The sequence below is a fragment of the Spinacia oleracea genome, chromosome 6, assembly GCF_020520425.1.
Source record: "Spinacia oleracea cultivar Varoflay chromosome 6, BTI_SOV_V1, whole genome shotgun sequence".
In the NCBI taxonomy this organism is placed as follows: domain Eukaryota; kingdom Viridiplantae; phylum Streptophyta; class Magnoliopsida; order Caryophyllales; family Amaranthaceae; genus Spinacia; species Spinacia oleracea.
This window is the reverse complement of record NC_079492.1, coordinates 96,862,644-97,006,822: the sequence shown is the minus strand read 5'-3', so window position 1 is coordinate 97,006,822 and position 144,179 is coordinate 96,862,644. Positions and strand designations below refer to the sequence as shown.

General features: G+C 37.6%; 4 protein-coding genes, 2 long non-coding RNA genes and 1 pseudogene across 7 annotated transcripts; 3 read left to right on the top strand and 4 right to left on the bottom strand.

Annotated features, from left to right (window-relative positions):
* Positions 1-24,693: 24,693 nt before the first annotated feature.
* LOC130462858 (uncharacterized) lies at positions 24,694-25,844 on the bottom strand. Its single transcript, XR_008923689.1, has 5 exons — positions 25,718-25,844; positions 25,271-25,407; positions 25,133-25,172; positions 24,916-25,029; positions 24,694-24,786 (listed from the first exon to the last, which is right to left on the bottom strand). It is a non-coding gene; the product is annotated as an uncharacterized lncRNA (long non-coding RNA).
* A 229-nt stretch (positions 25,845-26,073) lies between these two features.
* LOC130463846 (uncharacterized) lies at positions 26,074-28,311 on the bottom strand. Of its 2 annotated transcripts, XR_008924030.1 has the most exons (5): positions 28,085-28,311; positions 27,739-27,944; positions 26,862-27,040; positions 26,361-26,512; positions 26,074-26,209 (listed from the first exon to the last, which is right to left on the bottom strand). It is a non-coding gene; the product is annotated as an uncharacterized lncRNA (long non-coding RNA). The 2 variants fall into 2 exon arrangements; XR_008924029.1 differs by lacking the exon at positions 28,085-28,311 and having other exon boundaries at positions 27,739-28,042.
* A 1,377-nt stretch (positions 28,312-29,688) lies between these two features.
* LOC130463390 (NAD(P)H-quinone oxidoreductase subunit H, chloroplastic-like) lies at positions 29,689-64,084 on the top strand. Its single transcript, XM_056832501.1, is given in 5 exon segments — positions 29,689-29,786; positions 63,254-63,720; positions 63,723-63,971; positions 63,974-64,008; positions 64,010-64,084. Coding segments are annotated over 5 exon segments (924 nt in total).
* Position 64,085: 1 nt separating this feature from the next.
* Positions 64,086-67,141, top strand: LOC130464167 (NAD(P)H-quinone oxidoreductase subunit 1, chloroplastic-like; annotated as a pseudogene).
* Positions 67,142-69,777: 2,636 nt separating this feature from the next.
* On the bottom strand, positions 69,778-77,215 carry LOC110793206 (probable prolyl 4-hydroxylase 10). The gene is made up of 8 exons (XM_021998066.2): positions 76,779-77,215; positions 76,460-76,544; positions 75,807-75,904; positions 75,545-75,642; positions 71,102-71,231; positions 70,774-70,961; positions 70,577-70,672; positions 69,778-70,074 (listed from the first exon to the last, which is right to left on the bottom strand). Exons 1-7 carry the CDS (start codon positions 76,979-76,981, stop codon positions 70,599-70,601), a joined length of 876 nt encoding a protein of 291 aa, XP_021853758.1. The 5' UTR covers positions 76,982-77,215; the 3' UTR covers positions 69,778-70,074; positions 70,577-70,598.
* A 3,170-nt stretch (positions 77,216-80,385) lies between these two features.
* Positions 80,386-81,227, bottom strand: LOC110793207 (uncharacterized). Its single transcript, XM_021998067.2, has one exon. The coding sequence runs from the start codon at positions 81,056-81,058 to the stop codon at positions 80,678-80,680; it is 381 nt and encodes a 126-aa protein (XP_021853759.1). The 5' UTR covers positions 81,059-81,227; the 3' UTR covers positions 80,386-80,677.
* A 29,411-nt stretch (positions 81,228-110,638) lies between these two features.
* On the top strand, positions 110,639-119,264 carry LOC110793208 (DNA-directed RNA polymerase II subunit RPB1). The gene is made up of 14 exons (XM_021998068.2): positions 110,639-110,977; positions 111,092-111,355; positions 112,200-112,499; positions 112,590-112,748; positions 112,882-113,043; positions 113,156-113,376; positions 113,448-113,589; positions 113,667-114,002; positions 114,092-114,378; positions 114,830-115,088; positions 115,163-118,203; positions 118,355-118,426; positions 118,636-118,689; positions 118,789-119,264. Exons 1-14 carry the CDS (start codon positions 110,894-110,896, stop codon positions 118,889-118,891), a joined length of 5,484 nt encoding a protein of 1,827 aa, XP_021853760.1. The 5' UTR covers positions 110,639-110,893; the 3' UTR covers positions 118,892-119,264.
* The last annotated feature ends 24,915 nt before the right edge of the window (positions 119,265-144,179 follow it).

Here is a 144,179-nt window from a genome sequence, read left to right as displayed (position 1 = left end):
CTCCCAATAGTTAAGAACACAATATATACAAGGATCAAGGGGAGATAGCTTTTAAGTTTACAAAATAGTGGTATATGGATCAAAATACTACGTATTAAAATATCACCTTGAAGATGAAGAAAGATTAATATGTTTATTGAAATTGATATGTACCACATACAATGAATACTCTAGAAGAGTATAAGCTATCTTTCCACAAGTTTTGTTGAATTGTCTTGCTATTAGAAATGGGACACCAGCTTGTGTCGTTATATCACATCACAATATGTCCAAATCATAGTATTTTATAATTACAATGATCACTCTGGGAAGATAACCAGGAGTTATCGAATGAAATATTTTATATAGTATTATATACGTACGATGTGATAATTCAGGCCATCCAGGTTTAAAACACCCGTCATGAGAATTTGAAAATTCTTGTCAAATAAAAGTTTGTGTGCTGACACTCCCTCGTATGTTGTATATATTCAAAGGCAAGACATAATGATGATGTTGAGTTGTATTTCAATCGAAGAGTTTTAATGAATCGATTGAGAAAATAATACAAGAGATTTTAATGACTTTAAAAAACTTGTATAATGAAATGATAGGTGATCTAAAATTCACCATGATAGTTAGTGACCTGAAGTTCTCCATATGTGAGGGGGTCGAAAAAGCACGAGGCTAATGCGTGACTTCGTCCCTCGTGGGTGTGACGATTCTTTTTATTCAATCAAGTGTAATTAGATTTCCTGTGAGTTTACACCCAATTGACTAGTAATATAGGAGTCGCCATTCAGTTTTTAACGACAATGAGAAAAACTGACAAAACCGGTTATCGTGATATAAAGGGAGTGCAATTATGTTTGACCACGACGGCCGTAGGTTCCCTTGTGATCCCTGGTGTGGGGATCTCTCAACATACACCCGCAAGGTAAAGATTGAGGGTTCGGGGACTGTAACTACCGAGAGGATTACTTCGCTCGTCGATAACTCCAGAGGCAGGATATCCTTACTAGCTCAGCATAAATAATTGAAGGGATATGCGTTAACTATTAAACTAATCTGAATTTATTTTAGCAATATGCAACATATAATACTAGATCGATCGTGTTTATCTGATTTAAATAGCATTAAGGGACCTAGCATGATAATCCAATTTACCAAAAATATCATATTTATTAGGCGTGATAGAGCAATCAGATTTAGTTAGTTTAACAGTTCATAAAAAGGGCGAGGAAAGCAATTAAATCATCGAGAAGGGGCACATTACGACGCACCCTTGAGAGGTGCGTCACGGTTCTCAGAAAACTAACCACTTTGACTTTGCTATTTCTCCTTTTTATTTAACGAATCTCAATTATGGGACAGGATACGTTCTATTCGATTTATGGATCGATTGCGACAGAACGCGTGAACAGTTTCGCAGCGTGAGGCTTAGGCTAAGGGTTGGAGTCAATACTCAGAATATAATTGTGTTGTGTGTTCTTTTCACGTCGAATTTGGGGCTGTATTTATAGGGAAGAGTTCGTGGAAAGATAGAATTGCAGAGTTCTAATCCACAAAGACTTAGGAAAAAACACGTACCCAGGTATTTTCAGCGCCCAGAGCCAGGCGTTGAAAATAGGGTCTGGGCTGTTTTCTTAGTCAGATTCGGATTCCTGAAATCCGTAGTATTTGAGACTTAATCGAGTCTTTTAGTGCGTATTAACCTTGTGACGGGATGCGTCTAAGCCCGTTACGAACTCTAGGCTCGTTAGGATTTTAATTAATACGTAACTCTTATTTCCGAATCATATTAGGAATAGGATTCTCGCAGTTTTCTATCTCATTTAGGATTTATGTTGGAATGCAACACCTAATTCTGACAGGTTTCTATCCTTTATGATTTACCACTTTTAGAAGCTACATTTTACGGCAGTTACTATTTTTAGCAGGTTTCCATAAATAGCAGTTTTCTATAAATATCAGGTTTCGGGTGAAATGAAAAGGGGAATTGAGATTCGTTTATTTTATAGGAGATGCGTTGTCAAGTGGAGATTTATGCTTTAATCATCGAACCTTTCCCTTTCGGGAATGGGGACAAAATTAGGTGTCTACAGTTAGCCCCCACTTTGACTGAGTCTTGGAGTAAGACGATGGTCAAAGTATTAGACGGAGTGCGTCACACAAGCCATGGTGTATGTGACCTGTTTTGCGAGGGTCTCACGAGCCCCCGAGTGATAACATTTGACTTAAGGGTCATCACTTGAAATGTCGACATATCCCTCACGTGTCATTGGGATTTGTCAACTGATAGTATAGAAACTTCCTCACTTTGTCATTGGAAGGGTCTAAAGAGGCGTAGGAACTCCCTCACTTTGTCATTGGGAGTAGCTACAGATGTTTTCGAAATCAAAGCTATAAAGTGTAATTGGGCCTGGCCAAGCCGAATCACGAGGTAAAAATGTTTTTAAAGATTCTCATTTTCAGGGCTAGCTAAACGAGAAAACCCCCTTGTTTTTATGGGACGTAAAACGAAGGAAAATCCAGCACATCGCTCTTTTTTGGAAAAACGGAAAACCAATCCTTTTAATTTTTGGAAAAGGGGAAACCAGAAAAAGTTATCCCTGCAGCGACTAAGGACCTGCACGGTTAGTGATGCAGACCCCGCCGGCTAAAGATGGCGAGCCTGTCCGCTAAGGGTGGACACCCCGTCCGATAGAAGTGGACGAATCTGTTTTTGAATTTTGAAAATAAGGACTTACGCGGTTTGTGACGTAGACCCCGCCGGCTAAAGATGGCGAACCTGTGCGCTAAGGGTGGACACCCCGTCCGATAGAAGTGGACGAATCTGTTTTGAAATTTGTTTTGTGTATTTTGAAAATAAGGACCTACGTGGTTTGTGACGTAGACCCCGCCGGCTGAAGATGGCCAGCCTATTTTAAATTTAAAGACTTTATTTTTTCGAAAACTGAGGACCTGCGCGGCTAGTGACGCAGACGCCGCCCGCTGAAGGTGGGCGAGCCCTGTCCGCTAAGGGTGGACGTCCCTGAATTCGTTTTTTCGATTTGGGAACTCGCGCGGTTTGTGACGCGATCTTGCCGACTGAAGATGGGCAAGTTCCTATTTCTTTGGTTTTTTGTGATTTCTTTTGAGAATTTGTTTTTATTCATTCTTGCAAGAGCGAATTCTTTCGAGGGATGCTCGAATTTAGTTGTAACCTGAACGTGGGCTGACAACGTGTTCAGACGGACCTTTGTCTTGTGACCGTCTGCTTTCGTGATTTGAGCTAGTCTTTACGGCTCAATTTTGCCACTACTTGGTCTTTGATCAGAGGACCGTGCACAAGTGTCAATAACGACCTTTCCCTGAGGTCAAACCTGTTTTTTTTAGATATCCAAACATGATATGGTGTATGGCGCAGTCTGAGAATGTGATTTCGACTGTGCGCTCCTTGTTGGAGTATATTTTTTCGCGAGCCCCCAAGCACTGGGGCTCGTCGGTCGTTTTTCGCATCTTGTAATCATGTTTGGGGTCATGCTCGTATGTGCGAGCGACCTTTTATAGTATTGTGCTACTTTAACGAAGCCGTGGAGTGCGACTTTAGTTTTCAGGCGACATCCGGCTTTAGCTTGGCCCGGGTTAATCCTTTAACACACAAACATTTTTTATTTGGAAAACCAACGACTTTACGACACATTTTTTTTGGTGTTTCGAAGAATGACCATGATATTTAACTTGTTTTTTTTGAAAAGGTGTACATAAGTATTTTCTTAGACGAGTCTAAGTTTCGACCAAGTTTTAATGTTTATATTTGCTTATTTGGGAGCTAAAGGTGCTTTGGGCTTGATCCTACTTGCAATAGGGCGTCGTGTTTAGCAACACGGTCTTAAGTCTTTTCCTGTTCCGTGTTTTGTGAAATCTAGGCCTTGGGCTGCATTTTCAGCGCCCAAGGCCAGGCGTTAAATATTTCGGCGCCCAGCCGTGGGCGCTGAAAGTCTTTTCCTGGTGATATTTGACTTTCGGATTTCCTAACACGTTTCCGAATGGGATCAGGATGTCATTTGGTGCGTTCGGCTATATATAGGGGCTAGATACGTCCCTATTTTCCATCACTCTCAAATTCTTTCTCTCTTTTTGCTGTGTTTTAATTACTCGTTGCTTTTGCCATGTCGATCCCTACTTTCTCACTCCAACGGACTGTTAGGCGTTGGCTACGGGCCCTTACTACCACAGAAAAGGCTTTGTTAAAAGAATACCACTTAGAGACACTTTTAGGCTTACAACAAATTAATATTGATTATAACTTTCTGCATGCTGCCCTAAGCTTTTGGGACTCCGATCATCATGTTTTTGCCTTTCGGGGCAACGAAATATGTCCTTTGCCCGATGAATTTGCTGCGATCCTTGGTTATCCTACTAATGCTACTCCTGTTACTCCTGGCACTATTGAAGAGGGTAAAACAACCATAAGGGCTTTCCTAGGACTAGATGATAACATGTTTGCAGAAATTGTTGTAGATGATAAGGTTAACTTGGCAAAACTTGTAAAACATCACTTTAGGCCTAGTAAGAATATGACCGAACAGAAATTGAATATTCGAGCCCTTGTATTTTGCTTTGTTGAATCACTATTTGCTATCGAATAACAATGGTGAGTTCGGTGACATAAGGTTGATCCCCTTGATTAGCCAGATGGAAAGTTGCTATTCTTTAATGCCGTTGGTTGTTGCCGAGACTTTGCTGAGTGCGGATGAGCTGAAGAAGGATGCCAAATCTGAACATTTTAAGGGAAGCCCCCTATTACTGCAGGTAATCGATTTTTCCTTGCGCACGTATACGTCCCTTTTGCATATATATTTTTTTTGCCTGGGGCTGAGTTTCAGCGCCCAGGGCTGGGCGCTGGAGTTTTCGGCGCCTGGTCCTGGGCGTTGAAACTGCGCCCCAGGGACCGTTTTTTTTTTCTTTTCATTCTTTTGATTCGATCGTACCTGTTTTTGCAGATTTGGCTTGCGGAACGGCCTAGACTTTTGGAAGCTCCGGCCAATCCTAAACATTATCGCCCTATAGCCTTGGGTAACCAAAAATACTTGCACCAAGGCCAGGACGAGGCCGAATGGACCTCCTTTTTTACTTATGGCATTTGTTCTATTAAGTGGGTGGTACCATGGTGGGGTTTGACTACTATGACAGGGGGTTCAGATGTATCGGTTTATGTTTCTTTGTTGGGGCTATCTCGTCCCATTTATATTTTCCCTTACCGAGTCATGCGTCAATATGGTTTAAGGCAGACTATCCCCTTTTCTGATACGGTACCACCTAAGGTAGCGGCCTTTTCACAAACACGGGTCCTAGCGTGGGCTAAGTATTATGATGGTCTCCCGCGTTGGGCCATAGCTACAAATGGCTTTATGGGTCTTTCTGAAAACTACAAGTTGTGGATAAGCTCCGATGATAAAGATGTGAGGACCGAGGCTCGAAATGGGGAGCCGGCTGAGCTTTTGATACCTCGTATTCGTGTTAAGTATGAGGGTCCTGATTCTGCCAGACCTCGTACCTATAGTATTAAGACTGTGAAAGCTCGTCCTGATCGAAAGCGAAAGGAAGTTCCTCCCCGTTCCAGTTTTAGGCCTAAAAAGATTCCTAACATGAAGGGGCCTGCTGTTGTTAAAAGAAATGCAAGCTCTAGCGGAGATCGTTGCCGGAACAATGTATTGGTTAGGAAGGCTCAGCCGCCGGTAGAAACAGTGGTTAGTCTAGTTGATGATAATAATCCTTCTCCCCCCATTATCTGTGCCCTTGAGGCTGAGCGGGCTATAACGGAGAATGTTTCTGAAGCCTTGGCATCTTTGGAAGTTAGTGTCCAGGAGCCGATTCTTATGGAGATTGACATTGGGGCAGCGCAGAAGTCTGTGGGGGTGGATCCTGCGAATATTGCCCTCTACAAGACTTTATTTGATGATCCGGAAGAACTAGAGTAGTGTAGTTCTTGCTAGGGTGTAGGTGCCCTCCATTTATTTCAGTTGTGTTTGTTTTTATTCCTAGCACTTTGTTTTCCTTCTTATTATTTCTCGATAAAGGCGTATTTTTAGTTTTCATTTTCATTTATTTTTGTTTCTCCTCTTTTTTATGTATTTTATATGTCTAACACTTTTTGCACAAATAATATTTGTATATTTTTATTGGACCGAATCCTTGGTAAGGATTGCCTACGTATCTTGTCAAAATCAGGTCGCGTGTAGTTCTAGCTTTAGAATAAGTTCTAGTATGCCGGATTTCGGTAGATATGCCCTGAGGTGGAAACATATTACTTAATCGGTAAAATGAGTGAAGTGTTATCATTATTTTCATCTGCCTTTTTTTTTTTTGCCATAAGTCGCGTAAAATATGAAATTCGAAATTCGACTAATTTGTATGGCTATATTCTTGGTTGGTAAGCCTATTTGGATACGTGGATACGTATTGTACCCCCCAAGTGTTCATTATTTTTCCGTTGTGTGCGGATAAAATGACGAGCACTTCTGAAAAGAAAATTTTATGTCAGGCAAAGAGTTTCATCGCCCAGGCTGGGGCGTCAGAAATTTCGGCGCCCAGCCCTGGGCGCTGAAAATGACTTGGGCGGTCAATTTTTGACGCTTTGCTTCACATGTTCTTGCATTTATTTCTTTTTTTATGCCTTGATATTTTGCTCGTATTCAAAGGCAATTTTGAGGCTATTTTGGAGGCTTTTTTGACTGTTAGCGTGAAATGCATTTTTGTACGGATTAATTTTTTTCTATTCGTGACTCGAAACGGTTTTGGGAATTGAGTTAGTGTGTGGAAGATATGAAGATCTTTGTGCAGGATTTTGAGTGGGCTGAGGTGCGTGTTGATGCCGGGGGCGGCGTTTATTTTTATGAGTTTTTTTTCTTGAGCAACATTTGCATGGTTTCTTTTGCTTTCTTTGGGTTGCATGGGTTAGACCCTTATGTTTTGGTAATATGTGGTTCTTTTTTGGGTTTTGATGAATTTCGATGTCACGATTAAAGATCGAGTGGGCCTTGTTTATTGGTCCTAGAGTGGGAAGCCTCTTTATTTTTGTATTTTGCAAGTACATTTGGTGTTTATTTAGTGTTAGAGAAAAAATTTTAGCAGAAATATTACGCCTTTATTGATTCGGAAAGTAAGGAAAACATACTGAAATAAAACTGACCCATATTCTAAGGGGCCTTAGGACCATCTAAAGTCTCTATTATTTTTTTCTATCAATCTAAAGAACTACTAGGCGCTTTTTTACTAATGGTGCTCTTTATGGCTCAAGCCTGGGGTTTAGTCTCATAAAACTTCGGTCCTTCACCGGTACTCATCTTGAATTCCATTCCTTTTGCATTGACCTCTTCTAGTGTTGATGCAGGAGAGATTAACCGGGTTGGATCGAAACCTTCATCTTGTAAAGCTAGGGTAGTCATCACAGTCTCGTTCTCCATAGGCCTCGATTCGTTAAACAATGTCCATAGAGCCTGGTTGTCCAATATTTCAGTTGTTTTAGTCTTGGTGAGGTGGGGTGCCTCATCCAAGGTGTGGCAGTCATGGAAAATTTCAAATCCGGGTTTTAGCAAGCCATCCTGAACGAAGGGTTCAGGGAAATCACAGCATGGGTGTTTTTCTCCTTCCCGAACGAACATCCCATTAAGGGTCCTTTGATACGGGGTAAGGAGGGTGGTTTGTTTGGCCTTTTAAAGGCGTAGCCTAGACAGGCGGTCAGCAATATCTTCCTCCGTTGGTTGATAGCCTAAGCCAAAGGGAGTAGATTTGTTGGGAAAAGGATGGAATGTGTATTCCTTCTTCCTTATGCCCAATGGGGTTCCTGGGAAATAACCTTGAGCTAACAGCATTCTAGGGATGACTCGGGATGCATGCGGGTCTAGGAATGCTGGATCATAATCTTCGATGAACTGGATTGCTTCTTCCATTTGAAACCCATAAAGGTCGTCTGCAGTTTCGGCCGTTCCAACCATAGTACAACTGACGTCGAGAGGAGGGGCGCGGATTTCTAGTATTACCCCGTTATGGTTAAGTTTAACCATTTGGTGCAAGGTAGAAGCCACACCTCCTAAGTCATGGAGCCAAGGTCGCCCCAAGAGGAGGTTGAAAGTGGGCTTGATGTCGATTATTTGAAACTCTGTGGTGCGTGCCACAGGCCCGGTTTGTATGGTAAGGTTGATTTTTCCTAATACAGGCCTTCGGGAGTTATCATAAGCTCGTACCCCTTGCGTGGAGGTTCGGAAGTCATCGTTTCCTAGCCCCAAGCAATGGGCGGTTCGCAATGGGTAGACATTAACCGCCGAACCATTATCTACGAGCGCTAGGGGGATGTTTTGTCCTTTGCATCCAACCACTAGGTAAAGGGCTTTATTGTAAGCACCCCCCTCTTTTGGTAAGTCTTTATCAGTGAAAACTATGGCCTTTTCTCCAGCATCTCTCGTGACATGGCTAACCAATGAGTCAGGTGTGATATCTGTAGGTACTGAGATGAGGTCAAGTGAGCGAATAAGCTTTTCGCGATGTTCCTTTGAAGTACACATGAGATCCCAGATGGTAATCTCGGCCTTGGTTCTTTTTAGTTGTTTCAGGAGAGGATTTTCAATGACTTCTGCGACGGTGGCGTGCCGTCCATTCTTAGGATTTTGCCTAACCGGGATGTCGTCCATAGGAGGCGAGCGAATATCCGGTTGGTATATTCTTCCGGATCGGGTGAGGTTGTCGACCTCGGGCTCCTGAGGGGTGGTGTCAATGAAAGCATACCCGGGCCAAGTTTCAGTGAAGAGGTCCTGGCCCGACACTTGAGATAGGTAAATATCTTCAGCATCATCATTCCACACACCGCACACTTCTCTCTCGATTCGATCCATAGGGACCACAGCGAGTGGTGCACCTTGAGGTGTAATATACACCGTGGGGTCGAAATTTTCTGGTTGGTCGAGAGAGATGTGACAAGAGCCGAGTGGGCTCTTGTTGTTGTTGGGTTTGCCAACGTTAGGGAGAGGTATCACTTCATCCTCTATCATGTCCTGGATCGTATGTTTTAGATTCCAGCAGTTTTCAGTGTCATGCCCATTTCCTTGATGGAATTTGCAGTAAGTACCTTCGACCCAATATTTGCTTTTGACAGGAGGGTCACGGGTGGGGCCTATAGGTCTCAACTTTCCTTGATTGGTTAGTCTTTCAAAGGCTTGTACCAAAGTCGACCCGAGTGGGGAAAACTTTGGTCTCGGACCCATCTTCCAGGGCTTCTTCGGGCGGGAGTCTCTTCTACAGCATGGACTTCTTGGGCTTGGGATGTGTTACCCCGATTATAGGTGTTGTTTTTATATGTGGGTTTGCTTTGTATGGTTTTGGCGAGGTCGTCCTCGATCTTTATTCCCACGTCATAAACTCTTTTGAAAGTGTCAAGTCCCAGGTACCTAAGGTGTTGTCTGTAAGCCGGGTCCAGGTTGTCAATGAATTTTTGGACCAATTCTGTTTCGGGAGGCCTATTGATTAGCTGGGCCGCCTGGTCCCTCCATCTAGCAAAGTAGGTCGTGAAACCCTCATTTTGCTTTTGGAAGAGAACTTTCAGCTCGCGCATGGTGACTTGGAAATCCATGTTCGACGAGTATTGCATGATGAAGACATTGACAAAGTCTTCCCAAGTGGGGAAGAGCTTAGGGTCCTGGTGATAGTACCATTTGAGCGGCACAGGTTCCAAGGACAAAGGAAAGGCAGGTAAATACATGGACTTGTCCACGCCTTTCAAGTTCATGGCATTCACAAAGCTCAGTAGATGATCACAGGGGTTGTCCGTGGCCATGAACTTTGGTAAGTCAGATGAACTGAACTTTTCTGGTAGTTTTCCAGGAAAAGGTTCAGGATCGAGGGAAGTATTTGCTCCCCATGGTTTGCTGTAGGACCATTTTTTCAATCCTCTTCTCGTTATCGAGGTCATTTTTGGCTTGCGCAGCCGCTAAAGCTTCATTTTCCATTTTCAGTTGGCCCATGAGTTGGGTCATTTGGACCATCTGGTCTCGCAAATCTTCGATGGACATGTTTGAAGGTGCGAATCGAGGTTGGGGAAGCGGAGATCCTTGAAATGAGGGACGACGGACGGAGCTTGGAGTCACTAAACCTGATGTTGGCGATGTATCTTCGAGACGCACTAACCGTTTATTCCCTGATCAGCACCAAGTGGCAGGACCAGTCCTAGGCATAAGATAAGCTAAAGTTTAGGTTCCCAAAGTTTCAAGCATTACTTGGTCTAGACTTCGACTCTCTAAATTAGTTTTTCAATCTTTCTTTTGTCGGTACACTTTTTGGGTTTTTTTTTATTTTGGTCATTCTTTGGATTTTCGAAACACTTGCCCGTGTGACATTCATAGTTATTAGCATGTTTGGTTTTGGTGCCGAGCATTATCGTCGTAGGAGGCCTAACAACGACACAAAGAGTTATTAATTTTTTCACGAGTCGCTTTTGAAATCGAGTGCTTTTCTTACGCCCTCGTAGCAGTTCTTTTTATGGACATTTTTTTGCGCTACGTATTTTCCTTTCGCGCGGCCACCGAGGCTGCTGCGCCTGTCCAGAAGGCCAAGCAGCAACTTCAGCGCCCAGCGAGGGGCGTGAGAAATTCTGGCGCCCAGCCAGGGGCGTTGAAAATGCGTCCCTGGCTGGTCCTCGTTTTCTGTCTTCTATTTATGCGACTTTGATTTGCGTGCTTGCCTAATAACGTCCTTTACGCGTAGCAGCGTTTGTGGGATTCGTTACAGGCCATCCAGAGCGTCGCTTATTTTTGTGGCGATCACTCGGGTTTGCGGAACACGTGTTTCGGTATAACTCTTTGGCAAATTAGTCTATGAATGTTTAGGCAATTTTTAAGGTCGTTGATTTTCTAGGATAGTTTGTCACACACAACCACATATTTCGCTACACATAACTACATTACAAACATGGATTTGAAAATTAAATATGTCACGTAGTTTATGATAGGCTTCTATGGGTAGTTTATTTGCGCCTGGCTTGGTACCGCTTCTATCGTAGATCCAACACATGCCCCGGTCGAGGTAGTGTCTTCAACAGACGAATTTCGACCAAGAGGCCAACCCGCAAGTGCAAGGCAAGGGGGCATGCAGGCGAGAAGGACCTAATGAGCGAGCGATTGGGTTCGGGATAGGTGTATTACCTGCACTAGTACCGAGTGGGCAACATGCGCGGCGTATGCACCCCCCTATTGGCGAAAAAAGGTATCCTTAGTCCCAACTCCCGAGGGAGCTGAGATTCGTTATGCGGTTCTGCCCGTTCACATTAATATGCTGATTTTCAGGTCGTCCCAACTTGATGGGGAAATAAACGCGGGGTAGGATCGTTTCACCCTTCGGCTATTTTGATTACCTACAAGCACGAGTATTTCCTTTACTTTCCTCAGTTGAGTCGCCACTGTGAGGGGGTCGAAAAAGCACAAGGCTAATGCGTGACCTCGTCCCTCGTGGGTGTGACGATTCTTTTTATTCAATCAAGTGTAATTGGATTTCCTGTGAGTTTACACCCAATTGACTAGTAATATAGGAGTCGCCATTCAGTTTTTAACGACAATGAGAAAAACTGACAAAACCCGGTTATCGTGACATAAAGGGAGTGCAATTATGTTTGACCACGACGGCCGTAGGTTCCCTTGTGATCCCTGGTGTGGGGATCTCTCAACATACACCCGCAAGGTAGAGATTGAGGGTTCGGGGGACTGTAACTACCGAGAGGAGTACTTCGCTCGTCGATAACTCCAGAGGCAGGATATCCTTACTAGCTCAGCATAAATAATTGAAGGGACTTGCGTTAACTATTAAACTAATCTGAATTGATTTTAGCAATATGCAACATATAATACTAGATCGATCGTGTTTATCTGATTTAAATAGCATTAAGGGACCTAGCATGATAATCCAATTTCCCAAAAATATCATATTTATTAGGCGTGATAGAGCAATCAGATTTAGTTAGTTTAACAGTTCATAAAAAGGGCGAGGAAAGCAATTAAATCATCGAGAAGGGGCACATTACGACGCACCCTTGAGAGGTGCGTCACGGTTCTCAGAAAACTAACCACTTTGACTTTGCTATTTCTCCTTTTTATTTAACGAATCTCAATTATGGGACAGGATACGTTCTGTTCGATTTATGGATCGATTGCGACAGAACGCGTGAACAGTTTCGCAGCGTGAGGCTTAGGCTAAGGGTTGGAGTCAATACTCAGAATATAATTGTGTTGTGTGTTCTTTTCACGTCGAATTTGGGGCTGTATTTATAGGGAAGAGTTCGTGGAAAGATAGAATTGCAGAGTTCTAATCCACAAAGAATTAGGAAAAAACACGTACCCAGGTATTTTCAGCGCCCAGGCCTGGGCGCCGAAGATTTCGGCGCCCAGAGCCAGGCGTTGAAAATAGGGTCTGGGCTGTTTTCTTAGTCAGATTCGGATTCCTGAAATCCGTAGTGTTTGAGACTTAATCGAGTCTTTTAGTGCGTATTAACCTTGTGACGGGATGCGTCTGGGCCCGTTACGAACTCTAGGCTCGTTAGGATTTTAATTAATGCGTAACTCTTATTTCCGAATCATATTAGGAATAGGATTCTCGTAGTTTTCTATCTCATTTAGGATTTATGTTGGAATGCAACACCTAATTCTGACAGGTTTCTATCCTTTATGATTTGCCACTTTTAGAAGCTACCTTTTACGGCAGTTACTATTTTTAGCAGGTTTGCATAAATAGCAGTTTTCTATAAATATCAGGTTTCGGGTGAAATGAAAAGGGGAATTGAGATTCGTTTATTTTATAGGAGATGCGTTGTCAAGTGGAGATTTATGCTTTCATCATCGAACCTTTCCCTTTCGGGAATGGGGACAAAAGTAGGTGTCTACACCATAATGATAGTAGGTGATTTGAAGATCACCAAGAAGTTTACAAGTGTTTCGTGATTGATTTAAGTATCATAAAATATCTTGATTGGGGCAATCATACGTCAGCACGAAATGAGAAAATATGAAAAAAAATACAACTGCACAGTGCATCTACTCCCCAAGATTAATGTTGATCTCCAGAAGAGAATGAAAGTATGAAACATTTATTAAAATACACGTTGAAAGTGTATTATTAGTCGGTGAAAGATTTTATGCCCCATGTTGAAAATATTTTTCCAACTTAGGGGGGAGACGAGCTAGAATAAGTTGGCAAAATGGAAAGATAATAGTTTGATCCCTATATGAGTAAGTGTACATGCCAGCTTTATGTCCTCAAAATATGTTTGGACATGAATATCTAAGACTTAATAAAGTTAAGTTCTACATGTATAGAAACATAAAGGTATATGATGGTCATAATGCTTGATGTATCATATAGTAAGTGTTGAGAAATATATATATATATATATATATATATATATATATATATATATATATATATATATATATATATACATATACACATATATATATATATATATATATATATATATATATATATATATATATATATATATATATATATCTTGCCAATTTTTATTTAAATATCTACACTTGAAGTGTAAATTATATATACGGTTCCAATATAGTGATGAGTTATAGAATTATTTATATGAAAGGGCAAGATAATGCAGTTGATGATTTTATTGAAAAGAAAGAAAACACTACTATATATATAGTGTATGAAGCCCTTGAAGTGGTATACATATCTGAACTATAATAGATGGCACGTGAGAAAAGATGAATGGTACCTATTGAATAATTATTCAAATATCATTGATGAATAGCATGCAAAGTATATGTTGAAGAATTTTGATGATACCGGTAGATGATGGAACCGAAATATTATGCATATGCGAGAAATAATGGATTTTGAATAAGGGATCGTAAATCTATGTCTATTTCGATGTAAACATCATTATAATGATCAAATGAGCTCAAAGACCCGAAGTCCAACAAGTTATGGATATGAAATATCCACATTGTACAATGTTTTTCATTTGAGTCTTATATTCATATACATGTGTAGTTAATAGGTAAATGCATCATTCATCATACATTTAGTTTGTTTATGTTTTATCATGGTATGCTTTTGATTTATCCAGTTATAATTTCATATTAATTTATGTTTCAAAACTATTATGATGTTGTATATGAATATGCATCCAAAGAATGATAAAACGGATTTGCATCTTTATGGAAATTTATAAGAGGAGATTATTGCTTCATTGGGCTAGTAGTTGCAAAAGAAATATGTAATATTGATTTAATAGCATGTTATGAATCATGCAAATAAGAAGAGTTCCTGAAGAACTTATACATGATGTTCTTAACATCTAGCCCATTAAGTTTTGCATATGAATATCACTAACTGTGAGAAGTAATTCCCTGTTTTCTCATTAATTAGGAAAACTAATATATAGTGTACATTAGGGTTACAAGGGTTACAAGGTAATTAACTAAATTAATTACAAATAATATAATTACAGAATATAATTACATAATCTATCACACCCCCGCAGTCGAAGCGGGAGGTTATCGTACGCTGAGACTGTCCCGAAAATCATCAAAAAGTACGCGCGGAAGTCCTTTTGTAAAAATGTCAGCAATTTGGTGACGGGACGGAACATGGAGAACACGGACCTCTCCACGTGCAACTTTCTCACGTACGAAGTGTATGTCCATCTCAATGTGTTTGGTGCGCTGATGTTGAACAGGGTTTCCGGAAAGGTAAATCGCACTAACATTATCGCAATGGACTAGAGTAGCTTTCTTGATAGGGCAATGTAGTTCCAACAAAAGATTTCGGAGCCAGCAAGATTCGGAATCAACATTAGCTACTCCACGATATTCGGCTTCGACACTTGATTTTGAGAGGGTAGGTTGACGCTTAGCAGACCAAGAAATCAAGTTGTCACCGAGAAATACACAATAACCAGATGTGGACCGACGGGTGTCAGGGCAACCACCCCAATCTGCGTCTGTATAGGAAATGAGTGAAGCAAAAGAAGACTTGTACAAGTGCAAGCCAAAGTCAATAGTGCCCTGAATGTAGCGTACAATGCGTTTAAGTGTATTCATATGCTCAACTTTCGGATCATGCATGTATAGGCAGACTTGTTGTACAGCATACGAGATGTCAGGTCTAGTGAGAGTAAGATATTGTAATGCACCTGCAAGACGACAGTGTGGGGTCGTCACATGTGGAGCCAATAGTGGCCCCTAGCTTCGTCTTGGTGTCGACGGGAGTGTGGCACGGCTTGCAGTGACACATGCCGGCACGTTCAATAATTTCCTCGGTATATTTCTTTTGAGAGAGAAACATACCAGATTTGTCACGGACAAATGCAATACCCAAGAAATAACTGAGCGGACCTAAGTCCTTCATAGCAAATTCGGCCCCGAGAAGAGTCATGATAGACTTGCGGAGGGCATCTGAGGAGGCTGTAAGAATGATATCATCAACATATAATAGAATATAAGCAATGTCAGTACCACGACAATATATGAAGAGAGAGTGATCGGATCTGCTGTGAGAAAAACCAATGGTGGACACATAATCTGCGAACCGTTGGTACCAGGCCCGAGGGGCTTGCTTTAGCCCATACAAAGATTTCTTCAAAAGACAAACATGATTTGGGCGAGCTGGATCCCGAAAACCCATGGGCTGATGCATATAAACCGCCTCAGTAAGATTTCCATGAAGAAAGGCATTCTTCACATCTAGCTGATGAATGGGCCAAGACTTAGATAAAGCAAGACTCAAAACAGTCCGTATAGAGGCCGGTTTGACGAACGGGCTAAACGTCTCATCACAATCAACACCAACCTGTTGACCACTACCATCACCCACAAGGCGAGCTTTGTGCCGCTCAAAAAAACTATCAGATTTCTTTTTATGACGAAAAATCCACATAGAGCGTATTAAGTTCACATTATTAGGCCAAGGTACCAATTCCCAAGTCTTATTTTGTATGAGAGCATCGAATTCATTGGTCATAGTAGCTTTCCAATTATGGTCATTTAGTGCACTCACCGGGTTTCGAGGAATGGGGGAAATAGATGGGGCAGTGGTGGTGTGCAAGTTAAATTGTTGTTTTGGTTTGAATATACCGTGTTGACTTCGAGTAGTCACACGGTATGGCTGCTGAGTAGTGGACCGTATGGTAGGAGTTGGATTTGGATTTGGGCTTGCAGTGGATTGAGATGTGGGCTGAGTTGGCGTGGCAGAGGAGTGGGTAATTGGATTTGGATTGGGCGAATGGCCCTGATGTCCAGCATCTCCCCTAAGCGCTGACATATGGGAAATAGGGGTGTTTATTGGTTGGGCCTGCTCAATGGGCTGATTAATGGGTTGGGGGGACGACTTGAACAGAAGGTGAAGCCAGTGGATATCTCATTGTCCAGGAATGCATAAGAGTTGGAAAGTGGGCTGTGAATTTTTGTAAAGGGAAATTGAGACTCCTCAAAGATAACATGTCGTGAAATGAATATTCTATTAGTTGACATGTCTAGGCATTTTTACCCCCTGTGATTAGTAGGATAGCCCAAGAAAGCACACAGAGTAGAGCGCGCTTGTAATTTGTTAATGGTGGTGGAGGGGAAAAGAGGATAGCATAAACACCCGAAAACCCGTAAGTGAGAGTAGGAAGGGTATCGATTATATAGAATTTGAGTAGGTGACTTAAACCCCAAAACCTTAGTAGGAAGAATGTTTAGGAGGTATGTGGCCATTTGAAGGGCGTGATGCCAATAGGAGGGTGGCATAGACGCATGTGCAAGCAAAGTTCTAGTGATGTTATTGATGGATTTGATTTTCCTTTCCGCTTTACCATTTTGAGGAGAAGTATGGGGGCATGAAAAACGGAATTGTAAGACATTTCCATTACAAAAAGATTGAAACGGTCCATTATTAAATTCACGGCCATTATCACATTGAATATTTTTGATATCACGTTCAAATTGAGTGCGAATAAAAGCCTTAAAAGATAGGAAAATGGAGTATACTTGAGACTTTTTAGAGATAGGATAAGTCCATAAGAAATTACTGTAATCATCCAAAAACAGTTCATAATACCGATGCCCACTAGAACTTAAAACTGGAGATGTCCATAAGTCACTATGAATAATGTGAAACGGCATCGTAGTAAAAGAAGTTAAATCATAAAAAGGTAACTTTATGTGTTTCCCTAAAGGACACGAATGACAAAAACTACGGGCCTTATTACATTCAATGAAATGACTACGACGAAGAGAACTAAGAACGACATCTCCCGGATGGCCGAGACGAGAGTGCCATAGATTGGATTGAGCAGCAGCTAGAAAAGATGATGGTGGAGATGTGGCTGGATTTTCGGAAGTGACTGGGTAGAGATCCCCTGAGCTATCACATCTCATGATTCGCCTCCCCGTGCGGATATCCTTCATAGAAAACCCAAATGGATCAAATTCAACAGAAACCATGTTATCATTAGTGAATTTTCTTACGGAAACTAGATTTTTGACAAGATTTGGGGCATGTAAAACATGGGATAGATGGAGAGGGGGATTATGAGGGGTGAGTGATGTATGACCATACCCATTAATTGTAATTATACTTCCATTACCAACAAGTATACCATTATTTTTGCTCAAAGGAAAATAGGACTTAAATGTACCTGAATTGGCAGTCATATGGGACGTAGCCCCAGTGTCCATATACCAGTTCTCGTCTGGAGGGTGGAGAGAGAACGTGTGCATGGCAGCTTTAAGATTAGTAGGAGTATAACCTGCTTGCGAGGATGCGGGATGACTTGGAGGTGCGGTCTGCATATTGTATGCTTGAGGAGGTCAAGCACCAAGAACTCCCGCATATTGTGGTGCACGGGGCTGCTGCCATGGCATGGTGGGATAGAGGCATGGAGGCATAGCCCACGGCCACTGAGGATGAGGATAGTTCCATTGATGTGGTGGAGGTATGGCAGGCTGCTAGTAAGTATTGTTGGTATTTCCACGACCTCGACCTGATGGATTGGAATTGTAGGAGTTGTTTCCATTGTTCCCATTTCCATGGTGATTGTGGGTCCCCTTTCCACGATAATTATTATAGGGTTTCTTACCCTTATAATTTGGATTGTTGCCTCTGCCACCATTGTAATTGTTGTTTGGACGATAATTGTTGTTGTGACCATGGGATGGGTGATGTTGCGTAGGAGAGTCATCATCGACAGTGATAAGTGCAGCCGAAGCAGAGTCACGCTCTACCCTTTCTTGTGAAGTCAAGTGTTCCATTTTCAGCCGGGAAACCATTTTGGTAAAGGTAGGCAGTACTTCCTTCTGGTGCATATTTGTCACAAAGTTGATGTAGGTTTCAGGCAAGCCAGCAAGAAGGCGCAGGGCAAGGCGGGTGTCGGAAACTGGAGCACCAACGTTAGCGAGTTGGTTGGCTAGAGATTGCAGACGGTTACAGTAGGCTGGAATAGAGGAGAAGTCAGCCAGGACGATGGTGGTGAACCGAGTCTCAAGGTAAGCCGCCCTTGTATTCTTATTATCTTGAAATAAGTATGCGACCTGGTTCCACGCATTTAAAGCAACGTCATCTTGCACCAATATTGTGTTGAGAATGTCCTCAGATACAGTGGCATAAATCCACTGAAGGACAACATTATCGAGCCGCAACCAAAGAGAGGGGTCTGCTTCCTTGGTTTTGTGATAGGCTGCGAGAGCTTCAGCATCTGTTGGAAGGATGATGTGGTCAATAACACCATGGATGTTAGCTTGGAACTTGAAAAGAGTCACCCAAGAATGATATTGTGCTGTCTCCATGTCAAGGATAATGGGGATTAGAGTTTTGACGTTAGTAACCGCAAGAGCATAATGGAATTTTTGTGTTTCGGCCATGGTTATCAAGAGAAAATAAAATAAGAATATAGAGGAAGAAGAAGATGGGCGGCTAGGGTAAGGATTAACCTAATCTGATACCATGTGAGGAGTAATTCCCTGTTTCTCATTAATTAGGAAAACTAATATATAGTGTACATTAGGGTTACAAGGGTTACAAGGTAATTAACTAAATTAATTACAAATAATATAATTACATAATATAATTACATAATCTATCAATAACATTGATGAGATATTATTAAAACTCTTAAAGAGTGCTTTTGAAATGCCGTCTCAACTAGTAGTTTGAGTACTTGAGAGTTACGGAATATGCATATTAATTTATTCACAGAAGAATTCTTGTACAAATATGAGTTGATTCAAAATACAAGATAAAGGTATGTAATATCCTTAGAGTGAGTTTTATTTTATGGTCCAGGAGAGCCATAAATAACAGTATTAGCTATATTATAGCTTCAAGTTGTACAAGGATATTATTATTTATCATGTATTGCCATGAATATATGACTAGAGAAATTTTGATCAACATTGATGATTACTACTATTTATGACCTCCGGGAGAAGGTTTATATATGTCCAATATGAATGGATACATTTTGTAATATTATGTACAAGAAAAATATATTTATTTCAGGTATTATTTTCAAAAGTTTGGTGATATAAATACTCACCTAGCGTATACAGGTGAAGATTTGAAAATTCAAGTCAAATTGTGTAGAATAAACTTTCAAGGAGGTTCATGTTTCTACATTTGAAAAGTTATCAACAATATACTAGAAGATCTCAAGTGATGTATTCATCAGGGGGAGAAAATACGCGTTGCACTCTTTTTCCCTTAACCATGGTTTTATCCCATTGGGTTTTCCTAGTAAGGTCTTTAACGAGGCAACATCCCAAGCGTATTATGTGTTGTACTCTTTTCCTTCACTAGGTTTTTATCCCACAAGGTTTTCCTAGAAAAGTTTTTAATGAGGCATCATCTCATGTAAATTACAGAGTCATTGTATTATTTTAGATAATGGACATCCAAGGGGGAGTGTTATAAATATATTGTATTGTGGATGCCCATTATACCCCGACATCCTTATCCTATATAATATATGTGTGTATACATATTCCTCCGTTCCCTAAACATCGCCACCATCTTATTTTTTAAAACTATTTACACGTACTACACCTTTGTTCATTTTTTGTTTTCAATACCTAAGAAAAATTGTAGTCATGTAAAATCTTGTTAGATTCTTATCGATATATATTTTCTAAACATTAACTTTTTGTAAATTTTAATTGTACATAATTCAAGATAGCAGTCAAAGTCATATGTAGGAAAGCGTACAGTCAACCATAGTGAAATAATTAAGGAACGGAGGAAGTATATAGATTTTAATAATTACGCAGGTTATATTTTTAAGTCATTTTAAAATAATTTTAAAATCTTTTTTATACCAAATGAGTAATTTTTAAGTATTCAATTATTCATTATCCATGGTGGAATATAATTGGAGAAAGCACTCAAACAGCCACAAGTAAAATATCTATTTGTTTTTGTACATAGACAGAATTATCTAATATGTCCATATCAAAATCAAATTAGGTATAACCTTGGACAACAAGCTATCCTTCACTGCTTTACACCACACAATTAGGTATAAGGTATAACTTGCTTATTCTTATGCCTTAGCAAGGTTTCTTTCTGTAAAAATTAAAATTACATACAAAGCGTCGAAGTCTATGTTTGAAAAGGAAGATTTGAAGGAAAAGAAAAGGATATTTTTTTCTCAATTTTTTTGCTACACCCTGGTATAGCCATTGTTGGTTGTACCTCTTCTAAAATGACATCGTTTTGTGTTATTCAGCATGAACATTTATATTTCCTCCGTTCCATAAATATCGCACCATCTTGTTTTTACACTATTCATACTAGATCGTTACTCATTTTTTTGTGATTCCTACCTAAAAAAAATTGTAGTCATGTGAGATCTTGTTAGATTCCCATCGATAAATATTAATTTTTTTATAATTTTTTATTTACACACAATTCGAGATATTAAGAATCAAAGTATATGTTGGGAAACGTAAAGTTAACCATGGTGCAATATTTAAGGAACGTAGGAAGTATACAAATTTCAAAAGTGAACATTTACTGATTTGAAAATAATCATTTACTTATTATTTAGAAATGAACATTTACTATTTTGAAAATGAACATCGTTACTGTATGATTTGTATTACTTTGAAATACTAGTTGTTGGACCACGCGCTAGCGTGCGCAAGGGATGTAAAACCGATTAGTGAAAGTAAATTTGTACAACTTGTATTGTAAAGGCCAGGGAAAACGGAATATGAAAATCACACATATACAAATTTTAAACATAAAAACTTAGGTAATAGATATGATACATTAGATGTGTTTGGCAACCAGATTCTTTAAGTTTTACAAAATAAGCAAAGGCAAAGAGTATATGGCCAAGAACATGAAACATTGCTTGCAAAATTTCTCCGTACATACTACATTAACCTTGGGAAGTTAGGGTGATGCAACATTATTTGCTAGTGCCAAACTGTACTGCAATTTATACATATAGGAACTGACAATGATGCTTAGCCACATAGAGTTGGACATCATCCCCGAACTGCATTCATTTACCATCTTCTTTCTTCCATAACAACTTGTTTGAGGGTCCACTACACAACATTGTTCCTCTATAAAGAGTTGTTGGTCCCATTTCGATCAGTAAATGCTTGGTGAGAAACAAATCTTGGATAAACTTGAACGCCCCTTGATCATTCTACAATTTATTCTTTGGAAAACTCTAATATAAAATCATACCGATATACTCCCACTGTTCTTAAAAGATTGTCCGATTGTAATTTTTGGGGTCAAACTTTGAAAACTTTGACCATGAATCATCATCAACCTATAAGAAATAATATAGTCATGTGGGATCCTGTCATATTCGTTTCAATATATATTTTCGGAATCTCGACTTTTATAATTTTTACGTGTGTAGAATTAGACGTATTTACATTTTAAGTCGTGTATTGGAGACCGTGAAATGTCAAATGGGGCAATCTTTTAGGGACGGAGGGTATAACATTGTGTTTAAGGAAAAGACAAAAAAAACAAGTAAATTATTAAGTGTAAAGAGGGAAGGGTAAAAAAAACTACAATATAATGAAATGCAATAAGAGGGAAGGGGAAACTGGTAAATGCATTGTTGTTAAGGAAAAGACAAAAAAAAAGCAAACAAGGAATTGAGGGGTATTTCAGTAATACCACTGTTACATGAATAGTAATCAAAGTTCAAAGCATTATAAGTGTTAGGATTAAAATTCCAAATAGATTGTTACTAACCATTTGAACAGGTTAAGCATTGCCTTTGTAAATTTGTACTTCGTACTTGAATCACAAAATATTGACATAAATCATCATCTTAATTCTTGTTCCATATCTTTAATCTTGAGTTTTGCTTTTGATGTAGTCTCGAATTTGTGATTATTTTAGAGAATTACGATCTAAATACAATATTTGACCTTCAAGGTACTTTCCTAGTTTTTATAGGCTGAAAATAGTAAATAATTTGATATGAATACTATTGATGAACATGTATTGTTTTCAAAAATCATGAACAAATTGTTTAAACGATATTGAATATACGAGAAAAATAACAATGTATTAAACTTGAACATTCAATATTTTACAAGTGTACATAGTCAAAATGAATTTTAACGTGCTTTTGAACAACTATAATACAATACAAGGACTATAAAAAGGAAAAATATATATAAAATCATTTGTAAATGAACATAACACTAATTTACGATATACGTACTAACTTGATAATATGAAAATATATTTTTGATGATAAACATAAAACTTACATAAAAATAAACGTATTATGCATTTAGATTAAATATCATACCTTTTGATTTTGAAAAAGTTAAAATGAACAAGATCTTTTGTTCAATAAGTTAATAAAATGTTTTCATTTTATTATAAACATATAATTATTTGAAAATCAACATATCTTTACACTAAAAATATTGAGTTAAAACATATACAGAGTAATTACGTGTAGTAATTGCACAACAATTACAACTTTGTCAATGAAAAACAACCCATATAAACAAATGTATCTAATAGAATACATACACATACATTATTAAGTAGGTCAATGTTTAAAGAAGATAAAAATAAATAAATAAATTTGAACAGCATTCCGTATCTAATTAGGGACCGTTAGTTACAGCCCAAGCCATGGTTATTAAAATCGCGATTCAAATCGTAGAAACTTAACATTCTACAATTCAAATATGGTTTTACGATTCTACTTTTTTTTCTTGACTGGCGAAAACCTCATAAATTTGAATCACGCTAGGAAAGTTATTAATAGATAAATATTGTTAATTATTTCTTATTTTAGCTAGTAAACAACTATATATTCAATTATTTGAGGCGTCACTTTTATATTCATTTGCGGCGTTTTTGGCGTAGCAGCAAATAGAGTGGCAGCAAATGAATAGGATTGATTTGCGGCGTTAAAAAACGCCTCAAATTAATCATTCATTTGCGGCGTTAGGTAGAAAAAACGCCTCAAATGAATAATATTGTAAAGCGGCGTTTTCTACCTAAACGCCTCAAATATTGTAAAATTGCGTGAGTTTAAACGCCGCGAATAATGTGTAATTTTTTTTTATAAATAATTTTATTTTTTTATATTCTACAATCCCAAAAAATATAGAACCTGTACTCACGCCATATTTATACAATGTCCAAAAATATCATCAACCACCAATAACTTCCAAGAAACTTTGATTTTCACATATAAATCAACCATCATATGTTTACAAAAACAAACCACCTAAATAGTGATAGGACAGGTTAACTGCCGTGCCAAACATTCAATAAGCTACCTTATATAGCAGACATTTGATATTTTCCACGCGAAACCGAAAACATTTGACAACTTATATAGCAGACACACATAATCCCAATATCTTCAGACAAGAATATAAATCAGGTTCAACCTTTCAAGCAAACCTAAACCGTTGGCCTGATTCATCAGATGACGATATATCCTTTTCCTTTTCCTTTTCCTTTTCCTTTGCCTTCCTCCTTTTGAGTCGGGAGAAGTGCTGCATTATGTCTGCACATTCTTCTTCTAGTACCCCTCTTCGAATGTTCATCTTGGAGTGGAAAGGGTGTACAGGAGCAGCTGGCATCTCTGTCACTTCTGAAGGTTGATTTTATTATCTCATGAGGTCAGCCACTCAGGAACATGACACAGTGCCTGTTAATCCAAGGAGCGTGTGAAAATGCTTGTTATTGCATATAGATTTCGTATTTCTTAAAGTAGCATAGTACATAGTAAATGACAAGTAACATGGGGGAGGGGAGAGAATGAGGGGAGGTAGACAGGAAACGGACTGGAAAAGGACACTAACTAAACACAGGTAGAAGAAGGAAGGCAACTCGGAAAGATGTTTGCCTGAAAGCCATAACTAAAAAAATACAAGAGGGCCAACAACTTGAAATCAGTTAGTCACAATACCATATAAAGTTACAATGGGATGCATCCAATCAGATGTATGTGTTTAACAGATATAATTCAAGGTTATACACCAGTAACATTTCTTACGGCTGATAAATATATTTTGTAATTTTTTTAATGTACGCCTGACAAATTAAAGGTCACCATAATAGTGAGTTTCAAAAAATTAATCTAAGTGAATGTCTTGTTCAGAGAGAAAAAATGCTCTAAAATATAGCATGAAGTCATCCATACCTTATCCAGCTGCCATCAGCTCCAAGAAGCTTATTAGGAGCACCCCAGGGTACTGATTCTGACTTGAAGGATGGCTTCGGCAAACATGGGACATGGCTCCAGTATAATATCAAAGTCTTGCTGAATCTGGCAAACTAGAAAATAAAGCCACATTGAACATTTGAACTACGAAATAAGTATGTATTTAAATCTATCAAGTTCATGAAGTAAAGCCCCCCTTAAAGTTTGAAAATAGAATTTTAATCATGGATCAGGTATCAGACCTCAGCTATCACAGTAACAATGCATTGAGGTAGTCCTTTAAGAGCTACAGATTCTGCCGTAGACATTGTTGTAGCCATCTCTTCACATGATGCAGTATTCTGCCGAACAGTGACCTGTAAATTGTAAGGAAATTTGAATCCTGCTTTCCACTTATCATTGTAATAGTATGAAAAATACTTTCAACATATATAGAGAATGTGCAGTCAGGGACTTTACCTGTTGAACTGTTTGCAATGTCAAGACCTTCTAGCTCTATCTGTTAACACAACAGCAAGATCATGCATGATTCAAGTTTCATGTATTGGAAGCTACAAAAAGGAGATATCAAGTTCGTAAATTAAAAGCTTTACTGACCTGCCAGTAACCACTATCAGTTACTGAGACATAAGTATGATCCCCTAGATGGTGTTTCAGGTCAATGGCGTCGAAAATAATTCACCTCCAACTTCTGTATTCTGTGGATCCTTATTAATCCACGGAGAGAATATTTCCTAAAACAAGGGTAGAACACACACTGAGTGATGCAGCATTAGTGTTGGAGTATATGCAACAATTCAACATGCCACATCAGCCCACAAGCCTGCAATTCCTAATCAAGCTAAGCAATCAAGGCAGAGCATGCACAACAGTTATGCAACAACTTCAATCAGAACCAGCCCGCTAAGTCAAAAGGCAAAGGGAGCTTTTCTATTAAAGTCCAAAACAGAAGTTACCAAAAAACAAAGCAACCAATCTGATTGCATCAAGGTCAAACACTTAAAATTATAGCAGTGTATACTAGAAGGAATCAGATCACCGTACCCATTGATATACTAGCTTCAGTCTGTACTCTATAGGATAATTAGGATCATCTCAAAAAGCTGACACCCTCGATATTATGTGACCAGTAACTCATCCAAGAATGGTGCAGAATTCTGCACTAGTCATAGCAACAAATGGATATGTGCCACAGATTTGACAATTGATAAGGGTTTATTTCACTTATAACAATATAGGTTCTATTCGATCAAACGACAACTATATTTACTACAGAATTACTCAACTATGATACTAGCAAATAGCAAGCACATATAGACAAAACGACTATAACAGTCAAAATATGACCGTAATTCAAATAGACAAAACGACAAGGAGGACGAAGGAGGAGTGACACATACTAATTTGTCAAGTACACGTAGCCTTTAGTGAGACGACACGGTGGATACGAGTCTGAAGAGTTTTGTGATTCGCGGTCGAGATGAGTCGATCTGTAGCCTTTAGTGAGACGACGACGGTGGAGATCAGTCCCAAAATCTATTAAAGAGGAGATACTCGGTGGTGAAATAAGAATGAAAGAAGAAGGTAGAAGGGAGAATGGAGAAGGGAGAAGGATACAAGCACTCAAAAGAAAGGCAAGATCGAAGAAGACAACTGAAGGATATGAAAGGAAAGGCAAGGGTTTTACCTTATTAGTTTGGCGGCGGCAAGATCCGAAGTACTGAGTGGCAAGTTGAAGCTACCAAGTAAGGCAGTGATAGCATCACACAATCATACATATGCATTCCATGAAACAAGGCAACAAAGTTACATGGTGTATCTATTTTCCTGATCCATAACCTGCAGTTTTGAGGACAATATTGCTTAAGCCAAACTTATAATGACAATTCAAAGTCGGTCAATTATAATATCTAAAGGGTCAGCTACAATTAAGTTAAGTTCAGTACTTCAGTTCAGTGTCAAAACCACAACCCTCCCTCTACAATAGGCATCTGTTACATTCATAGGGGAAAATTCAAGATAATTTTGTAGGATTTTTACGAATCTGTAGGATAAAATTTTAGGTTCTTGTGACGCAAAAGAAAATATATTCATCTTATGCTATACTGGAAATCAAGAAGAAATATATTTGGCCAACTACTTCTTTTCTTGAAGAAATCACGAAGAAATATCTTGAATTTTACATTACCTCTTCATAGAATGTCATTGCAGTCAGACGATACCCTACCAAGAGTAAGTATTCCTTCACAGCACAGTTAAGATCTTGTCTTTCGTTATCCTTCACAGATCCTAAGTTTGACAGCGTGGTGTCGTTCTTCTGTCTTCTTATATCAAGAGATGGGTCAAAAGAAACACTTCCATTTGTACCTACAGAAAATGGTACAAAGCTCCGTAAATACTGGAAAGCATGAAAAAGAAAAAGGGACTCAATAGGATATCACATAGCTTCCCAGTTCTAATGCCAATACCCAAAGCGATTTGCTACCAATTTGATAATCTGAAGTCTCCACCTCATCAAAACTGCAGTTTTAGACAGCTTTGGCATGGACTACCAGCATGCAAAACCAGAGCCTTGATCAGGTTACTTCAAGTGGTGTCTACCTTATAATAGTGATTTTGATATGAAAGCAATGCAGGCACTTATAACAACACTTGCAAATGTATTAAAGTCATGCTAGAGTTCCAAAAGCAGAATAAATTTATAAGCAAAGTAACTGAACCAAAACAGAACAAAAGCAAACAGAACAGACAAAACCAAAACATAACCAAATTTATATGACAGGTTGTTTATATGCTTAACTGAAATTCACGAAATAGAACTGAACTATACAAAATTGGACTATACAAACAGAACACACATCAACCATTATGCATAACACCTAACTGCATACCAGCATATACATACCAACACACAAATCAACACCATAAAACAGCAGCATCCCCGTGTAACATATCACAAACTGGTACGACATGTAAACCCCACATTTGAAACATCAACAATCAAGTTTATCAACTAAAATTAAAAAGACGAAGATGAAATATGAAAATTTTAAAGTAGCCCTTACAATAGGTTTTGTCTGGATTTGCAGTTCACTTCGTTAGGTGGAAGAGCAAGCTGTTGTTCTTCTTTCAGCTCAGGCAAGAACTCATTTGGGTGGGATAGGTCATATCCCTTCACTTTCTTTTGTCGTCTTATTGCACTCTTTCTCTTATGGCAAAGAAATAATCAAATCCCAAGTGACCAAATGTGACAGTAATAAGTAAAAAAAACCTTGTAAAAAAGAAGTCGAAATATTCAGTTGCAAGTTTGTGTATAAGAAATTAACGGAACGAGAAGTTAACTTCGCAAGCTTTGCCATAAAATGTGGAAAATATATCAGCAAAAGAAAATAAGGTTACAAAATAACTAACCTCCCAGGTAAAGGGCTCAAGCCATATATTATTAGAGGTGTTAGTTCTAGTGCTTCCTCAAGTGGATACAACCAGAAACAAGATAATTTCAAATTTCCATGTGAAATGAAACTGTTCTACACTGTCCTGGAGGAATGTTGCATTTTATCTCATTCAATGTAATCATAACAGCCTACAGCCTGCTGGGGGTGTAGAGAAACAAAAAAAAAGAGGGAATCATTGTTTATACAAACATCAGCCTGCTGAACATTATCATCAAAGCCCTGCAAAACAGAAATTAAAGTGAACAAATAGCTCATAAGTGAACAAATGAAATTTGGCAAGACACCATATGATATAAGCTCCACCAAATTAAAGTTGCTTAGAACAGATTCATACTAAGGTCAATCAAACATGCTAGTTGGTAGCAGAAAGCAACAGAGATCGGACTCAGAGTTCCATTTCAATTAAAGGATATGAGAATGTTACAAGCTCTCAACTTGTAGACATTATCAGGTTACATCAACACTCAACTGAGACTTGTCTTGCAATTAAGACTACAACAACCAAACCAAAGCCTTACTCCTAGAATAGATAACCGAGAATCTATCTCCCATCTTTTCCCACTAACATATCAGTTTTACTCAATGCTGAAAATCTTACCGCTAACAAATCACCTTAGGGGAACAAATTTACCAGCGAAACAGTAAGTAATTAGTTATCACTCAATACATAATTCAAGCAGGGATTTCCAAACAAACCTAGAAAAATGCTGCACTCTTCTGGCCTACTCTTCAATTCATACCTCCAAGGCCTCAGCCCCTTCAATCTATATATATATATATATATATATATATATATATATATATATATATATATATATATATATATATATATATATATATATATATATAATTTACACCCTCAATACTCAAAATAAAGAAGAATCAAGTATTAAAATAAGTGAGTGAATGCAATTTGGAATAAATTCGAGAAATTCGATTACTTCTGAAACAGGAATTTCATCGAACAGCACATCAATTGAAATTCGATTACTTTTTCTACAATTGCTTCTCAATTCAACAATATTCACATCCATAATTCAAGACATTGGTTGGTTGTGATTACGGAATTTTGAGTTTTTGATTGTGAAATTAGGGATTTGAAATTGACAATTCAACAATTAAAGTAAAACTCACAAAATTAAGTAGAATTTCAGCAAGAAAAAATATGTCTTACTGTAATAAAACTTGTGTTTTTCTCAAATTTGTGAACTTCTTTCTTCGAAGCACCTCATCTAAACATCAAATTTGCAAAATAAATTAGACATACGACATTACCTTACCTCAAATTCAAAGCAATTTTAAGGTTCTTCTAAGCCAAAATTTGAATTTGATAATTAGGGTTTACATTTTCGGTGGAGAGAGGAGAGGAGAGGAGAGAGCAAGAGAGATTCGATAACTCATACACAATTCATGTTAATTGAGAGACTGAAACGAGGGGAATAGAGTAATTGAACCAAAAAAAACGGCAAGGATGAGGAGGAGTCAGTGGAAGCATAATTTACCTTAAGTAAGAACGGCAGTGGTGGAGATGAGGTTGAAGGACAGACAGTGACGGTGGAGATGAATATGAGCTTCACTTTCTCGGTGAATTCGGTGGTGGAGATGAGGCGAAGGACAGACGGCGATGCTGGAGATGAGGTTGAAGGAAGAACAATGTGGTTTTGTGAAAGGACGAGAAGCAAAAGAAAGAAGCTAAACGCGGGTGAATAAGAGAAGTATGGGGACAACACTTTGCGAAGTTAAACGTGATGACGCCGCAAACTAAAATGGTTTGAGGCGTCATAATTCAAGATAACGCTGCAAAGCAAGTTTTTTTCACCTAATTCATCTATTTTGTCATTTAGTTAGAGGCGTTCTAAAATTAACGCCGCTAAGTCATGGCAGCAAATCAATATTTTTCTACTAGTGTTACTAACTTGTTCACCTATAATATAAGCACTTTCAATGAAATTTCATAATAAAATATTGATTATACTTGTTGGTAGAATCTTATGATTCGATTCTAAGAGTTCTTCCCGTTTCAAAATAGAATCTCGATTTTGATAACCTTGGTCTAAGCTATTTTGTTTATTAACATATTATCTTCTTATTATGAACATAAAAATTTTCATAATATGATGAACATGTTAGAGGATCAACTCAACCAAAAGCTTAAGTTGATGGTTGAAGCCCCAAGATTAGTTTTATACTCTATCACGCCTACTCACATGAAAGTCAGGACCAACTCAACCAAAAGCTTAACCTGATGGTTGAAGCCCCATGATTAGTTTTATACTCTATCAGAACATTATTTTTACCTTTTCATAATATGAACATAAAACTTTACAAATGAACATCGTGTTCTTTCAAAATAAATATGATCAGCAATAATTTGAATTGATAGTATAACATATGAAATCATTGTGTATGTTTTTCGCTTGAATTTTCTATGTTAAAATTAAATAATTGAAAATGAAAACTATAGTTTATTTAAAAATGATTTTATACCAATTTAACAACTAAAATAAAATAAGAACATCGTAATATCCCAAAATGAACAAAATATTTACTTCTTTTTAACATTTTGACAACTCTTTGAATTTTATAAGGTTGTAACTATGAATATCATGTACATAAAATTATTTTGTAAGGAAAGTGACAATATAATACGTATTGCACAGCATAATAAATATTTTATTGTCTTCAAGTAAATATTTTATTCTTTGAAAATAACCATTTTTTAAGTTACAAAACATAATCAACAAGCATATATTTAATATTTTATTATAAATAGATATATGAACACCATAATGTCAAAATAAATTTCAGTACTTTTCAAAATTACCATAATGATATATTAATACGAGCTTTTGAAAAAATCTAGATCTGAAACTTTTGAAGAAATTTTTAAGAGATTGGAGATCTCGATCAGAATTTTTTTAAATATCTTTTTTTTTGGCAATTAATTTTTTTTTTTAATATCTTACGTATTAACAAGTTGAATTTTAAGACGAATGACAATATTATACACAATAAAAATGAGCATTTTATTCTCAGAAAATGAATATTTTGTTTTCAGAAAACGAACATCGATTTAAACTAATATAATCTATACTAATCTATACCTAGTATTTAAAAAGGAAAACCATAGGTAATTAGATGTCACATGCATGTCATCTCTCATCTCATCCTTCAATTTGTTTTTCTTTTCAATTTATCTTTTTGTTGTTTACTATTTTTTCAGTTCCAAACTTCTAACGCATCTTTAACTTCATCTTCCTTTGTTCTTCATTCAACATAATTCACCAATAATCCAATATAATTAGTAGCCTCTTCCACTCCAAATCCCCCTTTAACACTCAATATTAATTCAACAAATATTTTATATATTGTTTTAATCTTTAAATTTCACATCTATTTAAATTATATATTCCCACAAAAATTATAAGCCTTCGATACAATAAGAACTTCAAAGGCAACTATACAGCCACTATATAACCGCCCGTTCTTTGAACGGGCCCAATAACTATTATATTAAAAAACGTTGTGAAAAATGTCTATGTGGCACGTAGTACTCTCCCTTTTACGCCACATCATCCACTTACCAAGGGTTATGTCATGTCGTAGACAAACAAAAATCAATACAATAAGGTTCAAACACAAGACCTCATGTGTAGATGATAACTCTCATTACCATCTTAACCAACCATCAATTGTGGTTTATCTCTTAACATTAATTTATAAATAAATATTAACATGAAGTCTAAAACAACTAAATCTAATGTGACATTTTATTTTCTAAGGACTATTTTAGGTGAAAAAATATAATTAAATCATTACGACAAATATGAAAAACATAATGTCGTAAGTCTCATATATATGTTATAAGAAAAACAGTCTTATTTATATATATAATATGTATATAATTTGGTGTTTATTAATTTAAATCACTTAGTTACACTAGAAAATAAATTATACAAATTGTAAGATTATTTAATTGAAAAATGACTTGGCATGATAAATGACGTAGTGTGGTTGTGTAGTTGACGAACTTAATTGATGTTTTTCACTTCATGAAATACATGTATTTTGGTCAAATTGAGCTCAAAATTTTAACTATTCAATGTACCAACTGGAGCATTGCCCAGGTCATACACTAGTAATAATATATTAAAAAGTGTTTCTAATAACGTATACGTGCCACATGTAACTACTCCTTTATTCACTAGAACATGCCATGTCATCTCCTTATCAAAGGATATGTAATTATGTACACACAAATTTCTTATAATAGAATTCGAACATGGGACCTTTCATATACAAGTGGATGTCTTACCATCTTAGCCAACCATGAGATATTATCTTTTTTGCATATAAATATATGCAACTTGAAACATCAAATTGTATAGTCTATACTAACATTTTACATATTACACACCACAATATGATATTCAAAGTAGGAACCCATGGCATCGCCTGGGCCAAACACTAGTTATTATATTCATTCCAGCATTAAATAAACAAGCATATATTCAATCTTCATAATAAACATATATGAACATTAGAATCTCATGAAATTATTATAAAATGACACGTATCACTCATATTAACACATGAGTGACACATGTCATTTCATAATAAACATATATGAAATGACACGGGTGTGAGGGGGTCGAAAAAGCACGAGGCTAATGCGTGATCTCGTCCCTCATGGGCGTGACGTCGTCAGATCAAGTGTAATTGGATTTCCTGTGAGTTTACACCTAATCGACTAGTAATATAGGAGTCGCCATTCAGTTTTTAACGACAATGAGAAAAACTGACAAAACCCGGTTATCGTGACATAAAGGGAGTGCAATTATGTTTGACCACGACGGCCGTAGGTTCCCTTGTGATCCCTGGTGTGGGGATCTCTCAACATACACCCGCAAGGTAGAGATTGAGGGTTCGGGGGACTGTAACTACCGAGAGGAGTGCTCATCGATAATACTCCAGAGGCAGGTTATCCTTACTAGCTCAGCATAAATAATTGAAGGGACATGCGTTAAAATATTAAACTATTCTGAATTGATTTTAGCAATATGCAACACATAACACTAAATCGATCGTGATTATCTTATTTAGATTGATTTAAGGTACCTAGCATGATAATTCAATTTTCCAAGGTATTATCTTATTAGGCGTGGTAGATCAATCAAGTTAATAGTTTGACAATTTTATAAAAGGGTCATGAAAGCGATTAAATCATATGAGGGACACATTACAACGCACCCTTGAGAGGTGCGTTGTGGTTCTCAGAAAACTAACCACTTGGCTTTGCTATTTCTCCTTTTATTTAACGAATCTCGGGTCTCTAAGCAATGTTCCAGTATTTAGGCTTAATTCATCAAGCTACAAGGGGCAGGATGCGTTCTATTCGACTTTTGGGTCGATTGCGACAGAACGCCGGATCAATTTCGCAGCGTGAGGCTTAGGCTTAAGGCTAGAGTCAATACTCAGGTTATGGAATTGTGTGTTTTTTCACGTCGGTTTTTAGGCTGTATTTATAGGAAAAGGGTGTGTGGAAAGATAGATTTTAAGGTACGAATCTAAAAAAGAATCCGGAGATAAAACGGCCCCAGGCATTTTCAGCGCCCAGGGCTAGGCGCCGGAGATTTCGGCGCCCAGATCCAGGCGTTGAAAATGGGATCTGGGCCGAGTTCTTTGTCAGATTTGGACTCTTAGAATACGGAGCTTTTGATATTTATTTGAGTCTTTTAGTGCGTATTAATTTTATGACGGAATGCGTCCGGGCCCGTTACGAACTCTAGGTTCGTTAGGAATTTAATTAATACGTAACTCTTATTTTCGAATTTATACTAGGAATGCAAATTCTATCTCTTTTAGGATTTATGTTGGAGTGCAACACCTAATTCTGACAGGTTTCTATCTTTTATGACTTTGCCACTTTTAACAACTACCGTTTACGACAGTTACTATTCTTAGCAGGTTTCTATAAATAGCAGTTTTGGCTGAAATGAAAGGGTGATTTGAGATTCGTTATTTTATAGGAGATGCGTTTCCAAGTGGAGTTTTATGTTCTCATCATCGAACCTTCCCTTTCGGGAATGGGGACAAAAGTAGGTGTCTACAGTTAGCCCCCACTTTGACTGAGTCTCGGGATGAGACGATGGTCAAAGTACTAGACGGAGTGCGTCATACAAGCCATGATGTATGTGACCTGTTTTGCGAGGGTCTCACGATCCCCCGAGTGATAACATTTGACTTAAGGGTCATCACTTGAAGTGTTAACACATTCCTCACGTGTCATTGGAATTTGTTAACTAATAATATAGAAACTTCCTCACTTTGTCATTGGAAGTATCTAAGATGTTTTCAAAATCAAAGCTATAAAGTGTAACTAGGCCTGGCCAAGCTCAATCACGAGGTAAAATTTTTAAAAAGATTCTCATTTTCAGGGTTAGCTAAACGAGAAAAACCCCCTTGTTTTTATAGGACGTAAAACGAAAGAAAATCCAGCACATCGCTCTTTTTTGGAAAAACGGAAAACCAATCCTTTGATTTTTGGAAAAACGGAAAACCAATCCTTTGATTTTTGGAAAAGGGAAACCATCCTTTGATTTTTAGAAAAGGGAAACCATCCTTTGATTTTTGGAAAAGGATAAACCGGGAAAAGTTATTGCTGCAGCGACTAAGGACCTGCGTGGTTAGTGACGCAGACCCCGCCCGCTAAAGGTGGGCGAGCCTGTCCGCTGAGGGTGGACGCCCCGTCCGATAGAAGTGGACGAATCTGTTTTGATGTTTTGAAAATAAGGACCTACGCGGTTTGTGACGTAGACCCCGCCCGCTGAAGGTGGGCGAGCCTGTCCGCTGAGGGTGGACGCCCCGTCCGATAGAAGTGGACGAATCTATTTTGATGTTTTGAAAATAAGGACCTTTGCAGTTTGTGACGTAGACCCCGCCGGCTGAAGATGGCGAGCCTGTTTTTATTTTTGAAGATTTTATTTTCTTTTCATTTTCGAAAACTGAGGACCTGCGCGGTTAGTGACGCATACCCCGCCCGCTGAAGGTGGGAGAGCCCTGTCCGCTAAGGGTGGACGCCCCGCCCGCTGGAGGTGAGCGAACCTGAATTCGTCTTTTCGATTTGGGACTCGCGTGGTACGTGCCGCGATCTTGCCCGATTGAAGTGGGCAAGTCCCTATTTCATTTGTTCTTGTGATTTCTTTTGAGAATTTTTTTTATTCATTCTTGTAAGAGCGAATTCTTTCGAGGGATGCTCGGATTTAGTTGCAACCTGAATGTGGGTTGACAACGTGCTTAGACGGACCACTGTCTCGTGGTCATCATCTTTCATGGTTTTGAGTTAGTCTTTACGGCTCAATTTTGCCACTACCTGGGTCCTTGATTAGGGGACTATGTATAAGTATCAACGGTGACCTTTGTCTTGAGGTCGTAATCCGGTTTTATCTTTTGAGATTGTCCAAACACGGGACTTCGTACAGCGTAGTCTGGGAATATTGCTTTTAACTTTGCATACTCTCTTTTGAAATTTATATTTTCTTTCGAGCCCCCAAGCACTCATGCTTGGCGGTCAGTTCTTGTCAAAGAGGTTCTTTGGGGATACATATTTTGTAATGTCCTTGATCGTGTTTGGGGATCGTGCTCGTAAGTGCGAGCGATCTTTGTAGTGGTGTGCTACGCTTAACAAAGCCGTGAGGTGCGACTTTCAGTAAAGAAATCGGCAATTTCGAGTCGAATGGATACGGCAGGACCCTATAGAAGTCAGGGCTTTTTTGGGCCTGGGATCATTTTCGGCGCCCAGGCCTGGGCGTTAGAAATAATTCACGCCCAAGTGGGGCGTTGAAAATATTGTTTGGGCTGGTATTTTGATGACACAGTTGGCCTCTTGTTCGTTCGTTTATTTCACTTGGAAATTCTACGTATTCTCTTCCCTTTTGTTTTTCTTTATTTTTTGGAACGTAGAATTTTATTAGAGATCACAATGAGTTGAGTGATCGTGATGATTTCTCGAGAAGCCGTAGCCGATTGGTGGGCTACGGTGTTTGTCGCTTTGGGGCGATTATTTAAAGGAATTGTCGCTCTTAAGGCGTACAGTTATTGCAATAGTTGGGCGAGTCTATATGGCCCGCCACCTTGAGGCGTAAGACTTTAATCGCTCTCGTTGTTATTTTGAACGTATATTTTTTCTTTTGAAGGCGTTCGTGAATGTTCGATACTTAGGATGATGTTGAGCGTTCATAGAATTGTCGTTGCGTGCGGTCCATTAATCAGTTCTCTTGAATCATTTTTTTTTTTGAGCAATGACTGATGTTGAATAGTTTGCTTAGAAGCTTGATAGGGTTCAGGCCCATTCATGAAGTGGGCTCAGGCATCGTGTCCTTTTGATCGTTCAAACGTTTTCTTTGAGACCTTTTTTTATTTTGCTATGGTCGTTTCGTAGCTTGGAGCCCCCAAGTATGCATGTTGGGATGCTTCCTTTTGGCGTACGATTTTTGTAGGTTCTTTCGAGAAAGATGCCTTGGGGTCCCGCTCGTGTAGGTGCGAGCTATCTTTAATTCTTAATGTAGAAGTCGTGTGGCTTGCATTTTGAATTTGGGCGATAAGTAGTCTTTGCCTCTTTTTACACATGCTCTTGGTCGTGCCCGCATTAGTGCAATATGCCTTACTCTTTTTTTTTTTTAGACTTGTACCGTGGGATGGTTGAACTTATGGTGCGACGTAGGCTTGTGTGGCCTAACAGTGTGTCTTAGAACATTCCTCCAGGTGTTGGGATATCATTGTTATTTTTTGCATTGGAGTACTTCATCACGCCTCGTTCGGGTGCTCGAACAAGTGTAGCACCTTCTGCGTGGGTGTGCACGGCTTATTACTTCGTTCGATGCGAGGATTCATAGATGTTTCTGTGAGGGGGTCGAAAAAGCGCGAGGCTAATGCGTGACCTTGTCCCTCGTGGGTGTGACGATTCTTTTTATTCAATCAAGTTTAATTGGATCTCCTGTGAGTATACACCCAATTGACTAGTAATATAGGAGTCGCCATTAAGTTTTTAACGACAATGAGAAAAACTGACAAAACCCGGTTATCGTGACATAAAGGGAGTGCAATTATGTTTGACCAATGATGGCCGTAGGTTCCCTTGTGATCCCTGGTGTGGGGATCTCTCAATATACACCCGCAAGGTAGAGATTGAGGGTTCGGGGGACTTTAACTACCGAGAGGAGTACTTCGCTCGTCGATAACTCCAGAGGCAGGATAACCTTACTAGCTCAGCATAAATAATTGAAGGGACATGCGTTAACTATTAAACTAATCTGAGTTGATTTTAGCAATATGCAACATATAACACTAATTCGATCGTGATTATCTGATTTAAGTAGCATTAAGGGGCCTAGCATGATAATCCGATTTCCCAAAAATATTATATTTGTTAGGCGTGATAGAACAATCAGATTAGGTTAGTTTAACAGTTCATAAAAAGGGCGAGGAAAGCAGTTAAATCATCGAAAAGGGACACATTACGACGCACCCTTGAGAGGTGTGTCACGGTTCTCATAAACTAACCACTTTGACTTTGCTATTTCTCCTTTTTATTTAACGAATCTCGATTATGGGACAGGATACCATCTGTTCGATTTATGGATCGATTGCGACAGAACGCGTGAACAGTTTCGCAGCGAGAGGCTTAGGCTAAGGGGTTTAGAGTCAATACTCAAAATATATTATGTGTTGTTGTGTGTTGTTTCACGTCGAAACTAGGGGCCTATTTATAGGGAAGAGTTCGTGGAAAGATAGAATTGCAGAGCTCTAATCCATAAAGAATTAGGAAAAGAGACGTACCCAGGTACTTTTAGCGCCCAGGCCTGGGCGCCGAAGATTTCGGCGCCCAGAGCCAGGCGTTGAAAATAGGGTCTGGGCAGTTTTGTTTAGTCAGATTCGGATTCCTAAAATCCGTAGAGTTTGAGATTAATTTGAGTCTTTTAGCGCGTATCAATTTTGTGACGGAATGCGTCTGGACCCGTTACGATCTTGTCCCATTTATATTTTCCCTTACCGAGTCATGCGTCAATATGGTTTAAGGCAGACTATCCCCTTTTCTGATACGGTACCACCTAAGGTAGCGACCTTTGCACAAACACGGGTCTTAGCGTGGGCTAGGTACTATGATGGTCTCCCGCGTTGGGCTGTAGCTACAAATGGGTTTGTGGGTCTTTCTGAAAACTATAAGTTGTGGATGAGTTCCGATGACAAGGATGTGAGGACCGAGGCTCGTAATGGGGAGCCGGCTGAGCTTTTGATACCTCGTATTCGTGTTAAGTATGAGGGTCCTGATTCTGCCAGACCTCGTACCTATAGTTTTAAGACTGTGAAAGCTCGTCCTGATCGAAAGCGAAAGGAAGCTCTTCCCCGTTCCAGTGTCAGGCCTAAAAAGATGCCTAACATGAAGGGGCCTGCTGTTGTTAAAAGAAATGCAAGCTCTCGCGGAGATCGTCGCCGGAACAATGTATGGGTTAGGAAGGCTCAGCCGCCTGTAGAAACAGTGGCTAGTCCAGTTGATGATAGTAATCCTTCTCCCACTACTGTTTGTGCCCTTGAGGCTAAGCGGGCTATAACTGAGAATGTTTCTAAAGCTTTAGCATCTTTGGAAGTTAGTGTCCAGGAGCCAGTTCTTATGGAGATTGATATTGGGGCAGCGCAGAAGACTATGGGGGTGGATCCTGCGAACATTGCTCTCTTCAAGACTTTATTTGATGTTCGGAAGAACTAGAGTAGTGTAGTTCTTTGCTAGGGTGTAGGTGCCCTCTATTTATTTCAGTTGTGTTTGTTTTTATTCCTAGCACTTTATTTTCCTTCTTATTATATTTTAATAAAGGCGTATTTTTAGTCTCCATTCAATTTTGTTTATATGTCTAACACTTTTTTACACAAAGAATATAATTTTTTTATCATTATTTGGACCGAATCCTTGGTAAGGATTGCCTACGTATCTTGTCAGAATCAGGTCGCGCGTAGTTCTTAGCTTTAGAATAAGCTCTAGTATGCCGGATTTCGGTAGATATGTCCTGAAGTGGAAACATATTACTTAATCGGTCAAATGAGTGAAGTATTTGCCATTTTCATCTACCATTTTCCATAGGTTGCGTAAAATTCGACCAACTTTCGTAAAATTCGACCGATTTGTTGGTAAACCTATTTGGATACGTACTGTACCCCCCAAGTGTTCGTTATTTTTCCGTTGTGTGCGGATAAAATGACGAGCACTTTTCGAAAAAAGGAAAACTTTTGGCAGGCAGAGAGTTTCAACGCCCAGGCTGGGGCGTCAGAAATTTCGGCGCCCAGCCCTGGGCGCTGAAAATAACTTGGGTGGTCAATTTTGACGTTTTTGCTTCACATGTTCTTGCGTTTATCTCTATTTCGTTTTTTGTGCCTTGATATTTCGCTTCGTAGTTAAAGTTAATTTTGAGGCTATTTTGGAGGTTTTTTTACTGTTAGCGTGAAACGCATTTTTGTCCAGATTAATTTTTTCTATTGGTGACTCAAAACAGTTTTGAAAATGGAGTTAGGGTGCGGAACTTATGAAGATCTTTGTGGAGGGTATGATGGAATCTATGTGAAACCGCTGTTGGTGGATTCTACGTTTTATGAATTTATTTTTTTGGTAACATTTGCATTTGTTTTAAATTTTTGATTTCATTTTGATTTTGGGTTGCATGGATTGGCTCTTATGATGACATTGGTTGGCTTTTTAGGTTTTGAGGATGGGATACTGTGGTTTATTTTGTGGGTTTCGGGAACTGGTTCACATGGCATTATTTCAAAACCGAGTGGGCTTTGTTTGTTGGGCCTATGGTGGGCCGCTTATTTATTATTATTATTTTTATTTTGCAAGTACATTTGGTGTTTATTTAGTGTTAGAATAAAAAATTTTAGGAAAAATATTACGCCTTTATTGATTTGGAAAGTAAGGAAAACACACTGAAATAAAACTGACCCATATTCTAAAGGGCCTTAGGACCATCTAAAGTCTCTATTATTTTTTCTATCAATCTAAAAACTACTAGGCGCTTTTTACTAATGGTGCTCTACGTGGCTCAAGCCTGGGGTTTAGTCTCATAAAACTTAGGTCCTTCACCGGTACTCATCTTGAATTCCATTCCTTTTGCGTTGACCCACTGATATGTCTTCACCCATCCGTTCCCGACCTCCTTTGGTGTTGATGCAGGAGAGATTAACCGGGTTGGATCGAAACCTTCATCTTGTAAAGCTAGGGTAGTCATCACAGTCTCGTTCTCCATAGGCCTCGATTCGTTAAACAATGTCCATAGAGCCTGGTTGTCCAATATTTCAGCTGTTTTAGTCTTGGTGAGGTGGGGTGCCTCATCCAAGGTGTGGCAATCATGGAAAATTTCAAATCCGGGTTTTAGCAGGCCATCTTGAACGAAGGGTTCAGGGAAATCACAGCATGGGTGTTCTTCTCCTTCCCGAACAAACATCCCGTTAAGGGTCCTTTGATATGGGGGAAGGAGGGTGGTTTCTTTGGCTTTGTTAAGGCGTAGCCTAGATAGGCGGTCAGCAATATCTTCCTCCGTTGGTTCATAACCTAAGCCAAAGGGAGTAGATTTGTCGGGAAAATGATGGAATGTGCATTCCTTCTTCCTTATGCCCAATGGGGTTCCTGGGAAATAACCTTGAGCCAACAGCATTCTAGGGATGACTCGGGATGCATGCGGGTCTAGGAATGCTGGATCATAATCTTCGATGAACTGGATTGCTTCTTCCATTTGAAACCCATAAAGGTCATCTGCAGTTTCGGTCGTTCCAACCATAGTACAACTGACGTCGAGAGGAGGGGCGCGGATTTCTAGTATTACCCCGTTATGGTTAAGTTTAACCATTTGGTGCAAGGTTGAAGCCACACCTCCTAAGTCATGGAGCCAAGGTCGCCCCAAGAGGAGGTTGAAAGTGGGCTTGATGTCGATTATTTGAAACTGCGTGGTGCGTGCCACAGGCCCAGTTTGTATGGTAAGGTTGATTTTTCCCAACACAGGCCTTCGGGAGTTATCATAAGCTCGTACCCCTTGTGAGGAGGTTTGGAAGTCATCGCTTCCTAGCCCCAAGCAATGGGCGGTTCCCAATGGGCAGACATTAACCGCCGAACCATTATCTACGAGCTCTAGGGGGATGTTTTGTCCTTTGCATCCAACCACTAAGTAAAGGGCTTTATTGTGAGCACCCCCCTCTTTGGGTAAGTCTTTATCAGTAAAAACTATGGCCTTTTCTCCGGCATCTCTTGTGACATGGCTAACCAATGAGTCAGGTGTGATATCTGTGGGTACTGAGATGAGGTCAAGTGAGCGAATAAGCTTTTCGCGATGTTCCTTTGAAGTACACATAAGATCCCAGATGGTAATCTCAGCCTTGGTTCTTTTCAGTTGTTTCAGGAGAGGATCCGCGACGGTGGCGTGCTGCCCGTTCTCAGGAGTTTGCCTAACCGGGATGTCGTCCATAGGAGATGGGTGAATATCCGGTTGGTATATCCTTCCAGATCGGGTGAGGTTGTCGACCTCGGGCTCCTGAGGGGTGGTGTCAATGAGAGCATACCCGGGCCAAGTTTCAGTGAAGAGGTCTTGGCCCGAGACTTGAGATAGGTAAATATCTTCAGCATCATCGTTCCACACACCGCATACTTCCCTCTCGATTCGATCCATAGGTACCACAGCGAGTGGTGCACCTTGAGGTGTAATATACACCGTGGGGTCGAGATTCTCTGGTTGGTCGAGAGAGATGTGACAAGAGCCGAGTGGGCTCTTGTTGTTGTTGGGTTTGCCAACGTTAGGGAGAGGTATTACTTCATCCTCTATCATGTCCTAGATCGTATGATTTAGATTCCAGCAGTTTTCAGTGTCATGCCCATTTCCTTGATGGAATTTGCAGTAAGTACCTTCGACCCAATATTTGTTTTTGACAGGAGGGTCACGGGTGGGGCCTATAGGTCTCAACTTTCCTTGATTGGTTAGTCTTTAAAAGGCTTGTACCAAAGTTGACCCGAGTGGGGCAAACTTTCGGTCTCGGACCCATCTTACAGGGTATCTTCGGGCGGGAGCCTCTTCTACAGCATGGATTTCTTGGACTTGGGATGTGTTACCCCGATTATAGGTGTTGGTCTTATATGCAGGTTTGCTCTGTATGGTTTTGGCGAGGTCGTCCTCGATTTTTATTCCCACATCATAAACCCTTTTGAAAGTGTCGAGTCCCAGGTACCTAAGGTGTGGTCTGTAAGCCGGGTCCAAGTTGTCAATGAATTTTTGGACCAATTCTGTTTTGGGAGGCCTATTGATTAGATGGGCCGCCTGGTCCCTCCATCTAGCAAGAAGGTTGTGAAACCCTCATTTTTCTTTTGGAAGAGAACTTCCAGCTCGCGCATGGTGACTTGGAAGTTCATGTTCGACGAGTATTGCTTGATGAAGACATTGACAAAGTCTTCCCAAGTGGGGAAGAGCTTAGGGTCCTGGTGATAGTACCATTTGAGCGGCACAGGTTCCAAGGATAAAGGAAAGGCAGGTAGGTACATGGACTTGTCCACGCCTTTCAAGTTCATGGTATTCACAAAGCTCAGTAGATGATCACGGGGGTTATCCGTGGCCTTGAACTTTGGTAAATCAGATGAACTGAACTTTTCTAGTAATTTGCCAGAAAAAGGTTCAGGCTCGAGGGAGAAGTATTTGCTCCCCATGGTTTGCTGTAGGACCATTTTTTCAATCCTCTTCTCGTTTTCGAGGTCATTTTTGGCTTGCGTAGCCGCTAATGCTTCGTTTTCCATTTTCATTTGGCCCATGAGTTGGGTCATTTGGACCATCTGGTCTCGCAAATCTTCGATGGACATGTTTGGAGGTGCGAATCAAGGTTGGGGAAGCGAAGATCCTTGAAATGAGGGACGACGGACGGAGCTTGGAGTTACTAAACCTGATGTTGGTGATGTATCTTCGAGACGCACTAGCCGTTGATTCCCTGATCGGCACCAAGTGGCAGGATCGGTCCTAGGCATAAGATAAGCTAAAGTTTAGGTTCCCAAAGCTTCAAGCATTACTTAGTCTAGACTTCGACTCTCTAAATTGGTTTTTCACTCTTTCACTCTTTCTTCTGTCGGTACACTTTTTTTTGGGGGGGGTTTTTTTATTTTGGTCATTCTTTGGATTTTCGAAACACTTGCCTGTGTGACATTCATAGTTGTTAGCATGTTCGGTTTTGGTGCCGAGCATTGCCGTCGTAGGAGGCCTACCGACGACACAAGGAGTTATTAATTTTTCGCGAGTCGCCTTTTTGAAATCGAGTGCTTTTCTTACGCCCTTGTAGCAATTCTTTTGATGAACATTTTTTTATGCTACGTACTTTCCTTTGCTTGGGCACCGAGGCAGCTGCTCCTGACCAGAAAGCCAAGCAGCAACTTCAGCGCCCAGCAGTGGGCTTGAGAAATTTTGGCGCCCAGCCAGGGGCGTTGAAAATGCGTCCCTGGCTGGTTCTCGTTTTCGGTTTTCTGTTTATGCGACTTCGATTTGCGTAGTTGCCTAATAACGTCCTTTACCCGTAACAGCGTTTGTGGGATTCGTTACAGGCCATCCCGAGTGTCGCTTACTTTGTGGCGATCATTCGGGTTTGCGGAACACGTGCTTTGGTATAAGTCTTTGGCAAATTAGTCTATGAATGTTTGGGCAATTTTTAAGGTCATTGGTTTTCTAGGATAGTTTGTCACACACAATCACATATTTCGCTACACATAACTACATTACAAACATGGATTTGAAAATTAAATATGCCACGTAGTTTATGATAGGTTTCTATGGGTAGTTTATTTGCGCCTGACTTGGTACCGCTTCTATCGTAGATCCAACACATGCCCCGGTCGAGGTAGTGTCTTCAACAGACGAATTTCGCTCAAGAGGCCAACCCGCAAGTGCAAGCCAAGGGGGCATGCAGGCGAGAGGGACCTAATGGGAGAGCGATTGGGTTCGGAATAGGTGTACTACCTGCACAAGTACCGAGTGGGAAACATGCGCGGCGTATGCACCCCCCTATTGGCGAAAAAAGGTATCCTTAGTCCCAACTCCCGAGGGAGCCGAGATTCGTTATGATGTTCTGCCCGTTCACATTAATATGCTGATTTTCAGGTCGTCCCAACTTGATGGGGAAATAAACGCGGGGTAGGATCGTTTCACCCTTCGGCTATTTTGATTACCTACAAGCACGAGTATTTCCTTCACTATCCCCAGTGGAGTCGCCACTGTGAGGGGGTCGAAAAAGCGCGAGGCTAATGCGTGACCTTGTCCCTCGTGGGTGTGACGATTCTTTTTATTCAATCAAGTGTAATTGGATTTCCTGTGAGTATACACCCAATTGACTAGTAATATAGGAGTCGCCATTCAGTTTTTAACGACAATGAGAAAAACTGACAAAACCCGGTTATTGTGACATAAAGGGAGTGCAATTATGTTTGACCACGATGGCTGTAGGTTCCCTTGTGATCCCTGGTGTGGGGATCTCTCAATATACACCCGCAAGGTAGAGATTGAGGGTTCGGGGGACTGTAACTACCGAGAGGAGTACTTCGCTCGTCGATAACTGCAGAGGCAGGATATCCTTACTAGCTCAGCATAAATAATTGAAGGGACATGCGTTAACTATTAAACTAATCTGAGTTGATTTTAGCAATATGCAACATATAACACTAATTCGATCGTGATTATCTGATTTAAGTAGCATTAAGGGGCCTAGCATGATAATCCGATTTCCCAAAAATATTATATTTGTTAGGCGTGATAGAACAATCAGATTAGGTTAGTTTAACACTTCATAAAAAGGGCGAGGAAAGCAGTTAAATCATCGAAAAGGGACACATTACGACGCACCCTTGAGAGATGAGTCACGGTTCTCAGAAAACTAACCACTTTGACTTTGCTATTTCTCCTTTTTATTTAACGAATCTCGATTATGGTACAGGATACGTTCTGTTCGATTTATGGATCGATTGCGACAGAACGCGTGAACAGTTTCGCAGCGAGAGGCTTAGGCTAAGGGGTTTAGAGTCAATACTCGAAATATATTATGTGTTGTTGTGTGTTGTTTCACGTCGAAACTAGGGGCTTATTTATAGGGAAGAGTTCGTGGAAAGATAGAATTGCAGAGCTCTAATCCATAAAGAATTAGGAAAAGAGACGTACCCAGGTACTTTCAGCGCCCAGGCCTGGGCGCCGAAGATTTCGGCGCCCAGAGCCAGGCGTTGAAAATAGGGTCTGGGCAGTTTTGTTTAGTCTGATTCGGATTCCTAAAATCCGTAGAGTTTGAGATTAATTTGAGTCTTTTAGCGCGTATCAATTTTGTGACGGAATGCGTCTGGGCCCGTTACGAACTCTAGGCTCGTTAGGATTTTAATTAATACGTAACTCTTATTTCCGAATCCTATTAGGAATAGGATTCTCGCAGTTTTCTATCTCATTTAGGATTTATGTTGGAATGCAACACCTAATTCTGACAGGTTTCTATCTTTTATGATTTGCCACTTTTAGAAGCTACCTTTTACGGCAGTTACTATTTTTAGCGGGTTTCCATAAATAGCAGGTTTCGGGTGAAACGGGGAATCGAGATTCGTTTATTTTATATGAGATGCGTTGTCAAGTGGAGTTTTTATGCTTTCATCATCGAACCTTTCCCTTGCGGGAATGGGGACAAAAGTAGGTGTCTACAGTTTCTTTTTTTCTTTTTTTTTTCCTTGATTTTTCTTTCGCTTTTGCTTTGGAACGACGTAGACTGTGTAACGGGCGCTTGTAGGGCGAGCGTTATGTGCAGTAGTTTGATCGGAGTTTTGGTGACTCGCGATTTTCAGTTACCCTTGTTAGTGGGGTGACTTTATATATTCTAAGTAGCGCTTAGAATTTGGGAGGGGTTGTAGCCATTCTAAGGTTCGTTTTACACGATCAAGCCTTAGGATTGTGCCCCTATGACGTGTGTATAGCATTAGCTGTTAGGTTATGATACATATGACAATTCATAAATCATGCGGAAAAACCATTTAGCCAGGAATACATATTATTTACACATAATCATATAGCATAGTTTAGATGCATACTCTTTGTTGCGTGCCTTCCCTAGCTGCGCCCGAACCGAACAAGAACAAGTCTTTAGGACTCCAAGTGTCGTCCCTCCGTAGATAGTCCACAGCACGTCCGGATCCGCCTTAAGATTGACCAACTAGAATCGCCCTTAAGGTACTAAAGATTTTCGGCACTTATAGTCAAGAAATGTGTCTGAATTTTCTCTCAGAAACTCACTTTGAATACTTGAATAATCTATGAAAATATGTGACCCTAGGCACTTATTTATAGAGTTATGGAAAGGGTTTTGGAATCCTATTAGGATACTAATTTATTTAATTATAACCCTACTAGGACTCTAATTAAATAATCAATATCTAATAGTTTTAGGATTTAATCACACTTCGAATCCTGATTGCTTCAGGATTCCCGCACAAGCTTTGCACGAGCACCGTACACCCGCGCAAGCCTTGCGGCCCACGCTAGGCGCACAGCGCTCGGCCCATTGATGTGCTCTTGCGCGCGCGCCCAAGGCCTTGGCTGGGCCTGGCCTTACGCTGGGCCTGGTCGAGGCTTGGCGTGCGCTGGTGCGCGTTGGCTCGCTGGGCGACGGCCTGGCTTCGTGCTGGGCCTTCGTCTAGCGGGCCTCGTCCGATGCTAATTCGTACGATACGCTTCCGATTAAATTCCCGATTCCGGAATTCATTTCCGATACGAACAATATTTAATATTTCCGATTCCGGAATCAATTTCCGTTTCGAACAAATATTTAATATTTCCGTTTCCGGAATTATTTTCCGATTCCGATAATATTTCCGATTCTGACAATATTTCCGTTTCCGGCAATATTTCCGATTCCGGCAATATTTCCATTTCCGATAATATTTTCCGATACGTACCCTGTTTCCGTTTCCGGCAACATCTACGACTTGGATAATATTTATATTTCCGATACGATCCATATTTCCGTTTCCGGCAATATCATCGTTTCCGGAGTATTCATTTCTTGCCTGTGACGATCGTAGCTCCCACTGAAACCAAGATCCGTCGATTCCGAATATCCATAGATGGAGTATTTAATGCCATTAAATACTTGATCCGTTTACGTACTATTTGTGTGACCCTACGGGTTCAGTCAAGAGTAAGCTGTGGATTAATATCATTAATTCCACTTGAACTGAAGCGGCCTCTAGCTAGGCATTCAGCTCACTTGATCTCACTGAATTATTAACTTGTTAATTAATACTGAACCGCATTTATTAGACTTAACATTGAATGCATACTTGGACCAAGGGCATTATTTCCTTCAGTCTCCCACTTGTCCTTAGGGACAAGTGTGCATTTCCTAATTCCTTTGTCGCTCGATGCTTGCTCTTGAACATAAGGTAAGAGTTGTCATCCTTATTATGTCCAGAGGTGTTCCTCGGTTTCAGAGTTCAACTGATCAAATAAACAGATAATCATAGCCTATGATTCATCCGAGCACGGCCATGCATTTCACAGTTTCTAGCTCTCCGAGTGGCCTTGTACAACTTTTAAGCATCTCATCCCGATTTATGGGAGGACAATCCCAATCTTGTGATCTTGAGATTAGACTTCGTTTGATAGGTGATTACCTGAGCGTTGCCTTTATAGCCTCCTTTTACGGTGCGACGGTTGGTCAACGTCAAAGCAACCAGTTCTCAAACAAGTAATCTCAAATCACTCAGGTATTGAGGATTTAGTGTCTAATAATTTTAATGAAATTTACTTATGACAGATTTTCATCTCTTACAGTAAAGTTTCATAGGTCTTGTCCGATACTAGTCTTCCCAAAGTAAGTATCTATGCAAATGATTATGACATTGCCATGTCCACATAGTTCAAGTAACAGAACTACTAGTCATCTTGCATTCTAATCGTCTAACGTTTTCTATGCGTCCAATTTTATAGAAAACTCCGACTAGGGACCATTTTCAACCTTTGACATTCAAGTTCACTTGATAGACATTTCTTAGTCACAGGACTGGTCCTGACAGTCTATCTTGAATATATCGTCAAATTGAAGGGACTCATCATTTAATAAACCACAAATTAAATGGAAAAATGAATTCTTTTCATTTATTGTGAATGATTAACCAATAATGTTTTACAAAGATTTAAACTCTAAAACTTTAAAACATTAAACAGAGACATCAAAGCCATTCTCCAATATGCTTGATTCCCATAGCTGCAGTGTGCGAGTTGTACTTCGCTTGCGGCAGAGGTTTAGTCAATGGATCTGATATGTTGTCATCAGTTCCAATCTTGCTTATCTCAACTTCTTTTCTTTCAACGAACTCTCCTAGAAGGTGAAATCTACGAAGTACATGCTTGACTCTCTGGTGGTGTCTAGGCTCCTTTGCCTGTGCAATAGCTCCATTATTATCACAATACAGGGCTATTGGTCCTTTAATGGAGGGGACTACACCAAGTTCACCTATGAACTTCCTTAGCCATATAGCTTCCTTTGCTGCTTCATGTGCAGCAATGTACTCCGCTTCAGTTGTAGAATCCGCAATGGTGCTTTGCTTAGCACTTTTCCAGCTTACTGCTCCTCCGTTGAGGCAGAAGACAAACCCAGACTGTGATCTGAAATCATCTTTGTCGGTTTGGAAACTTGCGTCCGTATAGCCTTTAACAATTAATTCATCATCTCCACCATAGACCAGGAAGTCATCTTTGTGCCTTTTCAGGTACTTCAGAATGTTCTTGGCAGCAGTCCAATGCGCCTCTCCTAGGTCTGACTGGTATCTGCTCGTAGCACTGAGTGCGTACGCAACATCCGGGCGTGTACATATCATAGCATACATTATTGAACCAATTAATGATGCATATGGAATCCCATTCATTCGTCTACGCTCATCAAGTGTTTTTGGGCACTGAGTCTTTCTTAGAGTCATTCCATGAGACATGGGTAGGTAGCCTCGCTTGGAGTCCGCCATCTTGAACCTATCAAGCACCTTATTGATATAAGTGCTTTGACTAAGTCCAATCATCCTTTTAGATCTATCTCTGTAAATCTTGATGCCCAATATGTACTGTGCTTCTCCTAGATCTTTCATCGAAAAACATTTCCCAAGCCAAATCTTGACAGAGTTCAACATAGGAATGTCATTTTCGATAAGTAATATGTCGTCGACATATAATACTAGGAAAGCAATTTTGCTCCCACTGACCTTCTTGTATACACAAGATTCGTCTGCGTTCTTGATGAAACCAAAATCACTGACTGCTTCATCAAAACGTATATTCCAGCTCCTGGATGCCTGCTTCAATCCGTAGATTGACTTCTTTAGCTTGCATACCTTTTTAGCATTCTTTGGATCCTCAAAACCTTCAGGCTGTGTCATAAACACAGTTTCTGTTAAAACGCCGTTTAAGAAAGCAGTTTTGACATCCATCTGCCATATTTCGTAATCGTAATATGCAGCGATTGCTAACATTATCCGAATAGACTTTAGCATTGCAACTGGTGAAAAGGTTTCATCGTAATCCACACCGTGGACTTGCCTGTAACCTTTTGCAACCAATCTAGCTTTGAAAACTTCAAGTTTCCCATCCTTGTCCTTTTTCAGTTTGAAAACCCATTTGCTTCCAATGGCTTGGTAGCCATCTGGCAAATCGACCAAATCCCATACTTGGTTTTCAGACATGGAGTCTAATTCTGATTGCATGGCTTCTTGCCATTGCTTGGAGATAGGGCTCGTCATAGCTTGTTTGTAAGTCGCAGGTTCATCACTTTCAAGTAATAGAACGTCATAGCTCTCGTTCGTCAAAATACCTAAGTACCTTTCCGGTTGAGATCTATATCTTTGCGATCTACGCGGGGTAACATTTCTAGATTGACCATGATTCTCACCAGATTCTTCTAAAGATCTCTGAGTTTCATCCTGAATGTCATCTTGAGCATTCTCTAGAGTTTGTTGTTCGACTCGAATATCTTCGAGGTCTACTTTTCTCCCACTTGTCATTTTGGAAATGTGATCTTTCTCCAAAAAGACACCATCTCGAGCAACAAACACCTTGTTCTCAGATGTATTGTAGAAGTAATACCCCTTTGTTTCCTTTGGATAGCCCACAAGGATACATTTGTCAGATTTTGGATGAAGTTTGTCCGAAATTAATCGTTTGACGTATACTTCACATCCCCAAATCTTAAGAAAAGACACATTTGGAGGCTTTCCAAACCATAATTCGTATGGAGTCTTTTCGACAGCTTTAGACGGAGCTCTATTTATAGTGAGTGCAGCTGTATTTAGTGCATGTCCCCAAAATTCTAATGGAAGTTCGGCCTGACCCATCATTGACCTGACCATGTCTAGCAAGGTTCTGTTCCTCCGTTCCGACACACCGTTCCATTGTGGTGTTCCTGGAGGAGTCAATTCTGATAGAATTCCACATTCTTTCAGATGGTCATCAAATTCATAGCTCAGATATTCACCGCCTCTATCAGACCGCAGTGCCTTAATCTTCTTGCCTAATTGATTCTCTACTTCACTCTGAAATTCCTTGAATTTGTCAAAGGATTTAGACTTATGCTTCATTAGGTAGACATAACCATACCTACTGAAGTCATCAGTGAAAGTGATAAAGTAGCTGAAACCACCTCTAGCATTTGTACTCATTGGTCCACATACATCTGTATGGATTAAACCCAATAGTTCATTTTCTCTTTCTCCAACTTTAGAGAAAGGTTGCTTTGTCATTTTGCCAAGTAAACATGATTCGCATTTACCATAATCCTCTAAGTCAAATGGTTCTAGAATTCCTTCCTTTTGAAGTCTTTCTAAGCGTTTCAAGTTTATATGGCCTAATCGACAATGCCACAGATAGGTGAGATCTGAATCATCCTTTTTGGCCTTTTTGGTATTTATGTTATATACTTGTTTGTCGTGATCTAATAAATAAAGTCCATTGACTAATCTAGCAGATCCATAAAACATCTCTTTAAAATAAAACGAACAACTATTGTCTTTTATTAAAAAGGAAAATCCCTTAGCATCTAAGCAAGAAACTTAAATGATGTTTTTAGTAAGACTTGGAACATGAAAACATTCTTCCAGTTCCAAAACTAGCCCGGAGGGCAACGACAAATAGTAAGTTCCTACAGCTAATGCAGCAATCCGTGCTCCATTTCCCACTCGTAGGTCGACTTCACCCTTGCTTAACTTTCTACTTCTTCTTAGTCCCTGTGGATTGGAACATAAGTGTGAGCCACAACCTGTATCTAATACCCAAGAAGTTGAATTAGCAAGTATACAGTCTATAACAAAAATACCTGAAGATGGAACGATTGTTCCGTTCTTCTGATCTTCCTTTAGCTTTGGACATTCTCTTTTGTAATGGCCTATTCCATCACAATAAAGACAGCTTGATGTGGACTTGTCCTGCTTTGATTTAGCATTGCCCTTGGACTTTCCACTTTTCTTGAACGGTCTCCTTCTAGCCTTGAGTAAATCTTTGGCTTCACAGTCCAGTATTATTTCAGCCTTTCTGACAAGGTGAACAAATTCTGCAACTGTTTCTTCTCTTGGTTCACTTAGGTATAGTTGCTTGAAGCGACCAAACCCACTGTGTAGTGAATTGAGCAAGATAGAGACTGCCATCCTTTCGCTTATTGGTGTTCCTAGTAGACTTAGGCGATCAAAGTATGAACGCATAAGATCCACATGGAACCTTAGTGGGACGCCTACCCTCTATTTAGTGCGAAGGAGCTGAACATGTGTTTCTTGGACCTCCATCCTATAACACCTGTTGGGAGAACTAACCTTTAGACCAGACATTGATTCAATCAACTCATGGACGTTCAGGTCCCTGTCCTCCGTGCTTCCACGACAGATATCCCTCAGATTCTTGATGAGCGTAAAAGGTTCATAGGCTACAAACCTTCTAGCCCAATCATCAGGGATATTGTTCAGCATGAGACTCATAACCTTTTTGAGATCCGCATCCCAGGCGTAAAATCTCTCAGGGGTCATGTCTCTGGCATAGTAGCTTGGCATGGGGTGTGACAGTACATACTCAAGTCCATTGAGTTTGACTATTTCAACTAGCTTAGCTTCCCATTCAAGAAAATTTGCCAGGTTCAGCTTGACCATAAGCTCAGAACCTTCGATGATGTTTTGATTGTTGTTTGCCATATTAAAAACTACAATTGAAAAGAATAAACAAATAAATAACCATTCACAGTTTCTCTTAATAAACTTAAATTCTAGCATACATGCATAATTCAATGTTTATTAAGCATTTTATTCAAGTTATGTGTTCCGGAAGGTGTGAATAAAATGATTCCAAGATCCTAAAATCATTGAAGAACTAAGCACAGTTTGTCGATTTAATCCTAGAACATCTTAGGTAAGCAAAAGCCTTTTGCTAATAGTCTAGAAACTATTCTTGGTTGATAGGTACGTCTAAGAACTTATTAGGTAAACCTATCGATTTTGCCACGACATAAAAGGACTCCTTACTTATATCGTTGAGTTTCACCAAAACTAACATGTACTCACAATTATTTGTGTACCTTGCCCCTTTAGGACCAATAAGTAACACCTCGCTGAGCGAAAACTATTACTAGATTGATGTAAAGGATATCCAAGCAAGTGTATATTTTGGCATGGCACCTTTTAACTCAATTTTTAAGTTTGGAACTTAAGGCTCTTACTATGTTGGTTAGATTTTAAGTGAACTAAAATCCTTAATCATGCAACATAATCAAGCCACAATCTTATGCATAATTAAGACATATTTAAAGCAATAAATAACTTAAAGCATGCATAAGATAAATGTGATCTAGTATGGCCCGACTTCATCTTGAAGCTTTAACTTCAAAGTCCGTCTTGAAAATCTCCGTGGGAGGCACCATTTTCTTCAGATAGGATAAGTTATAATTAAAACTAATTACAACTATTTGATGGTACGCAGACCATATTTGAATTGAAAAACAACTTTGGTACTTTAGACCAATTACATTCAAATTAATGGTACGCAGACCATATTTTCTATCCTATTTGGGCCATACTAGTCACTTCATAACCTGCAAAACAGTACATATACAATATATACCATTCACCCATTCATTATCATGAATGGCCCACATAGCTGGTTAGTAAAACACATTATGCATCACGTAAACATTTGCATCAATTAATTAAGGGCACCAATAATCTACCAATTATTCAGTCCTTATTAATTCTAATCAAGTTGTTTTAACCTTAAGGATTTGTAGACCTAATCAAGAGTTTATGACTAAAAATGGCTCCCACTTAAACCAATAAATTCATATGCTTTACTAATTTTAAACATAAAAATGTATTTCTAGTCTAACCGGAAACATACAAATTTAATTAAAATTTAAAGCTCATATAAATTTATAATTGAATCCAAAAGGTTTAATTTAATTTCAGTCGTATTTAAATTAATTCATGATTTTAATTTTAGTAAAATTATTAGAATAAATAAAATTTATTATAATTACAATATTCAAAATTAAAATCCAAGAAAATAATTTAAATTATTAATTTTTAAAATTAATTAAAATTACGTAAACTTAAAATTTCAAATTAAACATTTAAAACGATCTAATCGCAACGCAAACACCCTACGCATCGCACGCCCATGGGCCACACGCACACAGCCATCGCTGGCCATGTGCGCGCAGCCCATGCGCTCGTCGCATAGCTGCTGCATCTTCCCATCGCAAGCCATCGCACAAGTGGTGCTCGCTGCGCGCGCGCCAGCGCTCGATGCACGCGAGCCATCACTCGCTGTGCACGCTCGCCAGCGCTTGCTGCGCGCGCTCCAGCGCTTGATGCACTTTGACTTTGCTATTTCTCCTTTTTATTTAACGAATCTCGATTATGGTACAGGATACGTTCTGTTCGATTTATGGATCGATTGCGACAGAACGCGTGAACAGTTTCGCAGCGAGAGGCTTAGGCTAAGGGGTTTAGAGTCAATACTCAAAATATATTATGTGTTGTTGTGTGTTGTTTCACGTCGAAACTAGGGGCTTATTTATAGGGAAGAGTTCGTGGAAAGATAGAATTGCAGAGCTCTAATCCATAAAGAATTAGGAAAAGAGACGTACCCAGGTACTTTCAGCGCCCAGGCCTGGGCGCCGAAGATTTCGGCGCCCAGAGCCAGGCGTTGAAAATAGGGTCTGGGCAGTTTTGTTTAGTCTGATTCGGATTCCTAAAATCCGTAGAGTTTGAGATTAATTTGAGTCTTTTAGCGCGTATCAATTTTGTGACGGAATGCGTCTGGGCCCGTTACGAACTCTAGGCTCGTTAGGATTTTAATTAATACGTAACTCTTATTTCCGAATCCTATTAGGAATAGGATTCTCGCAGTTTTCTATCTCATTTAGGATTTATGTTGGAATGCAACACCTAATTCTGACAGGTTTCTATCTTTTATGATTTGCCACTTTTAGAAGCTACCTTTTACGGCAGTTACTATTTTTAGCGGGTTTCCATAAATAGCAGGTTTCGGGTGAAACGGGGAATCGAGATTCGTTTATTTTATATGAGATGCGTTGTCAAGTGGAGTTTTTATGCTTTCATCATCGAACCTTTCCCTTGCGGGAATGGGGACAAAAGTAGGTGTCTACAGTTTCTTTTTTTCTTTTTTTTTTCCTTGATTTTTCTTTCGCTTTTGCTTTGGAACGACGTAGACTGTGTAACGGGCGCTTGTAGGGCGAGCGTTATGTGCAGTAGTTTGATCGGAGTTTTGGTGACTCGCGATTTTCAGTTACCCTTGTTAGTGGGGTGACTTTATATATTCTAAGTAGCGCTTAGAATTTGGGAGGGGTTGTAGCCATTCTAAGGTTCGTTTTACACGATCAAGCCTTAGGATTGTGCCCCTATGACGTGTGTATAGCATTAGCTGTTAGGTTATGATACATATGACAATTCATAAATCATGCGGAAAAACCATTTAGCCAGGAATACATATTATTTACACATAATCATATAGCATAGTTTAGATGCATACTCTTTGTTGCGTGCCTTCCCTAGCTGCGCCCGAACCGAACAAGAACAAGTCTTTAGGACTCCAAGTGTCGTCCCTCCGTATATAGTCCACAGCACGTCCGGATCCGCCTTAAGATTGACCAACTAGAATCGCCCTTAAGGTACTAAAGATTTTCGGCACTTATAGTCAAGAAATGTGTCTGAATTTTCTCTCAAAAACTGACTTTGAATACTTGAATAATCTATGAAAATATGTGACCCTAGGCACTTATTTATAGAGTTATGGAAAGGGTTTTGGAATCCTATTAGGATACTAATTTATTTAATTATAACCCTACTAGGACTCTAATTAAATAATCATTATCTAATAGTTTTAGGATTTAATCACACTTCGAATCCTGATTGCTTCAGGATTCCCGCACAAGCTTTGCACGAGCACCGTACACCCGCACAAGCCTTGCGGCCCACGCTAGGCGCACAGCGCTCGGCCCATTGATGTGCTCTTGCGCGCGCGCCCAAGGCCTTGGCTGGGCCTGGCCTTACGCTGGGCCTGGTCGAGGCTTGGCGTGCGCTGGTGCGCGTTGGCTCGCTGGGCGACGGCCTGGCTTCGTGCTGGGCCTTCGTCTAGCGGGCCTCGTCCGATGCTAATTCGTACGATACGCTTCCGATTAAATTCCCGATTCCGGAATTCATTTCCGATACGAACAATATTTAATATTTCCGATTCCGGAATCAATTTCCGTTTCGAACAAATATTTAATATTTCCGTTTCCGGAATTATTTTCCGATTCCGATAATATTTCCGATTCTGACAATATTTCCGTTTCCGGCAATATTTCCGATTCTGGCAATATTTCCATTTCCGATAATATTTTCCGATACGTACCATGTTTCCGTTTCCGGCAACATCTACGACTTGGATAATATTTATATTTCCGATACGATCCATATTTCCGTTTCCGGCAATATCATCGTTTCCGGAGTATTCATTTCTTGCCTGTGACGATCTTAGCTCCCACTGAAACCAAGATCCGTCGATTCCGAATATCCATAGATGGAGTATTTAATGCCATTAAATACTTGATCCGTTTACGTACTATTTGTGTGACCCTACGGGTTCAGTCAAGAGTAAGCTGTGGATTAATATCATTAATTCCACTTGAACTGAAGCGGCCTCTAGCTAGGCATTCAGCTCACTTGATCTCACTGAATTATTAACTTGTTAATTAATACTGAACCGCATTTATTAGACTTAACATTGAATGCATACTTGGACCAAGGGCATTATTTCCTTCATTAGCGTCGAGAATTTGCGATAAAATCGTCATTTCGAGCATTTTTAGAGTGTTTTTCTCAAGCCCCAATTGTAGCTACGGGATTGGCTTGGTGCTATAATGCTTGGCATACGTTTTTATGCATTCACGGTGACATGGATCATGAATAGTTTGAACCAGACTCGTTTAGTGCGAAGTACGTTCGAGTAGTGATTTGCTACTTCTCTTGTAAATGTCGTATTGTGCGACATTGCCGTGGTCAAGGTAGTCACATGTTGAAGTGTGCCTTGACCAAAAGCTAGGTGCCTTTCTTTACCCATAATCATATTTAGAAATCTTTTTGACTCACTTGTAACATCGCGATAAACGCATACTTAGCTTAAACCAACAACACTTTATTATGTTCGAAGAAGTCTTTGAAAATTATTTGAAATCCGAGTCCTACTGTGTACAATCCGAGGTGTCCTAAGTAAGTTGACTTATAGAAGGGTTCGTACAGGATTACATGAGTGAATCAAAATACTGTTACGATTTTTGGAGTGTTGTCTAAGGATTTGCTGGAAGTCAGGGTGCAGGCGTCAAGATATTACTTGTGCCCGTGTGGCACATGTTTTGGGCTTTTAGGGCCATCATTTCCAGAATTGCGGGAATATGAACCGCTTTCAAATTGACTTAGATTTACTTGGTGTATGTCTGCACAAAAGATCAAGGTATACTTAGTTCTTTCCCTAGCTCTTTCATTTCAATTTTTAGCCCCCAGTTGCTATTATGCCTTCTCATTAATGATGCTTTCAGATTTCGATTTTAGATGCCCGTGTCATATGTCTGAGTAGGGTGAGCCTTGGTTAAGTGCCAAGTCCTATTGACAATGTCTGTTTTTTTCAAAGGGGATTCGCAAGCATTTGAATTACCATGAACGGGTGCCCTGAGTTCGAAGGAACGATGGGGCGATGCCGTAGAACAATCCTCTTTATTGCAAGCTTACTGCCTTTACTACTTGTTGGCGATTATGATTGTGTCTAGTGGTGAAAGAAGGTCTTTAAGTAAGTTACTTTGCTTTAGGGAGGGTCAAGTCGAGTACTTTTAGAGGTCGTGGACGCTCGTGCTAGCCCCCATTCAATTGAGGCAAAGCGGTATTTTGAGTATTGGCTAAGTGCCTAGGAGTGTGAGTGCTCCTTCTGGCAAGGGTACGTGCCCTTATTATTTTTCGATGTGTCCTCATTTTGGCATCTTGATGACTTGGATTCTTCCTTTGACTTAAATTTTCTTTCGACTTGGATTACAAGTAATTAAATTTCAATAAGGGACTCTATTTTGTATTCTTGTTATTCTATAGCTTTAACATTTTTGCAAATTGGTTGGACCGAATCATGGATTGCCTACGTATCCGCCTTAAAAAGATTTAATTTGGAATCAGGTCTTGCGTAGTTCTTAGCCAGAAAATGGTTTCTTAGAATGCCGATTTTAAACAAGTACGTTCAAGTGGAAACGTAATGTTTGAAATAGGGTGAAATAAGTGTACGAAAATTTTGGAGCGCGCGTATTTTGCGTATTTTATATGGTCTTCTACCCCCAAGTGTTCGTTATTCTTCCGCATGTATATAGGAAAATATACGAACACTTTTAGGAATTGGGCGTTGAAAAGTGATAAGCAAGACCGGCGCCCAAGGCTGGGCGTTATTATTTTTGGCGCCCAAGCCTGGGCGTTGAAAACGTGTTCTGGGCTGCCTTTTTGCGCTGCTCCTTTTCGTTTTGTGCCAAATATTTGCGAATCTTTTTTTGTGCGCTAAATGCTTCTTTTTCTTTTTAGACAAACTTTAAAGGCGCTTTGCAAAGTTTCTTTTTTTTATTATTTTTTTTTTTTACGTGTAGAATGTATTTTTCATTTGTCTGTTTTTTTATTCGTGACTCAAGACGGCTTGAAAGATGGGTTGAATGAGATAGGATAATTTGTATAGGTATTAGTCAAGCATGAGGATTGGAAAGGGTAGAAGATCGCAGAACTTTATGTAGTTTTTGTGGTATGATTTGGATTGGTTGACTCAATTCTTTTCCTTCGTTTACTTGGGTAAATTTCGCACTTTGGGAGGTACGGGCTAAGTATTTCATGGCTCGCTCTTTTCGCTCTCCCTTTTCTCTTTCTCTTTTTTCTTTTTTGATTGGGATTTCTCCCCCTTTTAATTTGGGCTAAAAGGTAGATGGTTGTGGTCTTTGAGTCACGAGGCGAGACTGAGTGAGCGTCGTTTGGTAGGCCTATAGTGGACCTTTAATTTTAGTAGGCGTAGGGTGGACCTTTAAATTGTCTTACTTTGCAAGCGTATTTAGTCGTTTCTTAAAATGTGCAAATAGCGTAGATTCAAAATGTTGTTTTTACATTATTGAAATTTAACGAAAGAATTACATCGAAAATATTTTTTTTTTTTGCTTCTTTTCAGATTCCAGTTTCCGGGATTTAATTGGAAGTTGTGATTTAGACTCGAACTTTCATTAATTTTTCTGATTATAACCCGTGTATGAATACAAGGAGGTGGCCTAGACTCAAAATAATGACGTGGCGTAAGCCTATAATACTTGACCTAGCGACTTTCAGACTTAGGCTAATTGGACCATAACTTTCGTTGGTTGACACTTTAGATTTTAACCCTTGGGTGTTCATTTGTCATGCGCCATTTTGCTTAATGTTGGCAAGGTAGTTGGTTGGGGAGATCGAATTTTCATTTTTGCAAGACTAGAATCATTAGTGCGGCTTCCCTCTTAGTGTGTATTGCTTTACCCCAATGGTAGCCTTATGGCATGCCGACTTAGGTATTTTCATGGTTCGTCATGTTGCATTCATGGAAAATTTTTTAGTCCGTACTTAGGAGTACTTCAAGGAGCGAGTGGCTCGAGAGGACTATGATAGTCGTGACCCAATGTGATCATAAGCCTTGAGGCCATTAATTTTTTTTTATGCCAATGGTATTTACACCTTAGGCTCACTTTGGGAGTTGTGCGACTATGGAGGAATGATTTTCAGAATGTGACTGTTTTCCATTTTGCAAATACTTGAATTACATAATATATTCTTTTTATTGGTGAGAGAGAGTATTGAGGCCGTAGATTCTCAGCAAGGGATGACAATTACATATGGGTGCTTATTGATTTCTTTTAAATGTTAGGAAGGGAGACTCAATATGGTTTAACCTTTTAACTTGCAGAACGACACCAAGCATTAGGACCGAATCTATGTATAAGACAACTAAGACTTAGGATTTAGATTGTACTTTGGCATAGCCTAGTCTAGACTCGGATTTATTTATTTTTTTATTCGAACATTATCTTTCCTTGAAAACTTTATTTGAACATCATTTTTTGAATACTTTGCCCATGTGACATTCAAGGTCATTTAATTAGCATGCTCGGTTTTGGTGCCGAACATTGTCGTCATAGGGGGCCTAATGACGACACAAGGAGTTGTTTATTTTATAAGTCGTTCTTAGAATCGAGTGCCTTTTTTCATACGCCCTCGTAGCAAATTTGTTACGAATTTTTTTTATTGCTACGTATACTTTATGCGCGGGTACCGAGGCTGTTGTGCCTGACCAAAAGGCCAGGCAGCAACTTCGGCGCCCAGCTCTGGGCGTTGAAAATGATTGGCGCCCAGCCAGGGGCGCTGAAAATGCGTCACTGACTGGTACTCGTATTTTGTTCGCGTATCCTTTTTTCGTATATACGACTTAATTTTTCGTGCTCGCCTAATAACGTCCTTTACGCGTTGTGCAGCGTCGTGGGATCCGTTACAGGCTGTCCTGGGCGTCGCTTATTTTTGTGGCGATCGCTCGGGGCTGCGGAACACGTATTTTGGTATAACGCTTTGGCCACTTGGTGTTTATGAATGTTTGGGCAATTTTTAGGGTCGTTGGTTTTCTAGTATTATTTGTCACACACAATCACATAATTCGCTACACACAACTCACATTACAACATGAAGCAAAATAATATGTCACGTAGTTTATGATAGGCTTCTATGGGTAATATTTGCGCCGTCTTGGTACCTCTTCTATCGTCGATCCAACACATGCCCCGGTCGAGGTAGTGCATTCACGAGCGAATTTCGTCCCAAGAGGCCAATCACGATGTAAGCCAAGGGGGCATGCACCAATGAGAGGGGCCTAGTGGGCGAGCGATTGGGTTTGGGATAGGTGTACTACTAGCGAGAGTGCCGAGTGGACAACATTCGAAGCGTATGCACCCCCCGGGTGGCGATGGGTATCCTTATTCCCAACTCCCGAGATGAAACATGCCAAGGGAGCCAAGATTCGTTATGCGGTTCTGTCCGTTCACATTAATATGCTGATTTTCAGGTCGTCCCAACTTGATAGGGAAATAAACGCGGGGTAGGATCGTTTCACCCTTCGGCTATTTTGATTACCTACGAGCACGATTATTTCATTAATATCCCCAGTGGAGTCGCCACTGTGAGGGGGTCGAAAAAGCACGAGGCTAATGCATGACCTCGTCCCTCGTGGGTGTGACGTCGTCAGATCAAGTGTAATTGGATTTCCTGTGAGTTTACACCCAATCGACTAGTAATATAGGAGTCGTCATTCAGTTTTTAACGACAATGAGAAAAACTGACAAAACCCGGTTATCGTGACATAAAGGGAGTGCAATTATATTCGACCACGACGGCCATAGGTTCCCTTGTGATCCCTGGTGTGGGGATCGCTCAACGTACACCCGCAGGGCAGAGATTGAGAGTTCGGGAGACTGTAGCTACCGAGAGGAGTGCTCATCGATAATACTCCAGAGGCAGGTTATCCTTACTAGCTCAGCATAAATAATTGAAGGGACATGCGTTAAACTATTAAACTATTCTGAATTGATTTTAGCAATATGCAACACATAACACTAAATCGATCGTGATTATCTTATTTAGATTGATTTAAGGTACCTAGCATGATAATTCAATTGTCCAAGGTATTATCTTATTAGGCGTGATAGATCAATCAAGTTAATAGTTTGACAATTTTATAAAAGGGTGATGAAAGCAATTAAATCATATGAGGGACACATTACAACGCACCCTTGAGAGGTGCGTTGTGGTTCTCAGAAAACTAACCACTTGGCTTTGCTATTTCTCCTTTTATTTAACGAATCTCAGGTCTCTAAGCAATGTTCCAGTATTTAGGCTTAATTCATCAAGCTACAAGGGGCAGGATGCGTTCTGTTCGACTTTTGGGTCGATTGCGACAGAACGCCGGATCAATTTCGAAGCGTGAGGCTTAGGCTTAAGGCTAGAGTCATCTTTTATGACTTTGCCACTTTTAACTACTACCTTTTACGGCAGTTACTATTCTTAGCATGTTTCTATAAATAGCAGTTTTGGCTGAAATGAAAGGGTGATTTGAGATTCGTTATTTTATAGGAGATGCGTTGCTAGGTGGAGATTTATGTTCTCATCATCGAACCTTCCCTTTCGGGAATGGGGACAAAAGTAGGTGCCTACAACGGGTCACTCATGTGTTAATATAAACTTCAAAAAAAATTTGATCTAAACAAAAATTAAAATTTCAAATTTGAATTTCTCGAATTTTGACAAGAAAACTGGAGATGTAACCTAAAAAATAGCACTTAAACATTAACAAAATATTAGTAAAAAAATATTTCACCCGTCTCTTTTTTGAATTTTTTTCATCCAAAATTTTGCTCAAGTTGATTTTCTCTCAAACATCTATTGTTTCTTCCTTAGTTTTGCTTGAAATCTCAAAAAATCAATGACTTATGTTCGTTTTTTTTCAATTTTGATGCATATTTTGACGAATGTTAGTGCTTTGTGAGTGGTTGTGGCGACAAAATGGATGAAAAAAGCTTGCTGAAAGTTTAATGGAGATTTTTGGAGAGAGGAATAAATTTGGGGAGAAAAAATTTATGGTTTAGAGAGATAAAGTGAATTTTTGAAAATGATTTTTTTAATTTTATTTTACTTTATATATATAAGCTTTTTTAATAGTTGTGCTTGGCACATGGATACACCAATAAATGGTTATACCTTGTTATAGCCATTATAGATATTTTCATTTTTTTGGGAGGGTATATTGTTGATATCCATCCTCGAACTCATGACCACTCATATGTTAATGCAAAGTTTTATCCATCACTCCAACGATACGATTTATTACTCTAAATTAATAATAATAATAATAATAATAATAATAATAATAATAATAATAATAAAAAAAGACAAAGATCGTTCTTATGAATGTATAAAATTAACTTTAATGCCAATTTTATGTATTTTGAGTAACAATTTATGAGAACAATTTTTTTTCTTAATTTTTATTCATTAACTAATCAATTCATATACTCCCTATGTCTTTTAGAAATTTATTCAGATTAGACATTAAATAAACAAAGAAAATAATAGGAAAATATAATATTGCGCTTTATTTTAGCTAATCAAATGTGTTTTTCTTCCTCCAAAATCTATTTCAACTTTATAACTCAATATACTATTGTAACTTAAAAAGTTCTTATAAATTATCAGTAAAATAGTACAAAAAATTAAAGTTCTGCGCAAATATTGTAAATTACTAAAAAAATTAGTTTATCGATTGTTGGTTAACCGACATTATTCTTAAACTGCATATATAATGAACTTCATATTATTCTTAAAATGCATATATAAAGAAATTATAAGTGAATATATTACATTATACTAAAACAGACACCATGAGTGACACGTGTCACTTCCCGGTGAAAAACAATTCCGCCAAAATTTTTCCGCCAAGTCGGATAGCTTCGCATTTATTTTGGCCGATATTGGCGCGCAGACCCCTTTTTTTTATATTTTAAGAGAAAGAGAATTAATATATGATTTATTCAAAGCTGCTACCGGTATGAAAATGATGCATAATTATTTTCGTATTGGAGGAGTAGCCGCCGATCTTCCTTATGGATGGATAGATAAATTTTTAGGTTTTTGTGATTATTTTTTAATAGGGCTTACTGAATACCAAAAACTTATTACGCGAAATCCTATTTCTTTAGAACGAGTTGAGAACGTCGGCATTATTGGTGGAGAAGAAGCAATAAATTGGGGTTTATCAAGCCCAATGCTACGTGCTTCCGGAATACAATGGGACCTGCGTAAAGTTGATCATTATGAGTGTTACGACGAATTTGATTGGGAAGTCAAATGGCAAAAAGAAGGAGAAACATTAGCTTGTTATTTAATACGAATCGGTGAAATGGCCGAATCTGTAAAATTATACAACAAGCTCTAAAAGGAATTCCAGGGGGTCCCTATGAGAATTTAGAAATCCGACGCTTTAATAGAACAAAATATCCTGAATGGAATGATATTGAACATCGATTCATTAGTAAAAATCCATCTCCTGCTTTTGAATTGACGAAACAAGAGCTCTATGTAAGAGTCGAAGCCCCCAAGGGAGAATTAGGAATATTTTTGATAGGAGATCAGAGTGTTTTTCCTTGGAGATGGAAAATTCGTCCCCCGGTTTTATCAATTTGCAAATTCTTCCTCAGTTAGTTAAAAAAAATAAAATTGGCTGATATTATGACGATACTATGTAGCATAGATATCATTATGGGAGAAGTTTATCGTTGAAATGATAATTGATACACCAACAACAAAAGTACAGGCTATCAATTCTTTTTCCAGATTGGAATTCTTAAAAGAGGTTTCTGAGGCTATATAAATGTTTTTCCCTATTTTGATTCTCATATTGGGAATTACAATAGGTGTACTAGTAATTGTATGGTTAGAAAGAGAAATATTTGCAAGTATACAACAACGTATTGGACCTGGATATGCTGGTCCTTCGGGGATTCTTCAAGCTTTAGCGGATGGAACAAAACTGCTTTTTAAAGAAAGCCTTCTTCCATCTAGGGGGGATACATATTTATTTAGTATCGGACCTTCTATAACAGTCATATCGATTCTACTAGGTTACTTAATAATTCCTTTTGGGTCTCGCCTTGTTCTAGCCGACCTCAGTATTGGTGTTTTTTTATGGATCGTTGTTTCAAGCATTGCTCAGATTAGACTTCTTATGTCAGGATATGGATCAAATAATAAATATTCCTTTTTAGGTGGTCTACGGGCTGCTGCCCAATCAATTAGTTATGAAATACCATTAACTCTATGTGTGTTATCCATATCTCTACGTGTAATTCGTTAAGACATAGGTCTTCACCTTTACCTATGTATTTTTATGTTTTTAAGAATAAAAATAAAATGTATTGAATAGAATCATTTTTTTTATTCACAAATCCGGTTGATAAGTTAAAACAGATAGTTAGATGAGTGAAAGAAAACAGCTTCCAAATTTGCAGTAAAAAACCGAATCTCATTGCCTATGTACAAGGAAAATAAACATAAGCAGTCAAGGTTGTTTCCTCAATATTGATTAATTTAGCCATCATGACTTGAAGCTGGTTGAAAATAACAATTCTATGGAGTTTTTACTATCTTTTTTTAGACGTATTACCATAAATTACTTACCATAGAGATTGAACAAAAATAAGTGGATGATTAGGAACACCAAAGTACACAAAGGATTTGTAATAGAGATTATGTAAGTTATCTGAAGAGATATTTTTACATAAACGAAATACTAATTGAGGCTTTAAATTGGTAGAAATGATCAAGTAGCACTCCCGCAAATTCCGATCCAGAGTATGCTCCTATCCACCGATTAAATGAATAACTATCAGGAACGAAGTAATCTTTTACTTTATTTTAAGCCTAAATAAAAGAAATAAGAGGGACGAAAAAAAAACTAGATAATATTAATATAATGCAAAAAAAGATCTTTTTTCGATATCTATATTCGGGGAAATTTAATTTTGACCATGGTCTAAATTATGAATAAATGCTTTTTTTTTTGGAATCAAAAATAATAAGTTTTAATTTTTATTAATATTGTTAAAAAGCGTATTTTATTCAAGAATTAATTTATTACTCAATAAAAAAAAAAAGTAAATTCTTCAAAATGAAAGTAAAGGATGAGATCAATTCCGGAGAAATTTTTTATTAGTATAGCAGACATAATTTGATTGGTCTAATTCAGGGTTTTCGATTGATTTTCACTTTATTTATTTTACAAACATATCAAGATTAATAAATATCAAATCAATCCTTCAGATTTATTTATGGCTCTTTAGGAGCCGTATGAGGTGAAAATCTCATGTACGATTCTGTAATAGCGATGACAAGGGTGATCTTATCATCAACTATAATTATCTAATAGTTCAAGTACAGTTGATATAGTTGAGGCGCAGTAAAAATATGGTTTTTGGGGATGGAATTTGTGGCGGCAACCTTTAGGATTTATTGTTTTTATAATTTCTTCTCTAGCAGAATGCGAGAGATTGCCTTTTGATTTACCAGAAGCAGAAGAAGAATTAGTAGCAGGTTATCAAACCGAATACCGGTATTAAATTTGGTTTATTTTATGTTGTGTCTTATTTAAATCTACTAATATCTTCATTATTTGTAAGCGTTCTTTACTTGGGTGGTTGGAATCTCTCTATTCCATACATATTCATCTCGGAGTTTTTTGAAATAAATAAAATAGATGGAGTCTTTGGAACAACAATTGGTATTTTCATTACATTAGCTAAAACTTTTTTGTTCTTGTTCATTCCTATCACAACAAGATGGACTTTACCTAGACTGAGAATGGACCAATTATTAAATCTTGGATGGAAATTTCTTTTACCTATTTCTTTAGGTAATCTATTATTAACAACTTCTTACCAACTCTTTTCATTATAAATCTAAAACAAAGTATATTTTATATACTTACTATAATCTATAATTCACAATTTGTCACAAACAAGAGAGAGAAACAAAATCTTAGTTATTGATATTTACTCTATGTTCCCTATGGTAACAGGGTTCATCAATTATGGTCAACAAACAATACGCGCGGCAAGGTATATTGGTCAAATTTTTATGATTACCCTATCCAATACTAACCGCTTACCTGTAACTATTCAATATCCTTATGAAAAATTAATAACATCGGAGCATTTTCGTGGTCGAATTCACTTTGAATTTGATAAATGCATTGCTTGTGAAGTATGTGTTCGTGCATGTTCTATATATTTGCCCGTTGTTGATTGGAAATTGGAAACGGATATTCGAAAGAAACGGTGCTTAATTACAGCATTGATTTCGGAATTTGTATATTTTGTGGTAATTGTGTTGATTATTGTCCAACCAATTGTTTATCAATGACTGAAGAATATGAGCTTTCTACTTATGATTGTCACGAATTAAATTATAATCAAATTGCTCTGGTTCATTTACCAATATCAATAACCAATGATTACACAATTCGAACAATTTTGAATTCTCCTCAAACAAAAGAGAAAGCTTGCGATTGAAGACTAATTTTCACTTATTAAGGTTCTTTTTTTAAGTTTAAATTCAAAAAAATTATTTGTATTTACAATAGGTGTTCGGTTTACTGTAATTATTTTAAATAATTTTTTTGAGAACTACCCTTTCAGATAAAAAAAGAATGGGATGGGTCCAATAAATTGACTTTACTTACATCAAGTCATACACATTAGTATTTAACAATTAGCAACGCATAAACTTCTTTTTTCCTGCTCAAATCAATAAGATCATGAAACATTCCGATTTTTTATATCTTATTTGACATATAATGGATTTACCTGGACCAATACATGATTTTCTTTTAGTCTTTCTGGGGTCGGGTCTTATATTAGGGGCTCTAGGAGTGGTATTATTTACCAATCCTATTTTTTCTGCCTTTTCATTGGGATTGGTTATTGTGTGTATATCTTTATTCCATATTCTAGCAAACTCCCACTTTGTAGCTTCTGCACAACTCCTTATTTATGTGGGAGCTATAAATGTATTAATCATATTTTCTGTGATGTTCACGAGTGGTCCAGAATATGACAAAAAGTTTCATCTGTGGACTGTTGGGGACGGGGTTACTTCATTGGTTTGTATAAGTCTTTTGGTTTCATTAATTAGTACTATTCTAACTACATCCTGGTATGGGATTATTTGGACTACAAAATCAAACCAGATTCTCGAACAAGATTTAATAAACGCTAGTCAACAAATTGGAATTCATTTATCAACCCATTTTTTTCTTCCATTTGAACTCATTTCAATAATTCTTTTAGTTGCTTAAATAGGTGCAATTAATGTGGCTCGTCAATAATAATATATAATTTTAAAACAAGTAATCAAAATAAATTTTCTATTTTTTCATTCAATTCTATTTGAATTTATTTAGAAATTTTTAGTTCTACTTTTTTTTTCTTAATTTATTCTATTCTAACTTGTTATGTTCCAGTCAATCAAAGTGGTTTAATTGTTGTTCATATTGAAATGAATCGAGATTGATAAGGAGTTGGTCAATGATACTCGAGCATGTACTTGTTTTGAGTGCTTTTTTATTTTCTATCGGGATTTATGGATTAGTCACGAGTCGAAATTTAGTTCGCGCTCTCATGTGCCTTGAACTTATATTGAATGCAGTTAATCTAAACTTTGTAACATTTTCTGATTTTTTTGATAGTCGCCAATTAAAGGAAAACATTTTCTCCATTTTTGTTAAAGCCATTGCAGCCGCTGAAGCAGCAATTGGACCGACTATTGTTTCTTCAATTTAGCGTAACAGAAAATCCATTCGTATCAATCAATCGAATTTATTGAATAAATAGTTATAGTATTTTTATTATTATTATTTAGTAAATTCGATTCTAAAATTTGAAATTTTACTATTTATCAATTCAAATTATATTACTAGATCTTGCACCTTAAGATATACTTTAAAAAATGTAATAAATCAAAGTATTTTGGACCTCTTTTCCCTTTCTCCTCCGGAACTAGATTGATTCCAAAAATTCTGGGAAATCATTGATTCGTCTAGTATTTAAATATGTATTTCATTTACTTTACTAGAACTAGATCGAAAATTAATGAAGTTAAAAAAAAATTAGAGACTCAATGTCACATTCAGTTAAGATTTATGATACATGTATAGGATGTACTCAATGTGTTCGAGCTTGCCCCGCAGATGTATTAGAAATGATACCTTGGGATGGCTGTTAAACTAAACAAATAGCTTCTGCTCCAAGAGAAGAGGATTGTGTTGGTTGTAAGAGATGTGAATCCGCTTGTCCAAATGATTTTTTAAGCATTCGGTTTATTTCTATCAAAGGATCTTGTGCGCACAAGGTGTACAATAAATTTATTGTACACCAAGATAACTTTTACATAGTTTTTTGTAACTTTTACTATGTTTTGATTAACTTTTATATTATAACAAAAAAGGTTGATTGATAAATATTTTACACAGTTAAATAACTAATTTTATACATTATTATTGATTTTGAAGAAATATTTTTTATTAAAATGAAAAAAAGTTAACTAAATTTTTTATAACTTTTACATATATAAAGGTAACTTTTAATTATTTTAAGTTAAATTTAACTTCGGTGTACAATATTTATTGTACAACACTTGTAAATAAGAATTTGTGTATTTCTATTAACTTTTATGGAAAAGATTTAGCATATTGACTAAAATGTTATCTTTCCCTATTTATTTGACCGTCAACATAAATTTTCAATTGTAATTAATTTCATTTCTCAAAAATAATAATCGTAAAATCATAAAATATAACCTAAATTTATTATCTTTTGAAAATCTACAAGATTGTTTGTACTTCGTACTCCGCACATTATTTTTAACAATTCTTTTGTTACTCAAATATTTTATAAAAAATGATATTTTTTTTATTAATCGTACTTGCACGGAATCCAATCTAGTTTTAAATATATAGGAATAACAAACTCAAACTATATGCAACACACCATGACATTTCTTGGGCCACTAACTAGTTTTATTCCAAATTAGAAGCTTTCCTTATCCGTTTTAAACCCAAGGACAATAGCATCAGCAAAAAAAAAAAGTATAATTGTTTGATGGGTTTAAATTAGAAGATGGACTTGGATAATATTGTAATACACAAGGCTAACTTAATCAATCAAAACACAAATTGGTAAGATCAATAATGTAAAGCAAATAAGTTACCGAAAACTTGGTTACAAATCCTTAAGAGAAAATGAAGCAAAATAGGAAAGCAATAGTTGACAATCAGCAAAACAAAAGAGAAGTGATAGTAATAGTTCTTCATTTAAGATTGGTGGTCCTGAGTTGACAATCAGCAATTTCATCAGAAAGAACAAGTGTTGAATTTCACCACCACAAACATCATTCTCCAGTATACAAGAAGTCGCCGCGAATTTATAAAGAAAGTCATGATCTTGATTTCTAGTACGGTATGTGACCTCATGTTCATGGATTACAAGCAAATTGGATCTACATTTTATAGAACATATAATTCATATCCTATTCTATGAGTAAGAAGTAAGACAGATTTGAGTATCGGAAAAATACAGTGTATACAATTCAAACATCAAAATTGCAAGCTTCCTTTTTATATGGTCAAGTTGGCTCCTCGTGCTTCAGCAATACTAACAATCTATTGGGTACTTGTTCACAGAATACAACAGCTATGTATAATTGTCTAAGAATGCGACCTGCAATAAACATGAACAGTGACCCTTTAAGTACATGATTGTTGGGGGGAAGTCAGATTAAATAATGGCCAAAGCAAAGAAAGCAATGTATTCATTGGTAAAGATTCAAAAACGACGGAGTTAACCTGTGGCTGTAAACAAGGGAGTTAACCTGTGGCTGTAATTGAAAATCGAAAAAGAGGCAACCAAATTTGCATGAAAGAAAGTATTCCCTTGAGACACCAGAAATATGAAATAAAAAAGTACTGCCTTGCATTTCAGGGCACTCAACAAAGGGAAAGCCTGAGGACTAAATCACAACTTGTGACCTCAACATCATAATGTTCAAATTATTTACTTCCAGTCAAAAGTGTCATTGAACAGAACAAAATCTCATAAACATGTGTGTCCATGGGTAATGGGTCAGTGAGAGAGAGAGAGAGAGACCAGGATAAAAAATACGGAGTAAAAAATAAAATATAAAATAAAAGAGTGGTAGCATAAATTCAATTGATATTATTACCTCGAGCAAATCAGTTGAACATTCAAGAGTGGTATTCACTGACACGAATCCATTTTGTAGCTGACCATTTATCCCCTTTAATCACAGGGCAACCACCTGAGATAAGGACGGATGACAAAGCAAATCATGTGATTGACCTCCAAGAAGTATGCAATACAGACAGTTGTTTTGAATGTTGCAGTAGGAAAATGACTAACCATGCAAACTTAAGGGGTCCAGAGAAGCATCAGGCTTCATGCTCCAGAAAAGCAAAGCATCACCCCTATTTGGTTTAACTGAAAGACCTTCTTTACCACATTTAGATAGCTCGTTCCAATAAGGCACAGCACTAATGTTTCCTTTTGCAGAAGGAAATACTGTCTCACCCCCTTCTTCAACATCAGAGCTATAACAGAGTGTACCACAAATAAATTCACAAGTCGTACACAAATCACAATGAGACAGACAGAAATCATTTTACATGAACTGTAACTGTAAGAGATGATTCTTTCGACACAAAAGGGGAGATTGAAAGAAACAACTTACAGATACATGAGAACGGTAGCTATCCGTTGACCACCATTGACAGTGCTGTAATCTTCCAAAAAGTAGTCAAAGTGAGGCTCGTACTTCTGTCCAACTTCATAGTGTAGAATTTGAAGACCTTCACCATGATCTACAAAACACCATCAGACGGCTAAAGTTTACTGATCCAGATTGCACACAACAGGCAGAGGCTACTGAGTTCATGAACAAACCAGAAGTTAAACAAAATGGGTGGATCATTTAGCCACTAGCCTGTACCAAAAATCCAAAATATTCTCAAATACTTCTTTCAGAGTGTCATAATATTTTCCCCATAACCATGACATGCTTGTCACTAAAAGAAAATGCCATTGAGCAATGATACAATACTAATATCACCACCGTACATTCATAATTTGATAAGTATCAAGCAAAAAAGCACTGGCATAGCAATTTTGGCTCCATGAATAAAAATGTAAGTAGTAATGTGCTATACAGCCATTCCTGTCCCTGTTCTTAACCCTTGCTTGGGTACTCGTTGGACTAGGATGGTGTCTTTGGAACTGATTGAATCTGTCATCTGCCTTAAGGGTTTCGGCTTTTTTCTGCGGAAGATCCCATTCAAATTCAACCAACAGTGGTCCTCTAAAATGATAATGAGCCATTGAGCCTAAAATATAGTCTATTGATGATACACAAGGTCACTCGACAACAATACACAATTTAATAATATAATTAGTAATCGCCTATTGTAGGCGATCCACACAACTTCTTCCTAGAACAACAAAGACAAGAATTTCAAAAATAAAACAAAAATTCAACAGGAATCTATCATGCAGGAGAAGTTGGAAGGTCGCCGGTGATTGGTTGCCCAAATTGGAGGAGGTTGGCGTCATTAAACCTCCATTATTGTTGCTTCCTAAGTTTCCACTTACACTTTGACACTGTGAAATCAAGCCATAAGCTCCTTAATTATCAAAATAAAGACGGAGACACAACCATTATCGTATTTTCATTAGAAAGCATATCACCTCATCGGAACTTGGGCGGAGTTGGAGGTAGGTGGTTACCGAGTTAAGGACGTGGACGCCGGAGAAGATGGATGGTGGCTGATGATTAAAAGGTCAAAGGTCGCCGATGATGGCCGCTGGATTGAAAGTTGCCTGTGATGGTCACGGTTGAAGATGGTGGGCGGCTGCAACTTCCTCTCTCTCCTCTCTTTTTTGTAAGTTAGGGTTAGTAACTTGGGTGGAATAGATTGTGAATCCTGTGGTAAGAGGAGGGTACGAGATTCTAGGGGTACGGGGTAGAGATAGAACCCCTTTAGTGTGAGACTCCATTCCAAAAAGGATGAACAAAACAGTAAAATGGATGAGATGGACTCAAACCCCATTCCAATCCATTCCAAAATGCCCAACCAAATGACCCCTTAGCGTGTTTGGTAGGAGAGGAAGAAAGGCAATGAAACCTTTCAAGGTTAATTGGTTGGCCCTGCTACGTTGCTACGTTACCCTTGCAGCTCTGCTCCACCCTATTCTCCCTCTCTTCCTTATCTCACTATCGGCCTCTCCCTCCCATTTCTCACCAAAAGTTCCGCTCCATTAACGTCGTTTTCCACTCAAAGCCGCTTATCACTTGCCACCACTCCCTTCCTTTCATCATTTTACATCTTACGATGCCATAGCAAAGTTTTAGAGGTCAAACTCGACCATTAAATCTCCAGAAGAGGTATATCTCATTCTCTTCCTCCCTCTTAAATCCTCTTTTACTCGTTCAAATTTTTTTGGTTGATGATGGGTTAGATATGGTGGTTGGTGGGGTAAGTGGTGGTGGTCAGAGTAAATTTGCAGTTAGAATAGCCACGTTGATGAAGTACTAAAGTAAAAAAAAATATCCAAACAACAAGATTAGAATGCATGCATCCAGAAATCTGCCCTACATCAGAAAATATATGCTCCAGAAAATATATGCCCTACATCAGAAAATATATGCTCCAGAAATCTAGCATTCTTATTACAGAGACTTGATTTGAGCGAATCGAGCATGCTTCATTTGTGCATGTTCAGTTGAAAAAATGACATCCAGATGAACCTATACAACGCTATAGGACCTATAGAATAAAATATACACCACCAACTGAGATAATTAATAATTAATCAGGAGTTCAGGACATATAACAGTTGGCTCTCGTCTACCATAAAAATAGGTTTCCTGTAGCATTTAGGAAAATGGGAGTAGAATAGTAGATTAAGGTGGACGCCATAGACAAAAGTGGGAAACTGGGAACTGTCTTCCTCATATATGCAAAATGAACAAAAGTGCAGAGGAGGTTGTAATAAACTTATGTACGGAAAGGGCACAGAACAATGAAGAACACTTAAGAGATAAAGCATGGGCTATTACACCAAACCTACACGTTACTAAGGTGATTACAGCGTAGCCTTCGTGATTCAAATAGTCACAGAGCTAAGGAAGTTGCAGGTGTGCACTTAAACTAGTTTAGACTTCATTCGACATGGTAGGCGACCTTCCGAGCAAGGATACAACATAAGTACATCCGTCAACAGATTCTTAACAAGTTCCCTACAGTTCCCTCAATCAATAGAAAAAAAACACTACGATAGTGTTTGGAAACTGTGATTTCATTTAAATATGCTGAATTGAAATACAAATATTTAAATTCTACGTTTCGAATCCAAATCTACTGTTTGCAAAAGATAGGAAATTCAATTTTAGAATTTTAGGAATTTTACCTCCATATTTATAATATCCTCAAACTCCAACTCTTCCTTTAACCTTACTTTATGTCTTTAACAATGGCAGAAAAAGCATCAAGAAACAAATAGTAGATTAGTTATGATGATTTCTAGTATTCACTTTTCAACAACATAGATTCTTAGAAAAAAGGATTGTGATTGAAAACATACTAGCAAATCAAGGAATTGCTCTTTTTTCACAATGAATTGACATTTTGACGGGCATAGAGAAACATGTATTAAGTGTGTGTTTGGTATGAATTTAGGAAAAAAAATGGAATGGGCACATTTAAAGAGCACAAATAGTAATGATACGTTTTACAATTATTTGTTGTTTGGTATACCACCTAAGGAAATGAATCCCTTGTATCCAATTGGGTTTCGAGGATAACATTTTGTCACCACAAGGTTAGGAAGGTAACAAATCGTGGTAATGGTTAATCCTTAGGAAATGGACTGTGTTATCCACCTTTAAACCAAATAATAGGTCATGTAATTAGTTACTCTCTCCGTCGTGGAATACTCGCACCGCTTTCCTTATAAAGCCATTCCGGATTCTCACACCGTTTCTATAAATGGCAAACTTTTATTAATATTATACTTACTCATGGACCCACCTATATCTCTACTCCCTAAAAAACATTAAAAAGTTACTCATTTTCCATTACCTCTTTAAAAAGTTGACCCACATTTTCCATGGATTACCTGAGAATTTTAATCTCCTTTTAATCTTACGCAAATAACATGGGTTACCTTAGAATTTTAATTCCAAAAAAGTATTCAACTTGAGTTCAACTGATACTTTCATTTCATAGTTCCAAGCTAGTATTCACTTTTCAACAACATAGATTCTTAGGAAAAAGGATTGTGATTGAAAACATACTAGCAAATCAAGGAATTGCTCTTTTTTCACAACGAATTGACATTTTGACGGGCATAGAGAAACATGTATTAAGTGCGTGTTTGGTATGAATTTAGGGGAAAAAATGGAATGGAAACATTTAAAGAGAAGAAATAGTAATGATACGTTTTACCATTATTTGTTATTTGGTATATCACCTAAGGAAATGAATCCCTTGTATCCAATTGGGTTTCGAGGACAACATTTTGTCACCACAAGGTTAGGAAGGTAACAAATGGTGGTAATGGTTAATCCTTAGGAAATGGACTGTGTTATCCACCTTTAAACCAAATAATAGGTCATGTAATTAGTTACTCTCTCCGTCCTGGAATACTCGCACCGCTTTCCTTATAAAGCCGTTCCGGATTCTTGCACCGTTTCTATAAATGGCAAACTTTTATTAATATTATACTTACCCATGGATCCACCTATATCTCTACTCCCTAAAAAAAACATTAAAAAGTTACTCATTTTCCCATTACCCCTTTAAAAGTTAACACATTTTCCATGATCTATATTAAAAAAATACCCCACTATCAACTACCATCTAATTAAATAATAAGTCAATTACATAGCATTAAACTTTTTGCAGGTCAAACCGGTTCGAGTATTCCGGGACGGAGGGGGTAATTTCTATTTCCAACACTTGAAAAATACTATACCAAACATGCTCTTAGACTCTTAGTATGTTACCATTAACTAAGCAATATAGCAAGCTAGAAAAGAGAACTTGGTGATGAATAGGCTTTAAAAGTGAGTATTTAGTATCCAACACAACAGTTTCACCTAAACTTCTAAGCCACATACCTACAGGAATAAAAGTGAAATCTGCGATTCTCTGCTCTATGGTCCTGATGATCTTATCTCGGCCTCTAGCAAGGAATGTTCCTGAACTAGTGCGCACCCTACGAGACATGGAAAACATATATCTAATTAGAAGAGACAGCAGCACAAAAAAGGTAAATAGAAAGGCATCATATAAAGGGAAGTTATTGTTTAGAGAATCAGAAACAAGAAAATCGGGGATGATGGACTGTAGAGGTTGGAGAGGGAGTATAGAAGTTTGTGCCTGCTGTCTTTACTCTTGCCAGTTTCCTCATCAACAACCTGTGACTTTTCCATGCGAGGCGCGGCAAGTTTGATGAGATACTCGCATTCTTCCTTAGACTGCCAAAAACCAGAAACTTAGTTTAGCTTTCAATTCCTTTCAGTAAAACTAAGTCCTTGATTAGACTGCAAAAATCAGAAAGTTAAGGAAGCATTCGATTCCTTTCAGTAATATTTAGACATGATTTGACGAAGCACCAATAGTTCCTTCAAAAGATTAATTATAATGTTTTTACAAAGTGCATTATGTCTGAACCAAACCGCCAACAGTTAATCCATAACCTTCAATTGAACACCGACAAAACCAACACAAAGAACAATTAATAATTCTGCACTTCAACTCTCAATAAAAAGTAACTTCGTCAATCCAGCATACGAAACACATTTTTCCACATTTCAAAGAAACCAATTAAGGAACATAAACCAATCCTAATCATAACTCATTCAAGAAATGCAAATCTCATGATGTATTTCAACAAGAAAAACAGGACAAGTCATGATAACAAATAAAATATACACCAACAATCAGTAAATTTTTCCAAAGTTCCAATGGCCAATTTTGTTCAATTGAAGATACTAAGAAGAAAAAAGTCAACTGCAACTGGAAATACATACCAAGAAATTATGGTAAACAAAAGCTCTAGGCTCCCAAGATAGTAATTCAACCCATTGCTGACCTCTTTTTTGGCCCACATCAACCCTGCACGCAAAAAAGAAAATCCATTCAGAACAAAAACACAGTAAAATCCAAGATGAAAAAGTCCAAACTTATCTCCTAGATTTTTGATAAATGTAGTCATAGTTGCTAAATATCCAGCCGCAAAATCTTGCTATGTTTTGAGTGTTTATGAAGTAGAATAACTGGGCCGCAGTCGTAAAATCCGATCACAATAACATAGAATTCGAATTCGAATATGAGAGAATGAATCAAAACCTGTGAACAGTGTTATGAACAATGGAATTGAGATCATGAACTTGATGAGGAGAGTCGGTATTTGAGCTGGGAAGCGAGACGATTCCGAGAGCGAGAAGGATTAAAACGACGACGGATAACAACAATAGCAATGCGAATACAAGCGTTGAAGATGGCGTTGACGATTTTCGAGGTAGAGAACGACCGTATTTTGCTTTCGCCATTGAAAGAGAGTTTCAAAGGTTTTTCGATAGGAATAGGGGGAATTGGGGATTGCAGAAACCCTAAGTTGATTGTATGAAGAAGAAGAACACGACGACAAAGATCTGAGTTGCAGAGTTTTCAGAATGAAGAAGAAAGGTGAAAGAGTGCAGTCCGAAGAGAGAGATAGAGAGAGAGAGGGAGGACGTGAGCTTTAAATTTTCCAAATTCAGAAATGATGATTTTATATCCTCGACTTGTATTTACTCCGTCACGTCAGATGTCCAAAAGGCTACATATACCTCCTGGGCTCCTGGTAGAACCGTCAAACGGGTCGGTCGGGTCGGGTTGTAAAAAGTTATTTTCGGGTTTGGGTTGAATCGGGTCGGTCATTTTCGAGTTCGGGTTTACAAATGCTTGTTCAAGACCCAGAACTTTCGGGTCGACCCAACGGGTTGAGAGATTTTAAAACGCAAAATTTTCCTACACAAGTTTATATTTAGTCAAATTCAACTATAAAATGGCGTATAATTCAAATTAAAATTATATTACACACAACAATAGTAAAAACAACGTGTTTATTATGCTTAAATTTTCTCATAATCTCATTTTTTTAGTATAAATACAATGATTTTCAATCGGTCGGGTCCAAAACGGGTTCGTTCGGGTTTTGACCCATTACTTTTCGGATTTCTCGGGTTCGGATAAAATCGGGTTACGGGTCACAAAATCTTGTTCAGGACCCATTAATTTCGGGTCGGGTTCGGGTCGGTTTTCGAGTCGGGTCGATTTTTGACAGGTCTACCTCCTGGGTGGCTGGGTATGGCATAGTGCCATACCCTGGGCTGTGATTGGTTTAGATTTATAAATTTCATGTGGGGTTGTTATTTTGGATTTAAATTCAAATATCATGTGGGGTTGCTTATGTGAAATAGATCAATGGGAGCTCAGGGTATGGCACTATTCCATACTCAGGGGATATATGTATCAGCTTCCGTCAGATGTTGAGTGAACTATGTGCTCCCCGACCCTCTCTCCCTCTTTTTTCTCTCTTTTTAGGGTTTAATAGGGCGGAAATAGCCAATTTTCTTAGGAAATTTGGTTATTTCCGCCCCTTCTATTTCAATACCCTATGGTGGGTTTGATTGTTCCAGAGTAGTAAGTAACCCTATGGTGGGTTTGTTTTTAGTTAAGTTTTGTGTGTTTAGTTTAGTTCAGGTGATTTCTTTGGTAAAGATTTATGCGGGATCGAAGAGGATGTCAATCTTTCGACTACAATCAGACGAATCAGACGGAAATCATATTTGTCACGGCTACAACAGATCTATAGACCCCCTCGTCAATGAAGGTTGTAAATCACAGCGATATAAAAGAGGGTATACAGAATGTTTGATATACTACGATCGTAGCTATGGTGAAAGGAAGTTCTTATTTGATTCGATTGTCATGTATTTATTAGATTTTAAATCTTTATGTAAATGTCGTATGACTTCTTATCAATGAATTAATCAAAAAAAAAAACTACATGCTACCCGAAGAAATAGTGAAATACCAAGTTAGTCTCGAGAGAAGACTATCCTAATTTCTGTTCACTTTTCTTCATTAAAAAAAAAAAAAAAAAGTGAAATACCAAGTTAATCTTTTTCTTTTTTGGTGAGCTTCATTAATTACTTAACATCAAAAGGTTATCTAGAGTTTGTTCACATAGCCCCATTTCTTACAGAGGTAAAAATACAGCCACTTATGGCATTACTACGAAGCAAGCATGCTTCCGAAAAATAAGTTTCATTGTCAATAGAGATATCATTAGCTAAACATGGTGGGGGATATATGAACGCCTTGATCCAACAGACTCAGTCGGGCCTTGCCTTCTTTGCCACGTAATCCACCTCCTTAAGTTGTTCTCTTCTTCTGAATTTCACATAGAGGCTTCATTGGGTTCTTTACAATGCCCTACATTTACCATATAAGTTAGTAAGACTCGAAGTTGGAGCTTGTTCATGATTTATACCCTCTACTGCTGCCTTGCAATCTGAATAAATGGTGACATTCTGCCAACCGCCCTTTGTATTCACGTTGAACAACAATGACACAGTCGACGATGTAGTGAGATCAATGCACCTAAGATCCAAAGGCTTCTCGGTAGCTTATGACAGAAATGAGAATCACCATGAATTCCCTCCTTTCATCTCATCTATATGATCCTCATCAGTATCATCATCCTCATCTTCTTCACCTTTATCATTTCCCTTCCAAAGCATCTCCTCATCCCCAACAATAGGTTCAACATCATCATTGCGTACATGGTGGTCACTTATTGCATTTTCACTAGCATTCCCCTTATATCCTCCGATCTCACCATGCCATATCCACACATGATATTGTTGCATAAACCCATGATAAATAACATGGTCCCTTAGTGCTTTGATACTAGCCCCACTCATATTTTCTCAATTGACACAATAAACCCATCATCCTCTATAGTAACCTGATGTTCCATAGCACATCTACAAAACTCCTCTACCCCGTTCAAGAACTCCTACAATATTCGCTTATTCGATTCATTCCCTTCTATTTCAGCAACTAAAGTAATGATAAAACCAACAACCAATATGGTAACACATAGCAATTCATTCATGAAAGATCAATCCATTTCTCTTTCTTGGGTAAATAAGTAGCCAAGTATTAATTACCAAAACAGAAAAAGACAAACCATCAGAACAAGACTAAGAATTTACAAGAGTATAACTAAGCTAGCACTTGTCTAGATTCAAGTTTACAGGAGTACTATAAACGCCCCAAGAAGAACACAGCCTAGAAGTCAACAACAACCAGCACACTGCGCAGACCAAATCATCCTAGAAGTCAACAACAACCAGCACACTGCGCAGACCAAATCATCCACGCAAACCCAACCTGATAAGCACCCGGCAAATACAGAGCTGAAACCCTCCTAACTGTTTGGCTGCAAATCAAAGCAACCAAGCCAGGGAAACTTGTTCACCAGGCAGCAGCAAGTAGTAGAACATACATACAAGCCTCACACACACTCACAGTACAATATGACCAGAAACAATGAGCATAGACATGTTCTAACTTGGCACGGCAGTGAGATATAACAGAAAGTTCCTTGACAGACGATAAATATGTACTTGGCCATAATAATTCTCATATTTTATGGATACAGCAACTAAAAAGAAATCTGACATCTCGAGCTATACTTAGTTATTTGAGGATAGATTAGGGAGAAGCAAGCTATAGAGGCAATAATGCCAACAAAATTCTTAGCAAATCCTTACGGTACATCCAATAAAAATAGAAATTGATTGGAATGCTTTAAGATACCTAGTGAGCTAATTACATAAAAACAAAATTTCTGATAGTGCTAAAAAACTATGGTATAAACCCAAAAATAACACAACTAAAATATCAAATCACCCACCGTCTCATAATTGTAGTTCGAACCCATGACAACCAAATTCGAACTAGCAGTATAAATAAGAGTTCGGCAAGTAAATCACAATCTCTAAAATCCCATTTAGTTACAAGCACACAATCATTCAACAATTACACAAAATTTACAATAAGAATTACAAAATTAAAAAAAAAAAAAAAAAAAAAAAAATCAATAACATCGTAATCTCTACAATCACACATTACAAGGAACACAATCATTCAACAACTAAGCAAAATTGACAAGAAGAATTACAATACAATTATTAAGAATCAGAAGTAAGTACTAAAGCCTTAGACCTGAATCTGAACCTGGGATTTCTGGGAATAACTTGACTTGGCCCAAAATGGAATTGACCAGGAGTATCAACCAAAGGAGGGCCATCGTCATACACATAACCCAGAAGTTTACCACAATTTTTGCACATAATCTTGGTTCTTTTCCTCTGAATTCCCCAATAATTTAGGGTTTCAAAAAAGGGTCTGATTTTGTCCTCGTTTTCAAACTTGAATTTATCTGGGTCGATCCATGAGAAGGAGAGAGAGTTTTTGTTGCCAGCTTCGAAGTAGAAATTAGGTGGGAAGATGCGGTTTGTGGTTAGGTTTAGGTTTGTTGTGCACTCTTTACAACTATAGATCGTCGCCATTGATGGAGGATTGAATTAATTGAAAGTTGGGTGTTTATGTATCCTTCAAAAGGGTCAATGGGGGATGAAGACTGAAAAGAAATTTCAAAGTCGTGTATTGCGACTTGCGAGTTGTGACTTGTGCGTGCCTGCGTGGCTGCGTCTACAGGCTACCAGCAGTCGCGATTTTTATTGAATAACCGATTATTTTTCATTCGCTCTTCGATAAAAATGCATCACTTCCGGCAATTTCCGTAGATAATGTTTAAAAACATACAAAAAATCTCAAAATATGTCCTTTTTTTTTTTTGTGTGTGTAATTAGATTAAGTCATGTGCATGAATGAATCTTTAACCCTTAAAAAGTGGGAGTCTTATGAACAGTAACTTAACACTAAATTTTATTTTACTTTTTAATTTAATGATACCCATTAAAATTTAAATTTTATTCTTATTATTATTAAATTTCTCCCATTACCGGACATCTGAAATAGGATTAAACATATCAACAAGAAGTTGTTCGGCATATCCATAAAACTGTCATTGACTTCGAGAGGTAAAAAATTTAATAACATAGCAGACAAACGACATAGCATATATTATGATGTAAGAATTAAATCAAAGCCGGTACAACTTGTCCTTCTACATATCATTAGTACAATAAATGTAGAGCATTAGAACAAAGTTGATATCAAATTAGTTATTCCTAAGCTATGATATTGTGAAGTAAGCATTAAATCAAAGTCGGTACAACTTGTCACTCTACGTATCATTAGTATAAATATATATAGAGCATTAGAATAAAGTTACATATCAATTTAGTTATTCCGGAGCAAACCGCGCGCAACGCGCGCCTCGTCCACTAGTGTTTTTAAATTATTTGACTAATTTAATAATATTTGATTGTGTTATAAATAGGGACGGACCCAGAAATTATAAAATGGGGGTCCCAAATTTTATACAACTTCGTTGCGCAAAAATTTTAAAAGTCAACTACACATTTTAAAAAACAGAACTAATAATCCGTTCATATGATACAAGGAAACAAATGAAAATTAGTACAAATATTACAATTGTCTGGAACAATTTTGCTTTCCTTGAAACAACTTCGTACGATCATCATCACTAACTTGTTAAGTAACAGATGAATTCTTATGTCAAAGAAAAAGTAACAGATGAATTTATAAGCCCATATTTATAAATCCATTCCTTCTAAAACTAATATGCCCGAAGATCCTTGTTATTCAATGCAAACAGAGCCGAAAAATCGAAAATGAATAAAATAATTGATAATGGAATACTCCCTCCGTTCCTAAATAAGTGTCATATTTGGGCTCCGACACGGTAATTAATAAAATTGTAAAGTGTGTAAGAGTTAATGATTGAGAATGTTTTTTTTTGGGAAAGGATAAAGTAGCTAATTGTTTAATTGAATAAAGTACAAATAAAAGTGGATGTGGGGATTGAAAAGTGGAAAAGTGTAGAATGTGTAAGTAAAAGTAATCATGATTTATAGAAAAGTGGAAAAAGTGTATGGAAAAGTGTGAAAAGTGTATGGAAAAGTGGGAAAAGTGGGAAAAGTATATGTTCAAAAATAGAAATTGATACTTATAAGGGAACGCCAAAAAAGGAAATGTGACACTTATTTAAGAACGGAGGGAGTACTACGTAAGAAATATATAAGTGAAACATAAAACTTTTTAATCCTAAACACTAGACCATTATCACATAAATGGGTCCGTGTGACTATTATTAATTACTTAATTAGTCCAACATAAAAACCATGACCATTAAATATGAGAATTCTAAGGTGATACTCCTAAATAGTATCACCATAGGCAAATAGATCCTAGCCCTTTAAATTTTTTTACTTTCTCCTTTTTCTTTTAGTCTTAAATATCTTTCTTTTCTTTTATCCTTTATATTTATTTACTTAAAATTATTTTTATTTATTTACTTAAAATCATATTTATTATTTCAGAAAATCTTTTAAATCATTTTTTAACAAAAATAAATATCAGTTTTTTTTTTTTATAATGTTCAATTCTTTTAATTTTTTGCCCAAAAAAATTGAAGTAAATTCTAAAAGAAATTTAGAATTTTTAATCCAATTAAATTTGAAAACTTATCAAAAATTTGTCAAACTTAAATCTGGAAAATCTAGAAAATTAAATCTGGAAATATAAGGAGGCTTGCGTGAGGTGATGGTGGTGTAGGGCGGCGTCGAATGGGTTGCGCAATTGATGGTGGTGGTGGCGGCGAGAAGGGCTGGGGAGGGAGAGAGGAAGGGCGGCGGAAGGAGATTCAAAGAGGGAGGAAGCGCAGAGGTTATTCGAGAAGGGTTTGGGAGGGAGAGAGGAAGGGCGGCGGAAGGAGATTCGAAGAGGGAGGAAGCGCGGCGGAAGGAGATTCGAAGAGGGAGGAAGCGCAGAGGAAGAGCTGAAGTTGCTTGGACGGAGAAGACAATGGCGGCAGGTGGAGTTGCGCCGGCAAGGAAGAGGAGGGCGGCGAGGAATTGCGGCGACTAGGAAGAAAACGGCGGAGAGACAAGGGTGGTGGTGGGTTTTGTTGTGGGTTGATGGTGGTGGAGGAAACCAGGAAGGGTGTAATCTTTTCTTGGAGAGATGAGGGTGGGAGTGTAGTGTAGTTTAGGTGGGTGTGGTGTAGTTTAGGTGGGTGTGGTGAAATGTGGTGAAGTTTAAGTGAATAAAATTAGATTTTAAGAAAATACAAGTTAAGATAAAAGAATAAAAGTTGAGTTTAAAGATAGTAATATATAAAAGGATTAAAAATGAGAAAATAAAAATTAATTGAAATTCAATTTATTAAATATTATGTTAGCATTTTCTTTTAATTAAATTGGTGTGTAAAGCGGAAAAAATTATTTAAAAAAATCAATGAACTAAATAAAAAATATTAAAAATGTATAAAAGTGAAATTTAAATCTTTAATTACAAGTTCTTAATCGTTGCATTTGATTTGATTCCTATAGGAGTGACATGGGTATTTCTTTTAAAAATATTTTTTTTGATAAAAAAACAACTTAAACACTAACATATGACTTTGTGTGATTGAAATTTCCTTTACATTTATAAATTGGATTATCATAATGAAGAAAACGAAAAAATTCAAAGGTTGGTAATTTCCAAATAATCTTTTGGTAATTCGTTTTTCTGTTTTGGTAATGACCAACGGGTTATTTGAAAATTGCACAAAACTCAACCATTATGCATCGAAAGTTGGTAATTTCCAAATAACATTTTGGTCATTATTTAAACAAAAAAAATAAAGTTTGCATCTAGCCAACTATGTCATTGGTCATTACCACATATTGAAAATAAATAAAAACTTGAGAATGAATAAACGTGAGCTGAATAAATAAAAATCAAAACTTATAAAACTTGAAGATGAATAAACGGCGATTTTCGATGAATAAACGTGGAGTTTTAAATAATATAAAATTGAAGCTCAAATCTTTAACTATATGCTCTTAATTGTTACATTTCATTTGATTCTTAGAGTTGTAAAGATTAGTGTTTTTTTTTTCAAAAATATTTATTTTTAATCAAAAATAACTTAAACACTAACATATGACTTTATGTGATTGAAACCTCCTTTACATTATATATTGGATTATTATTATGAAGAAAACGAAAAAAACCCAAAGGTTGGTAATTTCCAAATAATCTTTTGGTAATTCGTTTTTCTGTTTTGGTAATGACCAACGGGTTATTTGGAAATTGCACAAAACTCAACCATTATGCATCGAAGGTTGGTAATTTCCAAATAACCTTTTGGTCATTATTAGAACAATAAAAATAAAGTTTGCATCTAGCCAACTACGTCATTGGTAATTACCACATATTGAAAATAAATAAAAACTTGAGAATGAATAAACGTGAGCTGAATGAATAAAAATCAAAACGTATAAACTTGAAGATGAATAAACGGCGAGTTTCGATTAATAAACGTTGAGTTTTAAATAATATAAAATTAAAGCTTAAATCTTTAACTATATGCTCTTAATTGTTACATTTCATTTGATTCTTAGAGGTGTAAAAATTGGTGTGTTTTTTTTTTCAAAAATATTTATTTTTACTCAAAAATAACTTAAACACTAACATATGACTTTGTGTGATTGAAATCCCCTTTACATTTATAAATTGGATTATCATTATGAAGAAAACGAAAAAAACCCAAAGGTTGGTAATTTCCAAATAATCTTTTGGTAATTCGTTTTTCTGTTTTGGTAATGACCAACGAGTTATTTGGAAATTGCACAAAACTCAACCATTATGCATCGAAGGTTGGTAATTTCCAAATAACCTTTTGGTCATTATTAGAACAATAAAAATAAAGTTTGCATCTAGCCAACTACGTCATTGGTCATTACCACATATTGAAAATAAATAAAAACTTGAGAATAAATAAACGTGAGCTGAATGAATAAAAATCAAAACGTATAAACTTGAAGATGAATAAACGACGAGTTTCGATTAATAAACGTTGAGTTTTAAATAATATAAAATTAAAGCTTAAATCTTTAACTATATGCTCTTAATTGTTACATTTCATTTGATTATTAGAGGTGTAAACATTGGTGTTTTTTTTTCAAAAATATTTATTTTTAATAAAAAATAACTTAAACACTAACATATGACTTTGTGTGATTGAAATCTCCTTTACATTTATAAATTGGATTATCATAATGAAGAAAACGAAAAAAATCCAAAGGTTGATAATTTCCAAATAATCTTTTTGTAATTCGTTTTTCTGTTTTGGTAATGACCAACGGGTTATTTGGAAATTGCACAAAACTCAACCATTATGCATCGAAGGTTGGTAATTTTCAAATAACCTTTTGGTCATTATTAGAACAAAAAAAATAAAGTTTGCATCTAGCCAACTACGTCATTGGTCATTACCACATATTGAAAATAAATAAAAACTTGAGAATGAATAAACGTGAGCTGAATAAATAAAAATCAAAACTTATAAAACTTGAAGATGAATAAACGGCGAGTTTCGATGAATAAACGTTGAGTTTTAAATAATATAAAATTGAAGCCCGAATCTTTAACTATATGCTCTTAATTGTTACATTTCATTTGATTCTTAGAGTTGTAAAGATTGGTGTTTTTTTTTCAAAAATATTTATTTTTAATCAAAAATAACTTAAACACTAACATATGACTTTATGTGATTGAAATCTCCTTTACATTTATAAATTGGATTATCATAATGAAGAAAACGAAAAAAACCCAAAGGTTGGTAATTTCCAAATAATCTTTTGGTAATTCGTTTTTCTGTTTTGGTAATGACCAACGAGTTATTTGGAAATTGCACAAAACTCAACCATTATGCATCGAAGGTTGGTAATTTCCAAATAACCTTTTGGTCATTATTAGAACAATAAAAATAAAGTTTGCATCTAGCCAACTACGTCATTGGTCATTACCACATATTGAAAATAAATAAAAACTTGAGAATAAATAAACGTGAGCTGAATGAATAAAAATCAAAACGTATAAACTTGAAGATGAATAAACGACGAGTTTCGATTAATAAACGTTGAGTTTTAAATAATATAAAATTAAAGCTTAAATCTTTAACTATATGCTCTTAATTGTTACATTTCATTTGATTATTAGAGGTGTAAACATTGGTGTTTTTTTTAGAGGTTCACCGTTTATTCATTTTCAAGTTTTATACGTTTTAATTTTATTGATTTAGCTCACCGTTTATTCATTTTCAAGCTCTTTTATCTGCGTGGCACTCGACTTTTTTAATTCAAAAATAATTTCAAAATATTATTTTTCATTGGCCGAAAGCATTAGATTTTATACGTAGCGCTCTAATGATTTGTGTTTGATTTTAGATTGAATTTAACTCTAGATTAGTGTTTGATTTTGACTGAATTTTATTTTAGATTAGTGTTTGATTTTGGATGAATTTTATTCTAGATTTATTTTTTAATTATTAGAGTGTTTGATTTTGGATGGAGTTATATATATTAGTAATTACCTAAATAATTATCTACGTGACGCCTAATTAATTATCTACATGACACTTGATTTTTTTTAATTCGAAAATATAATTCAAAAATTTATTTTTATTTTCCTTATTATCTGTATTTTATTTTTATTTTCTTTTTCTATAATAACAAAGTAAAGGATATATTTAATGAACCATAAACAAACATTTTGCAACCAGTAACATTAGAACAACATTGTTTTTAACACCTCCCTTCTTACATTTTAATCTTATTCGTTCCATCATATGCGGTCTAGCCTCATGTTCTCCAACACCTATTTTACAAACACCCTTATCCTTGTACTCCTTCTTTAAGGTATTACTACTCACAAACAACTCAAAACCTTCATTATAAGCATAACGGTGACAAAATTTACTAAATTCCAGACCGGAATCAAAAGACATTCCTCCTCTAGGGGGTTTCGACGTAGTAACATTCACAAGCGTTCCTTCATCGGCCTCTGGTTCACCATTAAGGTCTATACTAACCCTTGCACTGTATAATACATAGTTAATTAATACAAATTTAAGATTATATAATGATTCATACGTATTAATTTAATCATCGGTTAATAAATATAGTACTGCATACAGTAAATATTATATAGTATTTATTTAAGTCGTATAGACATATAATTAAATGAAATTGAATAACATACAATATATAATCTATACTAATATATTAAAAGGCGTCGTGGAAAATGTATATGTGTCACGTAGTACTCTCCTCATGCCACATCACCCACTCACCAAGTATTATGTAACGGACAACAAAAAATCAATACAACGAGGTTATAAAAGTTGTAAAAAGTTATAAAAGTTGATATTTTAAAAATATTCATTAAGACAAATCTAATAAGATCCAACATGACTATGTTTTTCTTAAATATAAATCACAAAAGGAAACCATATGAGTTTATGTGAATTGTCAAAAATCACATTGTGTCATCTACTAAGAAACGAAGGAAGTATAACATTGTGTTTAGAACAAATGAATAAGTTATACAGAAATCTAGAGGTTTGACATTTTTGAGAATTATGTATAGAGTTTTCCCCTTAACTCATTTTTTTGTTTGACATGCACATATTGGTCCTAATTAGGACATCCATGATCTGGATAGATCGGTTCTGATTTGGCATATTGAATCTGACCTGGCCGTACATTTTTTTTGATTCGAAAGAAGAGAGGAGCTCCAAATAAGAAAATAAATCGTTCTGTCTAGATAGAGTTCTAATATGGACATGATCAAAACATATTGATTATGACCAGGTCTGATATGGTTTGATCTAAAATAAAAAATAAGGTACTAAAATAAGGTGAAATAAACAAAACCTAGTTAAACCCCTTAATGAATAAACCGTATACTTGTACATGAAAATATGAATGTATACTTTTTTTTAGAACTACGTGTAAAGTTATATTTATCATATTGAACCATCTCAATGACACATTTAGACTTAGAAACTTAACCAACTTTTCTTTTCTAATTATTTTGAATTAATTTAGTAATCGTATAGTATTTGTTTTAGTATGAAAACACTTGTTTTACTAGTATGCTTTAGTTTTATTTTTTCTTTTAAAAGAATAAAATTGTAAGTAAAAGGTGTTTTTCTATTTTTTTTAATACACAAGCAAAAATATAAGGGCATGAGAGGAATAAATAAATCCATCATTACTACTTGTATAACATAGTGTGTTCGTGTTCGACAAAACTATACACGTGTTTCTAATTTTGGGATTTTTAAATATATGTAGATGACATAGAATGTCATGTGGTTGAATTGAAAGAGGAAAGCACCACATGACATGGTAGACTTTCTTACAAATGTTTTTTTAATAAATTGTTTGTGTTTGTTCATATTAATTAACTTACAAACTACATACTCCGCATTAGGTGTTTCAGGTTCTGAACTCTCCTAAAAACTTTAATCCAGTTTATCTCCAACCAATTTTTATTTCTGTACCAATGACGTCTTGGCCTATTGGTTAAGACTTAGAGCCTGTTACGAACTCACGATAGGTCTCAAGTTCAAATCATTGCTCTCCCATTTGTAACTTATATTGCAGCTCATTCGAACAAAAAAAATAATTATTTTCATGTATGAATGTGTTTTAGATTTCTGTATGACTTATTCATTTTTTATTAAATATAGAACAATATAAATTTAATTAATTTTACTGTAAAATTTATTTTTATTTTCCTTATTACATGTGTATTTTTTTTCTTTTTTTTTCTTTTCCTATAATAACAAAGTAAAGGATATCTTAACTTAAACTTGAAAGCTGGAGTCCGTCAAACCAAATTCATTTTTTATCAGATTCTTTTTACTAAAAAAGACACAATGACCCTATTTGGTAGATAGAGTTTAGTGTTTAGATATTTACTGTTTGCATTAGTAGGTAGTTGATTACCTTTTTGTTTAGCAGATTTTATGGCGGATTTGACTAAGCGTTCATATACACTTGTTTGGACACTTAGAGGTTTGATAAAAGTTAGTCATTACTTGATTGTGTAAAAAGACATTTCTGAACATTATTCTTTTATAGCATTCATTTTATTTCTAAATAATAAATTAATTAAGACGCAAAATAGGATTTGCTAATTAATAAAATGTTGTACGATTTTGAAAAAATGAATAAATATCACATAAATTACTTATATTTAATGTGTGAGATTATTTTTTGCCAGTTATAACAAGATACTTATTAATCATCACACAAAATAAATCTATCAAAAGAGTGTGCTAACCCACTTTAAATCCAACCCCTATAAACATAAAAATAAAAGCCTATTAAGTAATTAAAATATATATATATATATAAAAAAAATATCTTTCAAACTCACAAGATCAACAATCCAACATTAACTTCGACATCTCCGTCAACATTAACTTCGACATTTATCCATAAAAGAAAAATATGAAAAAAACTTCAACATCCTAATTTCCTCAATATCAACCATGCTTGCAATAATAATTATCAATTACCATAATCAATTCATAATTTGAGTAGAACACTATTGTAAATAGCAGGGTTGGCTGAAATTTCACAAATATGTTGTGGTACTATGTTTTAATTTGTCTAGTTGGTTATGAAAGCAAACTACCGTAATCCTCATTATTATTTCCAGAAAAATATCAAACCCTTTTCCCAATTAAATCAATCAATCTTTCTGGGAAGTTTTTTTGATGGTGAAATAGTGGGGATTTGCTATACGTGAAATAGAGAGAGAGGTGACCACAACCATGGAGGCCGGAGAAGAGAGAGAAATGGGTTGGATATGAAACAAATATAGAGAAGATGAGAATTACCGATGAACTGATTTTCTGATTAATAATATTTCGTGGAAATGGAACAAATTTCGTTGGACTTTTTTCACTTAATTTGGGCGGCAAAACTCCCGCTTGTGCGAGCTAGATGGCGCCTTTTTATCAAAAAAATTCCCCCCATTTTCCTTAGCTTTTCCCCCAAAATGAAAAATATTGACTGATGTGTTGGCACCATTCAATATTGAGGGTATGCTGACTGGATTTACCCCAAGGCTTGTCAGATGTGCAGCTAGCTTCTTCGCTTCCACATTTGATAAGCTTGATTGTGCAGCAACTTGCATAGACAAGCACGCTCAGAAAAAACAGAGACTTGGATCGAGAACAGTCTGACTGTTGGGGTTTTAGTTTTGTTTTTAATAGAATAAAAAAGTAATCTCAAATGATGAATTGACAGATTTCACGTGACTAGCTTTAAAAATTGAGAACTATTGTCCCACTTTTTCACTTTCCAACTATCTCTTTGTCTTATTCATATTGTTTTCCTTATTTAAATACATTTGTTTAATTTTTTTCCAAAATACATTTACTTTCTGATTTTTTTTACAAAATGATGGGGGTCCCTATGGTCCCTACGGGGGAACTATAGGTCCGCCCCTAGTTAGAAATAGTACGAGATAAGTAGATAACAATCTAGACAAAGCACACACACAATATAAATAACGTGGTATACCCACGTCCCAACTTGTATTATTAATCAAAACCGTAATTAACAATACAATCAATCAACCTCACATGTGTTTCTCTCAAACTATGTTCAAGCACAGGATCTCAAGCATATCAATCATAATGGTATATAAATCCCTATTCATATACCCCAACTTCCTAACCCTAGTCCTAGTATTAGGAAACACAATATTACTAGAATATTAAAATTTAGGAGAAAGCAATATACTAACAAATCTATCCCTAAAATACAACTCGTAAAATAGGAATACAATTACATAATATATATATCTCCTAAATAAATATCTAGTAATATACCATAACTGAAACTCATTGACATAGTGGGTTTAATATTATCAATTCCCCCCTTTCAACCCAATATGGTTTCACAACCGATTTAACGGTCACCATTGAAACACCGTCGTCAATCCGAGAATGCCTCCCCTCGAACAAGAACATCTCCATCTAACACAAATAGAATTCTTTTATTCTTCTAACCTTTGAGTATCACCGAGCCCTTTTTAGTGACCTCGATCCAAACTACTGTTGTTCACCATAACAGTATAACCAAACCATCTAATCTACCCAATGAAATTAGATTCCTTTCTAGCTTTGGTACGTACCTCACTTCAGCTAACTTCCAAACACGGCCATTGCAAAGTTTTACCGCAACCTCACCAATGCCTTCAACTTTTACTTTCTTACCATCCGGTAAAGTAACCATCTTCCCTTCACACTCTTCATAGGATGAGAACCATTCCCTAATAGCACATATGTGATGAGAACTTCCCGAGTCAAGCACCCAACCGTCTTTTGGCCCCTTATATTCTTAAACCAAAAGAGCATCACCAGCATCATCATCATCTCCTTACGCATACGAAACACGTCCCTTCTCGCGAGTTTTCTTCAACTCCTTCAAGTCTTCTTTTGCTTTGGGACACATAGTTTGTATATGACCCTACTCTCCACAATAGAAACACTTAATATTAGGGTTATGTTTCTTACCAAATTTATTTCTCTTGTCACGTGCATCTACCACGAATGCTCCTCCATCTGATGAGTCACTCGATCCTTGCTCCATCAATTTTTCGTTCTCTAGAAGAACAACAATAGTCTCTTCCAAAGCCAACTTCGTTTTCCCCACCAACAAAGAAGTAATTACAAAATTATACTTCTTTGGTAGAGACACAAGTAGAAGAATAGCTTTGTCCCCATCCTTTAATTTTTCATCCAAATTATTCAGTTGGTTGATCAAGCCATTGAAACGATTCAGATGATCTCTCAAATCTCCATCTTCTTCCATTTCGAGTTCGAACAAATCTTTCTTGAGAAATAACTTGTTGGCCAAAGACTTAGACTGATATGTCTTTGTCAACTTTTCTCACAAACTTTTAGGGTTATCTTCCTCAAGAACACCATACTTAATTTCCGGTGCAAGGGCCAACCGGATTGTCGATGCCGCACGTAACTTCATGTCTTCCTACTTTGCCTTTTCTACTTCGGTTGACTTCTTGTCTTCCAGGGTTCCATACAACCCTTGCTGGATTAGGAGATCTTTCACCGTACTCTTCCATAAGGAAAAATTGTTCCTTCCATTGAACAATTGAATCTCGAACCTTCCACCAAATTTCTCCATCACGAACCTTAGCTCTGATACCACTTGTTAGAAATAGTACGAGATAACAATCTAGACAAAGTACACACAATATAAATAACGTGGTATACCCACGTCCCAACTTATATTATTAATCAAACCCGTTATTAACAATATAATCAATCAACCTCATAATTGTTTCTCTCAAACTATGCTCAAGCTCAGGATCTCAAGCATATCAATCATAATGGGATATAAATCCCTATTTATATACCCCAACTTCCTAACCCTAGTCCTAGTATTAGGAAACACAATATTACTATAATATTACAATTTAGGAGAAAGCAATATACTAACAAATCTATCCCTAAAATACAACTTGTAAAATAGAAATACAATTACATAATATATCTCCTAAATAAATATCTAGTAATATACCATAATTGAAACTCATTGCCATATTGGGTTTAATATTAACAGACTGGAAAATTTATCTACCTAAAAACATTGCATCATTAATGATGTGGACAAAAAGAGTATGTTCACCATGAACCAATAACAGAGTTGCACGTGTCAAGATCATTGGACACGTGTCGTACTTTTAGTAAACTTATGACATGGCAAAGCACCCTTATAGCTAATTGACATGTGTCATTATGGAAAATAATCAGAATATTTCCTCTATTGGCATGAGTACAAACTCTCCAATAGGCCCAAGGCCTACAAAAAGAGCCTGATCAAGCAAAGGACCACAAACATGTAAGGACACTTGTCCTTATGACATGAATGAGCCAATCATATGGCTTGGTTTTAGGGTAAATGCTGACAAAGCACTTTTCCCAAAAAGCTATAAATACAAACCCTCTTACCTCATTGTGGGGGTCAAAAAAATCATTTTAGAAAGTACAATTACTCTCTCTCTCTCTACTTATTCTCTCTCTTTATTTTCTCTCTCTAAATACAGATTACTTACTTCAGCATCGGAGGGGGTTTTCCGAGAGGAAATCCCTTGTTTTGCAGGATTCCGGCGATTTGAAAGGACGAGTCCGGGAATGGTGTATCGGAGACCTCCACATCATCAGCATAAGGACAAAACCCCAACAACATTTGGTGTCGTATGTGGGGAGGGTGATATAACTAACCGTTTCCGCACTTCACGTCAACATGACTCCTGTGATTCCTAACCAGCCATGCAACCGCTCGGATGACTAGAAGAGGGTAGATGGTCAACCTATTACCTCTTACCAGACCGGTCAGTCAGACGAGGTCATTGTGGAGGATGAAACTAAGCTTCCTCCTGTGGGGCATTTGGGATCTAATCCTCAGACAGCCATACAGGAGAATGTTTCGGTCACGGCTTGCCAACTAGTAGAGATCTTAGCCAGTTTAGGGTTCAAATAGCAGGGACGGTTGAAGAGCAAGTCAGGAAGTCTCTGGAAAATCATTCTAACTCACAAACTCCTCCAATGGGCGGTCTAGGGAACAATGTTTGGAGATCGTAGGCCAATTCACCACTCGAGAATCAAGCAACGACTACGACCTTCAGAAGGCTCACATGGACCAGAGATCAGAATCTTCCTCTATACCAACCTAGGCGGAATCCACCTCAGACAGCTGCTCAACAGGATGGCCCGAGTCAGCCAGGGGTAAGTTAGGGAGTACATTCCATTGAAACAAAGATGTCAGACACTACTTCTACTCCTCCCATGCCTGATCAACCACTCCTCTCTCAAAGGAGCTCATACTACAATGACATACCGGTTAGTTCTCGACGGAGGTCGTCCAGGTCTCGTCCCCATGATCATGTTGGGCATATTTGACAAGGATTGACAGGTACGACGCTTGGCTATTCGACCCCATTTAGTCCTGCCATAATGAATGAGCCAAAGGAAGCAAAGATCAAAGCTCCAATGATTGAAGCATATGATGGGACGACTGATCCCGATATGCATCTGTTGGCATACAAGCATCATATGTATGTCCAAGGCACAAAGAATGCTACTTGGTGCAAACATTTTCCGGCAACCCTCAAAGGATCCGCCTCGAAGTGGTTTGAATCTCTGCCCTCAGGGGCCATCAACAATTTTGCCAAGTTAAACCTTCTATTCTCGAAGAGATTCATGGCGTACAAGGAGGAGAAGAAAACTAGTATGCATCTGGCCAAAGTGCAGCAAGGTGACAAGGAGTCTTTGAGAAGTTATGTGCGGCGATTCAATGTGGAGGCGGGTTAGATCCCAAACCTACCAGATGGTGTGGCCTTTGACAACTTTATTCGAGGTCTCAAGAAAGGGTCGTTCAAGTTTGACATAGTGAAGAAAAGTGTAAGAACTATGCCATAAGTGTTGGAAGAGGTCGAGGGTTTCATTCAAGCACAAAAATCTGCTCTGTAACCAAGGAGGGTTATAATGTTGACACTCAAGAACAGAAGCCTAAAAAAGATCCAAAGAAATCCAACAGGCCGAACGGAACATGGGCAATATCAAGAGATCATGAGAAAGGCGCAGCGTCCGTTAGACAGAAAAGGGCGATATGACAATAATAAAATTGAGTACAACACGGATTTGTGCACCATTCTGCTTGACGTGGGAAACAAGTTTGAAATTGATCGACCTTATCCCATGAAGTCGCATGTAGAAAGTCGGGATCAGAATCTCTATTGTAAATTTACAATATCGTGCTGAAGTGGGGCACGACACTAAGGACTTCCGAAGTCTTAAGAGGGCTTTGAATGGTCTAGCTGTAAAGGGATTCTTGAATAGTTACCTAAGCAAGAAGTCTTGCGGCAGTGCTAAGAAATTCTACATAAAAGCAAAGCCCATTAATGCTAAGGCCGATGGGAATGACACTGATCCAGAATTCGTGGCTGTGGTTTCAGGTGGGCTAGCAGCAGGCGGTCCGACTACGCAAGGCCAGAAAGACTACGCTCATAGATTGGGGCAAGTCATGTTGTCTGGAAAGGCACCCTTGAATAACTTTCCCAAGGTAGTGATCTCTGAGGCAGACAGGGGAAAAAATTGCAACTCCTCATGATGACCCGTTGGTTGTAGAATTGAAGGTGGCCGACCTACGGGTCAGGCGAATATTAGTGGATATCGGGAGCATCTGACATGATCAGTTATGAGTGTCTTAAAAGGCTAAAGCATGATCTGTCAAAAATAGAGAATATTAAGGAAATATGTCCTTCACCCAAGGTGAATTAGTCTAATACCAAGGTTCAGATTAATTACGAACAATTAATTCAGTGAGATCAAGTGATCCTGGCAGCTGGCTGGAGCAATGCTTTCGATCAATGGGTTCTAATCTATATTAGGCTCACAGCTTACTCTTGACTGAACCTATAAGGTCACACCATTGGCATGTAACAGATCACCGAATTAAACGAATTGGAAATTCATTTAATTGCTTTTCGGGAATTAGATCGGAAAAACATAAATATACGATATGACGTTGGATCGGATTCGTATATCGTATTGCGTATATTCGTAAGTTAGGCGAAACGAATAATCGTATCGTACGATGGTGATTCGTCAAGTACTATACGAGAAACAATAGCCGTAAGGCATTGGTCGTGAATACGAGAAGGCAAAGCTGCCGGCCCGAGGAGCCAAGCGCGCAAGCGTGCGAGGCCCATCAGGCGCGACAGACTACTACACAAATAGCCTAAGAAACCGGGCGAAACAAGGCAAAGAAACCTCACTTTATACGGTAGGTAGTAGGTCTCTTAGCATAAGAGACCAATGTTTTCTCCTGGTTTCTTTGATATATCTAAGAAACCAATTTTTATAGAAAACTGGTTTATTAGATCCTTTTCTGTCAATTTAAATACAAAGAATACGAGACCGAATTGATGAAATATGCGGTTTCTTTGACTGTAATAGACCTAAGAATGCATCTAGATTATATTATTTTAGCAGAGATTTCTCAATGGGACTAAGTGCACGTAACCACTTCCCTACAACACACCTAAGAGACATGGTAGGAACACACATGATGAAACTAAAAACTGGGGGCTTGTGATTACTCAAACGATAAAGTAAAGGCAAGAAAGCAAGCAAAAGTGATAAATAATGAGCACAATAGGTCCCTATTTATACAGACGAGTGATAAGGCGATTTTCCGTCGTTATACGAACACCACCTAACCAAACAAAATTTATAAACTCCTAACTAACCGGCTATATTGACTATAGCGGCAAGCATAGGGATCGTCCCAAGAGAATAAATATGTTTGACTTTTCAATCTAATGCGTTCAAAAGCTAATTCGAATGGAAAATGAGTTTGAGAATTAATCTAATGAAAGCAAGAAAAGCACGAAATACAAACAAGCAAAGAAATTCTAGAGATTTCGGGAATCGGCAATGGAAATTGAATTAAGGGAAGAACAAGGTCAAAACACAATGAATATGCAAAGACTTGATGCATAGGGGAATAGAAACTAATGACGTGCTCGCCACCTCTCGGATGGAGCACGCGAAGCATCTAATATATGGAAAAGCTTTCGCATAGTCCTAAACTAGACCACTTGCATATAAGAACAACTATTCACTTGCATAAAAGAGGTTCACAGTGTCTTGCCAGACCTAAACTATGCATTCCAATCAATTCTAATCAACTAGCATTTGCAACTACTACTCAATTAGTCATGGATATCCTATCACCAAATCACATTTAATCATAACATCAATCATGAATTCCCCAAAATTTCCCAAATTAAATCCCAAGGCTTCACCCTAAATCTCTAGACTATGAACTACTCAATTAGCATGATTAACATCAACATTAAACTAAAATTAATCCTAATCATGAAACTAATTGAATTAATGAAACTAATTGAATTAATGAAACTAATTGAAACAACAAAATTCAGAAAATTCAAATATCAAAATTGGGAAAAAATCAAGAACATTCAAAATATGAAACTAATTCTAGAATTCAACAATAAAATCAAAGCAAGAACGAAATTAATGAAGCATTAAAGGAAAGAAAGAACAAATCAAAAGAAGAATTAGAATTATACCTTGAATCATTGAAATTGCATCAAACTTGAAGAACAAAATTGAAGAACAAAACTCAAATGAAAGAGAAAAGAAATCTGAAAATTAATGATTGAATTCAACTAAGAATCAAGAATTTGAAGCTAAGAATCCTAATCCTAATCTCTAATCTAAGCCCTAATCTAATTCTCTCTCTAGAATCCTAATTATGAAATCTGAAAATGAAAACTAAAACTAATTACGTAATTTCTAATCTCTCAACAATGCTGCGAAGTTTGGCTTTTATAACAGCAATCCCCCGCCATTGTGCGACCAAACAAAGGGTATGTTCTGTCGCACAAGGTTCAGTTCGGTCGCACAACTTCTTGTGCGCTCGAGTGCCAAAAATCAGGAGCTTCTGTGAACAATCTGCCCAGTTGTGCTCCCGTGTTCTGTAACTCGCCCGCACAGCAGGCCTGTGCGACCACACAGCCCAGCTGTTCGATCGCACAGCACCACAGTTGCTGTTCTGTTTGCGTGTTGCAGCTACGCTTGTGTTGCTGTGGCTGTGCTGTTGCTGCGACTGTTCTTGCTCAAGCTAGCTTCTATTCTGCTCAATGTTGTGGCTGCTATGCCTGCTCATATACAGCTATCATTAAGGGGCAAGCAAGGCTCATGTAAATCCACGAACAGCAGCCAAACAGTGGCTGTTTGTTGTGTTCGTGTTGTGGTTGCTAGGTTGTTTGTATTGCGTGTTGCTGTACTGATCTGCTGCGCGTTCTGCCTGGGTTGTTGCTGCGCGATGTTGCTGCTGGTCTTGCTAATGTACAGCTGCTATTGTGCTGTGATGCTGCTGTGCACAGCTGCTATTAATGGTAATGCAAGAGAGTGTACAACAGCTATTCGTGTGCATTGGAGCTGCTGTTGTTGTGGCTTGTTGTTGTTGTTCGTATGCAGAAACTCACGGCTTGCAAGGCTGATGGGTAGCACACACACAAAGCTCATGGGCAGCACACACACACAAGGCTCGCTGCACATTTGCAAAGTATCGTAGAGCAAATTAGCAAATCGCAAAGCACGTTATTAAAAATCGAAAATCGTATTATTAATTCGTATCGCAATTTTCCAAATCTTAAAATCATTTTAAACATCGTAAAGCATAATGGCACATTATAAACACGTCAATGCTGAAAACGGCCCTTACGCAATGAGAATGCGCACAAAAGGCACGTTTTAAGCAAAAACGACTAAAATCTACGCAAGACGAGAAAATGTTACGATTAATGCAAAAATGCGATAAACGAACTAAAAACGATAAAACAAAGCAAAAATAAAAATAAAATACTAATAAAATGAACTAAATTCCTAAGCTAAGAGCGACATAAATGTCGCTCATCAAACTCCCCCAAGCTAAACCTTTGCTTGTCCTCAAGCAAAGCTAGAATGAGAAACGGGGAGGAGAATGAGCTTTATTATTCAAAATCAAAATTACGAAAATAAGAACTACAAGAATGCACACTAACTCACTTTCGTAGGAATCACGGTTGCATTTTAGCGCATGCAAAAAGCTCTTTAAACCCCACAATCGCTCATGAGGGCGAGTGGGATCTCGCAAGGGTTTCCAAAGAGAAACACCCATAACTCTTCCAAAAATTCAATCAAGGCAAGACCTAAAATGAAAAACAAACCAAGAAAAAGAAAGAAAAGAAAAAGAAAAAAAGAAAAAGAAAGAAAGGAAAAGAAATAGAAAAGAAAGAAAAATGAAAAATGAAACTACAAAACTCAAGAAAAGGGCCTTTATTATGGAACGAGCACAAAATAATGCTAATATTACTAACCAAATAAATGAATTCACGCTAACCAATGTCCTAAGTCGAGTGAAGGATTCAAATGCCAAGCAAAGAGAACTAAGGGTTCACACTTATCAATTCCCCTTCGACCGAGCATACCACGTCAAATCTCTAGATCTCATCCACCCTTAAGAATAGTTTCTCATGACGCTGCGAAGGCGCTGGAAAACAAGATTTGCAAGGGAGAAGAGAAGGTTACCCGACATCTTAGCATGACAATCTCATTCCATAAATTTGACCAAATCCTCCCTCCACCGACAAAGACTCAACTCAAAAGGGTCAAGAGGACTTTTTAGGGTGTAACGTAGGCTAGGGGTAAGGTGTGGAACAAATTTGGTAATTGGTGCTCATACCTAAAGTGAAGCGCAGTGAATGAACTCAACTTAAGCAAATCGAACCAAAACAAACTCATACCACTTATTTGGGGTACCCCCAAGCTTATTCAACAACAAAACTAAACTAAAACTCTTTTTGAACTTTTCTTGATTTGATTCTCTTTTTTTTGTGTTTCAATTGAAACTTTTCTCATTGCCTTGTTTTTCTCTATTTTTGGCTTTTTCAAAACTTTTCTTTCTCTTTTTGCTTTTGCTTATTTATTCACTATATACAACATATTTCCCAAACTTTGCCATTCAATCCAACATCAATCATTCCTCAACTTTGCATAATCATTCAAAACCACAAAGTATCATAACTCAAAGCTTCACTATCACTTCTAAGGGTGAAAATAAAACAAAGGCTATTAGGCTTGTAATGTGCTTATAAGAAATGAAGGGGAAAGGCTCAAATGGCTAGCAAGGGGGGAAAATGCAAACAAAAATATATGAGAAAAATAGAAAATAAAGTCCTACACTAAAAAGAAAATAGTCACCGGAAGAAATGCCTCTATCGTCCCCTAAAGTAGTTCGGTCGCGGTCTCGGGAAGGAAAAAAAATCAAATTCGGGAGATAAGAAAGTCAATGCCAAGGATCCATGCCACTCAATATATGTAAACATGTGTTTGGGCTAATATGAACATGATCCTCACATGGGAGCAAATACTACTCACTCCGGTTTCAAGTCACTAGAGAGATCGACACCGTCTTACCACAAACCAAGGGTTCAAGACTCGTGCTACCCAAAGTTCTAACCGACTTTCTTAACACCTAAATCCTAGATTCGACCCAAGACATAGAAAACCGCGCAAACATCTACGAATTAGGAATAAAAGCATTCTAGCCTACAAGTTCCAATTTTATTTTCCCAAATCAAGAATAATGCCTGAGAAACCTAGAAAAACTTGCCTTGACAAATATCGAAAAGGAAAAAGAAAGAAAAGAAATGAAAAAGAAAATAAGGAAAAGAAAAGGAAATAAAAAGAAAAAGAAAAAGAAAAATAAAGAAAATCAATGAAACTAATCAAGAAATATGCACAAAATCCAAAATATTCACAAAATCAAGCAATCCATCACATGGAGATCAAAGTAGCAATCCAAACAATAAAATCTCCCCCCAAGCTTGAATTAGGCCATGTCCTCAAGGCCTAAAACGAGACTAGGAGGGGCACAGCTACCCATCTAACCAATGCCCCGCATAAATGATGCCCGACCCCAAAGAATGCAAGAGAGTTAGAGTGATATTACCGGAAATGTCGTGGGAGCAAGTCCTGCAAAGAACCGTAATAACGAACGAACTCACCAATAGGAATAGCCGGACATGGCAAAGATGGATGCAAAGATTTCCACATCAAGAAAGCTTGAGGCACAAAAAACTTCAAAAATCAAGAAAAATTAGTATACATGGGCCAAATGACCAAAACCCACCGGTTGCCTCCCGAGAAGCGCTCTTTTTACGTCATTAGCTTGACGCCTTTTACCTCTAGTAAGTACCCCGACAACGATCGCAATAGTTTGTCATATGAAATAGAAAACATATCCAAGAGTAACAAGTAGGCAAGAGTCAAATGAGAAGCAAGCACAAAGTAAAATGCAACTCTATGCCTATAGGGGGTGGGGTACCAAAAATAAGAAAAATCAAAATGAAAAACAAAAGAAATACTCCCTTCTTTTTGCTCCTTTGAGGAAGGAGAATCATTAGGATCAATGGAGGAAAAGGAATCCTCAAGCGGTGGGAGATGGGACAAAAAGGGAAAAGAGATGGGAAATGAAGGATAAATGTTGAGTTTCTTCTTTCGGAATGGGGAATGAGGGAAGGGAGTGGGAACCAAAGTTTCACAAACAACTTCACTTACATCACAAAGAGCACAAGAAATCTCAACATAAGATCCTTCATTCACTTTTAAATTTTTTTGGTTGGCACATTCACTTTTTTCCTCAATTTGAATCGACTTAAGCACTTCAAGGCAAAAAGGAGAAAATAGATTTTCATCACCATCATCAAGGAATTCACTCAAAGAGGAACCAGTAGGAACAAACTCTCCAATACTCATTTCCTCAATGTCATGCATCATAGGTGGCAATGTAGCCTCAAACTCATTTCTTCTCCGCGAAACATCCTTAATTCTTACATTACTAGGTTAGAGATTCCCAAAAAGCCTACTCGTTGGGACATGACCTCAAATGAATTCAAACTAGAATCTATTCTTTGCTCTTCTTGAATTTCGAGATACTTCATGAAAAGGAGCATCTCAAACAATGATTTTGGAGATTCAACTTTCAAAGAGCTTAGGAAATTATCATGGAGATAGAGAAGATCATCAAGTGTAATCGATTCATTATTTTGAGCAACAAGAGAATTTGCCATTTTTTTGGTTTAAAAAAAAGAAAAGAAAATGAAAGATGAACTAGACTAGAGAACTAGAAAGAAAAACCAAACAATGATGCCATTCCCCGGCAACGGCGCCATTTTGATAAGGCGATTTTCCGTCGTTATACGAACACCACCTAACCAAACAAAATTTATAAACTCCTAACTAACCGGCTATATTGACTATAGCGGCAAGCATAGGGATCGTCCCAAGAGAATGAATATGTTTGACTTTTCAATCTAATGCGTTCAAAAGATAATTCAAATGGAAAATGAGTTTGAGAATTAATCTAATGAAAGCAAGAAAAGCATGAAATAGAAACAAGCAAAGAAATTCTAGAGATTTCGGGAATCGACAATGGAAATTGAATTAAGGGAAGAACAAGGTCAAAACACAATGAATATGCAAAGACTTGATGCATAGGGGAATAGAAACTAATGACGTGCTCGCCACCTCTCGGATGGAGCACGCGAAGCATCTAATCTATGGAAAAGCTTTCGCATAGTCCTAAACTAGACCACTTGCGTATAAGAACAACTATTCACTTGCATAAAAGAGGTTCACAATGTCTTGCCAAACCGAAACTATGCATTCCAATCAATTCTAATCAACTAGCATTTGCAACTACTACTCAATTAGTCATGGATATCCTATCACCAACTCACATTTAATCACAACATCAATCATAAATTTCCCCAAAATTTCCCAAATTCAATCCCAAGGCTTCACCCTAAATCTCTAGACTATGAACTACTCAATTAGCATGATTAACATCAACATTAAACTAAAATTAATCCTAATCATGAAACTAATTGAATTAATGAAACTAATTGAAACAACAAAATTCAGAAAATTCAAATATCAAAATTGGGAAAAATTCAAGAACATTCAAAATATGAAACTACTTCTAGAATTCAACAATAAAATCAAAGCAAGAACGAAATCAATGAAGCATTAAAGGAATGAAAGAACAAATCAAAAGAAGAATTAGAATTATACCTTGAATCATTGAAATTGCATCAAACTTGAAGAACAAAATTGAAGAACAAAACTCAAATGAAAGAGAAAAGAAATCTGAAAATTAATGATTGAATTCAACTAAGAATCAAGAATTTGAAGCTAAGAATCCTAATCCTAATATCTAATCTAAGCCCTAATCTAAATTCTCTCTCTAGAATCCTAATTATGAAATCTGAAAATGAAAAGTAAAACTAATTACGTTCCGAAAAACTTTATGTCGCTCATCAACGAGCCAAGCTCATCCTAAACCTATCAGAAAAACGGAAGAATTCAAAGTTTATGGAAAATAAAACACCAGCGCAAAAAATTTCTCGTGCCAGGTAATATGCGCAAGAAAATTCTCACGCTGGTAAAGCTGCGCGAGAAAATTCTTGTGCCCAGAAGTCCGTTTGTGTCCAGGATTCAAAGGATGAAGCCGTGATTAGTTGGAACGTTCTTAATTCGTCTTTAATACAAACTCTTATATAACTCGAATTATTTAGGACAACTCAGATTGTACATGATGCCTAAATCCAGTCGGACTCGGATTTCTTTTTAAATATTTTCGACCATTTCTGAATTAATAAAATAAATTAATGACTTTAAAACTTAAGTGTGCATTTGTCATTTTCATATTTTTTTTCTAAGTAGGGTGAGTCAAGGTACCTCCATTTAAATAAAGCAATTTAAGGCCCATGGAAGTAGGCCTAAGTTTTCGCAAAATTGTGATTTCAGTCAGACCAAATGCAACTACGGAGAAGTAAAAGGACTACTACCTACGTACATGTCTGACGAATGAACATGCGAAAATATAAGATAGAAAATACACACTCCATGTGCACGATTAAGTCGCGGGAGGCCAAGTATCGAGTGCCGCGAGTTTTTAAAAGCTCTGGTCCCTCTACTACAGCGAACACGCATGACAATGAGTCCACATAAGGATTCGCACAATTTGATCATTGCTCCAAAAGACTATGAAAGGCAAAAATAAATCTGAGCGAAGAAACGAGCAAGAAATATTAAGAGAATCACGAAAATGTTGAGCAAAAAACACAAAAGAATTCATATGCCCACCAAGTAAGCGTGAAAATACTCCTGCACATAACTATCAAGCATTGTAAAATCTTGCGCTGTCGGATTCGCTAAAAAAATCGGGTCACTTCTCCTACGACCAACTGCAAGCCAACCGCAGAACTTCATTCCCGCAGGAAAAAGTAACGGTTTTGCGTAATTATTATTTATTCAAAAAATAATAATAAGTACCGTTGGCCCACCAACAGGCCACGACCTCTCAGGAAATAACCGTGATCCACTAACCGGTCATGACCCCAATCATTTTCATCGAAATTTCTTGTTTCAAATAAATCATAAAGTCCCTAGTTATATTAGAAAAAGAGAATTAAATTCAAAATTTTCCGTTTCCAAGAACAAGAGTCGAGGTTCAAATAAAAGTTTTCCGCTTCTAAAAGCGAGAGTCAAAGCAAGTTTTCCGTCTTCTTAAAATAAACATGAATCCTGTTTTCCGCTTCTAAAAGCGAGAGTCAATTTCCGTTTCTAAAAACGAGAGATAAACCAAATTTCCGCTTCTAAAAAGCGAGAGTCAAGTTTTCCGCTTCTAAAAAGCGAGAGTTAAAATCGAGTTTTCTCCATTCTCTCTAAAAAATAAAGTAAGTTTTCCGCTTTCTTTCTCAAAAAGCAGGACAATCAAGTAAAGTTTTCCGCTTTCTTTCGCAAAAATAAGGACCTTCAAGTTTTCAATCCGTCTGAATCTAAACAAGTTTCAAACATATCCGTTTTGAAAAACTTCGTCCCTACTTGAACACCACTAATGACATCGTGAGGAGGTATAAGTTCGGCTAACAAATCTCCAATGACTAGTGAGGAGAAATGTTGACATTCCAAGTGATGACCCTTAAGTCAAATGTTATCACTCGGGGGCTCGTGAGGCCCTCGCACCCGAATAAATTTCCTAAAATTAGATTCTCTAGATGCACTCCGTCTACAAATACTTTGATCTTCGTCTTAATCAAACTCAATCAAAGTGGGGGCTAACTGTAGACGCCTACATTTGACCCCAGGCTAGAAGCGATAAGTTCAATGATGAAACAAAACATCCACTTGTCAAACGTAATCCTAATCAAGCAACAAACGTTCTAAGTTTGACTGACTCATTCCCTAAACCCATATTTCCATTTATAGTCACTGCTATTTATAGTAGGTTCCATTCTAAGTATCTGCTAAATATAGTAATTCGTCCAAGATAGATTTACGGGCAGAGTTGCACTCCAACTCAACCCCTAAATTAAAGAGATTGAAAAAGGAGAATTTTAGTTGTATTCCAATTAAACTCTTAAAAGAGATAGAAAAGCAATAAATAGAGTTTTAGTTGCATTCCAATTAAACTCCTAAAAAAGATTGAAAAAACAAAGTTTTAGTTGGGAGTAACTCGAAATAAGGATGGAAAGCGTAAAAAAGAGTTTTAATCCGGAAATAAAAATCAGATTAAGCTAGATAAAATGCGTGGAAAATAAAAGTTCGCAAGAATTTTCTTGCGCACAGGGCCCAACGCGACAATTTACTCGCGCCAAATTTCACGCGCAAGATTTACCTCACGCCATTATTTCAGTCCAACTAAAATACAAATCCTAATGTAAATCTGGCGCATACACCTGTGCGCGAAAAACGTTTCACGCTCAGGTGTTGTGCGCGAGAAATCTCTCGCGCATAGAAGCATTTTAGCAGTTCTCAAACTGCGAACATCTCTATCTTTCACGACACTCTTTTCCTATAAATAGGACCTCCAATCAGCAGTGTAAAAGACACCAAATCATATTCTCATACTATACACAATTTAAGCCTAAGTCTAATCCTTCCATACATCCCGTATACTCCTTAGTTCCGCTGTATTAACTCTTGTTAAGCGGAACTCTGCCCATATAAGCACTTAAGTAAGCATGGATCCTGCCCAAGAGTCAATTCAAGTCAAGGAAAGTACGTTGCGTAGAAGGAAAACGATTAAAGACAAGTGGTTAGTTTTTTGAGAACCGCAATATAGCTAAAACTATATTGTAACGTGCCATAATCTGTTTTATTTCTTTAATCACCATTATAAATTTGTCAACATCAATCTGATTATTCATAACGCCTAAAAAGATATTCTTTGGACAATACGTTCTTGTTAGGTATCTTAAATAAATCCAAATCATATTTTGACATCTGTTAGTTAATTATTTGTGCATTAAAAGCAACCTAGATTAGTAATGTAGTATAACGCATGTCCCGTCATCGTTACATTGAACTAGTAAGGACCACTTCATGGGCTAAAACTAGGCACTCCCCGTACTAGTAAATGTCCCCCGAACCCTCAATCTCTACTCCACTAGATGTATATTGAGTGATCTCCACATCAGGGATCACAAGGGAACCTACGGCTGTTGTGGTCAAATACTTGAGCCTGAGCCTAAAAGCTGCTACTTCCGTATCACAATAACCGGGTTTTGTCAGTTTTCCTCATTGTCGTTGAAAACTGAATGGCGACTCCAAAGTCTAGTAAAAAGAGGCTAGCGCCCACGGTTAGTCCCGTTTTACTTAATATTGCTTGTCACACATCCACAAGGGAGAGAACGAAAGAGACCCTAAACCCGTCTTTTTCCGAATCCCTCACAACCATCAAAATAAATTACAAGTTAAATACAATTACAAATAAATACAAATATAAGCATGGAATTAATTGATTCCGACCCCCTCACAACTTTTTCCGACCCCCTCAAAGCCATCAAAATAAATCACAACATATGGCTGGTACTAGCTTCACAACTTTATTCCTTTGCTCCAAAAAAATTTCATCCTTTGGCCATGAGCTCGCTGTGTCAAGAAAATGATAGGGGGGCATCACCGAATCCTACAAGAGAATTAATCAAGTGCGAACCACAAAGTAGAAATATATTGTTAGTAGAAACAACGAATTGAGCCTAAATCGACCTACGGATTGCTAGAGAATGGAGGTAAAACCGTAAATAAAATGGATTCATATATCAATAATTCAATATACACTTATCAACTATCTATAACTCCCGGTTACCCGAAAATAGAGGTGATCTTTTGTGGGTTTGGGCTTGAAATGTGTCAAGCATAAGCATTTGTTTTGTCCAACATGCCTAAAATGGCAATCCAATCTATCTTTTGCGAGTTTGACTTGTTGTCCATACTCGCCCTATTAAACCGGTCGGGGTTTCCCGTGTGTTAAAGGTCCTAATTTTTTTTACTAACTTTAATAAATTAATTTTAATAATTAATATTTATGATTTTAAAAGGTTGTTCAACACTAATTGTCTATCAGACAAGACAAAATGGAAAGTTAAAAATGTGAATTTTTCTTATACGATTGTGAAAAAGAAGCAAGTGATTTAGTCTTAAATAATAAAGCTAAGAATGAAAGTAAAAAGTTTTACTTATACTCCAATATTTATATTCACCCAAAAAACATCCAATATTCTTTATTACTTATAAGTAAAAAAACAGAAACATAACTGACTAAGTAAAAAATATAAAGTCTGATAAAAAAATAAGTTAAAAGAATATAAGGTAACTACGGAGTATATTATTTTTTATCAACGGTTGAGCGCACTTCTTCGTTATAAATATTATCTCAACTATATCCGTCAGCTAACATTACGGGCCAAGTTTAAAGCAACCAAATGGTCTATTAAAAAGGGTTGGAAGGACGGGTCTATTGTGCTGCCCATGCCTAGGGGTGTCAAATCGGGTCATCGGATCGGTTATAAACGGTTCGGGTCTTGTCGAAATCGGATAATATCGGGTTAATGTTTCTATCCGGGTCAATTCGGATCGGTTCGGATAACTTCGGTTTCGGATGAAGTCGGTTAATATGATGTTTCGGTTTCGAGTCGGTTTCGGTTCGGGTAATTTCGGTTCGGTTAAATCTCGGGTTCGGTTTGAACCGGTTCGAGTTTAAAACGGTTTTGTATCGGTTTAATTTGGTTCGGGTCTAGTTCGGTTCGGGTGTATGTCGGATACAGAGTTGTTATTTTTATCGGCTTACTGCGGGTACCGGTGATGTCCGGATTGGATAAGTCTCGAATTCGGGTGTATGTTTGATTCATTTACTATTTTAACTGATTTAATGCGCGAATGGGTCATGTCTAGATCGGATATAGTCTCGGGATAGGGTCATGTTTGATCGTGAGTCCCGGGTTTGGGTCAAGTTCGGACTGGTCGCACCTCAGATCAGGGTCAATTACGGATTGAGTTTGCGGTTTGCGGTTTGTGGTTCGGGCTAAGATCAGGTTGGCTTGTATTCTTATGTTGTATGGATCGAGTATCTCTCGAGTTCACTATCAAATTCAGATCACTTTATAAATCTAATATTAGATGCCAAATACTAATTTTTAGAATTCTACTCCTTCGGTCCAAAATTCGGTTGAAAGTCGGTTACGTGTTCATTCGGACCGAGTCAACACCAATGCGGGTTAAATCGGATATCGGGTTTTATCGGGTCGGGTCGATTATAGTAGTTATCGGGTAAAATCGGATTTCGGATTGCTATCGGGTCGGATGTGGGTTCGGTTCGGTTAAAACTAGTCGGATACTAATCGGGTCACGGGTCTCCTCGGGTTGTTAGCGGATCGGGTTCGGGTCTTTGATTTACGGGTCAAATCGGATTTCGGATCAATGTCGGATCGGTTCGGTTCGGTTTCAAGAGCCTTTACTTCTCGGATATATTCGGTTCGGATGTCGGTCGATTTCGGTCGGATTCTCGGATCGGGTCAATTTTTTACAGCCCTACCCAGGCCATTACCAGCCTAAATTTTTATTTATTCCTGAAATTATTGTCCAAGCCCTCTTGTTAAAAAGTAACCCCTAACTGATGTACCCCCCCTCCCCAAATGATGTGCATGTATTATTTGTTCTTTCTTGTTGTACTATTTGTTATTTCATGTTGTTTTTAAATTCATCATAAAATTGTTCATAATTGTTGTATTGTTGGTTATTTCTTCTGAAATTTCATGTTCTTTTTTATATTGTTTGTTACATTTTGTTGAATTATTTGTTCTTTCTTTTTTATTTGTTAGTTCATAATAATCATCTGGTTAATGTTCATAATGAAATTAAGCTCTTCATTGATCTTTTATGTTTTTACAAGCGTCTGTATGGTTTGTTCTTTCTTTGTGTATTGTTTGTTCTTTCTTGTTGTTTTTCTTAAAATTCATCATAAATTTGTTCGTAACTGTTGTATTGTTTGTGTTTTTTCTTCTGGAATTTTATGTTCTTTTTTATATTGTTTGTTATTTCTTGTTTATTTATTTGTTCATAATAATCATCTGTGTTCATAATGAAATTGTTAATACTTTTTGTTTTATTTGTTCATACATTTTGTATTCTTTGTTTTTTCTTGTTCTATTACTGAGCATCTTTTAAACCCTTGTTCTTTCTTTTTAACCTTTTGTTTTCTTTGCATGCTCATGATTTTCAAATCAGTAAATGTTCAATTTTAAATTAGTAGCGATCATCATATCAAATTACTTACTATTTTCATTTTCAGCATACAACAATAAGGAAAGTGAAACCGTAGAAGTCAAATATTGTGTTCAAATTACACTTCATACACACATTTAAACGTATAGAACTCGAGACAACATCAAAAGAAAGATTCAAGATTGAAGATATAGACAAATAAGTGGATGATTTCTGCCAACATGTTATAATTCAAGTACAATTTTACAAAGGCAATGCCTAAAATGTTCTATTTTTTTTTGGTAAAATATGTTATTTGACATGTTTCAATTGCTCAATAAATGTAAATATATGTTCAAAGAAATGACATAGTATTGCAATAACTAAGTCTTTTTAAAATTAGTAAATATTCATTTTACAGTCAGTAGATAAATGTTTATTTCTAAATTGGTTGAATAAATGTGGATTGCGAAATAATTAGATAAATGTTCATATTCGAATGAGTAGATAAATGTTCATATTCGAATGAGTAGATAAATGTTCATTTCCGAAATAGTAAATGTTCATTCGCAAATAAATAAATGTTAATCTTCAAAATAGTAAATGTTCATTTTAATATCATATATTAGTATTCATATTAAACAACACAAAACGACGTCGTTTTGGATGGGGTACCCAAAAAGTTGCGGTTAAAAAGTGGCGAAAGGACCGGCTTATTGTGCTGTCCGACCCATTAATAGTTGTACCAGAAAATAAGATGAAGAGCCTTTTTTCGGCCCAAGTCCTCGTGACCAAAGTCGGTCTAAACACGAGGATAATCTCGTCACAAGATCCTCATCCCAATCAGTCAACCTATCACCAAAGGGGCAATTCCGTCAACTCAGCCCCGAAAACTTCGCCTCTCCGTCTATAAATATAACCATAGGGGCTGCATTTCATCCTATTTTCCCATTCTCTCTTCTCTTCCGCCGCAGAGCGAGAGAATTCGTTAGGGAGAGATCCAAAAACTCATTCTTTCCCCCTCCCTTCTTAATTCTGAAAAACAAACATCTAATTTACTCACTAACTACAGTAGAACAACCGGGAAGAACTAACATCTAATTATCAATCAAACAACAAAGATTAATTGTTCTTCGAATTCCAAGCGAAACCCTAGTTTTTGTTTTTCTTGATTTTATCCCAATTTTCTTACAAAATGGATACTAGATTTCCTTACTCACCGGCAGAAGTATCTAAAGTTCATTTGATTCAGTTCGGAATTCTAAGCCCCGATGAAATTGTAATCTTCCTTTCTCAATTTGAAACCCTAGTTTTGTATTTTGGGTTATGATTGATCGAATTTCATTGATTTTTTGGAATTTTTTTTGGTTTGGTTTTGGTTTCTGATTTGCAGAGGCAAATGTCGGTGGTGCAAGTGGAGTTTAGTGAGACTACGGAAAGGGGGAAGCCGAAGCCAGGGGGATTGAGCGATATGAGGCTCGGGACGATTGATCGGAAGTTGAAGTGTGATACATGTACAGCAAACATGGCGGAATGCCCTGGTCATTTTGGACATCTTGAGCTGGCTAAGCCAATGTTTCATATTGGGTTTTTGAAGACCGTGCTCAGCATTATGCGTTGTGTTTGCTTCAATTGCTCAAAGATTCTGGCTGATGAGGTGCGAACTCTTTAATAGATTCTGGCAATTTCTTGGGCAGTGTTTATGTATGCGAATGTCATTAATGCGTAGACTTATGTTTCAAAATGTGAATTTCGACTTAATAAAACTAATTAACCGCTAACCTTAGCTAAAAACGTTTTGATTTATTGCCTTGTAATTGAAAGCCGGGAATGTTTCCCATTAGTGAATCTTTTTGAGGCATTGACTGGCTATTGGCTGCCGTAAATTCATTTGCTTTTTAGTGGCTATTTGGAATACCGATCAAAATTTACCTAAGGAGGAAAGAGAATAAATGCATATAGGCTATTTGGTGCCAAATTAACTTCAATTATAACTTCTGTTTATTGGGGTTTTGCTGAAGTAGTTAATAGAGTGTTACTATGGTTTTGTCAGGTTCAGCCAATTCGGTTAAGAAATTGTGCTAACTATGTTTCAGATGTAGCCTAATGAAGCATTACGTTAGATGAACAACAAACTGTTGTATTTATTCTGAGTTAATTAAAAATTTGCGAGACATTAAAAGTTTCCCCGAAAGCTATCCCTAGAATACTAACAGGCATCCCATACTGTCTCATATGAGGTTTCTAGCTTTAATTTATTAGGAGAAAAAGGATTCAACTGCCAAGTTTTACTTCTTAACGATTAAGGGTATGGATTTATTGATTGGTCAAGTACCAATTTTAACTTTTCTTGTTGGAAGATGTTGCACCGTTTTATAAATCGATATTGTCACATTTTTTATAACTGTTGTGTTGCCAATATGTGTAAGCCATCGGTTGCTTACTATCTCCAGTTTGAATTGTAATTGGTTGTTTTGTTGCTTCTTTCTTTATTTTTGCAGGATGACCATAAATTTAAGCAAGCATTGAAAATTAGAAATCCCAAAAATCGGTTGAAGAAAATTTTGGAAGCTTGCAAAAATAAAAGGAAATGTGAAGGAGGTGATTCAATAGATGTACAAGATCAGGATGATGAAGAACCTGCCAAGAAGAGTCGTGGTGGCTGTGGTGCACAACAGCCGACCTTTACTATTGAAGGTATGAAAATTATTGCTGAATACAAGATGACTAAGAAGAAAAATGATGAGCAGGAACAGCTCCCTGAGCCTGCTGAGAGAAAGCAGCAGCTTTCTGCAGAAAAGGTTGGTGACATTGTCTGCTAATTATCTTTCAAGCTCATCTTAGCAGTTTTTTCTAAGTGGTTCTTACTAACTTTAACTTGTTTTTATCAGGTGCTCAGTGTTCTGAAGAGAGTAAGCGATGAAGATTGTCAATTGATGGGTTTCAATCCCAGATATGCTCGCCCAGACTGGATGATTCTTCAAGTTCTCCCTATTCCTCCACCTCCTGTACGACCATCTGTGATGATGGATACCTCTTCTAGGAGTGAGGCAAGTGTCTTCTTGTGTTTTCATTTTCTGTATGCTAAATTTGTTAGAGTGGGTGATACTTGTACAGTCGTTCGGGTATTATCTGCTGGTTATACAGTGCCATGACATTCTGTTTTTTTCTTTTTGTTCCTAGGATGATTTGACACATCAACTTGCCATGATCATTCGTCATAATGATAATCTGAGAAGACAAGAAAGGAATGGTGCTCCTGCGCACATCATTTCAGAATTCGCACAGTTGCTGCAGTTTCATATTGCTACATACTTTGACAATGAGCTGCCTGGACAACCGAGGGTAGGCACTTTTTTTACCTCCCACAGACCCCCACACCCTTTTAGATAAATTGAAATCTGGTCAGGTCTATTTTCAAGTCTCATACTAGCTTACATACTTCTTTGCATTTAAGGCTACTCAACGATCAGGTAGACCAATCAAATCGATATGTACAAGGCTTAAAGCCAAAGAAGGTCGGATAAGGGGTAATTTGATGGGAAAACGAGTTGACTTCTCAGCACGTACTGTCATTACCCCAGATCCAAATATTAACATTGACGAATTGGGTGTGCCTTGGAGTATAGCATTGAATCTCACTTATCCAGAGACCGTGACTCCTTATAACCTTGAAAGGTTTGTTTTTTCTCTTGTTTTATCTGCTGAAAATATCAAACAGACTGTTCTAATCCACTTCTGTTATATAGGTTAAAAGAGCTCGTGGATTATGGTCCGCATCCTCCTCCTGGTAAAACTGGGGCCAAGTATATTATCAGGGATGATGGTCAGAGGCTCGATCTCCGTTATTTGAAGAAGAGTAGTGACCATCATTTGGAGCTGGGGTACAAGGTCCGTTTTTTAGATGTTATTCCCTCTGCATTGCATGACTTGAGATTTTGCTGACTTTTGTTTGTGGTTAATTATAGGTTGAGCGGCATTTGAATGATGGGGACTTTGTACTTTTCAATCGACAACCCAGTCTCCATAAAATGTCCATTATGGGTCACAGGATAAAGATTATGCCCTACTCTACTTTTAGATTGAATTTGTCTGTTACATCGCCTTACAATGCTGATTTTGATGGTGATGAAATGAACATGCATGTTCCTCAATCTTTTGAGACCCGGGCAGAAGTTCTTGAGCTAATGATGGTTCCTAAATGTATCGTCTCTCCACAAGCAAACAAACCTGTTATGGGAATTGTGCAGGATACCCTATTGGGTTGCCGTAAAGTTACAAAGAGGGATACCTTTATAGAAAAGGTAACTTATATAATGATGTTTACTTCTTTGATTTTAATAGCTTATAGTTTTGTTCATTAACTGCCATTTTTGTGCTATTTGGGTCACAGGATGTGTTTATGAATATCCTTATGTGGTGGGAGGATTTTGATGGGAAAGTTCCTCAGCCGACTATCTTGAAGCCCAGGCCTATTTGGACTGGAAAGCAAGTGTTCAATCTTATTATACCAAAGCAGATCAATCTTGTTAGATTTTCTGCATGGCACCAGGAGACAGAAACTGGTTTCCTTACTCCAGGGGATACTCGTGTCCTGATAGAGAGAGGAGAGCTACTATCTGGAACACTGTGCAAGAAGACCCTAGGGTCATCCAGTGGGAGCTTGATTCATGTTATTTGGTATAATCACTTTCTTACCATCTGGAATTCTGGATGGAGTTTTTCTCATATCTTTCAATGTGTTGATAGAGTTTTCTTTTGAGCTTGGTTAGCCAACAAGTTATGCAATGTGTTATCTGTTTATTTTTTTTCCTCGTCACACGCTGCAGGGGTGTACTGTAAAATAGGCTGGGGTCTACATAATGTTTAGCCCATATCATGTTTCTAGTTTCCCACATTAGTTTATTAGGATCATAACAAGCAGGAAGTTCAATATTTGTCTGAGTTGCGTAATTGGTCTTCTGATATGACATGTATAGAGTGATTCCATCTGTTGCATATATATCTTGTGCTTTTCGTTTCTGTTTATTGCGGAGTTATCATTGCTGTGCATTTTGCTTCCTGGCAAAAGAAAATTACTACAGAGACTATCACATATAATTTTAATTTGAAAGCTCCTTCTCTGTAACAGGGAAGAAGTTGGGCCAGATGCTGCTCGAAAATTTTTGGGGCACACCCAGTGGCTTGTTAATTATTGGCTATTGCAGAATGCTTTTAGCATTGGGATTGGTGATACAATTGCCGATGCATCAACCATGGAGACCATCAATGTAACTATATCACAAGCTAAGAATGAAGTGAAAAACTTAATCAGAGCTGCTCAGGAAAAGCAGTTGGAGCCTGAACCTGGGCGCACGATGATGGAGTCATTTGAAAACAGAGTTAACCAGGTCAGTGATTTTTTCCTTTTTTGTTTCTATAACTTATCTTATGTCTTGTATTGACTGATTTATGCCATATTCAGGTCTTGAATAAAGCTCGTGATGATGCTGGAAGTAGTGCTCAGAGGAGTCTAGATGAGACTAACAACCTAAAGGCTATGGTTACTGCAGGTTCAAAAGGAAGTTTTATCAACATATCTCAGATGACTGCTTGTGTAGGACAGCAGAATGTTGAAGGAAAACGAATACCTTTTGGTTTTGTTGGTCGAACATTGCCCCATTTCACGAAGGATGATTATGGGCCAGAAAGTCGTGGGTTTGTGGAAAATTCATACTTGAGAGGATTAACTCCCCAAGAGTTCTTTTTCCATGCCATGGGTGGTAGAGAAGGTCTAATTGATACTGCTGTCAAAACTTCTGAGACTGGCTACATACAGCGAAGGCTGGTTAAGGCTATGGAGGATATCATGGTCAAATATGATGGCACTGTGAGGAATTCTCTTGGAGATGTTATACAATTTCTTTATGGTGAAGATGGCATGGATGCTGTTTGGATAGAATCCCAAAAGTTGGATTCCCTGAAAATGAAGAAGTCAGAATTTGATGCGACATACAGATATGAGATTGATGCTGAGAACTGGGAGCCTGATTATATGTTGAAAGAGCATGTGGATGATTTGAAATCCATTCGTGAGTTCCGTAATGTGTTTGATGCCGAGGTCCAAAAGCTTGAAGTAGATAGATGTCAACTTGCGACTGATATTGCTACTACAGGAGACAATTCTTGGCCTTTACCTGTGAATCTGAAGAGGCTCTTATGGAATGCCCAAAAGACTTTCAAGGTTGACATGCGGGAAAAGTCTGGTATGCACCCGATGGAAATCGTGGAAGCTGTAGATAAGCTTCAAGAGAGGTTAAGAGTTGTTCCTGGTGATGACTTTTTGAGCAAAGAGGCTCAGAAGAACGCCACCCTCTTTTTCAATATCTTGCTTCGTAGTACACTATCCAGCAAACGTGTCTTGAAGGAGTTCAGGCTTAACCGTGAAGCATTTGACTGGGTTATTGGTGAGATAGAGTCTCGGTTTTTGCAGTCTTTAGTAGCTCCTGGGGAAATGATAGGCTGTGTTGCTGCCCAATCAATTGGTGAGCCTGCCACTCAGATGACTCTTAATACTTTTCACTATGCTGGTGTTAGTGCCAAGAATGTCACTCTTGGTGTTCCAAGGCTGAGGGAGATTATCAATGTGGCGAAGAAAATTAAAACTCCTTCTCTGTCGGTCTTCTTAAATCCTGAAATTAGCAAGACAAAGGAGAGGGCAAAAAATGTCCAATGTATCTTAGAATATACATGCCTGCGAAGTGTGACACATGCCACTGAAGTGTGGTATGATCCAGATCCTATGAGCACTATAATTAATGAGGATGTGGACTTTGTTAAGTCTTACTATGAAATGCCGGATGAGGAGGTTTCACCTGATAAAATCTCTCCTTGGTTGCTTCGAATAGAGTTGAACCGTGAAATGATGGTGGATAAAAAGTTGAGCATGGCTGATATTGCGGAGAAAATCAACACTGAATTCAGTGATGACATGACGTGTATCTTTACTGATGACAACGCCGAAAAGTTGATCCTTCGTATTCGTATTGTGAATGATGAAGGCCAAAAGGGTGATATGGAGGATGATTCTGCTGAGGATGATGTATTCCTTAAAAAGGTTGCAGGTAGCATGCTGACTGAGATGGCACTTAAAGGCATTCCAGATATTAACAAGGTGTTCATTAAACAGAGTAAAGTGAATAAATTTGATGAGGAGAAAGGTTTCAAGGCCGAAACTGAGTGGATGTTGGATACTGAAGGTGTCAATCTTCTTGCTGTTATGTGTCATGAAGAAGTTGATTCTACAAGGACAACGAGTAATCACTTGATTGAAGTTATGGAAGTTCTTGGAATTGAAGCTGTTCGTAAGGCCTTGCTAGATGAGTTGCGAGTTGTCATCTCTTTTGATGGATCTTATGTGAACTATCGCCATTTGGCCATTTTGTGTGATACAATGACATACCGTGGGCATTTAATGGCTATTACTCGTCATGGTATTAATCGAAATGATACCGGGCCTTTGATGAGATGCTCATTTGAAGAAACAGTGGATATCCTTCTTGATGCTGCTGTATATGCTGAATCAGATTATTTGAGGGGTGTAACTGAAAATATCATGTTAGGGCAGCTAGCACCAATTGGAACTGGTGGCTGTTCGTTATATCTTAACGAGGAAATGTTGCAGCATGCTATTGAAGTCCAGCTTCCAAGTTATGCGGAAGGTTTGGAATTCGGGATGACACCTGCTCGGTCACCCATTTCTGGAACACCTTACCATGACGGTATGATGTCTCCTAACTACTTGTTAAGCCCAAATGTCCGACATTCACCCTTTGCAGATGCTTCGTTTTCTCCGTACGTTGGTGCCATGGGCTTCTCTCCGGCTGCATCCCCTGCTTATCACTCTCCACAATCGCCTGGGTACAGCCCTACATCACCTGGATATAGCCCGACTTCACCTGGATATAGCCCTACTTCTCCTGGATATAGTCCAACTTCCCCAACTTATAGCCCTGGGTCTCCTAGCTATAGTCCAACAAGCCCAGCATATTCACCCACTAGCCCATCTTACTCTCCAACCTCGCCAAGTTATAGCCCAACCTCGCCAAGTTACAGCCCAACCTCTCCAAGTTACAGCCCCACATCACCAGCCTACAGCCCCACATCACCAGCATACAGTCCCACATCACCAGCATACAGCCCCACTTCACCGTCGTACAGCCCCACTTCCCCGTCGTACAGCCCCACCTCTCCCTCATACAGCCCCACCTCTCCCTCATATAGCCCCACCTCTCCCTCGTATAGCCCCACCTCTCCCTCGTACAGCCCTACATCACCTGCTTACAGTCCAACTTCTCCAGGATATAGCCCCACGTCACCTAGTTATAGTCCTACATCACCATCGTACAGTCCTACATCTCCAAGCTATAATCCGTCTGCCAAATATAGTCCATCACTTGCATACTCTCCAAGCAGCCCAAGAATATCACCGTCCAGTCCCTACAGTCCAACTTCTCCAAATTACAGGTATTTCTTTTGGTTTATGGTTCATTTTAATTTTTTGCTTTCTTAATTGTGCATTTGTGCTAATTGATCATGAGCGAGTACACAAGTAGCTGATAAACTTGCAAATTGACTATTTTGTTCTGATAATTGTACGTTTACCTCATTTTTGCAGTCCAACGTCACCATCTTACTCACCCACTTCACCCTCTTACTCTCCTTCAAGCCCAAGTTATAGTCCAAGCAGGTACTGTTTGTAACATTACCCATTATCTTCTATTTAATCAGTACATAATTTTGTTTCTTATTACTTAGATCCATTAAGAAGCAAAAGGGTGAATATGCTCTGTCTCTCTTAATAAATTTTTCTCTTCTCAAACTGTTTGGGTTATGCTACATATTTGATGGATTCATGGCAGTCAATATAAGTTCTGACACTATGTCTTCTGCTTCTAGCCCATATAGCTCAGGTCCAAGCCCGGACTATAGCCCCAGTTCTCCACAGTACAGGTGAGAATAAGCGAATTTTTTTAGTTGTGTGCTCTTGTTTTCAGCAATATCTTTGGATTCCTGTGTTTCTAAATAGCTGCTTATATCCTTCTTATATAGTCCAAGTGCGGGTTATTCACCAAGTGCTCCTGGTTATTCACCCTCATCCACTAGCCAGTACACTCCGCAAATGAGCGATAAGGATGACAAGAGCAAGCGTTGAAGTCTTGGGAAGGGAATTCCTGTATCCGAGTGTAAACAGATATGCTATTTGACACAAGAACTTGGGTTGTTGCTAAGAAAATTGAGTTGGCTTGAGGATCCTTCTGCTCTGGCCTCTGGGCAGATGATTGACTGAAGATCTTGTTACTTGTTTCGTTGGTCATATCAAATAATGGGTTTTGTACGTGAATATAGGAGTACTATATAGAACAAACTGACTGTTGCTACGAACAATTTTAAGTTTTGGTATTTTCCAATAGCATTACAGCATTGTTTTTCTGCTGCATTGAAGTTCCATGCCATTGTTTTATGTACCATTTTCATTGAATGAATTGTTCATATTCCCAAGACAAATAAAATGCTTACATTAATTATGTATTCCGTGTAGTGAACTTATTATTTGAATAAGAGATTAGGACGTGTTTAGCTCTATAGTCCATTTAGCACTTGTTTCTGTTAGATTCAACCGTTGTGTGGATTTCTAACTACTCTAAATGTTATCCACTTACTATAAAAGTATGTTCCCGTTCAAAGAACGGGCGGTTATTTATCATTGTTTAGTTGTCTTTTGAAGTTTAATTAGCGAGGATTGGTGAATTTGGGTAATATGTGAATTAAACAGACAAAATATGGTTTATGCACTAGGGTGCACAATGCTCACTATACATCCTGTTTTCAAATGAACATATAGTTCAAATACAAAGAACATATTGTTCATACTTCATCCGTTCCACATCGCACCATGTTAACTTTACACTATTCACGTTGTGCTTTTGACCATCTTTTGTAATACTCTCTCCGTATTTAAATATGAGATATACTTGTCATGCACGGATATTAAGGAAGAATAATTGAATGAAATAAAAAACGAAGTAATAAAACGAGTGGGGTTGGGGTAAATATTTTAATCAACTAAATAAGTAGGGATTTTAAATTTTGGAGGGGTGTGGGGTAGGTTTTTATGAAATTAATTGTTTAATGTGGTAGTGGGGCTAGAGTATTATTTAATGAGACGGTGAAGTTGAAAAGTTATAAAAAATGGCAAGTGTATATCCTTATTAAATACGGTCGGAAATAGTGAATGTGTCTCATATTTAAATACGGAGGGAGTATATACGTAAGAAAATATATAATCGGGATCTTGTTAGATTCGTTTCGATGTATACTTTCTAAACATTATTTTTTATAATTTTTACTTATCCATAATTCGAGAAATTAAGAGTCAAAGTTGTATGTTGAGAAGCGTAAAATCAACATAGTGCAATATTTAAGGAATATAGTTAATTTGTTGAATTAATATTGAATGTTTGGGGTGGAGTGGAAAAGACAAATGAGTATATTAGATTATTGGTAACTTGATGTTGAATAAAGAAGATACAGTGGGGTGGTTGGTTGTAATGCAAAAGGTTAAGTATTTCGTGTGTATTAAAGTTGTGGCCACACCTTGTTATCCGCAGCCAAGTCGTGGGCTATGCTGATTTTGAGAATCCTAATGCAGAGTAAGTAATGCAAAGGTGGTTTCCTATATTGTAGGAGATGTTTGGAAGGTATTAGAATTCCACATATCCTACCTATCCTACTTAGAGCATGTTTGGTATGCTATTTTAAAGGCCCGGAAACGGATTCAGCCCGGAAACGGATTCAGTTAAGCCATACCGTTTGACGTTGTTTGGTTTATGGACTTGAATAACGCTTACCGTTTCTTAGGTGTAACCTACTCCACCCATCTATTACCGCTCATAATCCAGCGGTAACAGATACCTGAAGAAGACGACTTTGATGCTCCCGAAGAAGTCACCACTCCACAGGTGTCCCTCTCCTCTCACCGCTCTGTAACCAATCCCCCCATTACCTCCCTCTCTTTCTCTCTCCTCTCACATCGCCATTCACAATACCTCCAATTTTCTGAAAATCGTACCAGTTCTTTCATCTCTCTCTCCCTCTATTTCTATCTCCTCTTCAAATCTTTAATCTTACCCAGTCTCTCAGTCAGATTGAACTATAATTTCTTCGGTCTATTTGTTCTCATTATCCGATTCACGTTATTCGATAATCCAATAACATCTTCTGAAATTTTGGTGTTAAAAATCTTGAATTTGAAACTGGGCAAGAGAAATTGGAAATTTGCGGAAGTTGTTGGGTTTTTCAATTTGATAACCCCTGCTTTCAAATTCTTTAATATTTTGTATTATGATTTCCACTATTTTTATGTTATGATTTGGCTTTGAATGATAATGATTATCGTGCTGATAAGATAGGGATTAAGTTCTTCTATTTTTTGGTAAAAAAAGGGAACAGGTAGGTGATGTTGGGGAGGGGATTTATGTTTAATTTGGTTTTTCCAAAATATATTGTGTTACAAAGTACGGAGTACTGATTCCATTCCTTTATAAAACCAAACAACTCTTAACGGTAACACTTATTGTTACCTTTCCTCCCTCATAACTTATTCCATTCCGTTTCCTTTCCAGTGATCGTACCAAACAACTCTTAACGGTAACACTTATTGTTACCAACTCTTAATGACGGTTGGTTAGGTGGTTTAGTAGAGGCTTATATCCTTTGCCGACTTTTTGTCAAAAAGCTAGGGATGCACACAAATATTAACTCAATATACATATATCCAAATAAAAATCATAATATTTTCATTCGAGATCTGAGCAGTTCTTGAGCAATTTCAACCTTTGAGTTCAGAGTGTAGAATTTTCGAAGGAGTTGTGATAACCTTGGGGGACACAAATATTAACTCAACACACATATATCCAAATAAAAATCATAATATTTTCATTCGAGATTTGAGCAGTTTTTGAGCAATTTCAACCTTTGAGTTCAGGGTGTAGAATTTTTTAAGGAGTTGTGATAACCTTGGGGGGCGTTCGTCAGTATAAGCCTGCACCGGTAGGGCGGCGAAATTCGTTTCTAAGGCAGTGGCCTCCATACCACGGCGCAACATTATTCTTATGAGATCTACAATCAAGTAATATCCTCCCCTTGCATATAATTATTTTCGGTATCAACAATTTTTTTTCCTACAGGGGCATTGAAGGTGTTAAACATAGAAACAATAAAAGAAAATTTGAAAAAAAATGAGGGATGAAATGAGGGATGACCACATGGCTTCTAATAATCTATGGTTTACTTTTTTGTGGACTAGGTATATATTTTAAGAATTATCAAAATTGTCTAAGTTTAGTAATCAAAACTATTATAGAGAACGAACGATAAATTTAGGCCCTATTTTTTTTGGCTTATTTTTCATATAGACCAGTTCAGTTTAGTTCAATTTTATTCATTTCAATTTAATTAAACTTTTTATTTTTATTAATTATTATTATTAGAATTATTATTATTATTATTATTATTATTATTATTATTATTATTATTATTATTATTATAAATTATTATTTACTATTAATTTTTTAATTATTAATTGATGTGGGCTTAATAGTTGCACCTTAAAGCCCAAGGAAGTCAAGATAACTAGGCCAACGAATCCATGGCCCAAGCCCAAGAAGCAGACCTGGACCTTGGTGTTCAGATAAAATAATAGGCACGGCCTTAGTTAAGGAAGCCCATGATCTCTGGCCCAACTTGCTATAAGTGTTAGGTTATGATACATATGAATAAACATAAATCATGCGGAAAAACCATAAAGCCAGGAAACATATTATTTACACATAATCATTTAGCATAATTAAGATGCATACACTTTGTAGCGTGCCCTCCCTAGCTGCGCCCGAACCGAACAAGAACAAGTCTTTAGGACTCCAAGTGTCGTCCCTCCGTTAGGGGTGCTTATGAGCTCCCCGAACTCGCGAGCTACTCGAACCCGACTCGGTCAAAGCTCGGTCAAAACTCGACTCGAATCAGCTCGACTCGAGCTCGAGATCGACTCGAAAATTTAACGAGTCGAGTCGAGCAACTTGATACTCGACTCGAAAAGCTCGAGAAGCTCGAATTATATATACATAATAAAAACTGTTATAAAAATATAAATGTTTTATTTTATCATTTTTATTCATCATTTTATGTTTTTTAATTCTTTAATAATTTTTTTTTCCTTCCTAAAATGGATGAATAAGTTATTAAGGACAAAAAAAAAAAAAATCTAATTCGTCCATGTGGATTACACTATTTGGCAGTCAAAATGTCTTCTACCGTTACTCCAACGTTGGTACATAAATAAGGGAGGAAAGAAGAAAATAAGTATATTCATTTTGTCCCACATGGGTAAATAAGTGAGGGAGGAAAGAAGAAAATGTTATATTAACTTTGTCCCACATTGGTAAATAAGTGAGGGAGGAAAGGGGAAAAGGGTTATAAGTATTACTCTTTGAGTATGAAAGTGTACAAATCACTTCCATTGGGCTTTCATTTGGACTAATGGATATATTGATTTGGGGTATAAACTTACTTTTTATAAGATTTAAATATGATTTAAGTCGAATTTAAGCTCAATTTTGGGTTTTCAAGTCGATTACGAGTTGAGTTTTAGCTCGAGTGCTTGTGTTTTCTAGCCGAGTTCGAGTTCAAGCCGAGTTCGAGCTTGAGTTTAGTTTTTGAGCTCGACTTTGAGTTTTCGAGCTGATTTCGAGCCGATTTCGAGTCGAGTTCGAGCTCGGGTTTAGTTTTCGAGTTCGAGTCGAGTTTGAAAATTTTAGGCTCGCGAGTTTTCGAGTCGAGTCGAGTTTGACTATGAGTTTTCGAGTTCGAGTCGAGCTTAGCCAAACTCGAGCTCGACTCGGCTCATTAGCATCCCTACCCTCCGTAGATAGTCCACAGCACGTCCGGATCCGCCTTAATGTTGACCAACTAGAATCGCCCTTAAGGTACTATAAATTTCGGCTAATAGGGCAAGGGTTTGTGGCTGATTTTTGCTTGAAAGTCTTACCTTTGAATACTTCAATTCTCGATGTAAATATGTGACCCTAGGCACCTATTTATAGAGTTATGGAAAAGGACTTGGAATCCTATTAGGATACTAATTTATTTAATTAGAATCTGATTAAAACTCTATTAAACAAATTCTATCTTTATTAGGATTAGAATTTAATCATAGAACAAATTCCATTAGCTTTAGGATTTGTATTAAAACACAAGCGTTGCACGAGCACGAGCATCGCACAAACCCGCGTAGGCCTTGCGGCCCACACGAGCTGGCGCTGCTCGCAGCCCATGAGCATCAGCCAGCGCGCGCGCGCCTTGGCCTTTGCTGGGCCTGGCCTTGCGCTGGGCCTGGCGTGGCTGGCGTGTGTTTGTTGCGCTTCGGCTTGCTGGGCGATGGCCCGGCTTCGTGTTGGGCCTTCGTCTGGCAGGCCTCGTCCGATGCTAATTCGTACGATACGCTTCCGATTAAATTCTCGATTCCGGAATTCATTTCCGATACGAACAATATTTAATATTTCCGATTCCGGAATTAATTTCCGTTTCGAACAAATATTTAATATTTCCGTTTCCGAAATTATTTTCCGATTTCGATAATATTTCCGATTCTGACAATATTTCCGTTTCCGGCAATATTTCCGATTCCGGCAATATTTCCATTTCCAATAATATTTTCCGACACGTACCATGTTTCCGTTTCCGGCAACATCTACGACTTGGATAATATTTATATTTCCGATACGATCCATATTTCCGTTTCCGGCAATATCATCGTTTCCGGAGTATTCACTTGCTTGCCTTTGACGATCTCAGCTCCCACTGAAACCAAGATCCGTCGATTCCGAATATCCATAGATGGAGTATTTAATGCCATTAAATACTTGATCCGTTTACGTACTATTTGTGTGACCCTACGGGTTCAGTCAAGAGTAAGCTGTGGATTAATATCATTAATTCCACTTGAACTGAAGCGGCCTCTAGCTAGGCATTCAGCTCACTTGATCTCACTAAATTATTAACTTGTTAATTAATACTGAACCGCATTTATTAGACTTAACATTAAATGCATACTTGGACTAAGGGCATTATTTCCTTCAGTCTCCCACTTGTCCTTAGGGACAAGTGTGCATTTCCTAATTCCTTTGTCGCTCGATGCTTGCTCTTGAACATAAGGTAAGAGTTGTCATCCTTATTATGTCCAGAGGTGTTTCTCGGTTTCAGAGTTCAACTTATCAAATAAACAGATAATCATAGCCTATGATTCATCTGAGCACGGCCATGCATTTTACAGTTTCTAGCTCTCCGAGTGTCCTTGTACAACTTTTAAGCATCTCATCCCGATTTATGGGAGGACAATCCCAATCTTGCGATCTTGAGATTAGACTTCGTTTGATAGGTGATTACCTGAGCGTTGCCTTTATAACCTCCTTTGATGATGCGACGGTTGGTCAACGTCAAAGTAAGCAGTTCTGAAACAAGTAATCTCAAATCACTCAGGTATTGAGGATTTAGTGTCTAATAACTTTAATGAAATTTACTTATGACAGATTTTCATCTCTTACAGTAAAGTTTCATAGGTCTGTCCGATACTAGTCTTCCCAAAGTAAGTATCTATGCAAATGATTATGACATTGCCATGTCCACATAGTTCAAGAAACAGAACTACTAGTCATCTTGCATTCTAGTCGTCTATCGTTTTCTATGCGTCCATCTTTATAGAAAACTCCGACCAGGGACCATTTTCAATTTTGACTTTCAAGTTCACTTGATAGACATTTCTTAGTCACAGGACTGGTCCTGACAGTCTATCTTGAATATATCGTCAAATTGAAGGGACTCATCATTTAATACTAAACCAAGATTAAATGGAATATGAAAATACATTTCATATATGATAAATGTTCAACCCTAATGTTTTACAACCATGGGCCCCAAACCCATCTTTAAAACAGTTCATGGAAATCAAAGCTATGCTTGATTTCCAGTGCTACAATGTGAGTGTTGCTTCTCACTTGTTGCATAGGTTTAGTTATCATGCTTTGCCAATCTTAATATCCTTTTCATCGAAATGTTCTTCGAGATATGATGATAAGATCTTTTGAGTATGTTTATTTTGTGATCTAGTCTTTCTTGCTACTTTAGTGGTTCTACGCATTTTGCAATGAAGAACCATTAAGTCAACAGACATGTGATCTTCCCAAGTTCAATGAAGAACTCATTAATATAAACAACTCTGTTTAATTGCTTTTTAGGCAATAAGTACTTTTATTTCAACTGTTTAGGTTGCTAGTGATGCTTTGTTTGGATTTACTTATCCAAGCAGTTCACAGATATGTGGAAGACTTTCCAGCTGTATATTTGGAACATAGAAATTAATATTTTAATTTCCCACGCAACAACTCATGGTCTCCAACCCATGTTGCCATTTTCAAAACAGGATGCTCTATAGCTCGTCCTTGCCAATGGTTAACTCCAAGGGAATCTTGCTTGATCCTTTGCCAGTGTTTATGCGTGTAGCATCAATATTTAGCATATCTTTATTTCCTTGAATCAAGAACTATTCCTATGTACCTTTTCAAGTACCATAAGTTTTTCTTGATCTCAATCTAGTTGATCTTCACTTAGATCAATAGAGACTGGTATATGTTCGTCATGCCTAAAGCCACACGATACGCTTTTGGAGATCCTCATATTATATCATACATGATAAATTCTTTTGCAGAATAATTCCCAATTGAATTCTATTCATGTAACTTTAGCTCATCTAGTTTCAGTAGATACTAATTCCAGCTAAATTCTTTGACATATAATATAGGTTAAGAATCTCATTTAGACTCTTTGATGTTTAACTTAGTAAATGCTTATACATAGTTCAAACATCCTTTACTTAGATTTATTCATATTGGTCAAATATCTCCAATGGAGTCTTTCATGTTTGATTTAGTAAATGCCATTACTTAATCCAAAACAATATCATAAGATCTTTGTAAATAGATCTTAATACCCAGTATGTACTAAGTTTCGCCTTGGTCCATCATTGATGAATAATTTCAAGCCTAAGTCATTAGCATTTGAATGTTATTTCACAACAGAGAGATATGTGTGTGATACACATAGGACCAATTAAGTTTTTATGTACTCCCACTAATTTCTTATATATCTATAAGAATTATGTACATTTTATGAAACTAAAATACTTATTAGCTTCATTAAAATACATTTCCATGAGGCTTAAATCCCAATTTCTTGCTTAACTCTGTACTTAGATTTCATAAGCTAGCATTCATTTCAAGCATTATTTGGATCCACAAATCCTATGACATGCCATGTACATAGTTTTCTTCCAACATTTGATTGAGGAATACGTTTCGTCATCCAATTGCCATATGTACCAATATGCAATCATTGCTTGAATTATAGACTTACGCATTACGATTTTGCATGAGGCTTCAATACAATCCACGCCGTCAATTTGCTTGTAACCTTTAGCAACTAATCTAGCTTTGTGTGTGAACACAATTCCATGTTTGATGGTTTTTATCCTTAAAACAAACTTGCAACCAATTGGTGTGAAACTATTCTTGGAAATCACCAAAATTTCAATTTTGTCATCAAAACATTTAGTATGTTTTATGGCCTCTAACCATTTAAAACATTTGAGTCTATATATGGCCTCTAACCATTTTAGGGAATCTGGGTTTCGTCATAGATTTCTTACAGGTCACAAACTCATTAATCTACATGATAATAGTTTTACTGCAAGTTATAGGTTTCTTTACTATCTAATAGAAGAATCTCATAGTTTCAGTGATTTGATCTCTATGCCTACTTGGGTATAGAACATCAAACAATAGAATATCAATAGCCACTTGAAAGTCCTTTGAATATTCTGTTCTCCTTGAAGCACTTGTAAAGTCTTCTAAGAGATGTCTATTCTTTAAAGCCACTTCTAAAGTCCTTAAATAATAAGTTCGGATTTTCTGAAGCACTTCGAAAAGCCTCCGGAATGTCCGTTTATGTTTGTTATTCGCCTCGAAGAATTTCGAGTTCTATTTTCTCCCACTTGTCATTTTGGAAATGAATCTCCAAAAGGACATCATTTCGAGCAAACAAACATTATGTTCTCAAAAATTCGTGGTAGAAACAATACCCTTGTGTCTCATTTGAATAAATCACAATGAAACATATATCTATACTTGGGCCTTAGTTTGTTGAATAACAAACGCTAAGCTCCCACTGAGTTTAGGAACTCTGTAGATATATTATGAAAAGATATTCTGAAATTACTTTTCAATGGCTTTGACGAATTTGGTTTAGTTTGGTGGTAGTTAAGCATTTTGTTTTAGAAATTATAGGAAAAGTCTTTATGATTCATCATTGATCGAATCAAGTACTAATTGACTTCGATCATTCCACTTAGATATGCCATATCTCATGGAGCTAGATTGTGAAATTACAACACACAATCATTGATGATCATTTTTGGTCTCAAGAAATCATTAACATGATCTATCCTAGATCTTTATGATTTCTTACCAAGTGGGATTTATACTTCTGAATCTTTGAACTAGCCAAACAGATTCAAACTTATATCACATTGAGTAAATAAACCTATATTCACTCAAATCTGTGTGAAATAATAAAGTCATAAAACCTTTCTTTAGCTTTGAACTCTATTGTCTAGGCGTTCTAACAATAGTTCATATCTTTTGTTACTTTCAACAAGTAAGACTAGTTGTCTTAAATTGATCTAGAAATCAATGAACTTTCAAAAGTCCATCAAAATAGAGCTTTTGAATGTTAACTTGTTGATATGGTCTAAGCAACAATGCCAAAGATTAGTGGGACTCAAATCAAGGGGTTGATTTGAACCTAGTAAAGTTCTTATTGTTAAAGAGTTGTTTGTTTTAATCAAGCATATTGACTCAACCCGTAATTGACCATTTCATTCAAATAAACAAACAAACATTGTTTTTGTTTTTCTTGAATGTGTGTCTTTCTGTGTTTGAAAACAGAAATTTAGGTATGCTGATTATAGAACAAAATAGCCATTAAGTTCCAGCCTTTGAAAGGAGTTAAAACAAACTAGATGACCCTACAACTAATGTAGCATTGCCATGCTTCATTTCCCACTTGTAGGCCATTAGTGTAGCCTAGCTTCCATTGTTTGAGTTATTACCGAAGTAAGAACCTCAAGCGGTATATGATACCAAGGAAGTTTGATTTCTAGGTCACTTCTCTTTAAACATAAACTTAAAGGTAGAAACGGAATCGTAAATTCCTTTCATTTGTTTCTTGTTTTCCTATTTCTTGTACCCTTTCTTATAGTCTTAAGAATTGAATTCTTTAGTGTTGACTTTTATACTTTGTTATACATGTCCAATGTCACTCCAACAAGGTTCTTACCATTTAATTTATGTTGAATATTTTGTTTCAACTAGATGATCTTACCAGAAGCTTCTAAAGTTCTCTAAGCATCGATCTATTCGAATGTCTAGGGACTAGACTCATTCGAGAATTAAATGGACAAAGATATTAGGTTGTTAACCATTGGTAAGGCTGAGCGTTTAAACTCAATACTTTATGATCTCAAAACTACATTGTATTTTGAATTCACAAGCACCAATCGGTTTGCCATTCGACTTTGATACTCGAAAAAAACCATAAAAGTCGCTAAAATAAACGTACATTTTAAATTGCTCACATCTCTCATTTCCGTGAATCGTTCTTGGATTCGCTACCAATCGAGGAAATTTACTGTTACCTTTCTTAAAGGGTTTGTTGCAGTACAAGATATTTAATTATAACGAATAATTAAAACATACATTGAAGCATGCAAAGTCTAAACATTTATCATGAGTAATAACTTGAAAATTAAAGCAATTATGCAATTTAAACAAGTTATTGGAATTTTATTCGAATTTATTGTTCCGGCAGGTGTGAATAAAATGATTCCAAGATCCTTAAATCATTGAAGAATTAAGCACATTATGTATTTTGACTCAATTCTAAAATATTTTAGGTAAGCAAAAGCCTTTTGCTAATAGTCTATAAACTACTCTTGGTTGATAGGTACGTCTAAGAACTTATTAGGTAAACCTATCGATTTTGCCACGACATAAAAGGACTCCTTACTTATATCGTTGAGTTTCACCAAAACTAACATATACTCACAATTATTTGTGTACCTTACCCCTTTAGTATCGATAAGTAACACCTCGCTATGGCGGAAACCTATTACTAAGATCGATGTAAAGGATATCCAAGTAAGTGTTATTTTGGCATGGCAACTTTTAACTCAATTTTTAAGTTTGGAACTTAAGGCTCTTACTATGTTGGTTAGATTTTAAGTGAACTAAAATCCTTAATCATGCAACATAATCAAGCCACAATCTCATGCATATTTAAGACATATTTAAAAGCAATAAATAACTTAAAGCATGCATAAGATAATTGTGATCTAGTATGGCCCGACTTCATCTTGAAGCTTCAACTTCAAAGTCCGTCTTGAAAATGGATTGGAAACTCCGTCTTGAATTTCACCGTGGGAGGCGCCATTTTCTTCAAATAGGATAAGCTATAATTAAACTAATTACAACTATTTGATGGTACGCATACTATATTTGAATTGAAAAACAAATTTGGTGCTTTAGACCAATTACATTCAAATTAATGGTTCGCAGACCATATTTTCTATCCTATTTGGGCCATACTAGTCACTTCATAACCTGCAAAACAGTACATATACAATATATACCATTCACCCATTCATTATCATGAATGGCCCACATAGCTGGTTAGTAAAAACACGTTGTTTGCATCACATAAATATTTGCAGCAATTAATTAAGGGCACCAATAATCTACCAATTATTCAGTCCTTATTAATTCTAATCAAGTTGTTTAACCTTAAAGGATTTGTAGACCTAATCAAGAGTTTATGACTAAAAATACTCCCACTTAAACCAATAACTTTATATGCTTTACTAATTTTAAACATAAAAATGTATTTCTAGTCTAACCGGAAACATACAAATTTAATTAAAATTTAAAGCTCATATAAAATTATAATTGAATCCATTGATTTAATTTATTTTTCAGTTGAATTAAATGAATTTAAATTAATTCAAGGTTTAATTTTAGTAAAATAATTAGTATAAATAAAATTTATAATAATATAATATTGAAAATTAAATCCGAGAAAACAATTTAAATAATTAATTTTTAAATTTAATTAAAATTATTTCCGAACTGAAAATTTAAAATTAAAACGAAACGCATCAATACTTCGCAAGACGAGGCACTTGGGCTTGCGCCCAAGCCCCATCGAGGTACGACGCCCATGCCCCGTGCCTATTGATCGTCGCACATACCCCGCACAGCTGTACGCACCGACGCCCAAGCCACGCACACACGCAACCCTTGCGGGCTACGCGGCGCGTAGCATTGCTGCGTCGTGGCTGTCGCTTCTTGGCGCGCATGGTGCGTTGTGGCGCAGCGTGCTGCTGCCCACACGCATCGTGCTATGCCGTGTGCCCATGCCCTCGCCCATCGCCCTGCACGTACGCCTAGGCGCAGGGTCTTGCGTGCCGCATAGCTCGTCGCTCGCTGCATTCGTACCGCACGGGCGACGGGCTCCCTTGCTCGTCGTCGCGTGCCCGCACTATACAACACCCCTTAAAGGTAACACGTAGCTTCCATTGCTTTGTGCGTGCAACATTTATGGGCATTTTCATAATAATTTAAAATTTTTAATTTAAAATTAATGACAAATTAATAAATCATATTAATTTCATTATTTTAGGGCTAAAAATCGAAAATTTATTAATCAATTAATTTCCGATTAACATGGATTCAAATCTAGGTCATAAAAATTTAAAATTTTAACACAAATTAACAATTTTTATGGTGGATTTTAATCATGGATACCTAATTAAATTATTAATTAATTATGAAATCAAATCAAAATTATTCGAATTTCAACAAATTAATCATAATTACAAATTAGGTGGTATAATTAACAAGTCTAGGCATTCATAATTGTTAAACAAATATTGTAGGTCAATAAAAAACTCAAGATTTATCAACAAGAATCGCAAATATTCAATTTAACATCTTAAATTTACAAACTTTTGCGTTCGAAAAACTAAAACCTCCGAAAAGTCATAGTTAGGCTTCGAATTTGGGAATTCTGAGTTCGGCCGAAAAATATTACTTTTATCAAAATTTTAGAATGCCTTTTACATGCGGAATTGACACAAAAATCACTCGATTTGGATGAGTAACGAAGAAACTGCCGAAAAACTGCGTACATATAATTAAATAAACGCAATTTGCAATTAATTAACAATTACGAAAATTAATCACCCCTTTTAATTCTTTGCAAATTTGTAAAATTTAACCATGTCATGCAATTTAGATTATGAAAATAATAAGAGGCTTGTGATACCACTTGTGAGGGGGTCGAAAAAGCACGAGGCTAATGCGTGACCTTGTCCCTCGTGGGTGTGACGATTCTTTTTATTCAATCAAGTGTAATTGGATTTCCTGTGAGTATACACCCAATTGACTAGTAATATAGGAGTCGCCATTCAGTTTTTAACGACAATGAGAAAAACTGACAAAACCCGGTTATCGTGACATTAAGGGAGTGCAATTATGTTTGACCACGACGACCGTAGGTTCCCTTGTGATCCCTGGTGTGGGGATCTCTCAATATACACCTGCAAGGTAGAGATTGAGGGTTCGGGGGACTGTAACTACCGAGAGGAGTACTTCGCTCGTCGATAACTCCAGAGGCAGGATATCCTTACTAGCTCAGCATAAATAATTGAAGGGACATGCGTTAACTATTAAACTAATATGAGTTGATTTTAGCAATATGCAACATATAATACTAATTCGATCGTGATTATCTGATTTAAATAGCATAAAGGGACCTAGCATGATAATCCGATTTCCCAAAAATATTATATTTGTTAGGCGTGATAGAACAATCAGATTAGGTTAGTTTAACAATTCATAAAAAGGGCGAGGAAAGCAGTTAAATCATCGAAAAGGGACACATTACGACGCACCCTTGAGAGGTGCGTCACGGTTCTCAGAAAACTAACCACTTTGACTTTGCTATTTCTCCTTTTTATTTAACGAATCTCAATAGGGTCTGGGCTGTTTTCTTTAGTCAGATTCGGATTCCTGAAATCCGTAGAGTTTGAGATTAATTCTAGTCTTTTAGCGCGTATCAATTTTATGACGGAATGCATCCGGGCCCGTTACGAACTCTAGGCTCGTTAGGATTTCAATTAATACGTAACTCTTATTTCTGAACCATATTAGGAATAGGATTCTCGCAGTTTTCTATCTCACTTAGGATTTATGTTGGAATGCAACACCTAATTCTGACAGGTTTCTATCTTTTATGATTTGCCACTTTTAGAAGCTACCTTTTACGGCAGTTACTATTTTTAGCAGGTTTCCATAAATAGCAAGTTTCGGGTGAAATGAAAAGGGGAATTGAGATTCGTTTATTTCATAGGAGATGCGTTGTCAAGTGGAGATTTATGTTTTCATCATTGAACCTTTCCCTTGCGGGAATGGGGAAAAAAGTAGGTGTCTACACCACTGTTAAGTTATGATACATATGAATAAACATAAATCATGCGGAAAAACCATAAAGCCAGGAAACATATTATTTACACATAATCATTTAGCATAATTCAGATGCATACACTTTGTAGCGTGCCCTCCCTAGCTGCGCCCGAACCGAACAAGAACAAGTCTTTAGGACTCCAAGTGTCGTCCCTCCGTAGATAGTCCACAGCACGTCCGGATCCGCCTTCAGCTTGACCAACTAGAATCGCCCTTAATGTACTATAAATTTCGGCTAATAGGGCAAGTGTTTGTGGCTGATTTTTGCTTGAAAATCTTACCTTTGAATACTTCAATTCTCGATGTAAATATGTGACCCTAAGCACCTATTTATAGAGTTATGGAAAAGGACTTGGAATCCTATTAGGATACTAATTTATTTAATTAGAATCTGATTAAAACTCTATTAAACAAATTCTATCTTTATTAGGATTAGGATTTAATCATAGAACAAATTCCATTACCTTTAGGATTTGTATTAAAACACAAGCGTTGCACGAGCACGAGCATCGCATAAACCCGCGCAGGCCTTGCGGCCCACACGAGCTGGCGCTGCTCGCAGCCCACGAGCATCAGCCCCCGCGTGCGCGCCTTGGCCTTTGCTGGGCCTGGCCTTGCGCTGGGCCTGGCGTGGCTGGCGTGTGTTTGTTGCGCTTCGGCTTGCTGGGCGATGGCCCGGCTTCATGCTGGGCCTTCGTCTGGCAGGCCTCGTCCGATGCTAATTCGTACGATACGCTTCCGATTAAATTCTCGATTCCGGAATTCATTTCCTACACGAACAATATTTAATATTTCCGATTCCGGAATTAATTTCCGTTTCGAACAAATATTTAATATTTCCGTTTCCGGAATTATTTTCCGATTTCGATAATATTTCCGATTATGACAATATTTCCGTTTCCGGCAATATTTCCGATTTCGGCAATATTTCCATTTCCATTAATATTTTCCGATACGTACCATGTTTCCGTTTCCGGCAACATCTAATATTTCCGTTTCCGGCAATATCACCGTTTCCGGAGTATTCACTTGCTTGCCTTTGACGATTTCAGCTCCCACTGAAACCAAGATCCGTCGATTCCGAATATCCATAGATGGAGTATTTAATGCCATTAAATACTTGATCCGTTTACGTACTATTTGTGTGACCCTACGGGTTCAGTCAAGAGTAAGTTGTGGATTAATATCATTAATTCCACTTGAACTGAAGCGGCCTCTAGCTAGGCATTCAGCTCACTTGATCTCACCGAATATCCATAGATGGAGTATTTAATGGCATTAAATACTCCATCTATGGATATTCGGAATCGACGGATCTTGGTTTCAGTGGGAGTTGAGATCGTCACAGGCAAGAAATGAATACTCCGGAAACGATGATATTGCCGGAAACGGAAATATGGATCGTATCGGAAATATAAATATTATCCAAGTCGTAGATGTTGCCGGAAACGGAAACATGGTACGTATCGGAAAATATTATCGGAAATGGAAATATTGCCGGAATCGGAAATATTGCCGGAAACGGAAATATTGTCAGAATCGGAAATATTATCGGAATCGGAAAATAATTCCGGAAACAGAAATATTAAATATTTGTTCGAAACGGAAATTAATTCCGGAATCGGAAATATTAAATGTTGTTCGTATCGGAAATGAATTCCGGAATCAGGAATTTAATCGGAAGCGTATCGTACGAATTAGCATCGGACGAGGCCCGCTAGACGAAGGCCCAGCACGAAGCCAGGCCATCGCCCAGCGAGCCGCACGCAGCAACGCACGCCTCGACCAGGCCCAGCGCAAGGCCAGGCCCAGCCAAGGGCGCGCGCGCACGCAGCACCGCACATGGGCTGTGCGCTTGTCGTGGGCCGCAAGGCCTGCGCGGGTGCACGGCTTGTACGATGCGTGTGCGGGAAATCCTAATTCTATTAGGATTCGTGCGAAGATTAAAATCCTAATCTTATTAGAATTTCATTGTTATTTAGAGTCCTAATAAAGTTCTAATTAACAAATCCACATCCTAGTAGGATTACAATTCCTTTTCCATACCTCTATAAATAAGGGCCTAGGGTCATTATTTATATACAAGTTTTCAAGTATTCAAAGCTAGGATTTTTAAGCAGAAAAATCAGCCATAACTCTTGCCCATTTAGCCGAAAATAAGTAGTACCTTAAGGGCGATTCTAGTTGGTCAATCTTAAGGCGGATCCGGACGCGCCGTGGACTATCTACGGAGGGACAACACTTGGAGTCCTAAAGACTTGTTCTTGTTCGGTTCGGGCGCAGCTAGGGAAGGCACGCAACAAAGAGTATGCATCTAAACTATGCTAAATGATTATGTGTAAATAATATGCTTTCTTGGCTTTATGGTTTTTTCCGCATGATTTATGAATTGTCATATGAATCATAACCTAACAGTGGTATCACGAGCCTCTTATTATTTTCATAATCTAAATTGCATGAACATGGTTAAATATTACAAATTTGCAAGAATTAAAAGGGGTGATTAATTTTCGTAATTGTTAATTAATTGCAAATTGCGTTTATTTAATTATACGTACGCAGTTTTTCGACAGTTTCTTCGTTACTCATCCAAATCGAGTGATTTTTGTGTCAATTCCGCATGTAAAAGGCATTCTAAAATTCTCAAATTCGAAGCCTAACTATGACTTTTCGGAGGTTTTAGTTTTTCGAATGCAAAATTTCGTAAATTTAAATTAAATATTTGCGATTCTTGTTGATAAATCTTGAATTTTTGATTGACCTACTGTATATGTTAAACAAGTTTGAATGCCTAACCTTGTTAATTATGCAATCTAATTTGTAATTATGATTAATTTGTTGAAAATTGGAATAATTTAGAATTAATTTGATTTTCATAATTAGTTATAATTTAATTAGATACCTATGATTAAAAACCACCATAAAAATTGTAAATTTATGTTAAATTTTAAATTTTTATGACCTAGACTTGAATCCATGTTAATCGGAAATCAATTGAATAATAAATTTTCGATTTTTTCGCCCTAAAATTATGAAATTAATATTATTTATTAATTTGTCATTAATTTTGAATATAAATTTTAAATTTTTATGCGATTCGCTCATATAACTTGCACGCACAAAGCAATGGACGCTACGTGTTACCCTTAAGGGGTGTTGTATAGTGCGGGCATGTGACGACGAGCAAGGGAGCTCGTCGCCCATGCGGTACGAAAGCAATGAGCAAGGCCATGGTGCACGAGCACAAGGCAGCAGCCCTGCCTTGTGTCGTGGGCTGTGTGCAATGGGCGAATGGGCGAGGGCGAGAGCAAGGCACGAGCAGTCGCGTGTGGGCAGCAAGCGAGCTGCGCCACAGCGCGCACTGCATCGCGCAAGCGTGCGGAGCCTCGCGCGCAGCGAGCGCAAGCTCGCGTGCCACGAGTGCTGCGCCAAGCATCGATCACTCGCGCGCAGCGAGCGCTGTTGTGCGTGCAACGAGCGCTGCGCCCAGCGATGGCGTGCGAGTGCTTGTTGCGACATGCGACGAGCGCTGCGCCCAGCGATGGCGTGCGAGTGCTTGTTGTGTGTGCGACGAGCGCTGCGCCCAGCGATGGCGTGCGAGTGCTTGTTGCGACGTGCGACGAGCGCTACGCCCAGCGATGGCAAGCAGCTCGCTATTGCGACGTGCGACGAGCGCTGCGCCCAGCGATGGGCTGCGGCAGCATGCTCGTGCGTCGAGTGCTGGCGCGCGCAGCGAGCACCAGCTCGCGTGATGCCTTGCGATGGTTAGCAGCAGCGATGCGACGCAGCGCATGGGCTGCGCGCACATGGCCAGCGATGGCTGTGTGCGTGTGGCCCATGGGCGTGCGATGCGTGGGATTGTTACGTTGCGATTAAATCGTTTTGAAATTTTAATTTGAAATTTTCAGTTTACGTAATTTTAATTAAATTTTAAAATTAATAATTTAAATTATTTTCTTGGATTTTAATTTTGAATATTGTAATTATAATAAATTTTATTTATTCTAATTATTTTACTAAAATTAAAATCATGAATTAATTTAAATACTACTGAAATTAAATTAAACCTTTTGGATTCAATTATAAATTTATATGAGCTTTAAATTTTAATTAAATTTGTATGTTTCCGATTAGACTAGAAATACATTTTTATGTTTAAAATTAGTAAAGCATATGAATTTATTGGTTTAAGTGGGAGCCCTTTTTAGTCATAAACTCTTGATTAGGTCTACAAATCCTTAAGGTTAAAACAACTTGATTAGAATTAATAAGGACTGAATAATTTGTAGATTATTGGTGCCCTTGATTAATTGCTGCAAATGTTTACGTGATGCATGATGTGTTTTACTAACCAGCTATGTGGGCCATTCATGATAATGAATGGGTGAATGGTATATATTGTATATGTACTGTTTTGCAGGTTATGAAGTGACTAGTATGGCCCAAATAGGATAGAAAATATGGTCTGCGTACCATTAATTTGAATGTAATTGGTCTAAAGTACCAAAGTCGTTTTTCAATTCAAATATGGTCTGCGTACCATCAAATAGTTGTAATTAGTTTTAATAATAGCTTATCCTATTTGAAGAAAATGGTGCCTCCCACGGAGATTTTCAAGACGGACTTTGAAGTTAAAGCTTCAAGATGAAGTCGGGCCATACTAGATCACATTTATCTTATGCATGTTTTAAGTTATTTATTGCTTTTAAATATGTCTTAAAATGCATGAGATCAAAAGCTTGATTATGTTGCATGATTAAGGATTTTAGTTCACTTAAAATCTAACCAACATAGTAAGAGCCTTAAGTTCCAAACTTAAAAATTGAGTTAAAAGGTGCCTTGCCAAAATATACACTTGCTTGGATATCCTTTACATCAATCTAGTAATAGTTTTCGCTCAGCGAGGTGTTACTTATAGGTCCTAAAGGGGCAAGGTACACAAATAATTGTGAGTACATGTTAGTTTTGGTGAAACTCAACGATATAAGTAAGGAGTCCTTTTATGTCGTGGCAAAATCGATAGGTTTACCTAATAAGTTCTTAGACGTACCTATCAACCAAGAATAGTTTCTAGACTATTAGCAAAAGGCTTTTGCTTACCTAAGATGTTTTAGGATTAAGTCGACAAACTGTGCTTAGTTCTTCAATGATTTTAGGATCTTGGAATCATTTTATTCACACCTGCCGGAACACATAACTTGAATAAAATGCTTAATGAACATTGAATTATGCATGAATGCTAGAATTTAAGTTTATTAAGAGAAACTGTGAATGGTTATTTATTTGTTTATTCTTTTCAATTGTAGTTTTAAATATGGCAAACAACAATTCATTCAACATTCGATCAATTCTCGAAAAGGAGAAGTTGAACGGGAAAAACTTCCTTGACTGGCAAAGGAACTTGCAAATAGTTCTTATGCAGGAAGGAAAGGAGTATGTCCTAGAAGAGGCGATGCCCGAAGCCACAGGCGACGGGGTCACTCAGGCAGCCCTCAATCGTTGGATTGATGCCAACAAGGATGTGAAATGTCTAATGCTCGCCACCATGAGTGCAGATCTGCAGAAAACGTTCATCAACTCAGATGCTTTCACAATCATCAGTGAGTTGAAGAACATGTTCCAAGATCTGGCTCGAGTCGAAAGATTCGAGACTCATAGGCAAATTCTTGAGACCAAGCTTAAGAAAGGCGAGCCCGTAAGTCCACATGTTCTCAAAATGATTGGACTCATTGAGAATATGAGTCGGCTGGATCAGCAATTTTCTCAGGAAATGGCTATAGACACCATCCTCCATTCTCTTCATAGCGGGTATGATCAGTTCAAGCTGAACTACAGTATGAATAGTCTGGACAAAACGCTCACTGAGCTTCACGGTATGCTGAAGACCGCTGAAAAGACGCTCAAAAGTGATAAGCAGGATGTGCTTATGGTGCGTGGGGGCAAGTTCAAGAAATCTGGAAAGAAGAGGAATGCTAAGAAAGGTGGCAACAAGGCCAGCCCAACTAAGCAAACTGGCGCCAAATCTGTAAAGAGGAAGGTTAGTCAACCCACTTCTGAATCCGAATGCTTCTACTGCAAGAAGAAGGGGCATTGGAAGAGAGATTGCTTGAAGCTAAAGGAAGATCAGAAGAACGGAACAGTCGTTCCATCTTCAGGTATTTTTGTTATAGACTGTATACTTGCTAATTCAACTTCTTGGGTATTAGATACAGGTTGTGGCTCACACTTATGTTCCAATCCACAGGGACTAAGAAGAAGTAGAAAGTTAAGCAAGGGTGAAGTCGACCTACGAGTGGGAAATGGAGCACGGATTGCTGCATTAGCTGTAGGAACTTACTATTTGTCGTTGCCCTCCGGGCTAGTTTTGGAACTGGAAGAATGTTTCCATGTTCCAAGTCTTACTAAAAACATCATTTCAGTTTCTTGCTTAGATGCTAAGGGATTTTCCTTTTTAATAAAAGAGATGTTTTATGGATCTGCTAGATTAGTCAATGGAATGTATTTATTAGATCACGACAAACAAGTATATAACATAAATACCAAAAAGGCCAAAAAGGATGATTCAGATCTCACCTATCTGTGGCATTGTCGATTAGGCCATATAAACTTGAAACGCTTAGAAAGACTTCAAAAGGAAGGAATTCTAGAACCATTTGACTTAGAGGATTATGGTAAATGCGAATCATATTTACTTGGCAAAATGACAAAGCAACCTTTCTCTAAAGTTGGAGAAAGAGCAAATGAACTATTGGGTTTAATCCATACAGATGTATGTGGACCAATGAGTACAAATGCTAGAGGTGGTTTCAGCTACTTTATCACTTTCACTGATGACTTCAGTAGATATGGTTATGTCTACCTAATGAAGCATAAGTCTGAATCCTTTGACAAATTCAAGGAATTTCAGAGTGAAGTAGAGAATCAATTAGGCAAGAAGATTAAGGCACTGCGGTCTGACAGAGGCGGTGAATATCTGAGCTATGAATTTGATGACCATCTGAAAGAATGTGGAATTCTATCAGAATTGACTCCTCCTGGAACACCACAATGGAACGGTGTGTCGGAACGGAGGAACAGAACCTTGCTAGACATGGTCAGGTCAATGATGGGTCAGGCCAAACTTCCATTAGAATTTTGGGGACATGCACTAAATACAGCTGCACTCACTATAAATAGAGCTCCGTCTAAAGCTGTCGAAAAGACTCCATATGAATTATGGTTTGGAAAGCCTCCAAATGTGTCTTTTCTGAAGATTTGGGGATGTGAAGTTTACGTCAAACGATTAATTTCAGACAAACTTCATCCAAAATCTGACAAATGTATCCTTGTGGGCTATCCAAAGGAAACAAAGGGGTATTACTTCTACAATACATCTGAGAACAAGGTGTTTGTTGCTCGAGATGGTGTCTTTTTGGAGAAAGATCACATTTCCAAAATGACAAGTGGGAGAAAAGTAGACCTCGAAGAAATTCGAGTAGAACAACAAACTCTAGAGAATGCTCAAGATGACATTCAGGATGAAACTCAGAGATCTTTAGAAGAATCTGGTGAGAATCATGGTCAATCTAGAAATGTTACCCCGCGTAGATCGCAAAGATATAGATCTCAACCGGAAAGGTACTTAGGTATTTTGACGAACGAGAGCTATGACGTTCTATTACTTGAAAGTGATGAACCTGCGACTTACAAACAAGCTATGACGAGCCCTAGCTCCAAGCAATGGCAAGAAGCCATGCAATCTAAATTAGACTCCATGTTTGAAAACCAAGTATGGGATTTGGTCGATTTGCCAGATGGCTACCAAGCCATTGGAAGCAAATGGGTTTTCAAACTGAAAAAGGACAAGGATGGGAAACTTGAAGTTTTCAAAGCTAGATTGGTTGCAAAAGGTTACAGGCAAGTCCACGGTGTGGATTACGATGAAACCTTTTCACCAGTTGCAATGCTAAAGTCTACTCGGATAATGTTAGCAATCGCTGCATATTACGATTACGAAATATGGCAGATGGATGTCAAAACTGCTTTCTTAAACGGCGTTTTAACAGAAACTGTGTTTATGACACAGCCTGAAGGTTTTGAGGATCCAAAGAATGCTAAAAAGGTATGCAAGCTAAAGAAATCAATCTACAGATTGAAGCAGGCATCCAGGAGCTGGAATATACGTTTTGATGAAGCAGTTAGTGACTTTGGTTTCATCAAGAACGCAGACGAATCTTGTGTATACAAGAAGGTCAGTGGGAGCAAGATTGCTTTCCTAGTATTATATGTCGACGACATATTACTTATCGGAAATGACATTCCTATGTTGAACTCTGTCAAGATTTGGCTTGGGAAATGTTTTTCGATGAAAGATCTAGGAGAAGCACAGTACATATTGGGCATCAAGATTTACAGAGATAGATCTAAAAGGATGATTGGACTTATTCAAAGCACTTATATCAATAAGGTGCTTGATAGGTTCAAGATGGCGGACTCCAAGTGAGGCTACCTACCCATATCTCATGGAATGACTCTAAGCAAGAATCAGTGCCCAAAAACACTTGATGAGCGTAGACGAATGAATGGGATTCCATATGCATCATTGATTGGTTCAATAATGTATGCTATGATATGTACACACCCGGATGTTGCGTACGCACTCAGTGCTACGAGCAGATACTAGTCAGCCCCAGGAGAGGCGCATTGGACTGCTGCCAAGAATATTATGAAGTACCTGAAAAGGCACAAAGATGACTTCCTGGTCTATGGTGGAGATGATGAATTAATTGTTAAAGGCTATACGGACGCAAGTTTCCAAACCGACAAAGATGATTTCAGATCACAGTCTGGGTTTGTCTTCTGCCTCAACGGAGGTGCAGTAAGCTGGAAAAGTGCTAAGCAAAGCACCATTGCGGATTCTACAACTGAAGCGGAGCACATTGCTGCACATGAAGCAGCAAAGGAAGCTATATGGCTAAGGAAGTTCATAGGTGAACTTGGTGTAGTCCCCTCCAGTAAAGGACCAATAGCCCTGTATTGTGATAATAACGGAGCTATTGCACAGGCAAAGGAGCCTAGACACCACCAGAGAGTCAAGCATGTACTTCGTAGATTTCACCTTCTACGAGAGTTCGTTGAAAGAAAAGAAGTCGAGATAAACAAGATTGGAACTGATGACAACATATCAGATCCATTAACTAAACCTCTGCTGCAGGCGAAGCACAACTCGCACACTGCAGCTATGGGAATCAAGCATATTGGAGAATGGCTTTGATGTCCCTGTTTAATGTTTTAAAGTTTTAGAGTTTAAATCTTTGTAAAACATTATTGGTTAATCATTCACAACAAATGAAAAGAATTCATTTTTCCATTTAATTAGTGGTTTATTAAATGATGAGTCCCTTCAATTTGACGATATATTCAAGATAGACTGTCAGGACCAGTCCTGTGACTAAGAAATGTCTATCAAGTGAACTTGAATGTCAAAGGTTGAAAATGGTCCCTAGTCGGAGTTTTCTATAAAATTGGACGCATAGAAAACATTAGACGATTAGAATGCAAGATGACTAGTAGTTCTGTTTCTTGAACTATGTGGACATGGCAATGTCATAATCATTTGCATAGATACTTACTTTGGGAAGACTAGTATCGGACAAGACCTATGAAACTTTACTGTAAGAGATGAAAATCTGTCATAAGTAAATTTCATTAAAATTATTAGACACTAAATCCTCAATACCTGAGTGATTTGAGATTACTTGTTTGAGAACTGGTTGCTTTGACGTTGACCAACCGTCGCACCGTAAAAGGAGGCTATAAAGGCAACGCTCAGGTAATCACCTATCAAACGAAGTGTAATCTCAAGATCGCAAGATTGGGATTGTCCTCCCATAAATCGGGATAAGATGCTTAAAAGTTGTACAAGGCCACTCGGAGAGCTAGAAACTGTGAAATGCATGGCCGTGCTCGGATGAATCATAGGCTATGATTATCTGTTTATTTGATCAGTTGAACTCTAAAACTGAGGAACACCTCTGGACATAATAAGGATGACAACTCTTACCTTATGTTCAAGAGCAAGCATCGAGCGACAAAGGAATTAGGAAATGCACACTTGTCCCTAAGGACAAGTGGGAGACTGAAGGAAATAATGCCCTTGGTCCAAGTATGCATTCTATGTTAAGTCTAATAAATGCGGTTCAGTATTAATTAACAAGTTAATAATTCAGTGAGATCAAGTGAGCTGAATGCCTAGCTAGAGGCCGCTTCAGTTCAAGTGGAATTAATGATATTAATCCACAGCTTACTCTTGACTGAACCCGTAGGGTCACACAAATAGTACGTAAACGGATCAAGTATTTAATGGCATTAAATACTCCATCTATGGATATTCGGAATCGACGGATCTTGGTTTCAGTGGGAGCTGAGATCGTCACAGGCAAGAAATGAATACTCCGGAAACGATGATATTGCCGGAAACGGAAATATGGATCGTATCGGAAATATAAATATTATCCAAGTCGTAGATGTTGCCGGAAACGGAAACAGGGTACGTATCGGAAAATATTATCGGAAATGGAAATATTGCCGGAATCGGAAATATTGCCGGAAACGGAAATATTGTCAGAATCGGAAATATTATCGGAATCGGAAAATAATTCCGGAAACGGAAATATTAAATATTTGTTCGAAACGGAAATTAATTTCGGAATCGGAAATATTAAATGTTGTTCGTATCGGAAATGAATTCCGGAATCAGGAATTTAATCGGAAGCGTAT

Bases quoted from the DNA above. Each gene is read 5' to 3' on its own strand.
- LOC110793206 (XM_021998066.2), bottom strand. From the start codon at position 76,981: ATGGCGAAAGCAAAATACGGTCGTTCTCTACCTCGAAAATCGTCAACG. The intron at 75,905-76,459 runs GTATGTATTTCC...GGTTTTTGGCAG, and splicing joins TTGTTTACCATAATTTCTTG to TCTAAGGAAGAATGCGAGTA. The intron at 75,643-75,806 runs GCACAAACTTCT...CATGTCTCGTAG, and splicing joins GGCAAGAGTAAAGACAGCAG to GGTGCGCACTAGTTCAGGAA.
- LOC110793208 (XM_021998068.2), top strand. From the start codon at position 110,894: ATGGATACTAGATTTCCTTACTCACCGGCAGAAGTATCTAAAGTTCAT. The intron at 114,003-114,091 runs GTAACTTATATA...TTTGGGTCACAG, and splicing joins GGGATACCTTTATAGAAAAG to GATGTGTTTATGAATATCCT. The intron at 118,690-118,788 runs GTGAGAATAAGC...CTTCTTATATAG, and splicing joins CCCAGTTCTCCACAGTACAG to TCCAAGTGCGGGTTATTCAC.
- LOC110793207 (XM_021998067.2), bottom strand. From the start codon at position 81,058: ATGGCGACGATCTATAGTTGTAAAGAGTGCACAACAAACCTAAACCTA.